The sequence below is a fragment of the Orbicella faveolata genome, unplaced genomic scaffold, assembly GCF_042242905.1.
Source record: "Orbicella faveolata isolate gen_17 unplaced genomic scaffold, um_ofav_v1 contig_15, whole genome shotgun sequence".
Classification (NCBI taxonomy): Eukaryota; Metazoa; Cnidaria; class Anthozoa; order Scleractinia; family Merulinidae; genus Orbicella; species Orbicella faveolata.
This window is the reverse complement of record NW_028301542.1, coordinates 2,135,602-2,240,903: the sequence shown is the minus strand read 5'-3', so window position 1 is coordinate 2,240,903 and position 105,302 is coordinate 2,135,602. Positions and strand designations below refer to the sequence as shown.

At 37.8% G+C, this 105,302-nt stretch overlaps 8 protein-coding genes and 1 long non-coding RNA gene across 23 annotated transcripts in view; 5 read left to right on the top strand and 4 right to left on the bottom strand.

Annotated features, from left to right (window-relative positions):
* The first annotated feature begins 1,922 nt into the window (after window positions 1–1,922).
* LOC149113096 (E3 ubiquitin-protein ligase TRIM45-like) lies at window positions 1,923–5,563 on the top strand. Its single transcript, XM_089287882.1, has one exon. It carries the CDS (start codon window positions 2,226–2,228, stop codon window positions 4,470–4,472), a length of 2,247 nt encoding a protein of 748 aa, XP_089144008.1. The 5' UTR covers window positions 1,923–2,225; the 3' UTR covers window positions 4,473–5,563.
* A 2,497-nt stretch (window positions 5,564–8,060) lies between these two features.
* LOC149113095 (uncharacterized) lies at window positions 8,061–8,480 on the top strand. The gene has a single exon (XM_089288487.1). The coding sequence runs from the start codon at window positions 8,061–8,063 to the stop codon at window positions 8,478–8,480; it is 420 nt and encodes a 139-aa protein (XP_089144613.1).
* Window positions 8,481–9,463: 983 nt separating this feature from the next.
* On the top strand, window positions 9,464–13,595 carry LOC149113094 (E3 ubiquitin-protein ligase TRIM45-like). 2 transcript variants are annotated; one of them, XM_089287879.1, is made up of 2 exons: window positions 9,464–9,780; window positions 10,050–13,595. In XM_089287879.1, the coding sequence occupies exon 2, from the start codon at window positions 10,135–10,137 to the stop codon at window positions 12,517–12,519; it is 2,385 nt and encodes a 794-aa protein (XP_089144005.1). In that variant the 5' UTR covers window positions 9,464–9,780; window positions 10,050–10,134; the 3' UTR covers window positions 12,520–13,595. The 2 variants fall into 2 exon arrangements, with proteins under 2 accessions (XP_089144005.1, XP_089144004.1); XM_089287878.1 differs by having other exon boundaries at window positions 9,464–9,784.
* A 2,303-nt stretch (window positions 13,596–15,898) lies between these two features.
* LOC110069079 (C-1-tetrahydrofolate synthase, cytoplasmic-like) lies at window positions 15,899–49,897 on the top strand. The gene is made up of 36 exons (XM_089287880.1): window positions 15,899–16,003; window positions 18,874–18,958; window positions 19,382–19,441; window positions 20,065–20,118; window positions 21,420–21,556; window positions 21,964–22,064; window positions 23,358–23,410; window positions 24,261–24,344; window positions 25,511–25,564; window positions 25,918–25,975; window positions 26,287–26,379; window positions 26,949–27,025; window positions 31,340–31,395; window positions 32,300–32,378; window positions 32,857–32,951; window positions 33,335–33,471; window positions 33,930–33,976; window positions 34,212–34,269; window positions 35,300–35,349; window positions 35,867–35,941; window positions 36,617–36,719; window positions 37,280–37,356; window positions 38,314–38,393; window positions 38,974–39,034; window positions 39,445–39,513; window positions 40,176–40,287; window positions 41,255–41,323; window positions 41,788–41,858; window positions 42,614–42,655; window positions 42,791–42,891; window positions 43,627–43,721; window positions 45,269–45,351; window positions 46,172–46,279; window positions 46,791–46,872; window positions 47,457–47,527; window positions 48,274–49,897. The coding sequence occupies exons 1-36, from the start codon at window positions 15,963–15,965 to the stop codon at window positions 48,361–48,363; spliced, it is 2,808 nt and encodes a 935-aa protein (XP_089144006.1). The 5' UTR covers window positions 15,899–15,962; the 3' UTR covers window positions 48,364–49,897.
* A 122-nt stretch (window positions 49,898–50,019) lies between these two features.
* On the bottom strand, window positions 50,020–57,627 carry LOC110069170 (uncharacterized). Its single transcript, XM_020776644.2, has 6 exons — window positions 57,155–57,627; window positions 54,548–54,925; window positions 53,309–53,629; window positions 52,263–52,481; window positions 51,612–51,878; window positions 50,020–50,747 (listed from the first exon to the last, which is right to left on the bottom strand). The coding sequence occupies exons 1-6, from the start codon at window positions 57,387–57,389 to the stop codon at window positions 50,332–50,334; spliced, it is 1,836 nt and encodes a 611-aa protein (XP_020632303.2). The 5' UTR covers window positions 57,390–57,627; the 3' UTR covers window positions 50,020–50,331.
* A 6,950-nt stretch (window positions 57,628–64,577) lies between these two features.
* LOC149113093 (uncharacterized) lies at window positions 64,578–68,999 on the bottom strand. 2 transcript variants are annotated; one of them, XR_016206670.1, is made up of 4 exons: window positions 68,819–68,999; window positions 68,371–68,453; window positions 67,178–67,252; window positions 64,578–65,388 (listed from the first exon to the last, which is right to left on the bottom strand). It is a non-coding gene; the product is annotated as an uncharacterized LOC149113093 (long non-coding RNA). The 2 variants fall into 2 exon arrangements; XR_016206669.1 differs by having other exon boundaries at window positions 68,375–68,453.
* A 2,806-nt stretch (window positions 69,000–71,805) lies between these two features.
* On the bottom strand, window positions 71,806–78,656 carry LOC110069127 (synaptosomal-associated protein 25-like). Its single transcript, XM_020776594.2, has 9 exons — window positions 78,501–78,656; window positions 76,403–76,485; window positions 76,059–76,100; window positions 75,565–75,731; window positions 74,486–74,565; window positions 74,062–74,122; window positions 73,031–73,075; window positions 72,796–72,895; window positions 71,806–72,570 (listed from the first exon to the last, which is right to left on the bottom strand). Exons 2-9 carry the CDS (start codon window positions 76,472–76,474, stop codon window positions 72,502–72,504), a joined length of 636 nt encoding a protein of 211 aa, XP_020632253.1. The 5' UTR covers window positions 76,475–76,485; window positions 78,501–78,656; the 3' UTR covers window positions 71,806–72,501.
* A 5,552-nt stretch (window positions 78,657–84,208) lies between these two features.
* LOC110069013 (octopamine receptor beta-2R-like) lies at window positions 84,209–92,626 on the top strand. 2 transcript variants are annotated; one of them, XM_020776433.2, is made up of 2 exons: window positions 84,209–84,357; window positions 90,262–92,626. In XM_020776433.2, the coding sequence occupies exon 2, from the start codon at window positions 90,295–90,297 to the stop codon at window positions 91,465–91,467; it is 1,173 nt and encodes a 390-aa protein (XP_020632092.1). In that variant the 5' UTR covers window positions 84,209–84,357; window positions 90,262–90,294; the 3' UTR covers window positions 91,468–92,626. The 2 variants fall into 2 exon arrangements, with proteins under 2 accessions (XP_020632092.1, XP_020632093.1); XM_020776434.2 differs by lacking the exon at window positions 84,209–84,357 and adding an exon at window positions 87,937–88,208.
* Window positions 92,627–94,023: 1,397 nt separating this feature from the next.
* LOC110069014 (5-hydroxytryptamine receptor 4-like) overlaps window positions 94,024–105,302 on the bottom strand; it is a 31,154-nt gene continuing 19,875 nt past the window's right edge. For 10 of the 12 annotated variants that reach the window (XM_089287875.1, XM_089287871.1, XM_089287872.1 and 7 more), the window contains exon 2: window positions 94,024–98,012. In XM_089287875.1, the coding sequence (XP_089144001.1) occupies window positions 96,850–97,983 (1,134 nt within the window). In that variant the 5' untranslated portion in view covers window positions 97,984–98,012 and the 3' untranslated portion in view covers window positions 94,024–96,849. Of the gene's footprint in view, window positions 98,013–99,630; window positions 100,403–100,586; window positions 101,436–105,302 lie in introns of those variants that run through there. The other 2 variants (XM_020776439.2, XM_020776440.2) reach the window with 2 other exon arrangements.

Below are 105,302 nucleotides of genomic sequence, written 5' to 3'. Positions count from 1 at the left end.
GGTGCTTACTTCATTATATTCGGTGCTTACTTCATTATATTCGGTGCTTATTTCATTATATTCGGTGCTTTCTTCGATATGATCGTCACCAGTCTTCGCAAGGGGTCGTACAATTTGGAGGTAGTCTAGGGAAAGCCGGGAAAAACGGGTGTCACGAAAACTCAGACCCCGAAACAGACCCCGAAAACTCAGACCCCTCGAAATTAAAAACTCAATTGTTATCACCCGAATTGCTCTATGGCCACAATGGGGCGAGATGTTTATCTTCTCCGGTTTATGTTGTGTAGCCGATATTTACGTAATACCGGACTACGCAAAAGTAATTGATCGTGTAAATTGAAGATAAGCATACGGTAAAATAAAATAACATGATAAAAGAACATAATAAAAGAAAACAAATGGAAACAATTAATATGTTTCTTCGCGGATGTTCAGACCATTAGGATCAATTGTTCTGCCTTTTTGAATTAAAAAAGCTTCCCTGGCCGTACGGATAGAGTCTCGGTTAGAAACGATTTTTTCGATGGGGATTAATTGCATGTCGTTAGCAGTGTGGTTAGGAGAGGACAGGAAATGTTCGGCGGCTGTAGTAGGTTTAGATTTGTTGTTAGGGTTATCTATGGTACGGCGGTGTTCATTAACTCGGTCTTTTAATTGTCGTTTCGTCTCTCCTATGTATTGTAAATTACGGCGGTTACATTGAATCATGTAGATGAGGTTTTTAGTGTCACAGGTCAGGTTGGATTTTATGGCGCGCGTTTCCCCGGTAGAAGTATGTAGTAAGTCCGTGAGAAATGTAGGGACAAGTAGCACAGTTTTTGCCACAACGGAAAGAACCAGAAGTTGTGTCGGTTTTTGCTTTTGTATTCTTCATTTCAATTTTCGTTCACTCACATTTCGAGACCAGACATGGCGGTTCAATCGGTTCGACCTTCACGTGCTTTTTACGTGTTGACTTTTTACGTGCCGACAGTCACGCAACGCACATAAAGTCAAAAAGCAGATTGCGATCAAACGAGTATGTTTCAGAGAACAACACATTTTTTTGCTGCATACGATTGCATAAAAAAGGTCTGTTTTGAAAAGCAGTGTCGGCTGCTGTTCTAAACCTTGTTAGTTCTTCACTGTTTGACCGACGCGACAGCGATAAACGTGAGAAGTTAAATATTTGTGTTTCACGTTCGATCGACGCGACAACATAAACCGGAGAAGATAAACATCTCGCCCCATTGTGGCCATAGAGCAATTCGGGTGATAACAATTGAGTTTTTAATTTCGAGGGGTCTGAGTTTTCGGGGTCTGTTTCGGGGTCTGAGTTTTCGTGACACCCGTTTTTCCCGGCTTTCCCTAGACTACCTCCAAATTGTACGACCCCTTGCGAAGACTGGTGACGATCATATCGAAGAAAGCACCGAATATAATGAAATAAGCACCGAATATAATGAAGTAAGCACCGAATATAATGAAGTAAGCACCGAATATAATGAAGTAAGCACCGAATATAATGAAGTAAGCACCGAATATAATGAAGTAAGCACCGAATATAATGAAGTAAGCACCGAATATAATGAAGTAAGCACCGAATATAATGAAGTAGGCACCGAATATAATGAAGTAAGCACCGAATATAATGGAATAAGCACCGAATATAATAAAGACAGCACCGAATATAAGGAAAAAAGCACCGAATATAACGAAGAAAGCACCGAATATAACGAGGGAAGCACCGAATATAATGGAATAAGCACCGAATATAATGAAGACAGCACCGCATATAAAGACATAAGCACCGAGTATAATGGAATAAGCACCGAGTATAATGAGTTAATCACCGAATATAATAACATAACTACTCAATATAATGACATAACCACCCAATGTAATAAAAAAAAGTATCATAAGACAGTTCTGGCGTTCCATAGAAAGGAATTGAAATACAGACTCCAAAGAATTTCTCTTTTGTTCTGATCAATGTTTTAGTGACATCTGATCAACGAGCTTAAACGATGTACCTCGGGGTCACATTCTTAGGAATCAGTATCCAAGACAAAATGACAAAGGCTCTTTAAAGCAACGTTCCATGATTGGCTTGAACAAGCGAAAAGATTAGCATAATAAACAGCCACGATTCCAAGAAGAGCTAAAAAAAGAAAGTCACAAGACTTCATTGTTTCGGGTTGAGTTCCGCGAAAACCTTGCTTTACTCGCTTGTTGCTGAACACGACATGGATATCAAAACGTTGCTCCATAATCTCCGTGAAGAAGTGTCTTGCTCGGTGTGTTCCGACATATTTACCGATCCAAAACATCTGCCATGTTTACACAGTTTCTGTCTGCACTGCTTGAAACAATGGCATAGGACGAGTCATGGCCGCGACACCATCAGATGCCCGAATTGTCAAGCCGTTAGCAGAGTACCTGAAAGTGGCGATCTGAAAGATCTTCCAACCAGTTTTTATCTGAATGGCTTGATTGATGTGCTGGCAATCAAAGAGTGTAGAAGTACTCAAGTAAGATGTGGGAACTGCGAGAAGAAAAGCTCTGCCACTTCTTATTGTTTCCAGTGTTGCATATTTCACTGTCAAGAGTGCGTCACTGCACACAACATCATGCGAAGCAATAAAGATCATCGTGTTCTGGCGCTGAAAGACTTTGAAGACAAGGACTATGAGGATGTGCTAAAGCGACCTGTGTTCTGTACAAAGCAACGGCACGAGAAAGAAGAGCTAAAGTACTTTTGTAAGAACTGTGAAATGGCCGTTTGCCAATCTTGTGTTTTGATGGATCATCCTGGTCATTCTTTGGAGCACATAGAAGACGAAGCTGAAAGACAAAAGATTGAAATGAAATCAATGATTGAAACACAGAAGCGTAATTTGCAAGCAAAGCTGACTGCTGTTAGTAAACTTGATGAAGACTACGCGAAGATCATACAACGAGGCGAAGAGGTAAAGAGGGACGTTCAGAGGACTGTTGACGATTTAATTGCCAATATTGAAGCGAAGAAACAGACTATTTTTGCAGCGGTGGAAGACCAAACAAAGAAATCACTCGAAAGTCTAACAACCCAGAAGACCGAGATCGAGAATCAAATAGAGGTGATCAAATCAACGTTGGATAAAGCTGATAAAGTTTTGACACGAAGTGCAAACGCTGAAGTCGTTCAAGTAAAAAAGTCATTACAAACAATCTTGGAGGGAGTTGATCAAACTACTAAGCCAACTGAGCGTGACCTGAAAGATCTTCCGATTTTAGTTTTCGTGCCAAATCTAAAGATGTTGAAGACTGTCAACACCGAAGAAATTGGAACACTGAAAATACTGCAGCAAACTGAGGCTAGTCAATCTGTCGCTGAGGGCAAAGGACTCGAAGAAGGAACTGTTGAAGTTGAAGCACAGTTTGTTCTGACCACTAGAAACGCAGAGGGAGAGCAGTGTTACAATAAACATGATCGTGTAACGGTAGAGATCAGCGACGAAGAAGGACGAGAATGTGCGACGGAAGTGCGAATAAATGACAATAAGGATGGAAGCTACAAAATCAGCTATTCACCCAAAGATCAAGGCAAATACAAAGTGACAGTAAAGGTAAACGGAGGACATGTTCTTGATAGTCCTTTTTCCATTGATGTGAAATTATTTCAGTTAAAACCTGCTTTTTCTTTTGGAAAAGAAGGTTCGTCTGTCGGAATGTTTAAGTATCCCTTTGGGGTGGCAGTGAATGCCAGGGACGAGATAGCTGTAACTGATTTTGGGAACCACAGAGTTCAAATCTTCAAGAGTGATGGAAAATACTTAAGATCGTTTGGTCGGGAAGGTAACAAAGCGGGCGAATTTAAGTATCCTGTGGGAATAACGTTTCATACAAATGGAAATATTTTCGTAGCAGACCAGCATAACCATAGGATCCAGATTTTCAGTGGGGAGGGTGAGTACGTGGGTATGTTTGGTGGGCAAGGAAGCCTTGATAGTCAGCTCTCTAATCCTTGTGGTTTATCTGTAGACAGTAATGGAAACATCATTGTTGCTGATGCAGGTAACAACATGATTAAGATCTTTTCTCCTGATGGCAAGTTTCTAATGAAGATAGGTGGACGGGGCTCTTTTTTTTATCCTATCCACTGTGTTCAGTGTGATAGATATCTCATAGTGTCAGACTGGAATGAGCACTGTATAAAGGTTTTTAATTGTAATGGAGACTTTCAGTACAAGTTTGGAAAGGAGGGTGGAGGGGACGGCGAGTTTAATTTTCCCCATTGTTTGTCAGTGAACAAGTCAGGACACCTGATGGTCTGTGATTCAGGTAATCATAGAATACAAGTATTTGAACTCAGTGGAAAGTTTGTTGGCAAGTTTGGAACAAAGGGCAGTAATTTAGGAGAATTCAATGGCCCACGGTCTGTAGCAGTTCTCAGTAATGGCCGAATTGTTGTGAGCGACTCGGGTAACTATCGCATCCAGATACTGGAGTGAGCACTGTACTTTATGAAAAAGAGAAACTCTAGGACATTAATTCAAAATTCAAAATTCAAAATTTATTTTAGTTTTCAGTTTGTTTAATATGTGGAATTATTTTCTGTGATAAAACGTTAGAAATGCAGTGTCCACCCAATTGCTTGTGGTGTGGCTCTGTATCGGTTGAACTGTTCTATAATTGTTTTGGGGTTAGGTGGGACGGGTGGGTGGGTGACAAAAACAAATTTGTGTGGCTTGCAGTTGGATGGGAATAATACGTACATCTCTTAAGTTGTATTGTATGAATTATTTTGAAGGACAAGAAAAAACGTTTTTTTTTTTTGTTTACTTTACCAGTGGTTATATTATATAATAGAGTGACTAGCAAAATAAGAAAGTTATAAAACCACTTTATGGATTAATTGTTGTAATAAGAACCTCCACTATAGGAGAAAAGGCTGTTTAGGGGATTTGCCTTTTCTTAATTTAAAGAAGAAACATTTTGTTTCTCAAATTATTACTATACTCTTTGACATTTAATTGTCGTTATGATGTTTTTATAGCAAGTTTGTTTTAGGGATTAGCAGGTTATTGACAGTCAGGTATGTACTGGAAAATATGTAGTACAAAGAACATTGCTTCAATGAACTTACCGAGTTACTAATTGCCTTGACGTTTGTATTTTCCTTATACTCAATAGCAGTATTTGTTAGCTGCAGTGCTACAGTTAAACCCCACTTTACGAATGACCGCTTTATACGGACACCTTGAGCCTTATGGAAATTGATTTTAGTTCCCAGCTCCAAGATTTTCTGTTAGCTTGACCAGCTTAAGACAGACACCTGGATTATAGCAACACTTAGTGTGCTTCTGACGGTGTTTGAGAAAACGGGGTTCGACTGTATCTGTAGGTTAAAATATATGTTTTTAAAGTTTGTATTTTTAGCTTTAGTTTATTGGAACTTTAAAGTTAACTGCTTTAATGATGAAAGGTTTTGTAGAAAGAGCTGTTTGCAGTGATTAACAGCAGTAAATAGCTTGATATGAAATAATTGTAAAATCATCTTTTTCTTTGAAAATGTAAATAAACAAAGTGTGAGTTCAAGAAAGTTGCTCTTTGCTTTGAGTTTACTTTTTAGTTTCTTATGTGAAAAAAGAAATTGCTAGAGATCGTAAAGAGAGGTTCATAAATTCTCCAGTACAATGGGCCGAATAAGCTTGTTTAATAAGGTTTTATCGTATTTAACTCTGTTCTTTTGTGACTACGTTATAAATTGAAAAAACTTGAGTTTGCTTTGGAGCTATGAAAACGAAATATATGATAAGTTACGTGGTCATTTGATACATCACTACGTTTCCGCTACCTGTTAACACGAACCGTGGTCGAACAATAACTTTACCTCTTTGACTGTGTTGAGATACAGAAGAAACACTTCAAAGCAGTTACGTTAACCTTCCCCTCCCTACAAATCTCTTGCACGCTACTCTTGGCGGGTCGGCAAGGCGAGCGAGCACCAGTTTCATATTCTGCAGGGTTTCTTTTTTTCTGGTAGCGCTAAATTCATTGCGTGGAGAACTGGACTCGCGAAAGGAAATCAATGGCAATAGGTTAGATAAACTGGCGCCGTTCTTAAAGCGTTTTATGTTTCTTTCTCTGTACCTCGGTATTGTGCCTCGCCAAGGTTTGTTTTTGGAAGCAATGCTACAATGCTTTTCGTTGTCACGATACTGTCCCACAGGAAGTTAACGCCGAAGAGCCATTTAGGGAAAGGCTAGATACAACAAGCAAGCACCGAGGAAGCGTATGATACTTGTCCAAACGAAAGAGCAATCTGACGGATTTTTCAGTAGAAGCCAACTTAAAACCAAGAAATGAAAGAAGAACCCCTGGGAGTCACGCTTCAGTTTAAGTTTGTAGTTTCTAGAGCAAAGAAAGATATTTTTAAGTTTTCTTTCTTGCCACGAACAATCAATGAATAGAACTTTCTTCCTGAGGATATTTTCCCGGAATGCATTGTCCGTAGATAGTTTTAAATCAAAGTGAGTTTTTAATATTCGATTGTATTAGTTTTATTTGGATTTTTTTAATATTTTGGATATTTTATTATATTATTTTTATTTAGATTTTTTTATTTTTATTTTTTTTATTTTTTTAATATCCCAGTGTATTATTTTTATTTAGATTTTTAAAGCTGGTGTGATATCTCAAGCATTTTACCAAATTAACTAAGTAGAGATGTAGATGTAAAGTGCGTTCCTCAGCTTTCGGCTTCTCTGTCTTCTCTTCAGTGTTTCAATCAGAATGCATACAAGTAAACATTTCCCTTGTTTTCCCGCCAAAGAATAGAATCGCTTCAACAGTGACGTATGACGGCGCTAGTGTCCCTGCTCTAGTATGGTATTGTTGGGACGCCCCTAAGTTGTGTGTATGATATACAGCGCGCTCGTTTGTAAAGCCTTGGAATGAAGGATTATTAAAGCTGACCGGATCGTTTGACTGCTTGGGAGTTTTTCGCGAAATAAGTTTACTTTCTCGCTAAATATCCTGGGAAAGTATTTGTCTTCTCCTCATAGCCACAAGACTGAAAAAAAAAAGGTTGAACGTATCTAGATAATTGCTAGAAGGAGGAAATGAGAAACATTCCATTGAAAACATTTAATTTGTTTCTTTCTCAATCTTTAACTGAAAAGTTCTTTACTGTTGATTAGTTGACCGATACACAAGATCCTTGTCAGACCAAAAAACACCTTTCATTCCACCAATAGAATAACTACACGCCACATGTATATAACCATGAGGCACTGATGGTTACCGAGCCCCGAGTTACGGGGGAGGGGTAGAGGGGAGGCCCATACGAAAAGGTCGGGGATGCTCGTCGGAAAATTTAAATTAAAGTCCAAGAGGAGATCAATCTGGGTTAAACTCTAACTTTATTGTCAGTACACTTAAAACGAAAATGACAGCGTTGACGTCTGAGGGTCTTCAAGTGCACACTTAGAAAGCTAAAAATAGCTCACTATTTCAGTGAGGTCAGCTGTTACAAACCACAACAGCTCTTAATTCAAACTTGCCACTGATTTTCACCGTCCAAAGAAAACGATTGATATCAAATTTCTCCTGACTGAGCCGCAGTATTTCTTTAAATAATTTTGAGAGAATTTGGGTTTTGGTCAAACCTTTTGAACTGTGATGATTGGGTCTAGTATTTCCATAACGTGTCTTCTTACATTTACCATAAAATGGTAAGGAGAAATTAGGCTTTTATCACAGGCGCAGATGAAACGGAAAGATTTTAGAAGATGGATAAGATGCCTTTGCCATATAAAAATTACAGTCCATAGTGACATAAGTACTTTTGATCATAACAGACTGCCAAGAAGCATTTTTCCTGTCGTGAAACATCGACACCCCATGCCCAACCCTCCTCTTTTACCCGGGCTTGGGATCGGCTGGATGTACCCAGATTAGACTGGATATACCCAGGCAAAGTCAAAAAACAAAAATTTACCAAACTAGACAAGAGAAAACTTGTAGAGAGACTCGCGGTTGAGGCAGAAGAGGCTGCTGGTAGGCAAGATCTAAAGACCCTATATAGAATTAACAAAATGTTAAATAATGGTTTTAAAAACAACGATGTCCCTGTAAAAGACACAGATGGTAATGTTCTTTCGAAAGAAGCAGAAAAGCTGGCATGCTGGAGGGAACATTTTGAAAGCATTCTAAATAGGCCAGAACCTGAACAGGTAGCTGAGATTCCACCGGCAGTAGAGGACTTGGATATCTGCATAGATCCACCTACCATGGAAGAGGTGAAAGCTGTCATCAAAGTGATGAAGAGCGGGAAGGCAGGTGGAGCAGATGGAGTGACTGCAGAAATGCTCAAGGTTGAAGAAACTGAAACACCACGCCTTTTGACGTGCATATTCAGAGAGATATGGGAGAGCGAGACGATTCCTGAAGCGTGGAAGACCGGACTCTTTGTCAAATTACCCAAAAAGGGTGATTTGGGTGACTGCAACAACTGAAGAGGCATCACTCTGCTCCCCATTACCAGCAAGGTCTTCAGCAAGATCATCCATACAAGACTGGCTGAAACACTGGATGAGTACATCAGGCAGGAACAGGCAGGTTTCCGCCCTGGACGCTCGTGCTCTGACCACATTTTCACCCTAAGGCAAATTCTAGAGCAGAGGAAAGAATGGAATGCTCCCCTGTATGCCAACTTTATTTACTTTGAAGAGGCGTTTGACGGCATTTACCGAGATTCCCTATGGAAGATATTAAGGCACTACGGGATTCTATCAAAGCTGGTAAATGTCATCAAGATGCTTTGCAGTGACTTCAAGTCCCAGGTTATTTGCAACGCAGCGCTTACAGACGCCTTCAGCGTGACCACGGGTGTGAAACAAGGGTGTATTTTCTCCCCCTTTCTATTATTCTTGGGGATCGACTGGGTTTTGAAACAAGTGACTAGTGGTCGAAGGAGAAGGATTAGATGGACATTGACCTTGATTATGCAGAAAAACCTTAAAAGACCTTGATTATGCAGATGATATTGCGTTGCTCGCCCATCGACACCAGGACATGGAGGCAAAGACCAATGCCTCGGCAACTAAAGCAGGGAAATTAGGCCTGAAGATCAACATTAAGAAGACAAGGCATTTGAGGATGAGTGGCAGGACCAATGAATCCATCATGGTGAATGGGGAAGTGGTAGAAGAGGTTGATCACTTTACCTACCTGGGATCTAAGGTGTCCACCAGCGGAGATGGAGAAGAAGAGATCCTAGTCCGGATTTCAAAGGCAAGCCAGGCCTTTGCCTCGCTTCGAGGCACTTGGAGATCCAAGAACATCAGCCAGAACACAAAGATCCGATTTTTCAAAAGCAATGTCTTAAGCATTCTACTGCATGGCGCAGAATCCTGGAAGATGACCAAAACCATCAGCCACAAGCTAGAAGTCTTCCAGAACAAGAGCCTTCGTACGATTCTCCGTATATACTTGCCCCAGACAATCTCAAACTATGAGTTGCGCAGAAGAACAGGAACAGAACCAATCAAACAACAAGTCCGGCGAAAGAGATTGAAATGGATTGGTCATGTGCTGCGCATGCCACCAGCAGCATTACCACGAGTTGCCCTTAGGTGGACTCCTGATGGCCGTAGAAAGAGAGACAGACCGAAAGAAACATGGGGGAGGACAGTGGAGAAAGAGATGAAGGAGAACAGCTGGACATGGGGTCACCTGGAACGACGAGCACCCGACAGAAGACAATGGCGTACTTTGGCCGAGGCCTTATGTGTTTCAAAACACGAAGAGGATTAAGTAAGTAAGTAAGTAAGTAAGTAAGTAAGTAAGAAAGATCGACGCGTGGCGCGCGAACTAGCTCACGAGGGACGCGCGACTCGCAGATAATCGTGAGTCTTCGCGAGTCCGTAGAGATTGTAAGTTCAGTTCCTCCTGACCAACGCACCCCAACAAAATGAGCTGTCCATCTTTTGCGCGTGAGAAAAACAAAGGACATCTATTCAGACAGGAAGGAATTGAAATACAAACTCCAAAGCACTAATGTTTCGTTCTGATCAATGTTTTAGTGACATCTGATCAACCAGCCACATGTGTCACATTCTTAGGAATCAGTATCAGGCAAAATGACAAAGGCTCTTAAAACAACGTTCCATGATTGGTTTGAACAAGGGAAAAGATTGTCATAATAAACAGCCACGATTCCAAGAAGACCTAAAAAAGAAAGTCACAAGAAGTCATTGTTTCGAGTTGAGTTCCGCGAAAACCTTGCTTTACCCGCTTGTTTCTGGACACGACATGGATATCAAAACGTTGCTCCATAATCTCCGTGAAGAAGTGTCTTGCTCGGTGTGTTCCGACATATTTACCGATCCAAAACATCTGCCATGCTTACACAGTTTCTGTCTGCACTGCTTGAAACAATGGCATAGGACGAGTCATTGCTGCGACACCATTAGATGCCCAAATTGTCGAGCCGTTAGCAGAGTACCTGAAAGTGGGGATCTGAAAGATCTTCCAACCAGTTTTTATCTGAATGGCTTGATTGATGTGCTGGTAATCAAAGAGTACAGGAGTAGCCAAGTAAGATGTGGGAACTGCAAGAAGAAAAGCTTCGAGACTTCATACTGTTTCCAGTGTTGCATATTTCACTGTCAAGAGTGCGTCACTGCACACAACATCATGCGAAGCAATAAAGATCACCGTGTTCTGGCGCTGAAAGACTTTCAAGACAAGGACTATGAGGATGTGCTCAAGCGACCTGTGTTCTGTGCAAAGCAACGGCACGAGAAAGAAGAGCTAAAGTACTTTTGTAAGAACTGTGGAACGGCGGTTTGCCAATCTTGTGTTTTGATGGATCATCCTGGTCATGCTTTGGAGCACATAGAAGACGAAGCTGAAAGACGCAAGATTGAAATGAAATCAATGATTGAAACACAGAAGCGTAATTTACAAGCAAAGATAGACGCTGTTAGTAAACTTGACGAAGACTGCGTGAAGATCATACAACGAGGCGAAGAGGTGAAGAGGGACGTTCAGAGGACTGTTGACAATTTAATTGCCAATATTGAAGCGAAGAAGCAAACTATTTTTGCAGCGGTGGAAGACCAAACAAAGAAATCGCTTGAAAGTCTAACAACCCAAAAGATCGAGAACCAAATAGAGGTGATCAAATCATCGTTGGATAAAGCTGATAAAGTTTTGACACGAAGTACAAACGCTGAAGTCGTTCAAGTGAAAAAATCATTAGAAACAATCTTGGAGGGAGTTGATCAAACTACTAAGCCAAATGCGCGTGACCCAAAAGGTCTTCCGATATTGGTTTTCGTGAAAAATCAAAGGATGTTGAAGATTGTCAACACCGAAGAAATTGGAACACTGGGAATACTGAACGAAACTAACGCAAGTCAGTCTGTAGCTGAGGGCAAGGGCATTCAAGAAGGAACTGTTGGAGTTGAAGCACAGTTTGTTCTTACCACAAAAAACGCAGAGGAAGGACAGTGTTACAGTAAACATGATCGTGTAACGGTAGAGATCAGGGACGAAGAAGGACGAGAATGTGCGATGGAAGTGCGAATAAATGACAATAAGGATGGAAACTACAAAATCAGCTATTCACCCAAAGATCAAGGCAAATACAAAGTGACAGTAAAGGTAAACGGCGAACACATTCTTGATAGTCCTTTTTCTATTGAGATGAAATTATTTCAGTTAAGAGCTGCTTTTTCTTTTGGGAAACAAGGTTCGTCTGTTGGAATGTTTAACAATCCCTGGGGGGTGGCAGTGAATGCCAGGGACGAGATAGCTGTAACTGATTGTGAGAACCACAGAGTTCAAGTCTTTAATAGCGAAGGAAAATGTTTAAGATCTTTTGGTCGGGAAGGTAAGAATCTGGGCGAATTTAAGTTTCCTAGGGGAATAACTTTTCATAAAAATGGAAATATTTTCGTAGCAGACAACGGTAACCATAGGATCCAGATTTTCAGTGGCGAGGGTGAGTACGTGGATATGTTTGGTGGGAAGGGAATCCTTGATAGTCAGCTTTCTAATCCTTGGGGTTTATCTGTAGACAGTGATGGAAATATCATTGTTGCTGATACAGGTAACAAACTGATTAAGATCTTTTCTCCTAATGGTAAGTTTTCAATGAAAATTGGTGGGCAGGGTTCTTTTTCTGATCCTATCCACTGTGTTCAGTGTGATAGATATCTCATTGTGTCAGACAACGGAGCAAATTGCGTAAAGGTTTTCAACTGTAATGGCAACTTTCAGTACAAGTTTGGAAAGCAGGGTGGAGGGGATGGGAAGTTTAAGTATCCCCGTTGTTTGTCAGTAAACAAGTCAGGACACCTGTTGGTCTGTGATTCAGATAATAATAGAATACAAGTATTTCAACTAAATGGAAAGTTTGTTGGCAAGTTTGGAACAAAGGGCAGTAATTTAGGAGAATTAAATTTCCCATCGTCTGTAGCAGTTCTAAGTAATGGCCGGATTGCTGTGTCTGAATGGCATAACAATCGCATTCAGATACTTGAGTGAACACTGTCCTTTACAAACAAAAAGAAAACCGGTAATTATTGGATTATTTTATTTGAAATTCATTTTAGTTTTCAGTTTGTTTAATTTGTGGAATTCTTTTGTGTGACAAAACGTTAGAGATGCAGTATTCACGTAATTGCTTGTGGTTTGGTCCTGTATCGGTTGAACTGTTAAATAATTGTTTTGGGGGGTAGGGGGACGGGTGGGTGAGTGACAAAAACAAATTTGTGTCTCTTGGAGACGGATGGGATGAATAACTACTACATCTCTTGAGTTGTATTGTATGAATTATTTTGGAGGAAAAGAAACCGTTTGTTTGTTTGCTTTACCAGTGGTTATATTATATAATAGAGTGACTAACAAAATAAGAAAGTTATAAAACCACTTTATGGATTAATTGTTGTAATAAGAACCTCCACTATAGGAGAGAAGGCTCTTTAGAGGATTCGCGTTTTTTGTGATTTAAAGAAGAAAATGCTATACTCTTTGACATCTAATTATCTTGATGATGTTTTTATAGCAAGTCTGTTTTAGGGATTAGCAGGTTATTAACCTGCAGATACTGACAGTCGAACCCCGTTTTCTCAGACACCATCAGGATCACATTAAGTGTTGATATAATCCAGGTGTCTGTCTTAACCTGGTCAAGCTAAGAGAAAATGTTGGAGCTAGGAAGTAAAATCACTTTCCGTAACCTCAAGGTGTCCGTATAAAGCAGTCATCCGTAAAGCGGGGTTTAACTGTAGCACTGTAGCTAACAAATACTGTTATTGAGTATAAGGAAAATACAAACTTCAAGGCAAATAGTAACTCAGTAAGTTAATTGAAGCGATGTTCATTGTACTACATATTTTTCAGTACATAGCTGACTGTCAATATATATGTTTTTAAAATTTGTATTTATAGCTTTAGTTTATTGGAACTGTAAAGTTAGCTGCTTTAACCATGAAACGTTTTGTAGAAAGAGCCGTTAGCAATGAAGAACGGTAATCAATAACTTTTGATATGAAATAATCGTAAAATATTCATTTACTGTCACGATGGGAGAAACTGAAATAAAGTGTAAGTTAAATGAAGCTGTAATATTCCTCCACTTATTAGTGTTTCTTAGAAAGCGAATTGTTTTGTTTACCTGTAAGAGCAGAACGAGAGCAATGTTTCCTCTTTACTTGTTTAAGATATTTTTTCTTTTACAACTTCGCTGATAAATCTTTCAAACATTGATTTCACTTTCGGCCCATGGACTCGAGTAAATAACCGGAAGCGACGCCCAAAATCGAGAACGCGCGCGCGGGTTACAACACGCGAGGAAAAGGAAAGAACACCTGCGTTAGGAGGGTTGAGGAACTTCATTTCTTCCTCTGAACACCGCTCAATCCCGTGCCATATTATTCTTCAAGCGCGTGCTATGCAGATAATGAAAACGGAGAAACTAACAAACAGTATGTTTATTAATGCATGGATACCTTATAAATGAGCATAACATGAGCCTTGGTTTAATTTCTCCCTTTGTTCTGTTTAGTGGCTTTCTGAAGACCTATCAGTTTCAATACAACTAAGGCACGTTCCCCCTAGAGGACGGTACAAAAGCTTTGAACCGTCATGAGTTAGCGCTGAGTCTGGCAGACTTTACACTCTACTTTTAGACCCCTCCTTGTGTTATTAAAAAAGCCTGGAAATAACAACAAAGATCGGACTATAGTACAGTACAGTGATACAAAGATCAACCAGCACTACAGTTTACAGAACTACATCAAGGGTTTGACTCAAAAAAGTCGCGCCATTTTCTCATCCAATCAGAAATAAAATCAAAACCAATCGTGTCTCGCTGGCGCTCGTTTCCCCGCGCTTTGCCTCAGCTAAATGTATTTTCTTTGAAATTTGATTGGCCCGTTGGATGAAGTTCGTCCTTTGTGACTGGCTAAGGTGATAACTTTGGTTTTGGTTTTACGAAACTCAATTGAAAACCGCCCTGACATATAGTCTGGCACAATTAATGTCTTCCCTAGCGTATTCGTGTAAGTGAGATTTGACTTTGATTGCAGGTTAATGTATTTTCAGTTTTTAAGTATTTTCGTTTGTAGCTAGCTAGATTTAGTTTACTGGAACAATAAGTTAGTTTACATTGCAATGAAAAATTTTTAGAGCTGAACTGTAAGCGATATTTAACAATTAGATTATGAGCTCGAGGTTTCTATTGAGCGAGTTCCCGTGGTTTTCTGCTTTTCACGTGAGCCACAAGCTAAGGTAAACAAGAACTAACAAAACCACAAAAACCAGAGAAGACAGAAAGTCACGGGAAAACTGGGAACGACAAGAGAACAGCGTCACAGGAACCATGACAGCCACGCGAATCTGACGAGAACAACAAGAAAGTTTTATGTGAAATCAAATGAGTGACATGTGACGTCAATGGCTGTTGTATCGTTGACCAGTCCTGAGCGCTGACTTGCGATTGATTAATTAGTTAACATTTATTCACTGAAGTGGAGGTGAATAGTACTTTGCTAGTCACCTCCGAGTTAACCAATAACAACGCGTAAAAAGTACTATTTACTTACGTGGTATATTCAGTGAATTCTTCGCTTTACGGACACTCTCGTAAGCGGACAGCCATACTTACAGACACTTTTTCAATTCCCTTTTTTACCTCCCGGTCAGGCTCTATATTTACACCTTCCCGTAAGAGGACGCCCTTACGTAAGAGTACGCGGACATCCCAGGTATAATAATTGACTCCTGGCATGGAAAATTGTCTTTAATTTGCAATAAAAAGCTTCAGTTGTTATTTTTGGCGACGCAATTAAACATGTGATTAAAACCCGCTAATCTGAATCCTGCCTGTCCGCTTATGAGAATAATTCCCGTAAGCGGACAGCTCTACTAATGGAGACTTTGTCCAATTCCCGAGGGGTATCCGTTTTAATACGAGAGAGTTGGCTGTACAAGTAAATGATCCATATACCACGTGACTCGAACATTTGACTCGGGGGCCAGCTGATCAACTCACGTTAAGCTTAAAAGGAAAATTATGCGTTGAAAACGAGTAATTCAGACATAATAATTTTTCTCTTTTCTTGGGTCTAGCGATATTGTTTTTATGCTTTTTGACTCTCGGTATTTTTTTACTGAACGCAAACTTAACGGAACGGCGGTCAAAATGTCCAAAGCTCTGAGACAAGCAACTGAATTATTCCTAGCGGTTCAGAATGCTCTGCACAAGCTCGCGCTAATAATATACAATGCAAGAATGCCACGCATTCTGTTTTAACAACACTTATCTCGAGTCTAGCAATATTCCACTTCCTTTTGTGAGCATAGACTAGTTCCTATTAGAGACGAACAAGTAAATCGATCATTGTCCACGGATCCTGATTTTCCAGTTTTTTTCGGGCGCGGGCTTCCCAAGGCATTCTGGGACGTTTGGCGGTACCTGGATCAACATGGCGGAAGCGAAGTTGCTTCTCGGTAAAGAAGTAGCGAGGTAAACTTTATTTTGCTTCGTTTTACCAGTAGATATGGGAGTTATAGTAACACGGGAAAAGCCTATTAACCGTATTCCACCGGAGAGAGATTCTGTTGCCTTTCTGTTTGATTTATAAATTGTGCGCTTGTTTACGAAGGTTTCGTCCGTTCTCACGTGTTTAGCATGGGGAAAGTTCCAAGTACGTGTATTTTTAAGTTTTCTCAAATTTAAACATGGCAGAAAAATAATTTTGTAGAAATAAGGGTTTCAAATTAAACCAAAACAGAAAAATAGCTTTGTAGAAATAAGGGTCTCAAATCAAACCAGGGCAGAAAAATAATTTTGTAGAAATAAGTGAACACTCATGACTTTTGAAAACATTACTCAACTCGTGTGTCAATGAAAGTAATTCGAACCTATATTCGGACACTCTTCTTCCCCATGGGAGGGTACTCCCAGAAAAAAATGGGCCTGGGTGTGTGCGGCCTGCTTCCCACCTTACCCTACATGTACATGCCATCTATTTGGACCTCTATTTGAGACCAAAATCTGTGAATTTCCCTATGACCATGGCCTGACCAAAAATGTGATACCCTATTCAAGACCTGACCCTCAAATAATACCCTGATTTAGACTTGCCGTATAATTAGTTCAGACCAATGTTAAAGACATTGTGAAGGGTTTTTGTTGATGGTCTTATCGATAATGATGAAAAGGTAGCCAGCTTCTTCCAAGAAAAATATACCCAATTCAAGACTAGAGTGCAAAAACCATACCCTATTTGAAACCATATGGCCAAAATCGATACCTTATTTTTGACCAAAATGGCTAAAAGTCCCTATCCTTTGGGGTCAGACATACCTATATAGCCCATATAAGGAAGTGTGTGAACAGCCTGGGGATGCCCGTCAGAAAACTGAGTTCCATTTTGTCGTGATCATGAGAAGTGGCCCCACAGCAAAGCCTACACTGTTTATGTTTTGTGTTGTTTTTTTCAAGTTTTAATTTTCTTCTGCATAGTTGGATATTTTTTACACGGAAGAGATGTTATTTTCTTTGTAAATTATACAGTTTGCATCCTTTTTTCTCAGAAATCCTTAAACCAGAGAATTCAAAAATTGATTGCTAGACTAAAGACACTAAGCCTTAAATATAATGACTGGCCCCTAAGGAAACAGAGACCCTCAATGTTCCCCAAGGCAAAGCATATAGGGACATTGAGGTTGAGGGGAAACAAAACTCACTGTTCCTGCACAGCCAGTCATTAAGTGTTTGTTATACCTCAGGGGCATAGCCAGGATTTTTCCAGAGGTACACACAATTTTCCAAATCCCCCCTACCCCTGACCTCCAAGTCCCAAATCTTTTTCAGGTGACTTGATTAAAGGCAAGGTTATGTTGTAAGCCCAACATTTTTACTGTATATGAAATGACAACTAAGTCGTAAAATTTTTTGTTGCCTTTTTCGGTTCATTGACTGCAGCACCTCAAAAACAATCGCTGCAAGGTAATAATTTGTGATCGATTTTTGGCCATGGTAAGGCGAGGAAATCGAGTATACTGCGAAGACAGGCTGAGGTGAAAACAACGCATTCAGCCTTACTATCCAGCTTGTTATCTGCTCGCTATTTTCCTACCTTTCCTCTAAATATATCATTCAAAATTTGTTTGACCAATGAATAACACGCTTCTCTGGAAACTGACAGTCGGGTGCGGGAAAAAAACAGTCCCTTATTTAGAAAATATACATTCAAAGGAAACAAGCACAGTTAAATGCATTGAGGCAAACTGTGCTTTGTAAAAACAGCTAGCTTTTACTCTTGTGCTTTTTTGTTATTTTTCACTTTTTTATTTTATTTTTTTACTTTTGACTTTTTGAGGTACGCACGTGCATACCGTGCATACAGGTAGCTATGCCCCTGTACCTCCCAACTCCAAAACTGTGTGCTTGATGGCGGCTGGCACCGTGGTTTTAAGGAGCATGACCTTATCATGTGCGATTTGAAAGTCCAAGTTGTTGTTTCCCTAGGGAGTTAAAGAGTTTTTTTCGTCCCAGGGAATTTGTGAGTTTTGACAGGTTAAACACGTGACAGGTTCTCCAGTCGTTAAGTCATTAAGATTTACATTAACATTTTGAGTTGAGAGGTAAAAAAAGAGCTGTCATCCATAGAACACTTAAGTTGGTGTTTGACGAACAAGTTTTCCTTAAGCGACCATACTTCATACAATAATCTTTTCCCGGCTGTCTGAAATGAGGTTTTCTCTGAGAATAGGCACAAATACTGACAGCTATAAGTAAGGGACACTTGATATTCTTGTCAGCTACTTGTATAATTGGCAATCATATATCACTGTGACAGTTGAATAAATCCCTCCAGATTCTCTTTGAAGTGTTTGTTGGAGGTTTGCCACCTTTCTGTTCTCTAGGCTCTTGTTTTTCTTTAAACTCTTGCCATATTGTTCTGCTATTCAGACCTTCCCTAAATGGCACCTGACTAGATTTCAGATTGAAAAATTAATTTTGAATAAGACCCCTTTCCCCCAAAAATACCTCTGCAAATCTCAGACACAAAATTCTTTCCAGTAAAGACGATCTATACTCCTTATTCCAAAATGGCGACCAATTTATTATTCTTTTGTTTGCATGTTAATTAGCCCTCTTTGCCTCATTTTCACTTCAAAATTCTTTTGTATTCTGTACATGTTGACGAGGCAAAGAGGGCTAATTACCATGTAAACAAAAGAATAATAAACTGGCTCCCATTTTGGAATAAGGTGTATAGAGGGGGTTATGCAGAACCAAAGCAAAGTGAGAAAACCACTCTGTGACCTTTGATGGATCGTATGTAGGGATTATAATACATAGAAAACTTGTCATTTTGTACACAGTGAGATTCGTCAGAAGTTAAAGGAGGATGTTGCAGCAGTGCAAGCAGAAAATGAAGGATTTAAACCAGGACTTGCCATTGTGCAAGTAAGGACAATTTTAAAAAAATAAGCAACACTAATAAAGTATTTGTTTTGCACTTCCCTCGTTTTTCTTATGTAAGGCTGATTCATCAATCAAAACAGAACTAGCTAGGTTTTTTTTTCTGTTACTTTTAGTGGACATTCTAATCGTACATGTACATAACTGTATGTGTGCTAAAAAATCTGTACAATGTAGGAACCCCAGATATAGTGGCCTTGAGGTGAGTGCACTTGACTCTGCTAATAAACATCTGGATGGTTGCTGTGGGATTGCTACTTTTGGAAATTCATGGTACATGTATTAAATGTATGCAGGAATACTTTGTCCAGACTTGTCAGATGCAAGACTAGAGATCTGTGGTAAATTAACATTTTGATTTGCTAACTTCAAATGTTTACATGTACATGTATGTGTTTCTTGTTTTAGATTGGTGACAGAAGTGATTCAACTGTTTACATCAAGTCAAAAGTCAAGGCTGCTGAAGAGGTGGATGCAATTTATATCATTATGTTTCTTTGATTAATTGTTTATTTTGTGCGAAACAACCATTTTATTCCAACCATATTAATATACTGTTGCAATAAATAAATAAGTATACTTGTAAGTGCGAAGTAGTTGTCAACTAGGTACTGGTCAGTGGAATTAATTGAAGATAAACAAATAGCAATTCTGGTTAATTAAACTGAACCACAGAAAATTTAAATCTAGGTGGTTTCTAGGAGAGTTCCAGTTTGCCGAAAAGTACATTGTTTCTCTTGTTAAACCTGGGCAAGAAATGGACCACATTTCACTTTAAGAAGTTGATGAAATTTATAAACATTGAAGAGCATCAAAATCCTCTGTAATCTGATTGTTAACACAGGCTTAAGTACACAGTACTATTCTTAAAGCATTCCTCCAATTCCTGAAGATTTGCATAGAAAAATACTAGAGGTCAGAAGATTAGGTCCACAAAATCTCGATCAGAACCAGTTATGTGCTGCTAGTCACTTACACAGTCATTAGTTTGGTAAATATATGTGCTCAAACAACCCATGCAATTCTGCTAAATTTTGTGTCAACATTGTGAAGATCGAGTAAAGGATTTTATTTGTTTTCTGTACTTGTAGATTGGTATGCTTGCAAGACATGTGAAGTTGTCAAGGACCTCTACTCAAGCAGATGTAGGAACTGATATTCAGAACTTTGCATTTAACTCATTACTATACAGGGGTTTCATTAACGTTTTCACCAGGGAGGGTGGGGGGCAACTGCTTTTCAGAGGTGGGGAAAATGTTTTGAACTGAACTTTTTTGTAAGAAAACTTTTCCTCTAGATAACCAAACCAGGTGGGCAAAATCATCCAGTCACAGCCGTTCAGTTTGTCTGTTGCCCAGCCCTTAATGAAATCCCTTTTTATATGATATTTACTTTTTATCTTTGGATATATCTAGGGAACCCTGTAGAGGTTACAGATTTTTTGTCAGGGTCAAATCGGGTTTAAATATGTCGCGACTAGCCGCATTGAGGCTTGGGGTTGAGTCATCCAACATCAAGATGGCACCTATTCCACTGACGTGACTCTCATGACATTTCCTAATTCGTTGAGGTGTGTGTGAGCTCCAGCAAATTGTCTTGGTCCACCGGACACTGGCCAACAGGGCCCGACAAGATGTTTTGAGATCTAGTACTGTTAGATATAGCCTGACAAGCCCTGATCTTGTTGCAGACTTGTCTGAATTCACCCCATACTAGCTGGTGTGCGCAGCCTTAACTATATGGATTTAAAACAGGTTTAATGCTGAGTAACACTATATATCAAACATATGAGAATGTGTTTTATGAGAAGAGAGTTGAAGACGTGACAAGAAGAGGAGAGTATTTTGGGTACTTCGAGATATTTGGAAAAGTGGTAAAACACAGTCAAATAATAAGGTTGATGTATCTTCTCAATCAAAACTGCAGAGTTCTTAGGAGAAAATGGGGAAGTAAAATCTTAAGCATCCATGCTAATTCAGATCAGATATCCAAACACTGTCACAGTTTAACTTCTTTTGTTTAAACTTGATGAATTATTAATGACTTTGAGGATGACAAGTCTTGGTGACCAATTGTGCTTGTACTTAATTCAAGTTTACATAGCATGAGAAAGTGATTCAGTTTTATAAAACTTTCCTGGATGGGATGATACATAATTACTTTGGAGTAAGTACTTTGGAATGATAATTCTCTCAGTATTTTCAATAGCTTGGTGAAACAATTTGATTTCATCCATTATTCAATACACTTCTGGATGGAAAGAGGCTTCATAAAAGTTCAGTCTCTTGCCCAAGAACACAAGAAAATGACCCTGGTAACACTGATAAGCCCATACTGATCAATTTTAGTCCAACATGATAACTTAAAGAGTTTGTTCAAGGTTAAACCCTTGATGTTTTGAGCAACTTACTTCTGTGCACTCACAGTGTTACACTTCTACCCTAAGGTTCTCAAAGCTGTGGATGAATTGAACAAAGATTCAACAATTCATGGCATCATTGTACAGCTCCCCCCTGATTCTGTGGAGCCAATCGATCCTGCAATTTGCACAAATGCTGTTGCACCAGAGAAGGATGTTGATGGGTAAGGTTTCATCTGCACTGTACATGCTAGTATTGGATTTTGTTAAACAGAATTAGAAGCCATGACAACAACCATTATTGCTCTACTAGAGGCTCAGTAAAAGGTCTGATGGTTCCTGTACTTCCATTACTTCATGGTATCATATTGAGGATCATACACATATGTATTGTGCATGCTGATCAATTAAATGTCCAGCTACATGTATATTGTACTTGCCCTGCCGCCCATCAGCAACTGTTATGTTAGTTTTGGAGTCTCTCTAGTCTTCCACGTATGAATGAGAAATGTTGTGGTGTGTTTTGTTGCTTGTGAAATAGTGTTTTGCTCTCCTGGTTAATTTACGACTTGTTGAATTGTGTATAGCTCTTTGCTTTGAAAATGGTTTTTGCTTTCTTGTTTTTTTTTAGGTTACATGATGTAAATGCAGGGAAGCTATCAAGAGGAGAGTTGGATGACTGCATTGTCCCTTGCACTCCCCGAGGATGCCTGGAGTTGATCAAGAAATCAGGTATTTACCCATATTTAACGGCTGTACAGTTATTTTATTCCCTGTTTCTCCTAATAAAAACTCAAAGAAGAAAGAATTGGGGAGCTGTAATGAAGCTTTTATTAAACATCACAAATTACAAGTAAGCGCCCATAGAAAATAAAGACCAAAGCCCTGTTGAAAATGTCTTTATTATAATATGATATTAGAGAATGTGAATCACATGGAGCTGGTAGGTCCTATTTCCTGTCAAGCCTGTTTGTCTTTTTTCATAACCACATACATGTTTAGTTAACTCTGACGATCTCTTACATCATACCGTAAAATAAGCGGGGTAAAAAAATGTTTTGGAACGATGGCGAGAAAAAACATATCTGAGAAATGAATTAAAAAAGCCTACACATAACATTATTCGTCAGGTCCCCAATACGTTAGCACAAGTTTTTTGTCTGTTCTTAAAAGATGGGATACAGACAAGCATGATGGGTGAAATTACCAGGGAAGCAAGGAAGGCACCAGAGGGCAGTTGGGTTATTGGAGGTGGAATTGAATTACCATGTGTGTATTACATTTATGGGAGCAAGAAACACAAAGCGCAAGTGAGGAAAGGAATACGAAAGCTCAGAATTCATTGTAGGGAGGCCACAAAAAATCTGTGTGCATGGAAAACTGCTGGATTGTAGCAAGCTGTTTGCTCTGTTACCGTACTCCAAAACATTGTTGTTGAACAGTTGTGTTGTTAATAGACAGTGGATTGCATGAAGATTTGTTTCTTTCTTTGGTATCGTAATAATTATTGTTCTTAACTCCACAACCACTGATTTATGCCTACAACTTTCAAATAAAAATTTTGATGTTTTGGAAAGAAATGCAAAAGGAATGCCCTGATACATTAGATGGGCTTATATCCGAGGGAGCTTACATGTATATCCAGAGCAATATCTTTGTTAGCAAATAGCTGAGCTTATATCCATGGGGCTTATAACTGGGGGGCTTTAAAGTGGGTTGTTACAGTATCTCTCTTGTAGTTCAAATATATGATAGTCCCTTGTAAGTGAATATGCATGTACATCTGTTGTCATATCATTGCTGCTTGTTCATGTAGGTTTCATTACATGTAACAGTGCCAAGTAGTGATGCTATTGTCACAGGCACAGAGGTTTGTCCTATGAAACAGTTAACAGCTTTAGAACCATCAGAGGCTCTACAGTTCACATTATTCAGAGTTAGAGTGCATTGGTTATCAAATCTAGTATTTAGCCAGGTCAGGGTGTTTTTAGATGTGTAGTATTCTGATTCAAACTTGTCCAACAGGTATGGAGATTGTTGGAAAAGAAGCCATAGTTCTGGGAAGAAGCAAAATAGTGGTAAGTCAACCCTTGTACATGATCGTTGATACACCTGACAGTGTGTGATAATTATGTCCAGAAACCCAACAAAGTAAATTGAAATTTCAAGATTTCAAAATCCAAGCCTTAGGATTCATGGAAGTCATGGAAAAATTGATCCTTGTCCAAGCACAATTAAGCTAGTCGTGATTTGCAGTAGAAAATGTAAGCTTTCAGCTCTGATGTCTTGACTCGCCTTCATATTAATTTTGTTACTTCATGACTACATGTTCAATGGGACAGAACATGGCATTTCTTGGTTTCCAAGGTCATAGAGTTTGCTACTTTGTTTCAAAGCTATTTGACCAGAGTTTTAGGCTATGTTCACACTAGCAGGGTGCCTGAATATGATTCTGGCAAAGCACTTATGTGAACAGACCATTAATTTTTTCCAAGTACTCACACCAGAATTCAGGCACAGAGCCCTTGTCAGGGCACAAGGCCTCCACCTTGAACTCGGGCGCTAAACAGTATTTGGGTACATAGAGTACCCAGTGTCTGAACATAACATTATTTTTTGTCAGTACCCAGGCACCAGTGCTCAGCCAGCTTTTAGCCAGAATTTGAAAAGTGGCCATCCAAAATGTGTTGTAGGGCCTGTTCAAATAAGCAATTTATAAGGCAACATAAAATATGAAAAATAAAACAATTTTCTTTAGAAAGTGGCTATCTACAGGATGCCTGGATACCCAAAGGCACCCAGTGTGGACACAGCCTTAGTTTAAAAAGACTTATACTTATGGAATAATATTTTAAATTCACCATTCTACAGTGATTTATGACGTTGTATAATATTAACGCCATGTTTGGGAAATGCACAATCTTGCAGGGTTCACCCATGGCAGATCTTCTCAAATGGCACCATGCTACAGTGACCACATGTCACTCAAAGACAAAAGACTTGCCAGATGTGGTATGTTGGTGGAATGGAAAAAAGGCTGTAAAGCCAGAATAAATTTAAATAATATTGATGTAGTGCAAAACTAAACCAACATGGTGTTACACAAGAAAAAAAGTTGAAACATCTGAATTTCTTTAACTTGTGGTTTGAGTGGGCTCCCTTACCTGCTTTACTGAAAACTAGGAAAGAACATTACCTTTAAAATCTATTCAAACTTTACGGATGGTCATAGTATTCCACCACAAGTGCCCTTAGTGGGATGCAATTTTGCCATTCATTTCCCAGAAATTGTGTTTCTTTAACCAAAAGTAATGATATTGAATGATTACTGGATTATAACAATTTCAAAAAACAGAGAGCAGCTAAGTTGAGGGATCAGGAAGTGCAGTCTTGTTTCTTGTATTCTTGTTTCTTGTTTCTTGTTTTATTTTGCCATTTATAAAATAATAACATATCAATGTATATTAAGCAAGGAAGCCCTGGGAAGCCAATAAGGCCTATGTAAAGGACTTCTTAAAATACTTAAGGTGAATTCTGCTCAAAGTTCGAGCAGTAAGTGCAAAAATTATTTACTAAAAATCTACTCACAGCACGGTAACTGTTTAAATACTATTAATTTTAAAACATCTCACTTTAACTAATATCTGTTATTGACCCTGCAATTAAACTCTCAAGCATTCTCATAGAAGCTCATGTCAAACCTTGTACATGTAGGAATGTTTAATGCATGTGTTATCGTGTTTTCAACTAATGCAAAACGTCCGTTTTAACTGAAATATGGATAACTTCAAGTTCAATTTTCTCTCGCAGGGTCAGCTTGAGAGCTTAAGTCTTGATAAGTTCTTCTTAACTTTATTCAAAACATCAGCATGCTATGAGATGTTTTTGGTAACTTTATTTTTGCTATTATTGCTTGAATGTTCTGTGGAAATTGTCTTAAGTCTTAACAAGAACAAAATGATCATAATTTAGGCCTTAAGTAAAACTAAACGTGCGAATGTGCAAAAGCAAAGGAAGGGAAAAAAGGGAAAAAGCACAATAAAATATACGTATACCAAGAAAGATGACTTAAGTTTAGAGGTGAACACAACAATGCTAGAGACATTTTGAATTTCATTGCTGAGAGAATTAAATTGTTTGGGGCTTTGAAAATGGAGATTGTTTTTTCTGGTTTGTAGGTGAGAAGGGGTGATATTGTTGTTGTTGGAATTGGAAGAGCTGATTTTGTAAAGGTATGATAGTGTGCAAACTGTGTTCTTAGCACTTACAACTCTTGCAAATGTTAAGTGTTTTCTAGATACAGTACTGGTCAAATGTTGACAAGCATTCCTTGTTCCTACTTGAATATCCTTAATCCTTGATCCTTCATGCTTTCGGCAGTAGAGGTTTGAGTTTCCAGTTTCAAGAATTTCTCAAGGAAACAATTATTTATTTCTCAAATACATGGACACACTGTAGCAATAACAACAAACAATAGCAACAAATCAAAGTTAAGTAGATTAGTTCCTAGTTTCTTTGACCCAAAACTCGAATGACTGGACTTTAAACCCAAATGGCTAGATTGTGATGATTTTCTAATTTTTAGGGGGACTGGATTAAGGAGGGTGCAGTGGTTGTCGACTGTGGAATTAATGTGATTCCAGGTAAGATTAATAATGATCCAATACAATAGCTGTTTGCTTATTCTGTTTTGTTGCTCTAATTGTGGTCAAAATTGACTGTTCAATCATGCAACAGGATTTGTTCAATGAGTGGTCAACATTTCCTCATGTAGACCACTCACATTTCACCATTTAGAAAACTAATTCCCCTGGCTGGACTTAGTTGCAGACCTGTCAGGAAAAGAGCAAGGGTCAGGCCACCTTTAGTTTTTCAAAATCAATCCTGGTTACTAGGTGAGATGTAAATATTTTTACATGTATAACAAGTCTGTTTCTCTTTTTGCCTTCTTCAGATGAGACTAAAAAGAGTGGGCGTCGTCTCCTTGGTGATGTACATTTTGCGGAAGCAAGGAAAAAAGCAAGCTGGATTACTCCTGTGCCTGGAGGTAGATAATGCCTTTTGCATAGAGCTCACATAATAATGATATTCAGGATTTTTTGCTGAACTTCTGAATGCATAGGGTTCTTTTTCTCCTCCAATGTTTCTTTTGAAGTCAATTGATGGGTAAATTGGAGTATGATTTTGTGACATGTGTAAGGTGTAATCTACATTCAAGTCTTAATTCCTAATTAGGCTGGTGTGCGTTATCGCACACACAAATTCATGAAATTCCCCTTTTCTCACACCTTTTGTCACACCAAATTTATCAAGAAATTTCTTGAACATAGTCGCTGGAAACAAGAATGAAAACAACTTACTGAAACTTGCATGAAAGTACAGGGAAACAATAATGAGAAATAAGCAAAAAAGTGTAATTAATTTACATCCTTAGAAACTGTACAAATTGTCAAACCATCCATACCAAGTCCCCTTAGTCAGATGCCATTTCCAGACCACATAAGGACTGAAGACACTCTTTTACAGTATGTCAAACTGTTTGGGTTCAAACCATATCAGTTTGTGTATTTGGCCATGACCTGTTAGCTGATGGCTGCAACTGTTTTTTGTCTACAGGTGTTGGTCCAATGACTGTGGCAATGTTGATGAACAACACAGTGGACAGTGCTAAGAGGGCTCTTCAAATGCAAAAGGTCTCTCCTACCTTGAGAATGGGATTCTCTTTAGCACCATTGTTTCCATACCTCAGGCGCTTAATAAGAAAATGATATTTTATTGATAACTTAGAATTAATCTGAACAGTAACTATGATATGAATTTGATTTCTTCAGTGTGTTTAGAAGGTACATTAGCCTGCTCACACAGACAGATTTACGGCTTTGTTTCACAGTGTTTTTCGGTGGCATGAAACAAAAGCCAGAAATCTGAGTGTGTGTGCAGGCTAGAGGTACATGTATGTGGGGTGATGTGTATTTTGCATGTAAACATGGTTTACTGTCAGTAATTCTATTTTTGTGTGCAATTAAATGCTTATCAAGACTAGCATACAACAACTTTTGGCTGTTTGACTACTGAGAGCAATTTTATAAATGCCATAAAAATTTATAAAATTATTTTGTTGAAAGTACCCTGTATGAAATATTTTTGAAAGAGACACAAAGTGTATCTCATTTTAGCAATCCAGTTTGTCTGAGTAAATATTAATTTTTAGAATCCAAGAACTAATTCATCACACCACTAGTATGAGTAAATTAAGAAAGTGCCATTAAAAATGTCTACAAATCTTGTACGAAAGATCTACAAAAGTTAGTAAGTACCTACATGTACACGTGTCATCATCATACACTGGAAGATTAATTTTGCCAAAGTGCCTCAGCCAGGCACAACTCTATTGAAGTGTTTGCAAGGAAAATCTCCAGATTAACTGATGACTTAACAAGATGAATATTGGTTGAATGTGTTCTCCATTTATCTCTATGTTGTCATACATGCACATACATGCATGTTAAAAAGTAAATCAAGGAACTTATTTGTCATGTGCAAATAATACCTGAGATTTACTTTGAGCAAAAATTTGAAACAAACATGTATAATTATATTATTTTAGCAAAGCTCACCTAAACATTAAATGTGTCTAAAGGACACTTAAAATAAAATTGTTTGGTTTACACATACATGTAGGTTGACTCTAAATTGTTAAATTGCCCACTGGTGTTTTGATTTTTGATTGTACACAAATAATTATTTATTATACATTACAAAGAGATGAAATCTTGCCAAACTTCAAACTTTCACTTGCATGAAAAGTTATCACAGTTAATGTTTATGGAGTGAGGGAAGGATCTGTGACCAGGTGAGGATACAAGACATACTTCCACAAAACTAATGACTATTGATGATTTTCTGGTGCTCTTGCAAATTAAAACAGTGCTGAAGAGGATAAAATAAATAAATTTATAAATGTTCAATATTTAGAGAGGAAGATATGTTAGCTTCAGCTGGTTTCCTCTATCCCGGTCAAATTGGAATTTGGAGATGTTGGTTTTTGAAGAGGGGGGAAAACCGGAAAACCCACAGAAAACCCTCGGAGCAAGGCAAGAACCAACAACAAACTCAACCCACATATTGCACCAGGCCAGAACTGAATGCAGGCCACATTAGTGGGAGGCGCCATCCCTGTTTCCTGGAGGAGAGAGAGAGATGAGATTGTTATCTGAAAAGGTTGTCTTGAATGATACATGTAACTCTGTCCCTTGAGTAGGCAGATGATAAGACTGTCCAGTCACCTTTTGCTGCTGAAACTTGTAATGGTGCTTGACTGGTTAGCACTTAATGGACCTAATTGATTATTGACACTTCATCATGTCTTTTTGACTCTGTGCCTGACTTCTTGTGTCAAGGTGTAGTGAGAGCCAGTGAGAACGCTTTGTCTGCTTCACTGTATCTGTTAATGAGAGCATTGTGGCCTGGTGATCTGTACCCTTGAACATGACTGGTGTGGGTGCAAGCCTTTACCAGGGCTTTTGCATTGTGTATTTGGGCAAGATTTACTTTGGAAGTACTGCACCTCACTCCACCCAGGATTATAGGGGAATCTGTGCATGTCATTGTTTACACTTTGCATTAAAGAGCTCTCAAATTGCATTAATTACTGACATTTTTAGCTCTTTGGATGTAATATTGGAGGAGATATTCCTTTGGCTTTTTAAAACTGCATAATTTCTGGGTGTTTAGAGCACTAATGAAGCTCAGACAGTTAATCATGGCATAATATAAATTATGCTTGTAATGTTCAGAGTTGATATTTTTATAGCTTGATTAGAAACTGAGTAACACACCATTACTAATATAATGACACAGGTCTGGCTCATTTCGTGCATTGGATTGGAAAAGACTTGAATTGAACTATGTACCTCTTGAGTGGTCCTCAATGCTCTGGTTGCAGACTTTGTTGGTATGTTGTTGTTGGTCTTCAGTCTGTGCTTCTTTTTGGTGGGAAAACAGTGTACAAACAATACAAGTGTTGCTGTGGATACTTTAACTGGTATTGACTATTGCTGTGCTCATTTCATTCACTACTGATGCCTAACAGATATTTTGGAAGAACTCAGTGAGGAACAGCTATTTGAAGCAACCTTGAAGCATTGCTGGTAGTGCAGATGAGCTGAAGCAGAAACACTGGCCATAGCATAGTCTTTGCTAGCTTACACTGTCGTTGTCATTACTTTATTTTTTTCATTGTAAATAGACAGAGCAAGCTGATTTTTTCGTGTATTCTTATAACTGCACCATCTTCCTTTGCCAGACTAGTGTACATTTTAAGGAGCAGATTTAAGTCGTTTCTGCCAGATGTTGTCTTGGTCCAAAATTTTTTTGTGTCAAACTGTTGTTATGGATTTTCTTTCGATTCTTATATGTACAGTAGTTTGTACATGTAGTTTATTTTTTCCATAATGTTGTTGCAAATAAATTAGTACAGCAATGGTAAGACTGCTACAGTAAATCACTTTGTGCAGGTCCTTTCCTTACCCCAAATATTGTAATGAAAATCTCAGCTGTACAACAGTGTCATTGCTAGCAAATGATGTGCAAGTTTGGGTCTCTCTCGTGTATAATTAGTTAAAATGTTACAATAGTAAAGTTACTGATTGTAGGATAATTAGACAGTATGCTTGTGTGATGGTTATTAAGTAAGTGTTCAGTTAGCCGGGTAAATGAATACAATTTTGGAGAGGCAAATATACAGTACATGTCATCATCATTGTGAACAGGGACATGACATTAATATTGTTTTTGGTATATATAGAAGCCACATTGTTTGAGCGTAAAAACAGGCAAGAGATTAAGCCATCTGTGCAGCTGCCGAGCTAGAAATGCACCTGCCATTAACTGTTACATGGCAAGGACTAGTGAAGGGCAGTCATAATTGGTTTCAGCTGGGTTGTGTCCATTATTTTGACATTGGTATCCCAGCTTTATTCAACAGCTCTGGGAAAAAAGTATGACTTTTGTCATTACTACTATGCAAGTGACAATTAGAATAAACTTTAAGAGCTATTCATCTTAGTCAGACTCTCAGCTGCATGTATGGAATACCAATACGAGCTTGCAAAAAAATTAATAAGCTATTTTAACATTATTTTTTGAACTACATGTAACTTCAAGTCGCAAATAGTTCCTTTTATCATATAATATAGTGTTAAAAACATGTGCACTGAACTCAAGTGTTTGAAATAAATTATACTTTGTGTCTCATTCTTGCTTTAGTTTTACCTTGTTGATGCTTTTCTATAAAGACACTGCTCCCTTAATGACTGTGGTGTATTTTGTTGAAGTGGAGTTTGTGTACATGTGGATTTCATATCAAATCTGAAGGGTACATGGATTTTGTGCAGTTTTGTGGATGACTGTCTTGTATCCTCCTTAACAGGGTCCTTGCTCAACTTTCATTGGTGTTGCTTTTCATTTCTTTTAAAACTTGTTCATTGAAGTCTTCTAGAGTTACAGAAACTGGGGTTTTCTTCTATTCTTAATTCGAATTATTATTAAAAGACAGCCAAATTGGGCAGTATTATGTCACAAATTTTGTGACATCTCCAGAATAATCAAGATCATTTTGAAACGTATTGCAAGAAAACAGAGTTCTGATACTGGAGATCTTCCTGAATCCAGGATTTTCCAGTTATTTTGGGGGTCTCTTAGTATGAAGATTGAAGTATTGTTTGGAAGATTTTTTTGTGGTCACTTTGGAACATACGGGTGTATTTCCAAACAAAATCGAACTGTGCTGTACGTCAAATCTTTGGAAGCCTTTTGGAGAGGGTGGTAGAAATTTTTGAGAAAAAATTACCTGGCATTGCTTTAGTTGATGCTGTGGAGTTCATTGTCCAGTTTGTAATTTTGGTGCGAGGGATGACTGCTTCAGAGCAACAGGCCTATGTTGTAGGGTGTTGTCTTTGAATTATGCATTGAAATCCTGTTAGCCTGCTGATAAGTTCATTTTGCAGGGTGGACCTTGGAATATTCGTTACCTTCCTCTCAATCTCCAAAGACCTGTACCAAGGTATGTCTGTTTCCTTTGGTTCTAGAATTGTTTTCACTCTTTCACTTTAGTGTCAAAAAGTTATTGGTTTTGCACTATTATGCTACACGATTGGCTAGAACACTTGTGCCACTTATTGATCTCCAATCAGAAGTAAAACCAATACCAATTACAACGATCTTGCACTCAATTTCCCATGATTAATATCTACTACATGTATTTTCTTTGAGTTTTGATTGGTTCATTGGATTGTCTGGGGCCTTTGTGATTGGCCAGAGTGATTACTCTGTATTGGCTTAACGACACGTAATTGAAAATCACTCTGACTAGTTACATGTAATAGAGGGAAATGGTTATGAAGTCCAGTAGATCTGAAAGGAGGAAACATGCCGAGACTTAAATTGGAAGGTGTATGTCTGTGCACAACCTTTTGTTTTACATTTATTCACTATTTATGGATTACATAATCAACACATTTCTATGGTTAATAGTACAAATATTTTAACAAGGAGCCCATGTCATATATGTGGTTTTCAGTGGGGTCTGCATGCCAAAAATTAGTTCCTCTGACAGGGGTAATCCCTCAGTGTGCATGACAAAGAACTTTAATTTAAGCCTTCATATCCATTCCCCTGTATTACCTAATAAGTCCTTGTTAAGGTGGTTCACAAAGAGTTATTTATTTTAAAATATAGCCTTGTTGTGAAGCCAAAAATTATAATAAGTAGTAATAATTATCAGTGGCTATGTTCTTGTCCATGATGTCAATTAGGAATAACTTACTAATTAAATCAGTCAGAACATGATTTAGCAAAACTTGGAATCCCCCCAGCTCTTAAATTTGTTTTGCATAATGTTTATTTGTATGGCAGACTGTCTTTCTCCACTACCATTTTGATTGTACAATATGTTGCTCCTTTTGTAGCGATATTGACATATCAAAGCAGCAGATGCCAAAGAAAATTGCAGAAGTAGCAAAGGAAGCTACAATTCTTGACTATGAGGTAAATTCTGTTTATGAATTATGATTGATAAATGTAGAATTGAACATGACATTAAACCTCTTGACAAATAGCCCGCCAAATACTGTCTTTTTTCAAGCAAACAAACTTATGACTTTTAAACAGGCAATCTGTACTTTTTATGGAAATGCAACCATAATAATTGGTCAACATTTTTCTGTGATCCTCTTTACTGAAATCCATGATACTGGTGAAAAGAAGACATGTCATTTTTGTGTTGATTACAGTAAGTTAGACAGGTGAAGGAGCAGTTAAAGGCTGAGAACTACCTAGCGCATCTTATTGATTAGGAATATCTAGTCCAGAATGCAAAAACACCCAGCCTCAACCAATGTACTGTAAATTAAGGACCTTGATGTACAAGACCATTTTGGGACCAAAATTTTCCACATTCCCACTTATCAGACTGTGTGAATATCACACTTCTCTGATGTATTGTATTGTTTTTGTTTTCCTGTAGATTGACCTTTATGGAAACAAAAAGGCAAAGGTATCCCTTAGTGTTTTGGAAAGACTGAAGGACCATCCTAATGGAAAATATGTTGTTGTTGCTGGGTAAGTGGAGTTGTTTTTAACGTAGCAGAACTCATCAAATGACTGTCCAGCTGAACTCTGTTTTCTGCATGATGTAACTCCTTGAGGCTCTTAATTAAATGTTTGTTGATTTCTCTAGCTGTGTTCGGCTTTATCCTTCAATGCAAACCCTATTTGCAAAGGAAATGAGTTAATTTGACAAATTGATTGAATTATGGACTAAATTGAAATTACTGAACAGACACCTGGCAATATGGAATCTATATGTTTTATATAATAAAGAAATGAAAAGCATGTTAATGATGTTATCTGTGCACCTGTCGTCCAATTGATCATAAGTAAGAACCAGTTAATGTGAGAATAATTTGATATATTAATATTTACAAATATATAACCTTTTCCAGTATGACCCCCACTCCATTTGGAGAAGGAAAGAGTACAACAACTATAGGCGTGGCACAGGCAATGGGAGCCCATCTGAAAAAGAACTGTTTTGCTTGTATTCGACAGCCTTCCCAGGGCCCAACATTTGGCATCAAAGGTATTTTAAGTGATCCACATTATGAACACTTTCAGTGTAGGTTGGATTTTGGTTAGAATTCTAAAGTTAATTAAAAAAACCATTAATCTGGACCATTCAACTGGGATACATGTAGATATAACCCCTTTGATAGTACACATTATGTAATCTCAGTACATTTTCTTCCACACTGATTTGCTTAACCCTGTTTTATTATGGGAATGGTGCTATGCTTTCTCTCTCAATATAAAAAAGTGCAGATGTCAAGAAGACTGTTTATCAGTTGAAAGCTTTTTACCAAACGGCCCCTTTAGAAGCCACAAATTCTATAAAAGTTCACTAGCCAACAAATTCAGCTTATACTTATTGTGATTTAGTAATTCTGACTTAAATTGGCTACAAGCTGATCACATCATTTGTAAGATGTGTCCTTTGTCTCATAGGTAAATAATAATTAATATAGTACTACGTCATTTTAGGTGGTGCAGCAGGTGGAGGATATTCACAGGTTATACCCATGGAGGAGGTCAGTATCAATCTGCGAAGAATTATTACATATGGTCAGAATGGTTTATCAAGTGTTCTGGTTAAAAGTTTTCTTCAGTACAAATTTTGAAAGTTATTTAACCAAATTTAGCCAATCAGCTATTTGTCTGATATATAAATTACATTGTCAAGTTTCAAACAGTTCAGTTTGTATTTTAATAAACCTCTACAAATTAATGTTCTTTATTAAACTTGCTCTGCTGTGGTTTATTTAGTTTAACCTCCATTTGACCGGTGATATTCATGCCATAACAGCATCAAACAATCTTTTGGGTAAGTGGTAAATATAAAATAAAACATAATTCACAGTTTGCTTATATATATGTATATACCAGAAAAGGATATAAAAGCACCATGTACAAGAATGGCTCTCTTTCTCAGATTGAATTCTAACTTAAGGATGTTTGCACCCATTGTTTCTGCAAACCCTTACTGCACACTTTATTCATGTTGCAATGTCACGCCATATCACAAATGAAGTTTACATGCTAAGGAAGAAATACAAGCAAGTATAGGACTTGGTATAGATGATCCATTTTCCAAAGTTGAGTGGCTCTTAGGCACTTTGATTAGGCCTTTTTTGGCAAAAGGTGATGTTTACTTTGCTGCATGGCAAAAAAAATCTGTATATGAAAACATTTTGGGCATGAGTGGCTTTAAAAGTTTGTTTCATTTGCAGGAAAGCTAACAATAGAATCAGTAAACGTGAGAACCAATATTTCATTGTTCCCAAAAATATTGATTCCTTTCCTCATCCGTACAAAATTTCTAGACAGTTTAGCTTCACTAAACAGCTTGGCTTTAGAAATTCCCCACTCCTGTGGAATTTCCAACAACCTTCCATGGGGTGGGTATGGACAGTTTTTTAACTGTTTGAACAATCAAACGTGACACCAAATAGTGATGGAAATCCGGATATTCTGACTAGTCTTTGGAGAAATCTTTTTCGTTGTTGTTGCACCAGGATTGTTGAATATTTTATAGGGTTGAGAGTAATAAAATTGTAATTGTTTTAGTAAATTAAATGTTAATCTCAGTGGATCCTTTATATAAATATGCACTAAAAACTGGTAACTTTTTGCAAATTTTCCTGAGAAGTATGCCATCAGCTGCCCTTCTCCCCAAAGAGGTTGGAGCCTTAATCTGAAGTCCCCACATTGAAGTTTAGATGATCACTTTCCAAATCCTGTTTGACAGCCTGCTGGCAAGCACTGTTCCCAGTCGGAGACTGTAATATACTAGTTTTCATCTGGGCCCAGAATTATAATGAAAAATCATTGTGAGTTGGCTGTTTCCATTTCAGCTGCCGCTATTGATACAAGGATGTTCCATGAATCTACTCAAACAGACGAGGTATGTTAAGATGAGGTTTTCTCTGCACCCTGAGTAGTCTGAGTAACTGTCAATATTGACACAACAGGGAATGACTAAAAAGACGACATAATTTTCTTTCACATTCCACTACTTTTAAGTTATAATGTCTGCAAACATGTTTCTTATATATGTGTGCCTGCAACAATAAAAATTGGCTGAATGTAACTGATCTGTATTTGGAGCATGATGCTAAGTATCAAAGGTTACCTGCCAGTATGTAATTGGGCTTCAGTTGCCGTGGTAAAATATTCACTGGTACCCATTTATACATAGTTGGAGTGAGACAATTTGTAAATAATGTATCATGGACAAGACTTCCTTGTAAGGAACCTAGCTAGGGCTTGACATTGACCTGTTTGGATCCAGAGGGAGATACACTAACAGCAATATCAACACAAAACCTGATTCTGATTGTAATTGATTGTTTCTTAAGAATTGATGTCTTACAATATAATATGGCACTTTTAGTTTATGAATGGTCTGTTTTCTTTTCAAGGCTCTCTTCAGCAGGCTTGTACCAGAGAAAAATGGGAAAAGGAAATTTTCAAACATTATGCTTGGTAGACTAAAGGTAAAACATTGTATGTATTATGTATTCTATATCTCTGTTGCCCCACTGGTATGTTCATATCATCGTTTCACTGAACATTATCATAGCCAACCTGTCAAGAATTGATTGTTATTTGATGGAACTGGTTCACTTGACCATGTTAGCTAGTAGTGCGAACACAGAGCTGTATAACAACATGCTTTTTTCCCCAAAAATTCCAAAAGCTTAATTAATTCAAGTCTTGTAAGTCCATCACTTTTAAATCAGAAGTAGTGTTAGGTTGACAGTGGTAATGTTACTTCTGTCAACTTAGTGCAACAAAGAGCTAGTAAGTCAATCATGGCAGAACAAAAGTTAACATAATAATTATGTTAATAATAATATTTTATTCCTTTTGTCAATCTTTTCAAATAGAGCTTAATTAAGTGATAAGCATTAATTTTGACAACAATATCAATACAAAATGTCATGAAGGCAGCTGGGGACAATAGAGAAGACATCAATAAGGGAAAACATTGTGACGTGTCACCAAATTCTCAAAACTGACATGAAAAGAAAAGTCTGCATGGAATCCACCAGCAAGGGAGAATCAATAATTATTATTAGGGTGGCTATGAAAGGAGTACTGCAAGATAAGTGAGATGCGGGTGTTTCTGACCTTTGTTACTTTGCTTTGGTTTTGTTATTTGTCATCAGAAACTTGGCATTGATAAAACAGACCCTAACGAGTTGACTCCTGAGGAGATCTCTAAGTTTGCAAGGCTAGACATTGACCCAGACACCATAACTTTCCAGCGAGGTACTGTATGATATTCTGCAACCTTAGACAGGAGTTACATTAATAAATAATTTATCAAAGTTTTCACCAGGAGGGCAACTGGTTCTTACAGGCGGGTAAAACTTTTGAACTGAACTTCTTAATAAGAAAAACTTTCCCTGGGTTGTCAAACCAGGCAGTTAAAATCATCCTCACAGCTGGTCAATTTGCCCAGTGACCGGCCGTTAATGAAACCTCTGTGTAAGCCAATGTCAGTATCATAGAAGATTTATTGCTCAACTTTATGATTGAAACTGAAGAGCTGTTAATGTATACTTGACCAAGCCCAGTACTTAGAGAATAATTTGCCTAGCAATAAGGTACTCTGATTCACTGATTTTACTTATTGGCCCTCTCGACCGTCTCTTACATGGAATAAACATAGTTTTGGTTAAAGAAATGCCAGTGCCTTAAAATGAGGCCAACTTGGATTTGTCTTGAGTAAGCACGCGTGTAAACATTTGGGCAGCATGGAAAGCTGATTGTTTCTGTATCTTTGCAAATTGCTTGTAACTTACAATAGGTGATTTTCCCCATTTCAGTGATTGACACCAATGACAGATTTCTACGAAAGATCACTATTGGTCAGTCGCCAACAGAGAAGAACAGCACCCGACAAGTAATAATTTGAAAATTTTCTTACATTTTAAAGGGATTACAAAACTGGTGGCTGAGTTTATTTTATGTCAAATAAGTTTTGTCAAATACTTGCTTTGAAATGTAATGCTAGTGAAGAAATAACTTATTGCATGGATCTAAATTACAAAATCACACCTCATTACAAACAAATATGTCTCCTGGGGTTTAAATTTATTTTATAAGGTGTACGAAAAAAACAAGATGTAAGCTTTGTTAACTGTTCAGCCTAACAGTTTTTCAGAAACCCATATTGCAATCTGCTGCAATCTCCTTCAATTTTTTAATTTGTTCGTTTGCTCAATCTTTAATCTGTATTTCTATACGAAGCAAGTTCAAGGTCTACTGTAAGTTACAGACCAAGTGTTTTCTCTTCAATTTATGGCCGAAGCACAAAGTGAGCAGGCCATAACTCAAAGGGGAAAAAATGAGGATCAGTAACTTACAGTACCATGGGAGAAGACCAAGTTAGTAAGATATTTATTGTATCTCTACTGTGTGTCTGACGGGTTGGGGAACGATTTCTATTCATGTGGAATGGCTTCAAATTTTGGATGCATGTTGAAAGCAAAACTAGTGAAATTGTTGTTACATGTAATTGTTTGGACATTTTAATACACAATTTAAAGTAAAAGAAAGTTTTAAACTTTTGCCCATTGTAAAAGTTTTGAACACTTGGCGATAAATCACGAAACATTTTGGCAACAAAAACAGCTTTAAAGTTTAGCGGGCAGTATAGTAAAATACAGCCCACTAAATTGGCCAATCATGTAAGTACAGTAGGTTTATATTTCACTCAATTTGGCGGCTAAAAGTTTTGACAAAGTTCCTTTAAGTACATTGTAGGTCGTCCAGCAGGGATAGGGAATATCAGTGTAAACACAATTTTTTCACTGGCATATTTCGTTTTCCTCACAATGTTTTCGTCTAAATGTTGCAGACCCAGTTTGACATCACTGTTGCAAGTGAGATCATGGCTATATTGGCTCTTACTACTGACCTTCAGGACATGAGGACAAGGTTTGCCTCTGCAAATTCATGTTTTCTTGCCCTGTTCCATTCTCACAAACCACTGGGTGCCATGTCAAGCCGACAGCAGCATGCCTGACCTTTGTTCACAAAACAACTCCATAAATCAAAAACAGTCTTGAGTGAGAAAGACTAAACTATTGCACAATAATACAGTTACAATCTCAAAAGAAGTGCTGAAAAATGCTTAAAATCCTAAGGGTGGGTGGATGGGGAGGTCAGACTATGGCAGACAACAACAAGAACAACTGCCTGCTTTACTCATCATATGACCTTTATTAGCTTGCAGGCCCCACTGGCATATGAGAAAAACATTAATTTCCACTTATTTTGTTTTACTCAGCCACTAGAAAATAACACTTTAAGCAATTGAACATGTGTAAACCTTGCTGCATTTTGAGTTATTCTCTCCCTTTTCAAGCTTGCTCAGTGCACTTTGAATTCATTCCATCACAATTTCCATGCAACATTTCTGAAGTGGCCTAAAAACAGTTTTAATTGGTACAGATCAGAAGAGTATACACTTAGCAATTGGTTTTGAAAATGTAATGCTTCCATTTTCAATTTGTAGGCTTGGTAACATTGTCGTAGCCAGTAACAAGGAGGGGGAACCTGTCACAGCAGATGATCTGGTTAGTCTGAAAGCTCAATTTCTGCCATCACTCGAGTCCAGTCTGCCTTCCTCTCTGAGAAGAGAGTGAGTTCGGGGGAGGAGTGCAGGCTCCTTTCTCGAACAGCAGCTGATAGTTACGCCTAGTTAGTCTACAACTAAGAAATGATAAGTCAATCAAAGTACTACCGGTAATAAAAGAAAACATTGCTGCTGGTAAGTCTCTTAAGTAACAGTGTTGTCTACTTGTTATTTCCTTGTCTTTTGATTTCTAAGCAGAATTCTTCCTTTTGCTAACTTTCAGAGGGTCAAGTTACCTTCAAGCAAAATATTAACCGTACATGTGTAAGACTCGTAAAATAAAAAAGTAATGTTTTAAATGTAGCTTTACATGTACATGCCTGCACTGAGTTATTTCTTTTGCCCTTTTAGGGAGTTGGTGGTGCACTGACAGTTCTGATGAAGGACACAATAAAACCCAATTTGATGCAGACTCTGGAGGTAAGAAAGCAATGAAAAGTAAGCAGAAGTTGCCTAATGACTACATTAGTGAAATGGAGGAGAAACTGAGTGAGTTTCAGAAGGAAAGGAACAAATGACAATTTTGAGTTCTGATAGGTCAGCGTCCAAAGCTCACTGCAAACACTAGAAGACCTTTAAATGATGAGATGATTTCCAGCGGTATTCCAAGAACAGCAAAATATCAAATTTGCCTTGAGATGATGAGCTGCGTAAATTTATAAAATTGTACAGGAATTGTAGTACACACATGTTTTAAGGTCAGTTAAGTTAAACAGGGTGTAAATGTTTGGGGTGCTTTAAATGTTCAGAATGGTTTCACTCACTCTGAGGCCAAAACTGAAGTGCAAAACATTTACCAAGCTGAAAATTTCCATTGTTTCATTATTTTTCACACTCTTGACCTTTTTAAGATTGCTGATCCCTGGTAGTATGCAGGATAAATAATTTCAGATACATGTATGAACCTAGGGGTTAGATCTGGGAGGTAATGGATCCAAATTTCTTTTGGGACTCAGATTACTTCCATGTTCAACGCTTATAACATAATGAAGCTTTACCTTACAGATTTCAGTAATGTTGATATAGATGGTGTAAATATGTACTAAACATAATCTATAATAATGTTATTTTGTTACTGCTAGGGCACCCCAGTTTTTGTGCACGCAGGGCCCTTTGCTAACATCGCCCATGGAAACTCTTCCATTCTGGCAGATAGGATAGCTTTGAAATTGGTTGGACCAAATGGATTTGTTTGTAAGTATATCAAAGGCCAGGTATAAGTACTGTTAATATATGTGCACATGGTGAATTTTTGTAAGGTTAGGAAAACTAGCTTAAGGTTCATATGTTCACAGAGGACAACTGTTTGAAACTAGCTGTGGTTTTGTTTGCACCCTTAGCTAGATCTTTTAGTATAGCAGTGCCTACTCCTGACCGGCTGTATAAACGGCAGGGTTCATACAGACTCTGGAATTCTTGAAAAAGTATGGCATGAATTACTGTGATTCACTGTCATCTCACACTAAGGGAAGGGTTACGGATTGCCACTAAATCATTAAACTTTAACATGTAACAGCATTAGATTAGCGCTAAAATTTCAAAGAATATAAGGCAAAATGGATATGCAAGCGTATGCATCACATTTTCATGTTTATCCATCATCCTTGTTAGTCATTCTCAATTCCTAATGCCTCCTTCCTGTCCAGGGGTTTCATTAAGGGCCAGGCAGTGTGGCAAATTGACCAGCTGTGAGGATGATTTTACCAGGCTGGTTTGACCATCTAGTGGATGGTTTTCGTTATAAAGAAGTTCACTTCAAGAAGTTTGCCCTCTAGTGAAAAGCAGTTGCCATACTGCTGAAATTGTTAATGAAACCCCTGCTTGTCACTCATAGATTACGATTCTACAAAATCAATCCTGAATTCTTAGCTTTCCTATTTGACCTTGGTCTGTTTTTTTTTAGCTTCTTGAAATTGTGCTGATGGTACGACTACTCAAATCAAGGCTGTGCAACAAAATTTTCCACAAATTTAATGAAAAAAATCTGAAAGTTAACAATAGTTTTCCAACAAATTAACCTTGTGATCAAACTGTACATTACAAAGGCAAGAGATTTGTGGTTATTTTGATTATTTTTATGCTCAAACACCAGTGGTCAATTTGTAAAGAATTTGCTTAAGTGGCCTTAAAGCGACAACAAGGTGCTATTTTCATTCAACAGTCACTGAAAGTGGTTTTGGAGCTGACATTGGAATGGAGAAGTTCTTTAACATCAAGTGTAGATACAGTGGTATGTGCAGCTACTTTCATGGAGCAAACAAATCTTGCACTTTGTGTCATCAATATTCTAAATCTAAAACCATTGATCCTGCAAAGGCTGCCCTCTTGATGTCAGTGCTATTAGTTGCTGGGAAGATGTTTGTTTCATTGGCCAGGGGTCCTTCATTTTGAAAATCAAGGGTTTTGTGGTTTGGGACATAATTCAATGCAATCTAGGTTGCTACAGAAACCATTATTAATATTTGCCCAGTTTAATACTTTCACTTGCTTCTTTCTGTGTACTACAAAATTTTTGCATAATTTACTGATTAGAAGTTTTCACTCAAAGTCGTGCCCATGTGAATCTTTATTTCCAGTGATATAGAGAAGAAATTTCTAACAGCTATTAATATCTGATTTAACTTAATCAGTTTGGTACTTTTGCTGCCTTTCCAACAGTCCTTGATAGCTTTTTTTGTTTTCAATAACATGCAGGTTTAACGCCGCATTGTGCTATCATAGTAGGAACTGTCAGAGCATTGAAAATGCATGGCGGAGGACCAAAGGTATGGGTACAACATTGTTAAATCACTGACTACCTACATGTATAAACCAAGAGTGAGGTTGTCATGGGAAAATGTCAAACTGAGATCTTGCCCTATTGATGGAGCGATTGCCGGTCTATGTGGGAAGCCTGAGGTTTGAGATTTCCCTAGGAGACCAAACGTTGGAGGTTAATAAGTTGTTTATTATATGGCTTTTTGTTTTGTTTATTTTTTTGCAATACCATAATTGGTCCATGGGCATTACAGGAGAATAAATGTCCTAAGATTTAGCCAATCAGAGCATGCGTTATATCAGCCACAAACACAAGCCATGTAAAAAATATTTTAACAATCTTAACTGTTATAGTGTTGTCATACATAGCTACATTGTTATCAGGGGTGTCATTGACATTTTCAGCAGGAAGGTTACTCGGTTTTACATGCAGGCAAAACTAAGTTTTTGAACTGAACTTCTATACAAGAGAATCTTTCCTCTAGATGGTCAAACCAGGTGGGTAAAATCATCCTCGCAGGCGGTTAATTGGCCCAGTGCCTGACCCTCAATGAAATGTTCAAATCCCTGTGATACACATACAATGTATGTTACAGTAAGTGTTGCGGCTTGTTATAAACTTAGTTAAGCTTTAATTAACGTAGGTGTCTAATCCTATGTACTGACTGATCAAGAACAGTTGAATTTTCAGCTTGGAATGTTCCTTTCCGTCATTTTGAGTACTGTACTGTTATCATCACTTTTTATTTTATTTCTTTTACAGGTTGTTGCAGGAAAACCACTCCCACCTGAATATACTTCTGAGGTTTGTTTGATTTTATGTCTCTGCAGCTGTTGCTTTTTTTTTTCCAGTTTTTTACTGATGCTCTCTCAGGAGTAATCATCTTTTATCATACGTAGTGCTGTTTTTAAATATTGATTTTTGCACAATATTTTTCAGAACCTGGACCTTGTTGGAAATGGGATGGTGAATCTCGCCAAACAGATTGAGAATGCCCGATTCTTTGGAGTTCACGCAGTTGTTGCTGTCAACAGATTTCCGTATGTCACAATATCAGTCTACCTGTTTTAAGAATGGAACAAATGCCAATCTGGCAAACTGTGGTTTCATTTAAGGGAAAAAGTCTTTAGCAACATTCAACCTTTCAGTGTACTCTAAAAATAATTATCAAGCCTTTGTTTAGCAATGAGGATACCTCTTCATTGTGTACCTCAGGCTCATTCGGGGTTGGGTGGGGGGGGGGGGGGGAATACTCCCAAAGTTTTTGGTGGGGTGTGTGACCCACACCTTGAAACCTGTTCCCTATTAATTTCGGATCAAAATCTGTGATCTTCCACACCCTTTTTCAGACCTAAGCCAAACATCAATAGTTCTCAGAGATGAGAGCTCACTCAAGTGATACTTGCTTTCAGACTGGTTATGAGGAGTAAGGTTATGTACAGGTGTACTGCAGACAATTCATTTCAGCTGTCAGTGGACTTAGTCCATTGTACAGGCTACCTCATGCCCAGGGATCCATATTCACAGTTGTCCAGTTGTCCGTGACGACTAAAAAATCTTGAGGAAAACCAACGACAAGCTTTTCTGTTATCATTCTTCCCTATTGAATGGGCAAGTAAAAGTTTGCCAGGGCAAGTATGTCATCTCCCAACTTGCCTGGCTGACGACTTGGACAAAAAACTTATATGGATCCCTGGTTTTCCTGTTTTTATTTACCCGTTGATTTTCTGACCCTGATATATGCCCAGAGTCACTTGCTATATATTGTTCCTTAGGACTGACACAGATGCAGAAATAGCTCTGGTTATTGAGCTCGCCAAGGAGGCTGGGGCATATGATGCTGTACAGTGCACCCACTGGGCAAACGGAGGTATTGACAAAGAAATTCTCCCAACTGGTTTGACAGAGACACTCAGACAATTTTTTAACAATTCTTTTTTAACAATTTGGAAAAAAAGGGGGGAGGCCTGGGCCTATGGACCTATTGGCTGGTACACTGCTGATATCAATTTATACTAACTTCCCATGAAGTTGGTATAAATAATAAAAGATCAAGAAAATTTCTCTTTTCTCAAGACTAGCAAGTTTGACTTTGTTGGGATATTTTAAGAAAAAGTGTCTTGTTGGCCACTGTTGGTTCAATGTGTGTTAAATTATAATTATTGAACCTAAATTTCTTACTGGTTCTATGTTTGAGCTAAATCTTGGTTATTTGGTTGTTTTAGTCATGTACACATGTACAAGGTAGAACGGCCTTCTCCCCAGCCAGATGATTGTACCTTCCTGCTGTGAATGAACCCTAGTCACCTGACTATTCAGATGAAAGCTGTTGGAAAGCCAGCTTCTAATTAAGTAGCGCTGTTACATGCAGGCTTTCAGCAAACAAAATATACCCAGTTTTTATTCTCAAGTTCGAAATTTCACATATCTTGTATAATTTTGAATTTTAAAGTGGTACTATGATCAAATTTTTACCCCTTGAGTTTTTAGGTGTATCACATAGAATTCCATGAAAGAATAAAAACTCCATTTACCGTTTACAAATATCTGCATTAGTTCCAGAGATATTTAAGTTGGAAAAATCTGTAAAATATGCAAATGAGATGACTGATGACGTCATACACTCAACCCAATGTTATATCAAGTATATAAATAAAGCTAACTCGGTCAATTTACAGCACAGACCATTGGAACTTGGTAGGCTGATAGTTCTACATGAAACACACCTAAGACTATAAAAAATTCTGTTCCCATGGCAACTTACTCTTCTCCAGTCCCCACCCACTTGATTTCAATATGTTAGTGATTTGCAGCTCGGAAAACATTAAATGAGGCCACAAACTCTAGCTAACATATTTACATCCTTGCTGGATCATGCATATGAGGTACCATTAGCAAATATCAAAAAGGAATGCCAAAGGTGGCCAGAAAAGCCTTTAATTTTGGAGAGGTTTAGAACTCAGTATGTTGCCATGGTAACAAAACTGTTAGGCTTGTATTGTGGAGCACATTTAGTAGAATCCTTCTGCAAAGAATCAAACATTTCTGATACAAATTGGCTGAGATATCTTTCTTCATCATATTTGATCAAAGTTTGGTTGAGTAGATGACATCATCACTTGGCTAATTTGCATATTTTAAAAACTTGAATATCTCTGGAACGAAAAGAGATATTTGAAAATAGTAAACAACATTTTCCTTCTCATACAGACTACTTGCTTATGGTTTAAAATGGCTTAGATAGGAAAGATGCGATTTTCGTCATAGTACCACTTTAAAGACAAAGTTTGTGAGTAAAATGGCACCTTATTCGACATGATATAAAATTACAGCTTGTGTTACAGTACATCAATAGTTTCTCCCCGTTAACCATATTTGACCTATGATGTCTTACTGATGTCAGTTGTGGATCTTCAGGTAAAGGTGCTGTGAATTTGGCTGATGCAGTGCTAAAGGCAGTAGAAGAACCTGTTGACTTCAAGTTCCTGTATGATGTAAAGGTCAGTGCTGGGTACCGGTAAAACACACAAACACATACACAAACAAAGAAAAGCACCTGGTAAAAACTGCACACAGGTCAAAGTGGCCACATTGCCAGACCTCACTGCATTTTCCATAGCATGAGGCAACTGAGATTAATGCCACTACCCCTGATGCTAGTTCATCATGGGTTACCCCCCCTCCTCCCAAGCATATGAGTTACCCTTCCCCTTCCAGGTATATGGGATTGATCATATTATGATGCTAGTCCAGTGTATGTTTGTCAGCAGGGTGCTCTTTAACTAAGCATTTGTCAGTATCTAGTAAATTTTTATACTCCTGAGTCAAGGGAGGGGTTGTGAGGGTAAAGTGCCTTGTCCAAGAACATAATCGTGCCCCTGACAGGCGCTTCAACCCGGACTGTTATACATGTATCTGAAGAAGTCAGATGCACCATTGAGCCACTGCACCCAAGGGTCATCCTCATTGTCACTGTGCTAGAACAGTTTCTAATGAATCAAACATTGTTGAAGTAAAACATCAAGACGGCAACAAAAAATGTGAGAAATGTCCCTGAATCTAAATTGTTTGAGCCTGATTGGCTGCAAACACAACTCTATTTTCCTTTCTGTTTTGATTGGTGTGCATAATGAATTTATTGGACTAGTTAGAAATCTATTGAAAGGCAAACTAAACTTCACATGACAACTAGTGACAGAATATTGGAAGTTATTTTTAATTCATTTGTTGCAATAAACTTTGCAATTGATGAAGTGTCTAGATAGTAAACATGGCAAAAGTCTAATATATAGTTGGTTTTATTCCCCCATTTCCTTTTAGTTACCAATTGAAGATAAGATGAGAATTATTGCCCAGAAGATTTATGGTGCAGATGACATCGAACTGTTACCCGAAGCTGAGAAGAAAGTTGAACGCTATAAAAAGCAGGTTAGTCTAGATGTGTTTGAGTGCAATCATGTAACTTCACTTCAAAGTATTTTCAGGAAAGTTGTATTGCAGGCACGAGAACAGCTGTCAAAACAACCTGTTGGCCATCTGTCAGCTGACTGTGGGCCAACTGTTGGCCGTTTGTTGATCAACATGATCATGATCAATATTTTCTATGTCAACCATCAATCAGTAAATTAGCGTCTATTCTACAGCAAACTTTTTGTTTTAGAAAACTGTTGGTAGCCTGTCGGGAACCTGTCAGCCAACAGCTTACCGACGGTCAGTTTCGGGACCTTTTTTTCACAATTACCAATTTTTTTTTTAACAGTAGCAGGTAATGTACATTGTAACCTGGATGGTTCACTTGGTACAGTGCCAGGGTACAAATCTTGGTTGTAAAGGGTCTTAAGCAATCCCAGGAATTATTTTGCTACCTTTTTCTTCATGACATGTGCAAGTTGCAGTCAAGAGCTTGAGCTAACTTCATTTTGTTACTTGCTCTTTGCAGGGTTTTAACGATTTGCCAATCTGCATGGCCAAGACTCATTTGTCGCTCTCTCACAACCCCGAACTGAAGGGATGCCCTAAAGGTAGATTCCATTGCCACGACTGATAACTATTTCATCATCAAGTCAAAGATAGGCTGCTTCATGACCTGCACTGTCATACCTCTTCATAACAGCCCCCTTGGGGCAGAGGAAAAAGACTGTTCTAGGGGGTGGCTGTTATGGGATGGGAGGGGTGTTATATGACACCTTTTTTTTTCAGGGTGCAATATTTGTTTGTTTTTTTTAATTTTTTTTTTTCCAAAAATGCATATTTTAGCATATACATGTATAAATGAAAATGTATCATTAAAACAGAAACTAACAGAAACGAAGACCTATGACAAGCAGGTTTGGATCAAGTTTGGTGACCTTAAACAATGCAAAAGTGGGGTTTTGCATACACTGCTCATCAGTCATTGATTAACTGGCTGTTGTCGAGTGATTTTTTAGGCAGCTGGTACGAGTTTTAGAGGCTGTTGCCATTGTAGTGTGGTTAAAATAAGAGTGAATGTATAGACTGTCCACCAGGACCAAAAAAGTGGCCGTTAGTGGAGGTTTGATTGTATATTTATGGTAGTCTTTATCTTAGGTTTATAATCATTTTGATTTTTTTTTACTTTTTCTAGGTTTTACTCTTCCTATCCGTGATGTACGAGCTAGTGTTGGTGCTGGATTCCTCTATCCACTGGTTGGCACTGTATGTATTCACTAACTTAGCTGACGTTGCATGTTGTTACTTTGAGAGTTGACTTTGTGGGTGTTCCTTGGCATCAGGAACATCACTAGAAATGAGATGAGATGTGTGGCTAATGTTGTAATTTTCATGAAGTTGAGGAAGTATAAGGGTACAAACTGGAGTCCCCCCAGCAGCCCCCCCAGCCACAGAAATTATGTAATTTTTTGGGCAAAACGCTCATGATTTGGACAACAAAACTTGGGAGAAAACATTACAAAATAATGCAAATAAAATATCTAGTTTGTTACTTTTTATGAATCTCTGTGCAGTTAGACACCTGCCCAAGTCTGTAGGCTGTCAAGTGGTTTCTTCATAAAGTTGGTACTTACCCTGACTTCTTTCTTGACTACTAGTAGTCCCTCTTTCGCTTAGTCCATTGTGCACGATGTGAAAGAAATTTAACTGCAAATAAAAAATCTTGGGCGTGAGAAGCACATAAAAGAATGGACTACCAACTAAGCCAGGGAGTTTGACCTTTCATGGCTGAGTAATTCTTCAGTGTCAATTTCCAATCTAATTAACCATTATATCCTTTTGCATGCTTCTCGACCCCAGAATTCCATGCAGCCTTTTGTCTCATGGTTTTCTTTCGCGTCATGCACAACGGACTAAGCAATAGAGAGACTACTCATAGTCTAGCTTCTCTCAGAAAGTCTAGATTTCCAGTTTCTTTTGTTATAACTGTTTATCTTGGTGTTCTGTTTCAGATGAGCACCATGCCAGGACTTCCCACAAGACCTTGCTTCTATGACATTGACTTGGACCCAGTTACAGAAGATGTATTTGGGTTGTTTTAGCCCTCTTAACTCAACTTGTTTTAAGGCTTACAAGAACTCATAGGCAAGAAAACAAGTGTGATTTTTGGTATGTACCCTTACTAGCATGCAGAATTTCCAAGTGATTACACACCATGAATATTACAGAATTGTCCCATAATGTATTAACATCACTGAACAAGGAATGGAAACTGAAGGCTTGATCAACCAGAAATGGTGCTTGTTAACTTGGCTTGTGTGGGACACTGTTAAGTTCTGAAAGTAGCGAACGCCATTTCTTTCAGGATTAGCAGTCTTTTCCTATTGTTACTTTTGGTGTTGCAAATTTCAGGGGCTTTGCAAATTTTGTGCTGCTTAATCATCTAATGTATGGGAACCCATTTTGCGGTATTGTAGGTGTAATCAGTGATGAAATTATGACTTTAAGTATTTCCACTCATACGTCAAAATGAAATGCTCACTGAACACCAAGTTTAAGTTTATACTGAGTGAAGTTTGAAGGGAGATCAAATTGTGATAAGGTTTTACTGATTTTTCCAAGGTCTCTGCAGACTTTGAAAATCACTAGTCCACTATCCAGGAAGATGTTAATTTTTTTGTTTGGTGGGGAAGGAGGAGTGGGTGTGGTTACTCTTGGAATTTTCAGGACTTGTATAACAAGGTGTGTTTTTTGCTGCTGTAAGTGTACTATTTTTGTCATTTATCTATGAGGAAACATTTTAAGAGAAATTAATAATATATCAACTGTAAGAACTGCTTAATGAAGACAGTCGAATGTGCTAAGTACAACTGACATACTTCAAGTTAAAACTGTAGATCATTATTTTAGAAAAATGAACTTGGCATTGATTATTCTTTTGTAGGGCTGCAAGTTAATAAGTTATCAAATAATGATAGCAAGGTAAACTTGTCATTATAAAACTGGTTTTGGAACAAAATGGATGCCAGAAATGGAAAGAGTGCAATGAAATTGCCAGGGTGCTGATGTCTAAGTGAGATTTAATTGTAGTTTGAAAGTTTCAAACATTGTCAGTGACATGAACTGTGCCACTTGGAAGAAAACTGTAATTGAGCACAATGAAGAGCGATCTTTTTTGTTAACAGACCTGAGTGCAGCACAGCACAGCACAATGCAACACCAGCGTTAATTTTTTCCAGACCGGTCTAGTGCAGCCCAGCACAGCACAAAAGCATACGAAAGCATTCCTTTCAATGCCAAAGCAATCTTTCGAGGCACTTTTTTGCATGGAAGTTTCTCAAATGGCAATAAAAAATAGATAGATGGCAACAGTTTCATATTGGCAGTCTTACTGTTTTTGCATCTCATTTTAGGCACTGATTTTGTTCTGCAACCATTGTTTATGATTGACAAAGTCAGATACTGGAGATTGGCAGAAGGCCAAATTTTGTATAACAGCCTTAGTGTTTGTGCTAACAGTTAGATTGTAAGGAAATAGGTTTAAGGATGAACAGTTGATGGTCAGCATAAGCCTTATTATCAGGGGCTTAATTGTCATATTTTTCTAGGCTCAATAAATATTTTGTTTGTAATGTCTTTCTTGTCCTTTTGTTGCTTGGTTTGTCATTTTAGCTTTGTAAAATAAATAATGAGCACCTGCAATTTTTAAGCTTAAGTCAGTCTTTGTGCCCTAATCTTCTTTATTTTTAACAATCCTCGTTCTGTTTTGGTTCACATAACCTCTGTTTTTCTCAACCCCGGTAAACTATAGTTTCAGGGTTTCCTTTCAACTGGAGGTAACTTTGTGCATAACTAAAAAGAATTAGCCCCCTAGCACTCATTGCACAACAAAATTCTCGTGAAAAGCACAGAAGTTCTTTAACATGTCAAATCACTCCATCATTTGGATGTCACAAGGCTTTCTCAAGCTGATCCCAAAAGTAAGATTCCATGTAGCAATTTTCCCAGCAAAGCACTCATTGCACAACAAAATTTGCATGGAAAGTGCAGATTGGAAGTTCTATAACATGTCAGATCACTCCATCATTTGGTTGTCTCAAGGCTCTTTCAAGCTGATCCCAAAAGTAAGGTTTCACATGGCAATTTTCCCAGTCAAGGTATGTCCTGTCTTGAAGAATCAGCGGTATTTCGCAGCTCTTGTATACAATGGGCACAACCTGATGAAATCGTATCCTTGTGAGCGCCTTCTGCAGCTCATGGCTCCACCAGTTACTTTGCACAGAATCTGGTGTAAGCACAGCAATTGTTTTTCTGCTGTAGCAGATTGCTTGAGAAATGTTTTCCACGATTGGTACTCCTGGGATAAAGTCTTTGAAGTCAATACAGCAGATGAAGCCTCGCTTTTCAAGCTCGGCAAAGAGTTCCTTCACCCAGACAACATCTTTATAGCTGTAGCAGATGAATACGTCCCATTTGGGTTCGTAATCTGAAGTGAAAACAAATCTGTGGGTAACAATGTCATGGTAACACGTAAACCTGTATATATTAACCAGTATTTATTTTATGGCTTGTGTTTGAAGCCGATATAGAGTGCACTCTGATTGGCTAATTCTAGGGCATTATTCTCCCGTATTGCACACAGGCCAATTATGGGCCTACAAAAACAAAGCAATAAGCCAGATAATAAACAACTTGTTAACCTCAAACATTTGGTCTTAACAGGAAAATCTCAAACTGAGACCTTGGTGTATTGACCGAGTAAAGCAAGGTCAATATGGCAAGGCCGAGGTTTGAGATTTTCCTGTAGAGACCTCACTCTCAGTTAATAAGTTGTCAAATATATTATCTGGGCATTTAGCCCCCAAGTCAATCAACCCCCAACTGTTTAGCCTTCCACCGGAAGTAAAAAACATTGCTATTTCATGTTCTTTAAGAGTGAATGAGGGCTTATCGACTTTAGCTGGGGGCAAACTGGCCAGAGGCTAATCAACTTAGGGTCTAAACAACTTGCAGGAAGGACATGCATGCCAAATTGCTTGCATGTGAAAAGACGCATAAACAAATGAGAGATGAAAGTCATGACTGACTAGAACATGGAGGTCCGTTAATGTGTTACACAAATTCTAAAATGGTCATGTCTCAATTCAAATCATAAAAAAGAAATGAGAATTATGACAAGATGCTCTTAGTAGTTACTTCCACAGTCCTGGCCATGCATCACTAGATTTAATCTGTCCATCTCGATCCATCCACTGACACTGCACCTCAACTCTACCTTCACAGGATCCTGTTATCAACAGGTCCGGTTAGTTATTTCTAGTTATTGTGTGATACAAGGTTGTTGCCTTACCTATTTCTGGAGCCTTTTTCACAACCTGATCAAACTCGGCATCTTGCATATTCTCACACAAGCCTTGCAGTTGACAATCACCTGGTTCACATGACGACGACTCTGGATTGCGTTGGTTTGTAGTTGTGCCACTGCTGCGGTATGAGGAGAGCCAGCCCTTCTTCTTCGCAAAGCAGTAAAACAGTAGAACTATGATGGTGGTAACAACACCAGTAACAATGCCTATAGCCACCACAAGTGTGATGCGATTTGATGGCAAGGGTTCATCTAGTTGAAAAAAAAATTAGAACTTAAAAGAGAGTTTAATTTTACTTCAACCCTTATATTGTGGAAAATCAGGCGAATCTTGATTTCAATATCTTGCATGTATTTTATTATTTGGCGGAACTGGTCTACAATGAACGTAACTATATGTTTAACTTTTGCATTTGCGTTTACCAAAAATGGATAAAAAAGATAATAATGTACATCACTTTATCAGCAGATTTCAAAGAGTCATAACATATATAACAATGAAATGAATTTGAATATTTCAAACAAGACAGTTGAGTTATAAAGATGATTATTTTCAAATTAATCTGACTATTAATATGATAAATTTACCATTGATAGATGGCACCTCTACTTTATTAGAAGATAGATTTTTCATACCTTCGAAGTTTTCCTTAACGCAGTCTGTGATATTTTCTGCTGGTTTATTTGGAGAAGGATCTGGTTTGCTCGAGTTTAACTTGAAGTCAGGACATTGTTTACATGCATGACGTGATGATTGGCCCACTTGTGGCTGATATGTTCCCCAGGGGCATTGAATCCGATGCACACTTCCTAATGGACAGTAATAACCCCGAGGACATGTTGCCGTCAAATTTACTGCAAAATAAACAATATATACCTAATGTCATTCTTGAAAAAGATTTCATGTCAAAAAAGGAAATTGGTGAGTCAAACTCAAGAGGTAAGCGTTGCAGTTGACTTATAGTTGCTTATAATTAACCCAACATTGACTTATGGGAATTTCTCCCAAAATGTTTTTTTAAAATTTCCTTTTATCACCCTGCAAATCCCTATTTAAGGCTCTTTTCTTGAAGGATTGCAGCAGAACGGCCCAAAACTTCATTTGAAGGTGGAAACCAACATTACCTGACACTTTTAGGCAAATAGCTTGTCGGAATGAATTTTTGTTTTAATGTGTGAAAGGAGAAACATGGGGCTACAAAATGCAAATAATTTATACACAGATTCAGTTTATGTGTTAACATCCTTTTTACTACCCAAATCAGATCATGCAATGATTCATTGAGGGAGGTTACAAATTATTGTTCTGTTTGTACATTCTCCCATACAATCAGTTACATGTACATGTGACAAATTGCACAGATGTAACCTCTCAGATGAATCATGACGTGGTCTGAATCCGGTGACAACAAGGTGTAAACTCCGTCTACTGTATTACACTGTAAATACCACTTTATGTCTTGAAGAAGTGTTGACGGACAAATCAGTTGAAGATGAATTTGCCCACATAATTCATCTGAACACTGAATTTAGATGATTTATCTGTCTTGGATGAATAAATAATCTCAGATTGATAAATCATGTCCTGATATAAATTCAGCCTCGGATAATCCAGCTCTACAGTATAAATTCAACCATTGACATTATATGTTAAATGTTAGCCAGTAACAAAATTTCCATACCAACTTTAAGATGAAATGGTGCTAATGATTTAAGTCCATTGTCATGCATAGCATAACAGGTGTAGTTTCCTGCATCTTCCATTGTGACATTTTTTATCTCTAGATTAACAATCTTCACATTTTTATTCTGGTCTGACATATGAAAATATTGGTAGTGTTTTTGATCCCCCTCCTTAATAAGTGACTTGTCCTTGAAAAAGCTATTCTGTACTGTATAATCCTGGGTTTTGCAGGTAAGATTGACAGTTGACCCAGTATATGCTGTATTCCTACTGTCGCCTTCTAGTTTCACATACTCAATATATGGCCCTTGTTGTTTTCCTGAGGACGAAAATCAGAGTTTTTTTTCTGAGTTAGGTTTTAAGCTAGACTTGCCACAAGTTGACTTTTACTTAATGCTATGCTTATTCATCTCCCTTGAGTGAAGCAAGAGAGCAATCTTCGAGTGACGAAGTTGCAAGTGTGAGCAGCTCTAGTCACGAAAGGTCAACATGTTTTACTCGCAGGGATGTGTATCAAAGCTAAAATGTTTGGCATGAAAAACGTGATTGACATTTTCTTAAATTTGGTGTGATGCAAGTACAAATAGACTCTCAGAATACAATACTAACAGGTTCAGGGCTGTCATTAAGGGCCGTAACCCATAACACCTGTTACAGCTGAGTATGCTTGATTTTCTCCTGATGCAACAGGTGAAGTTGCCTGTTGTTGATAGAATTCACCCATAAAGTAACAAGTTTGCTTCAGGTGTGGAGAACAAGGCTACAGGTGACTCAAAACTTAATGACAGCCCTGCAGGTTATTGTAAACAACAATTGTCACATTACATCAGGTGAATTGATTAATCTCGGTGGAATTTACCATGCGATCTAGTCAAGCCAAAATACCCTCAGCTGATGACATACCAAAAAGCTAAGATCTTAAAGGTATTTAGCGTACAGAAATTCTGCCAGAAGTTCGACAACATCAATTTTTTCCAAAACCCAGGAAATAAGGGCACTTTACGGATTATGCCCCTGATTGGCTAATTCTGAATCTGCATATGGTAGTGGCTGTAAATAATGCAAATTCTTTAGGTTGAATGAAATTAAAAAAACCCTCATCAGCAGTTCACCAGAAACTGTTCCAAGAAATTTTCATTCTATTTGCCCGTTTCAAAAGCAAACTTTTTATGGTAAACTTGGTGATATAATTATTAATAAAATTAAATTTGAACACAGTTTGATCTGATTTACTTACTTTCATTTGATAAATAAGATGACGCTGTTACTTGTCCAACCTTATTCTGTACAACACACGTGTAGTTTCCCGCATCCCTTCGTAACACTCCCTTAATGAGTAAACCTGTGTTACAGTCCTGGTATTCATGTCTGTTGTCTGCAACTAAGGCCGAGCCATTTAACAGCCATGACACAGTGGCTGATAATTTTGAAATACTCACTGTGCACTTAAATTTGACATTCTGACCCACAAAAATGTATCTTCTATTGCCATTAATTGTGACCTGGGGAGGACCTGTGAGAGCTGATGATGATTGTGATGGTAAGATTGTTCCATTTAAGCATTTAGGAGTTAGAGAAACAGCATTTCGTCTGTGCCGTTCTGAGGACAAATAAGCTGCAATGGATCAACCAAAAATCAATCAGTCAACCTGGGTCAATCAGTCAATCAGTCAGTCAGCCAGTAGGCTGCTCAGTGGGTTGAACAGTAAGCTGGCAAGCTGGTAAGTCAGTCAGTCGGTCGATAGGCCAGTCGGTTGGTTGGATGGTTAGTTGGTTGGTCTGTCAGTCAGTCAGTCAGTCAGTCAGATCAGTCAGTCAGTCAGTCAGTCAGTGAGTTAATAAAAGACTACTGTCTGTATAATTAAAACCTTTCAAATCTGTAACCTGTGTTTCAGACACCCACTTACATGTAATACAAATGTCTCATTGTTACAGTAGTTTTGATCCCAAGCTAGTAGATTCAACTGTTCCTTTGATGACCATGATCCGAGTGATCTTGGATCATTGATCCTGATAAGGGCATAGCTGGGGGGGGGGGGGGGGGGGTCCTGGGATGCCCATGAGCCCCCCTTTTGTAAGCCTTTTTAAGCAAACAACCTAAGACACAGCGTGGAGGTCGACATGACAATCTGGTGAGTGTCCTCACTTCGACACAGTGTGATTCCCCCTTTGAAAAATCCTGGCTACGCCCCTGATCTGGATAATTCCAAAGGAACACACTACTAGCATAATATGTCCCTTTATTAAAAACTGGATCATCAAGGGGATAAGATAAGATAAGATAACTTTATTTACACACGGTTCTTCCATCAGTCAATTAAAGTACTGGACTATCTACCTACATGTAACTACAGTAAAAATTAATAACAATTCAAATTATTTAAAAAAACTGCTTTTCATGGAGGCCGTGTCTAAAAATTTACTTAAAATTAAGATATTAATTACAATGCAATTCGAGAGTTTTCATTGGCTTAGCCATCATGGGTTATAGGCCATCAAACCATGCTCTACAAATATGGTAATGATTTTTTGGGGCATTTTTACATTTTTATTTACAGTAGTGAAGTTTTCTGTATTTTGGGGGTGTTAGCTGCGCTGCGCACCTCATTGACTGTCTACCATCTCATATTCAACGCACTCTCAAGGAATAATAATGTTAAATAAACCACTGAAATGAATTTACTTTGCAGAACAAATATTTAATTATTTAGTAATTATTAATTAAGTATTCCAATTCTAAGTTGAAAGATTAGGCTTTGAATAGTTCAGAATGAATGTGTAGAAGCTGAAAAGTCTAGTCGATTCTGGTGGTTGCTATAGAAAATTATGAAATAACTGAGCTACTGCGCACGCTCTCATTGGTCGATAGGTGTGTTTAGATGAGAGCATGTGAACACGGTTGTGACATTTTTAATTGGCGTGTATTTTCGAGAATTATTTTATAAAAGCAATATAGAGCATTTTTTCCATGTTTACATAGCCTCATCTAAACACTTGGGAGGTTGGGAGAATTCTAGAAAGTTATGCAAACCCGAGACATAATACACAAACCCTCGACTACGTCTTGGGTTTCCATAACTGTCTCGAATTCTCCCAACCCTCCTAATGTTTAGATGAGGTTATGCAAACACAAAAGGAGTGCTCTATTGCATAAATATGAGAATTTTAAAAGACTTTTTTATTATATATTTTTTTCAATCAGTGAATTGTAGGGAGTTCCTGTTTCTGAGTTCTTCCAACTGCTTTTTATTACACTGCAAATCACTCTTGAAATGCAAATTATACATGTGCTTTTAATTAATCATTGTATAATCAATAGTGTTAGCCTGTTGTAACGAAAAGGACTCTTCGTTTGGGGGAGACTTGACTTTTCTTGAGTTAACTTACAACGTTGGGGTAGTTGACGAAGAGTAAAAATTGTTTTAAATCACAGCAGCTGTAACGCACATGTTTTGACTGAAAGGTCACGGCATTTCATTGTGGGTCGTGCTACATTGTACAAGGTGCGTCAAATTCTCGGAAACTACGAGACTTAAAATTATTAGAAATCAGACAATTCTATACCAAATACTGCGCTATTCATTCTCAGAAAGAAAATGAGGAAAAATTGCGCAATTGTTTCGATTTGTTATAAAATTATTTCCCTTTCTATGAGAAAGTCAATTCACTTCTCCATTTGAACATGTTCAAAGTTTATCGTAAACAAACATTGCTCAATTAGTAAGATTAGGTTGACTTACAAAATGAAGTTACACAATACTTCTCTTCAAATCACCCCATACCAAAATTGATCTTGAATTACTGTAGAACTGTGAGTCAATATAATGAAAATTAACAACCTCACCTCTTTTACATTTTGCTATGACTGCTTCTCCTTTGCAAACAGATTTCTTCCCGGTCAAGTGATCGACCAGGCACGTTTTCACAGTCACGTTTAATCGCACACCATTCTTGTCCATGCAGGGACAAAGAATCGTTTTTGAACGACACTTTGACCGATGTTCCAGCTTTTCCAAGGCAGCGAACGCTAATGCAAGGTATAAACAGGCACTAAAAAAAAGAATCTTCTTGGAAATCATAGATTTGTTTGGCTTTACAATCTTGCCGAGCTGATGGATCGTGGTGTGCCCCGCTTGCGTTCTTGCCGTCAGACGGGAATTATCGTTTAAGAATTCTATCCTGTCGAGAAATTTTAGAAACAGCAATCTCGAAATAGACGTAATCCTTTCAGAACTGTTTCGAGGCGACGACACGAGTTTCGACTTTCGAAAGCAACGCCGTTTATTCCGTCTGATACCAACAGGAAATTGCTCTGATTTTAAGCGCCTGAAAAAGCGGAAGTTATGCAGAAAATAGCTTTCCAAATTTGGAGTTTAACCGGAAAGGGCGCAGTGAACTTCGTAACAAAACAACCTCGTTCCCAGGGTCTTCTCAGAAACATAGTACAGGAAAGTACGTAATTTCTGAATTTTTTTTTCTGTCAGAGCAATTCCACAATTACCAATTTAGCATTAACCATGTTACATGTAATTAAACTGGGCACTAGGAATGGCAATAATAACAATAAGAATACAGTCGGGTTCCGGTTGCGACCACCTATCGTAAACGACCACCTGCACCTTCCCGATCTGCGACCAGTTTTCCAAAATACCAAAAGTTTCCAAGTAAAATCACTGTATTTGGAACCTCTTGTAAGCGACCACCTCTCGTGTAAAGCGACCCCGACTATCTTTAGAGCGTGAAGTTTTGAAATTTTCTATTGCTTTTAACCTCCCGTAAGCGACCACTTGACAGATAATAGAACGGAAGTTGGATAATAAGGCGTTGTCACATCACTTTCCTAGGTAGTACAAGAGACAGAAATTTCTCAATTCTCTATTTTTCAATTGCCCATAATTCACTCCGTTTACCCCCCAAATTTTGCATAAACTATTGTTGTGAAATATTCTTGGAAGGTCTGCATATTCCCAAGAGCATTTCACAACAATAGTTTATGCAAAATTTGGGGGAGGGGGGGGGGGGGGAGCAAACGGAGTGAATTATGGGCAATTGGAAAATAGAGAATGGGAAGTATCGGATTTTTACTCGAAATTGACTTTTAAATACTTTGGAAAGCTTAAATATTTTTCTGGCTACTAAAAATTATTGCATTAGTTAAGATAGGCGGCATTGGCGCATGGGGTGAGTCTCCCCAATTACCATATGCTAATGAGGCAAACTTTGGACCCAACATGGTCTAAGCTCTCTTCAGCGACTACCTGCCGTAAGCGACCACCTAGGATTGACATTTTAGGTGGTCGCTTACGGTAGGATCGACTGTGCAAACTTCATTTAACAATGTTTTTCGTTTTTTCTTAACTTTGTAGGTTCTCAGAGCCATCGTCAATTCCTCGGCAAACTGGGTTAAACTGGACCGTCAACACCTTGTTGATAAATCGACAATGATGTTTAAGATTGTAAATAATATGGTTCTGGACTATCTTAGTTTGCACTTTGTCTTCCGTTTCGATACCTTAACCTATAGCTGGTTTTCACATGACGTCACTAAAATTCGAACCACAAAACTATTGATCTTCCTGAGATTTTACTTAAATGATGTATAAGAGCAGCTGAAAACTAATATTCATACAAATTTTCGCTCCGAATGGGTTTTTGGTTTTGTGATACACTACGCTTGAATTTCTAAGCTTTTGCGTGACGCGGAATTTACATGACGGCCTAGAGAGCTGTCATGACGGTTAAAAACGTGTCTTATTTCGGGGAACTTGGCTATCTGAACAGTTCATGTCTTAGAAAAAGTATTATTTTAATGTTTTAGAGTTTCTCGCGGGATAAATTCACATTTTTGTAGCAAAACTCAGTGACAGATGTTACTGTTGGTTTCCGGCCGCCATGTTGGTGCCCATACGGATGGGCACCAGCATGGCGTCTCCATACAAATCTCTATAAATTTGGGCAAAAAATTTCTCCGCATATCTCGCATAAGAAAAATTGCTGTGACCAGAATTTTGGCGAGAGTCTTTGCATATTTACTTTCTTTCATTTCCCAGATTCTGGACTTTATCTATTGACCGGTTTTAATTTTTATTTTGATCTATTTTGAATTGTGTGACACTGAAAACCAGCAATAACTTGAGAGATAGTGATTGTTCGCTTGCCATTCCACAGCTCCGCACTAATTATTGTAAAAGAAGTCTGTCCTACAGCGGAGCTGTACTGTGGAATAGTTTACCCTTGGATATTCGTCAGTCACCTGGCCTCTCTTGATGAATTTAAATCTAAGTTGAAGAACTATGATTTTGATGGTAATCTTATGTAAGTTTTATTTTGCTTTTGTACACGGCTTCCTTGTAAAGCAGGTTTTTATCATTTTTTTTTTATTGTAGTAGTCATTAGGGATTTGTTAGTTAGGTAATTAGACTAATAGGAAATACGGTGTCTAAATAAAGATTTGACCTTTACCTTAGTTCCCAGGCCTCCCAGTGAGCCTTCAGTTAAAAGGTAGTAGGCCCCATCAGAGGGGGGGGGAAGGAAGGGGGTCTAAGTATCCCATATCGCTTTAATTTTTCACCAAAGTATCCTGTATCCCGGATGCTAGACTTTTTGAGAGCGTAGAGTCAGCAGCCCTTGTTATGGGATGTGTTTTCCATTGAACTCAGGCGGTGTGGAGGAAGGTTCGTTATTATTATCGTAACTTAAATTCCCATCACGATATCTCCGAAAATCAACCAAAACCAAACTATACATTTTTCGTTCATTCCCAAAAGCCTGGACTGTTTGTGGACAAGTCGTCTACACAAACAACGATTTGGAGAGCTGGCATAAAAACCTTAACCTCCGGGGGGGAGAGACTGCTATATAAAAAGGGCGGGTCACTTTTAGAGGTTGAAAAAACGGTTTTGGTGCCTCTTAGGGAGTTCAGCTTCAAAAGGTCCATACGCCACAGCGGGAGCTTTCGCGGTATCTTTTAGGGTATTGAACCGAAAAAAAATACGACAGGAGATAGCGTGATATTTGAAATATGGTACCACGCCCACAAAACAGCATCTTGGTACCTCTTAGGGGTTCTTTTCAAAATTTCCGACGAGCACCCGTGTCCTTTTAAAATGATAGTCCCCCCAGGCCTTAACCGACGCACTGGGAGCAGAGTACACATCTCTTTCTACATCCTCCTGATACGACACCTCCACAGAGAAGCTTAACTGTCGGCAATCCAAGTAATATTCATTTCTGATAGAGAGTTACCGTCACCTTCAAACCGAGGCTCGATTTCCGCCGCTCTCTCGTGTCATAGCGCGGGTTCCCTTCCCGACCAGCGGCAGGCATCGAGCCAACTTCAACCCAAGATTTTCTATCTATGGGATGAATACATATCCAAAGCTAAATCAGTAGAATGAAAAGAAAAGTAGCAAATACCTTCCTCGTTGTATTTTTACAGAAATTTCCCCCTTTTTTCCGATTTGGAGCACGTGGCCAAGTGAACAAGCTTCTGCGTTTGTTTACGGGCGTTACCTCTTTTAACAACTTTTACCAGTCATTTTATATTAATAACTATTATTGCCAATCAACTCTATCCATAGAAACTTCAATTTTCAATCCCTTTTTTACCTTTTATTGAAACAGAAAATTTTAAAAATTTCAGACTTTAAACAGTTATCACAAAAATAAGACCAAAAACCGCACCCATACACTCCATATCAGCACAATGAACTTTTTAAGCTTCTACTTATTTTTATGAGCAAAAATGAGCTTCAAGCATCCGTAATTATAAGCTTTTTATTTTCCTTTGCTTTGTGACCAGAACACGAGCTGCATCAATTTTGCACATGTTCCAAAAAATAAAACTATATACCTCTTATTCCTTCGTATACAAAGGAAATTTAAATATCCGGCACGGACTAAAATGAGATCACGAACCAATCAAATGATTACATTAATTAGCCATGCGGTGCGTGATCGCAAGACGTGTGCAAATTTAAATCGCAAATTATACATCGTTGAAACATTTGCCGCGTGGAGTTCCTCGGTCGTTCATCTGCCTTCATGTTCTAGAATTTAACAAGCGGAAATTTAACTTCTTCTAGGAACAAGTAACAAGCTTTCATTTTGGAACGTCCTTTTGTTTGGAGCCGTTACGAAACACCAACACCTGCAACAAGAATTTACTTCAAGCAAACCTTGCAAGGACTTGCGTCAAATTAGACGGTTATCACGTCTTGCCAAAGTAAGAACTGCAAATAGCAATGTAATTTGTAGAAGTATAAACTTAACCTTTTTCTTCTTCGAGCGTTTTCTAGTGAATAGTCAGTGGCAAACATTTGGGACAATTAGCAGAATTAGCACTCTTCAAATGTTAGTGAAACCTTGTCCAGTCAGTAATGAATGTCGACGCTTAGAACTTTTGACTGACTTCATTCGACCGATACTGAGTTACCTTTTGTGATAGAAAACTTTCAAAGGACTACTTTGTGCGCAACAGTGATGTTTCAACACAACGAAATGAGAAGTTCAAAGTACGTTTTATTATCAGCAAGGCGAACTTTATTAGAGAAGGCCGAATGCTTTGGTATCCTGAAAACAGTCGCAAATATCTCGTGTAACTATTTCAACTAACTTTATCCTTTTTCAGGGCTGAGAAATGACGATCAAACGGACGCAGATCCCAGTGGTGCGATCCATGACACGAATACTTCAGTTAACTTGAACCTTTCGGTCACATCTTTCAGTCACATCTTTCCGTCACGAGCTCAAAACTTGCATTCTCCTTACAGACTGTCAAACATTTCTCTTAGGGTCAGTCCTGAGAATTTGGTAGGACATCACATTATCAAAGTTGAAGATGTTTTCTTTCTCTCTTCACCTATCGGCCTCATGACAATTTGTAGATGTTTTCTTAATATGGCTTCAGTAGTCAGTTGAAATTGTCGGAAACTTCCTCGAATCGCCGTGCACGCACATAGCAGCAAACTTCTTCTGTGCCAACTTACTGAAACAATCTTTAGCAACCAGTTACATCTGAAAACACGTGTGCTTGAAGGAGACAACCAGATATTTGCCAAGACCACGTAAGACCATCCGAGAATCAAAAGCTCTTTTTGCTCTGAAAGGATACATCTTTTAGAGATTGCATTGCGGGATTTTGAAAACCTCTTTTGCTACAAAAACATTACTGAGATTTTCACAGTCAAATTCTAAACAAAGGTTTCTTATGGGAGTACGTTTTTTCTTAAGAAGACTTCGAGGCAACGCATTTCTTAAGGACAGATAATTAACTTATCAAACGGAATTTTATTCTTCGCTGGCCCTCATCACAGTATTAATTAACAACAAATATAAGCAAATGCTTTCGCTGACGGAGAACACAGTCTCCTTATCCTCCCATGTACAGTTGGGTGACCTTGAATGACCTTCAAAAGGTCGCACTAGCTGCAGCCATTAAGTTGATTTGTCATTATAATGCAAATTAATTATTAGCAACGTGATTTCTCCTCCTTTTGGAATTTTAAATAGGCCCGCAGATTTTGAAAGGGCAGCAGAGATATTAAAATTTGCATTTGTAAAAAATACACGTGCATTCAAGCGGATTTTACAATTATAAGACTAAAATTGTAATTTACACTTGTACCCTGACTCGCGATACACGTGTAAATTTCAGTGTTGAAAATACTTTTATTGAATCCTTGTATTTACAAGCCGGACTTTACACGTGTAAATTACACGTGTGAAAACTACAAATGTGATTTGTTTATTGAATTGACCCCTGGCGTTTTAGTCTTGTATGACGGCACGGTGAACATGAAATTCTGATCATAAATACTTTCTACCACAATGCAAACAAAATGCAAATTGCTTTGCCACAACAAAAACACTTGTGATAAATCACCGTGGATTTCTTTCCTTGCCGGAGATTTTGAGTTCAGACGTCGACCTTTATATTTTATATATTTTACAATTTGTTCGGTGGAATATGTATTTAGTTGCAGAAGTGTTGACCTTTCTTTTGCTTGTATTCCCTTAGTAACTCCCTGCTGCGTATTCTGATGGACTCTCATTGGTGGATTTTCATGACCTGCATGTCTTGGACTCTTATGGACGCCTGATGCCTGCTGACATGAAGGAGGTTATATATCATTCTGATCTTGATGTTTCGTTAGGTAAAGGACAATAGTTTAGATACGTCGACAGTCAATTTTCCTCGCAAATATTAGGACACTGTCAAGCAGAAAAGTGTCGAAAGTCTGCTTCTAACTGTAGTCTTGATGTATCGCTAAAATCTCCCAACTTAAGCTAAAGGAACGTATAGGAATTAAGAAAGAGAATTTATACCGTAAACTCCGAAAGGATTGAATAAACGCGGATCCGTGTTTTTGAAACCACAGACTAAACCAAATTTCTTGGAGGAGATTGTCATTTGCTTGTTTACCGCAGTCAGCTGTAATTGCCTCGGATCTCGCCATTTGCAGCCAGGATCTTTCAGCAGATCACTCAAATTCTGAATTGCGTGTTGTTTCGCGCATTCACTGGACTTTGTCTTGAATTTCACCAGATTTTGTTGTTTCATTCTTCGATTACAGTCAAACTCGGACACGCACAATACAGAAAATCTTTTTAACAGGCAAGTTTGAAAACTTAAGCGTATAAATTGTATTTTCTCGATTCATAAAATGGATTTTTTTAAAAAAAACTAAATGGTGACCATGTAATTAGTTGCTTTGGAAGAAATTTTCGCTTGCTTGTTTCCTGCGAAGTCAGTTGGAAGTGTGTTCATGTCGCCAGATTTCGCTGTTTGATTACGGCAAACTCAACATGCACTAAACTTCAATAAAAAGCTTTTCATGAAAATTTTGACAGCTAAAAGCTAGCGTATGAATAGTAATTTTCGTGTGGTTTCAATTTAAAGCATGGATCCGCATTTAATTTGTATCCAAAGCGTTTAGAAGTTTCAGCAAATATTTTTGCAAAGAAGCCATTAAGTAAGTCAACCGGCAAATTTACTTTCAAAACTAGAGCAAAGGTTACTTGTAACTTATGTTAAAACGCAAGGAGCCAGTTTGAATTTATTTCAGTACAAGAATCTTTCGTACCAATTGAATACATTTTTTCACGTCTGTAGTTTTAGTTTCGATTACTGTGTTTCTTAAAATAAGACATTTCGCAGTTAGTCTTAGCCAGAATTATATTTATTTCTGACAATCCTTGTAATAATTTTAGATATTTAAGAGTTGGTGTTTCGTCATCTTATTAGTTTCTACAAATAATTTTCAGACTTTGACGTTTTTCAACTTCTTTAATAACTTGATGTACCAATAAGTGTTGTAAACAAGTTTACCGTAATTAAACTTGTAAATTACATTAAAGAAAACAATAAAATATTTGACAACTATTGTAAAATATTTGACAACTATTGTTTGCTTTATTTCTCTTTTGTCTTTCCTTTTCCAATAGAAATAAAAAATATTGCGCTTTTAAAAGGGGACTGGAAACTAGTCGGAACGTAGGCTATCTCTTTTACTATTTTTTGACTATGTAGGGTTGCCAAAAAGACAAAAAATTCTGCACTTTTGAACAGAGTCTAGCCAGAAATCAAACATATACTTTGACTTTTGATGAGAGAAATCAGTTGCACAGTGCAAGATTTTTCCCACCAAAAGACTTAGTATATTTTTGACTCAAAACCAGACTCCATTCAAAAGCGCAGACTTTTTTTTCTAAGGACAGTTTCCCGCCAAAAGACTTAGTTTTTTTTTTCGATCTTTTTGGTCCCTTTTAAAAGCGCAATATCGTTAACCAAGAAACAATTTTCCCGCCAAAAGACTTAGTGTTCTTTTGACGTTTTTCCCGGTTGCTTTGAAAGATCAAATTTTTGTAATCACAGACAAAATTTCTGTGAAAAGACTTAGTACTTTTTCCGACATTTTTTCTCGTTCGCTTTTAAAGCGCGAATTCTTAATCAACAAAAAAACCCGACATTTATCCTGGATAATTTCCGGCCAAAAGTCACTTTTATTATAACAATCTGCTTTGCCTTGCTTAGCTCTTTGGTGACTTCACTGAGCTTTCTGATGTTTCTCTTTGAATCTAGAAGGAAAAAAACCACAAATAGAGTAAATCAAAGCATTTTCTACAGACAATGTTTTAGGTTACACGGTTAAGGTGTATTATTCCCCTCGTTACAAGAAACATGAAATCAGCTTTAAGTTAGTAAAATTACAACCCATGTGATGGTTAATATTTTTATTGACTAGAATTCATGCTATTTTGGCAATCTTCTCGTGTCCAAAATACTAGTATATAACACAACATCCATTCTTAGCATTTAACTTCAGTTTGTAAAAAAATTAATCATATTTTGAGGTTTTGAGCTAAATTGCATCTTGTTATTATTAACTGAGAAGGAGGTCTGTTTGGCAGAATCTCGACAAAGGTCGTGAGGACAGAGTCACAACCGAGGTCAATATTCTCTCATACAGACTGACTAAGCTCAGTTAATAAGATGATTATTAGACTGTGCATGGCCAAGCAAGAAAACTTCAATAGGCCATTTCTGAGTTACCTTGTGTCTCTTTTTCAAAACGAGTCTTGGTGCAAAACCTTTCAGATGAAAATGAGTTTGATTTACATGAAAATGAACCTGTAGGCTGAATTAACACATTTCCAGGAAGTCTCGTTTTGATACAGAGGCAAAAGGCAAATTGGAAATGGCCTACTCAATCTCCCATTTTGCATGCGACTTGACATGAAAACTTTGGTGAGAAGAAGGTCTAACTCATTGACAGGACACTATGTTATAAATTCTCTAGCTTCTTTTATTGACTAACAAAATTTCTTAGAGGCATTTAAATAGCTCTTAGTCTTATACTGAACAGTTTGTACTTCCGGACTATGTAAAAACTTCTCAATTTTATATTCTTGAAACTGTTGTTTTTATTCCCCAAGTTCAACTACATTTACCAGCCAAAGTTTGCTTGTTTTATTACCTTTTTGCTCTTTGTCTTTTGGGTTCTTCCATTTAGTATTTTTAGCAGAAACAAGCCAAATGACTTTGCACTCTTTTTGTTTGCAACTTTCTCAGGGCAAAAGTAAAGATAGGAAAATACTGATTCAATATTGATTTTAGCCAATCATATTTGTCAATTTTGTAGTGAACTCCCAGTCCTTGCAGAACACAGCCATATAATAAAGCTATACTACAGCCTAACTTAAACCTTGTTTGAGAATTTTGAACCCTCTTGACATGCCAATTTGAAAATCATGGTTTGATCACTAAATTCTCTTTAAACTGACAAAAGAAATCACCAAAAATCACTTAATTGATGTGAAATCTTCAAGAACTTAAGTGTTGCAGTAATCATAGCATAATTCAGTAGCTGATTTTTAACAGTTGGTATGATACTTATAGGAAACTTAATAATCCAAACCAATTCAAATTTATGAAAGCATTCTTCAGTATTTGCCAAGTTGGTATTGAAAATATCAGAAACACAGAAAAAAAAATCAAGGAATCACAAATGTTGGACAAAGATTGGTCCTATGATCACACATTCTGCGCCCTTTGATAAGTTTATAATAAATATCAATTATGTAGTTTGCCAGAACAATTTGGGACTTGGAGTCTCCATAAAAATGTTTAATCACAGGACTTGACAAAAACTTGAATTCAAGCTTGGCCTTCTCTCAAATTTTGCTTGCCATGGGCAAGTCTTAGTTTACCTTTTTTATAAATTTGGCAGATGACTTGCTTGGGCTCTTGCCCCAATGAAAATCAACTTGGTTAGGACAACCAGATGGGATCATACACAAAAACAGGCCCATACTAGGGGATATACAACTTACTAAAAAAAAACTAAAACTTTAATGACACACTCACCATTTGCTATGATACAGTAAGGTCCTTTCCTGTCAAGTTAATCGTTCCATTGTTAATGAAATCAGTCAGCCAGAACTGCTTGAAAAAGAAAAAGAAATCAATCCCTTCTTACTTGGAGATTGCAGTGTTACACTGACTAATAGCAAATGAACAGAATCACGGTCCAAAATTTCTCTCACCTGACTAACTACACACACAAAAAGGTACAGGTAAAACTTTATATATTGTAATTAATGAAAATAACCTTTGCTTTACAAGTGCTGACAAAAGACTGTAGGAGATTGATTTATAAAGTTGTACCGGATGTAAAGGGTGGACTTGTTTTATATGGAGTTACAGGTTTCTCCAGTACCGTGTGTGGAGGCGCAGTGGCCCCATGGTTATAGTGTGCTCGCCTCTGGATCAAACAGACCAAGTTCAAACCATGGCTGGGGACATCTTTCTCTCACAGTGCCTCTCTCCACCCAGTGGTGTAGATGGGTAACAACAAACTTACTGCTGGGGGGCAACCCTGCGATGGACTAGCATCCCATCCAGGGGGGAGTAGAAATACTCCTAGTTGCTTCATACCGCAGAAACCAGAGATAAGAACCAGCCTGATGGGCCACTTGGCTTGTATTGTATGCCTTACTTTATTGGCCATGAAGTGCCTGCTGTAATCTTGCACAGTTTGAATCCAAAATTCAGAGAAATTCAATTCATTTTTACAGTGTCAAGAGTTGTTTTTCTTGATATCGCTTCAAGCGTTGATTTCTTTGTTAGAATTTAGTTAATGTGGATGAAATGCTTGCAGGTGTAATGAACTACTCCCCCTTCTCCCAAAAAACTGCAGGGAATTTGCAAGGAAATAAAGAAGTTTGTTTCTTGCAGTAGATTCCAGGGTATCTACTTTCAATCTGCCAAGTGTCAACTTTTCCCCTGGGGTTAGTAGCAGGCACTTGAGATTGAAACAGGAATCTAAAGCCAAAGTAAATATTATTGTTATCACTTATTTGGAAATGCTATGTAGACTGCATAAAATTAAAATAATATTTCCTTCATGTAAACACACTGGAAATGTTGTTTTTCAAGTGATTAAGTTAAAGCCAATATATCTTCTCCTTTTCAAGTCTTATTTGGGTTGTCACGCCACAATTCTACCTTTTCTCTATGGGCATTCAATTTATGAAATACTAGAGAAGAAACTGACTTACCCACCTGCTGCAATAAAACACAACTTAAGGAGGCTTTTGCCAATCCCTTGCAATTTTTTCCATCATCATGAATAATCCACAAACTGTTGAAAGAAGGATTTTTATAAATTTACTGCAATCAATCATAAAATTGTTGTTTTTATGTTTGTCACACAACGCGTTTAGACCAACCGCACGTGAGCGAAAATACTTGATGGATTACAAGTACGCAAGGCATTGTGGTAAAATGTACAGCCGCCATCTTTCTTTGTACAGTAGTTCTACACCAAAGCAAGTAACCCAGCCTCAAAAGAACTAAACACAAACAACTCAAAGAATATGAGATTACATTTCCGGCCCAGTACTGTATAAGGTGAGAAACCATCCACATGCTACTATATTAAACTTTTCGTTTTACACTGAACTTTGGGTCATAATTTGAGGTCATAATTTCCGTTTGCTACCTTACCTCGAGCTTGCCTCTTTTAAACAGCAATTTCCAGACAAAGCGAAAGGTACTTTTTAATCCGTCGGAGCGTGCGAGTTCCTCAAACATTCTAACTCACGTTTAACTAAAACACTTTCCTAATCATCATGTAAAGCTCTGCGTCCTTATAGCTGCCCTCGCTAGTTGCATCACACTTGCTGAAAATTTTGAATAAATTAGTTTTTCCTGATTGTTTCTAAAAACGTCGACGATTGGCCAAATGCAAATCCAGCGCCAAGCTCGCGCGTTTTTGGTCAGCCCCCACGCGACCCAGAGGCAGGGTCCAGTTTATCCGACGGCTCTCCGGTGTGTTGGGTACAAAAATAATATAATTTTTTGATTGGCATCCTCTTCCAGGGGTTCAGGTAGTTGGGGCGCAGCGCGCACGGAAAAATAGGGGCGAAGCAGGAAGCCTTTCCTTTATTTCGATCCTCCGTTTTCTTCGCCCAAACCACAGGGAACACACAACCTTGTTGAGTAGGAAGAGAGTGAAAAAGGAATGAAAAGAATAAATAGTAAACCTTTGTCTCCTGTTGTCATCTCTTACGCGACCAGGACACAAAGGTTTACTATTCATTCTTTTCATTCCTTTATTTACTCTCTTCCTATTCAACAAGATTGTGTGCTCCCAGTGCCCAAACTAACTGAACGCCTGAAAGAGGCCATTTGATTGGCGCTTGGCGAAACAATGAAAAGACAGAAGATAGTAAAAATGGAAAGCGTTGAAACTCTGTTTTTTGTTTCGCGAAACATGCTAAGGGCTAAGGGACGGACCATTATTTTTTTGACGGGGTTGGGAGGGTTGGGCAATTACCAAAAAAAATTCCTGTAGGGCAAAAACTGCCGAAAAAAAATCGTGCAAAAGGAGCCACGGGGTAAAAAATCGAGCAAGTACTTTCTACTATCATTATTTTGATTTTTGATGTTAAAAAAAAATTCTTGCGCAACCTTAAGACGAGAAAAAGGTTTCAGATCCTAGAAAATTGCCCCAGCCCCCTCCCCCTCCCCCCTCCTCTGAAAATATAATGGTCCGTCCATAAATAGCCAAAATGAACTATTGAAAGACTGGGTATTTGTAGCTATTTGCAAGACCGTGTGTTAACATTGTTTTGCAGGAATAATACTAACCAGAGCTAATATTTTACTGCTGAAATTTTGAGGAAGGACGCTCGTACGTACAGGTTTATTTTGAGAAAAAGTTCAGGAAACTACATAGTCCTTCTTGTGCACTCGGTCACCGATGAGGGTCACCGATTTTGCCTATATATTGACGTCTGTATTTTTCAACTGCGAATGCGAAAAAGATCTTATTTATTTTATTTTTATTTATTTATTTATTCCTCCAATTCCTAGCTAATACATAGATATGTAAATATAACGTAAAGAAAGTAAATAGTAACCGATAGTGCATTGTAAGGAAGAAAAAAAAAACGTATAAAACAGAAATTACATCACTTAAATTGAATTACATTGTATATTGGAAGGAGAGGAGAGGGGCACATCTAGATAAACTAATTTTGTGCCCCTTAAAGTTATGTATAACTTGAGATTATTAATAAAAAGAAAAAGAAAAAAGAAAAAAGAAGAGGAAAAATGACAAAATAGCTCAGAAAGTTATAAAGAGATAATCTTTTCATTAGTATTGAGCAAGGTACCAGCGTAAAAGTGCTTTTCTAAACATTTTTTTAGATGGTCTCTAATGGATTGCGGAATATTATTCCAAAAGAAACTTCCAATAATACTAGGGCAAAATCTCCTAAGATTAGTTCGAAATGAAGGTATTGCAACTTGGTTGGATGATGCACTACGGGTACTGTAATTATGTAGTCCAGATACTAATGAAACAGGTAAATTAGGAAACTTATCATGGTGGAAATAATCATAAAAAAGCATACACGTGTTCAGTTTAACAATATCAGGAAATTTCAGAAAGCGGCTGAGGATGAGTAGTGTGGAGTTATTGATTACATTAAAGGAACATCATTTATAACACGAACCGCTTTGTTTTGTAATTTTACGATTTGAGACAATGGAGCGTTATAATTATTTCCCCAAAGTGTACAAGCATAGGTAAGGTAAGGATAAATAAGAGAATAATACACACCGATAAGTGTTGCTTTTGATACATAATGTTTCAACTTAACCATTATATTTATATTTTTGCTAATTTTGCCACATATGTAGTCAATATGGTCATGCCAAGTAAGGTGACAATCAGTACAGTTTAGAAAGTTGGGCTCTGCTGGTTGTACTGGCTCGAATAGATCTTGAAAAACACAACTCGCGTGACTTCTCTTCCAAAGGTAGCACGAAGCTTTAGGTCCGCGCTTTCTATATATGTGGTTTTTCTTGGCGGTCAAGCTGTCAGTTCCGGTTTTAAGCTTCTTGTTCATTTCATGAGTTAAAATGTTGTTCAACTTTGTGTGTGTGGTTTAAAACTTCATGAGCTACTTGTTTGGGAATATTTCGACCAAATCGCATGGTCTTCACCATCGATCTGGTGGAGCGATGAGATTTCTAGTTACCCTACAACTCCAGTTATAAGTCCTATGCTTAAACAATTTATAGGGGGTTTGAGTGGGCTTATAGACATAGAAACAAAGGTTCGTAATGAGCTATTGAAATCAACGTCGTGGAGAAAAAAAAACGCATGTCACGAGTTAACGCGCGTGTATCCGCGAGTAAACAGGAAAAAAGAATCCATGAGAAAAAAACAGGACGCTTTTAAAAATTAAGGTGTAGTAAGCGGAAAAGACACGTGGGAACGAGAAAACCTAAAAAAGGGGAAAAAATCTTGAAAAGGTGTCAAAGCCTTTGAGGAAAAAAACCGCGTGTGACACACGGGTAAACGCGCGTGACACACGGGTTATCGCGCGTGTATCCGCCTAGAAGAAGAAACGGGGAATCCACAAAAAGTAAGGAGCTAAAAAAAAAAACTGGTCTTATAATTGGTACTTGTGCTTACGAACTTTTTACTGTAGAAATTTTATTTTGACAAAATTAAATCCTCTCATCTCAAATAACAATGCGAACTACAAGACTGTTATCATGACATCATTACATATTTGTATTTACAAGAAAATGTTCTTGCTGCTGTCTAATTAAACGTTATCACCAGTTCTGTCTCCTTGCTCACAGCAAAGAAAAATAGTGTGGCCAGGAAGATATTTGCTGATTTATCATGATAACTAAGAAATTTTGTACATTTTCCTTCAACAATATGTCTTCGATTATAAATTTCCATCGTGTCGGTCTGCACATAAGGCCAGAATAGAAATGTATAGCTGCTCTCGGTTACTATAATCTTTCACTGAGCATTAAAAAGAGATCCAAACACTTTAAACTGCCAACAGTAAAGCAAAAAGAAAGAAGAATTTGTTACAAAGTGTAGGCCTATAGTTCAGTGTACCAGGTAATGATTTAAAAAATAATACGGTTTGCATGAAAGGGTGTCCTTCTTTCCAATTACAATACTGCGTCAATCCTCGAACTATTCAAAGATACAAGATGAACGCTTGCTTTGATTTTAGACAAGACACAACCTACGTAATACTCACAGAGAGAAATTATAACAAAACCAAGCACAGAGGATCTATTAATTGCTAATAATACTCAAGTGCCAATTGCTTGTAAGACTAGTACAATATTGACGAAGTCAATACAATTCAGCAATTTCTTAAGATATCCCGGGCTCGTGTGTTTGCCTGTTGAATGCGGAGATCATTTGCCTCAGCCTGCAATAAAGAAACAAAAGAAACCAGTTGAAGGGTCTTATATAGATTGATGTAAACAGCGAACCCCAGTTTCCTAAAAAAAACAGTGAAATCTAAATTCAAGCCTAGTGGCCCATCAGGCCGGCACTTATTTTTTGGTTTCCATAGCATGAAATAACTAGAAGTATTTCCCTTGGATGGGATGTACTATTTTAGGACTAAAACGTGTCACATGATGGGCGTTACCTTTGCATTGATTCGACCCAGTTGTCTATTCTGTGTTTCAATCTCATTTCCCATGTCCATTGCCATTGATTTCAGATTTCCAACAATGTTAGACACTTGCCTGTAAAAACCACATCAATGACACATCAATCAAGATAAACACCACAATATACATCATAAAATTCTGAAATAAGCATTGCAATAGAAAAACCATTAATGATCACTGGGCTAGTAAAACTTTTGTTGCTACACCCACCCAAGGTTTTCATCCATTTCATCTTCTCTGTCATCTCCTGTTATCCTATAAAACATTTCAAAATGTAATTAGAAGCTATTAACACACTAACATGAATCTGATTTCCTAGTCTAAAAGTTTTCATTGGGTCAGCAAATGACACAGGTTTCTGCACAGTGAACTCTGTTAAGTGACTGTCTCATCTGACTGTGAGGTTTCTTATCAGTCTACATGTATTTGTATTTTTGAAACCTATATCAAACATGGACCATTTACAGTTAGAAGTGAAATGTACATGTAGTTCCTAGCTTCTAAATGAAAGCAAAATGAACAGCATGATCGACGAGTACCAAGGTTTGTATCATAACAATGCCATGTTTATGTTCAAAGGCCTGATCACTGGGCATGGAGCTGTAAAATGACGTAATTTTACATTGTAACTATTCATGAATTTTATTATATGGCTAGCTCTGTGAGCCGGCAAGATGAACTGAATCCAGCAATGTTATTGGCTACCCAAGCAGGCAAGATGGTGTTATCTTGCCCACTCAGGCTTACCCACTGTCTCCTGTACAATAATGATGTTCTTTTTGCAAATCCAAGCTTGTTCGGTCAAAATGGCTGGAATAGGCTTTGTTCTCTTTTAATGTATTTGTGGGCCTTAACTCCGTTTCAGTCCATAAACATACACAAAAAAGAACTTGGCCGATACCAAGCCATCTTGACCTTACGCTTGGTCAATAGTTAACCCATATGTAAAGGGAAAGTACTAAATAAGGTGTAAATAATAATAATAATAATAATAATAATAATAATAATAATAATGAACTTCAAAAACATCGTGTGGTTCATCAAAGCAATGATAATGATAATGATAATGATAATGATAATGATAATGATAATGATAATGATAATAATAATATTAAAATAACTGGTCAGGCAGGTTTGGGAGTGACAGTTTCCCCCACACTGAGTGCAGGTGTAATCTCATGCTGGCCTGTCTCCCTGGTGTAAAGTCACTTTATGTCAATGTAATATAAATGTGAACTTACTTCTGTATGTAACCACTTTTTGGTGCTTCCCCGCGGTTTCCATCTTGCTGGTACCTGACACCTACACAACAAAGGAAAGGCAAATGAAAAAATAGCACATTATCATGTACCTCAACTTGTGAACAGGGCTTTCTAATGTATATGTCAGGATGTGAAGAAAATATATTTTCTCGTGTTTGCTCTGTAAGAAAGTTCAAGCCTGAAGGACTTTCTTAATAATTCTATTGTGGACTAAAACACTACTTGTCCTTCAGGCAAATGATATGTACAGTCATGTAAAATCTTCAAGAAACAATATTCATGAGCCCTCAGTTACTACATGGCCCTACAGTTGCCATCCCCTAAATTTGCAGTTTTCCTTGCAGCTGAGAATTTTTTTTCCCTCATCACAAAAGGCAATTTTTAGCATTTCGTGTCCACTTACCAGGCTGGGTTGCAATAACTCCGTCTTCATTATTCTTGAAAGCTTTTTTGTATTTTTCATTTTTTTCAAAATTTTTCCGTCTGAGAAAAAATGTCAGTAAAACAAACTTTAGTGGATGATCACATTGATAAAACTTGCTGCATGTATTCTTTACTGAGTGTTTATGTCGTGGTTCAATTTTGTCTCGTTTCTAGATTAAGCAGTCCGGGTTCAAGCCCTGGCCTTGTGTTGTGTTGTTGGGGAAGACACTTCGCTCTTGCAGTGCCTCTCTCCACCCAAAAGTATAGATGGATACTGGCAAAGTTAATGCTGGGGGTAACCCTGCAATGGACTGGCATCCCATCCGGGGGGGAGTAGAAATAAATGTAATCCTAGTCACTCCATACTACAGAAACCGGGATAAGCTTCCACCTGATGGGCCACTTGGTTTGTGTGCAGACTTTACCTTTACAATTTGGTATTTTTCTTTGTTCTGTTATGTGGTAATGTAAATGAAACACAGACAAATGCCACATTGTACAAAGGGCTATATATATCAAACTGTGCAACATTTACTTGTAAGCATGTAGGGTGATAGAGAATGTAACATCAGCTTAGCCTAGCTTAGTTAAGCCTCCAAACTCTAACAAAAATGCCTGGTGAAAGAATTTTAGCTTGATACTACATCAAGTAGGCAGAGCTCTGTCCTAAAGGACAATGCTGATGCGCCCTGTAGAAGTCTGTGCCTAGAGCTGCACTGCTTTTTACAACTGACCCAATGTGTGCTTAACACCGATTAATATAAATATGTACTTGTATGCATAAATGTCTATATTTATGAAAACAGTGTTAAAGGAATTGCATCCTACTCAAGCATTTTTTCCAAAGTAGACGAAATAAAAATTAAAAGGAATGGCAGCCTCTTATCTTCCTTTTCTTGCTCTTCTCTTGCTATTTTTCTTTTCATCGCTTGGAGTGATTTTAACCCCTAAGGAGTCGTGAAAGCAAAGTGCATATGGGTGATTTGGTTCAAAGTAATGACACGGTTTTCATACATCCAGTCATATAATTTATATATTTATCATTATGTTCAAACAGACCTTTTCCATGGGCAGACACACAGTCCACAGCACTTTTCAAGTCCCGTCAAATTCCTTTCTGCTTCCTTCATGTCAACATTGATCTGATCCAAGTTTTCTTCCACTCTGTCTAACTGTTCACCTTGTTCATCCAGCGCCACTAATGTTTTAATTCCCACTTCTTGACTCTAGAAATCAAATTGAATTTGATTGAAAAAAAGTTAAATTCATTACTGACAGTAGTCTCTAACTACAGTGTATCATTTCATTAAGTACGTTTTAAAAATTTTCTTTCCTAAGGTTTCCCCAAAAAATTTTTGACAGGTATTCTAGACAATTAAATTTGCAAGTACCCATTTATATTCCTGATGGTAAGAGATTCCCCAGTAGCTACTGGGTAAGCTTAGACAAGGAACACTTTAAGACCCTAAGTCCAATACCCTATTTACAAACACTTCTCCCCATTAATTATTGTGTGACGATGATTTTTTTATTGGCAGACTTTTTGTACTCACCTCCTCGGCCAGCTGTAACATACGACGTGTACTTTCCAGGGACTGATGAAAGAAAAGATGCCTCAGACATTAAGTTTACAATGAAGCAATTTAAGCAAACATTAAAGGACAAACTGGATTACAAAACACCCTGCAACAAGAAAGTGAGCACAATAATTTGCACAGCAGTGCGAAGTGAAGTGAAGTGAAAGACTTTATTTAATGAGGGTGACCCGTGCAAATTAAAAATTAACCAAATGACAAATTGACCTACTCTCTGCCAATCACAATGAAGTAATTTCCTCAGTCACATAATAAATTATGATAGCAAGAAGTCTTGGTATCATAATGTTACATTTATCTACCTGGTCAGTCAGCTCATCTCCTCTCATCTGCATTCTTTGGATCTCTGATCTCATACGATCTTCATCAGACATGGTGAATAGTTCTAAATTGATCCACATGAAAGAGACAAAGAAGATAAGACATACTAAAATTTGACCAACTGCACTTTTTCTGCCGGTGCATATCTCTACTGTTATCAAAAAGTTACACTCCGTTTGAATTACCATTTGACCTCGTTACATCACATACTACAGACAAGTAATTTCACCTATGGATCACTGTGGCTCACAGTGACAGAGCTTATCTCTTAGAATTTCCAAAGCATACAGCAGTAAGCATTATGAGAGTAAAGTGTGGTCTAATGTACTAACCACTGGGCCACAGCAGCTCCCATGGACAACTCCACACTGCACTTCCATGTTTATTTTTGCTGTTTACAGATTTACTCTGCCACCTTTCTAACCCCACCACATAGCTTAGCATTATCCAAAGTCTTATCCCAGTAAGGCCCTGTTTACATGGAGGAAGAGTGTCTCCCATCCAGCTAGGGGGGTTAAAACATAGCCTGCCTTTACAAGCAACTCACCAAAGAGGGATAGTCAGTGGACTGTCCTCTGAGCAGCTGTTAAGCACAATAACCAAGATGCCAGCAGACAAAAAGAAACATTTTGGTGGCACGTTTAAAAATTTTTCATTCCGCTAGTGGCCGCTTCTCAGTGTCTAGGGCTATTATTTTGCACTCTACTAATTGAGCGTAGCCACCAGAGGCAGTTAAGGTTAAGGCATTAACATAGCTTTTGCAGTCTTCTCACCTCCGCTAGCTGGGATAACCCAGCACAAAACGTTCATGTGACTAAAATATTGCCAGACTGGAAGGGTGTCCCAAGCAAGTAGACAGGGTGCCCCATGAAGGCAGGTTACCCCATCTAGCATGTAATAGCTTCACTGTGTTTTCTAAAGGCCCTTACTTTCCTTTTTACTACCCTATGCCCTATAGGCAACTGAATATGCCATGATGATTTTGTTACACCATCTTCACAAAATTGTTGAGTTTTCAACGCAGTCATTGCTTTTAAATGACCCACAACTTTTTTGCATCATAATTGACAAACATAATTATTCACTTTTGAAGTGATCTGTGTTTTAAAAAGGTGCAATACTCAAGCTGAAGAAAAAAGCATTTCCACAAAATCTTTCTTTCGATGACTTTTGACTGATATGACTGACAACTTGAATATTCAAATCTTCTGCATCTAACACATTTAATATAGATAGCACTGGGCAATATTTGTCTGAAATTATGTGATATTATTCATAAACCGATCTCTTTAAATAGAGACCAAAGTTTTATGAATAGCAACTGGTATGACATCCACTTTCTTCAACATGCCCATACACAGGCTCAACACGCAAAAAAGTTTGCTTAGAATTTTCCTTGCCTCATCTTGTACCATCATGCCATGATAAACATGATAAAATGCCCTCAACATTTACTATATATATTATAGCAACCAATAACAAAGTTAATTAATTCTTGCTTTCTGTGAGAGAATATTCTTTTAAAATGTTAATCAATTTAGGATAACAGGAAAATACTGATAATTTGTCAAAAGATTATTTTGGAACTCTTAAGTTCAGCGTGTGGCTATATAGCTAAACCATTGCTTAGTTGTGTTTTTGTTTTTTTTGTTTTTTTTTTTTCATTTTATGTAGCCCTTTTTCTGTATCACTGACATAGCAGAGCTGATAGACCTCTCCAACAAATCAGATTTATATGAAATTCATTTATCATTAACGAATTGATACATGAACAATACGTAAAAACAAGTCATCGACAACTTAAGGCATTATAATGAGTATAACGTGAAAAGATTAAACAAAAGTTACACGAACGTTTGATCGAAAACATTTCTACAGACAACTTATGTCCACAGGTTTTTCCGTCAACAGGTGAATTTAAAGAACACAAAGATAAGGGTTTTCGTAACTGACAAGTAGTAAATATAAACTAGCTCACAGATCAGGCAACTCGAGGCCTAGCACTGTTGTCAGAATAACATACCCACTTAAGGTAAGTTCTGCTACAACGGTCTAACGCAATGAAGAAATGAACTTTACCTTTCAAAGCACAGGTCCACAGTTATGAAGTTCAGGAGTATCTTCCTACCAGATAGAAATCGTGGTGATTTTAGTTAGAGTACAAACACGCTAAAAATCACTCGATCTTTCGATTCGATCAAATTTTTACCTTGCGCCCGCGATCTAGCTATGACGTTGTTTATCTCTGACGTCATCCCCGTAATTAACTGAATTAATTTTTTGATGTTGCAATATTTTTCGAGTGCTAGTTCTGCTTCGTCAGTAACTCGTGAATAATCTACTGGCCCTGTATTCATATTATGGTTTGCTATTATTTTAAGCTAATTTATTTATCAACTTTTCTAGCAATCTCGAGTCTAGAGTCTTCCCAGCTCGGTCACTTTAACATACTTTTCAGGGGTGCTTGTTGGGGTTAAACTTACGGTTTCTTCAAAGAAGACGTCGTCTCTCTTCTTCGAGACTCGTATGTATTTACACAGTTCACAAACACGAATGTAAGCGACCGAGCAAGAAGCACAAGCGACTGGTGACGAGTGCGTGGGATGCGGCTGCGAAGCGCAAGGAGCCATGGGAAGTGGATTCGCGTTCCCTGCTTCCTTTTCGCGCTGCGCCAATTTATTTTCCACACAAAAAAAGCGACTTGATGTCTAATCATGATTTTGTAAACGTTTTTAAAATATAAAAAAGATAATCCTGAATAAAACTGACAGAAATCTATGCGCTGGTTGAGGGGAAATCCAAAGTTGAATATTCAGTTATTTAATTCTAGCTACTATCAGCGGCGAAAATACCGACCCGTCGGAAACACTGTTTTACTGCGCTTTGCCGCGCTCCACATGCCGTGTGTTGTGGGTTGACGGGGAAGACAAACTTTGTACCTAAATTAAGGCGAAGACGTATACTCTGTTGCACGCAAGATGACAAACAGTTTCTCTCAACCTCCTGCTGTTTACGGTTATCAGAGGTTTTGCAATTTCTTTGGGAAGAAACTTCCTTGTTTGTTTTTTTTTTTTCGATTTTTCGCTCATTTTCAGGCAGAAGTTCAATTGCATGACGAAGGAAAATCAAAATCTGCCGCATCAGACCGTAATCAAATCACTTGAGAGCAAGATACGAAAGAAATGCTGTCGTGTCGCAAACAATACAGTACAGTCAAAACTGATTGTGGCTAAATTCAGTTTTGTTAGTTTCTTGACACATTGAAACCGACGGAAAGTAATCTGTAAATGCGCTTTTATTTATTGATAGTCAATTTAATATTTTACATCTTTATGATAAACAAAGTGCAAAATAATTCACAATTTCTCTGCAGATCGACACCGGAACATCTAGCCCCCACACTAAAATACGGCGGCATTTGAATCGCTACTATTGTATTAAAATTCGGTCAAAGAATTATCTTGAAATCTCGAGGGTGATATTTTTATTTTTGGTTGTTTCTATATGTCCCTCTCCCAAAAAATTTAAATTCTCTTGCCGCGTAATAGCTAAGTGCCTTTTTTGATTTTTTATTTTGTCTTACGCTAGATGATTAATAGGTCGGCCAGTTTGTAGCTTATAGTCTTTGCATTATTTAAACGATTAGATAAAGACATCTGCTGTAAGCGGTTTTTTATTCATCTCAAATTTATCAACATTATAGCCCTTGTTTTGGTAGCATGCGGTGCAGCGATATAAGTAAAATGTTAAAATCGAAATTTTTATAAACAGACGAAAAACAGCGTTCTTGCACTGTCTTCAACATTGGAATCTGTGAAACGGTCAATTTTTCTGAAAACTCGGTGAGAAATTTACGTGATGTCTGTTACTAAAAAGACTTGTAGGTAGCTCAGCTTCACAGAAAATCCGCCCAAAAAAATCATTCCCATTTCTTAGATGATCGAACACAAATTTAAAAGGGTGGTTTCAAATATAAAAACAAATATATATCTCGACTTTTCAGCATTTTGGACAGTCTCGTTATTAATTAAAAAAAAGGTAATTGTGATAAGCAAAAAGTGGGACGGTACATTTTGAAGTACGCAAATAGATATCCAAGGGTTAAGCGATATCTTTTGATCAATTTGATCACAGCACCCTTGTCAGGAAGTTAATTGGGCGGCGGCTAAATCAGCAGTTAATATATAGGAAAAAAAATTCGCTGCCGTTGACAGTTTTGTCAGTTCCTTCCGTCGATCATTTAAAGCTGATTTTTCAGGAGAAAGAAAGAAATAAGCTAAAGCTTTAAGGTGGGGATACATTCTATTTAATTGTAATTTACTTCGTGAGTAACCTTCCATTGTCATTAAGATTTTTCGAGGCTTCAATTCTTGATCCTTCGCTGCTATTGGCCAGGTATTGGCAGACGATATTACATGTACAACCGGCTAAATTCGCCAGAGCTAAAATCCCGTCACTTTCTGGCAAACTAGTGAAGCGAATTTTTCCTAAACACTACTGGATGAAAAGTCGAAAATGCTCAACACAAATTCGGACTGAAATGATAATTACTGATTTAGAATTGCAAAAGTATCAGACTCAGGTTCGTTTCGTATTAATCTTCTTAGTTTAGTACGTATTAGCAAGCATACCTCGCGCAAAAAGAAACAACAAAAAGCCATATCTAAGCTGTCTGAGAGAATATTTGTTCGGCAGAATAAAAATCCAGAACCTCGCATTTCGGCCGATGATACTCTTATTAACGAACTACTCCCACATTTTTAAAGGTAGGAAGCAAAATTTAAAACAAATTTTGTGCATAATTCCATAAAACGAGTTGAAATTTCTTCAGTCGCCAGCCGCCTGTCCCAGCCGGTAAATTGAGAACTGATTCATGGTGACAAAGGATAAGTTACATTAGGCTAGCAGCTTCCGGGTAGAAGCAAAAGACACTTTCTTCGTTCCGAATTAGTTTTGTCGTAGTTCCAACCACAGAAAACCTTTATGAAGTATCAAGTAGAGATATTCTTCTTTTAATGGAGTAAGGAGAAATCCATGTAGATTGAGATGACAAGATAGTTCTTGGCGGGAGAAGCATTTTTAATATCTTTGATCGCAAACCTGAATGTGGCTCAAGTTTCAGTAGTTGGTTTAAAGTCGCACTGGTCAAATCAATCCAATGTTCTGCAGTGACTCTGCTATAAGATTTCAAAGAATAAGCAGTTGAAAGTCTTTGACCGTGTTTGCGGATTTTTTTTTCTGAACACACATGAGTTTTAAAAGGATCATTTGGAAAATGACAGTGAGTTTCCAACTAAGAGGAAAAGATTTAACTGTTCTCATTGGCTTAGAATAATGTGCAACGTTGTTCCTAACAAGTTAAAGCCCTAATTTACTCGCAAAAATTTGACGTGCCGATTTGGTGCGAATTCGATGTTAAGAAAAATGTAAGCAGGAATAAAAGTCGTCCTATTTTAGAAGGTCTTAAAAATCTGTTGATGAGCGACAGATGTTACAAATCGCCCCCATTTGATTCCACTCGGGTCTAAAAGACCTCGTTCACACTACGCCAAAGAAATTTTAAAAAAGCGTAGCTTTATTTCTGCTGTTTGGCCTACCGTCCACACTAATCCGTCACGAAAACAGAGCTTTTCAAAAACGCTCTTCAAGCCGAGGGAATTTGAAAACGCCGGCATTACGTTTTCGTGTGGTTGGAAAACATGTTGAAAACAGAGCTTTTCGAAAACTGATGGCGGGCGTCACGATAATCACGTGAATTCTCTGACCGAGTTTTTCTCCAACACAAATCCAAAATGGCCGGTGATTGTTGCCGGTTTTTAAATTCCTTCGGAATAGTGTGGACGGAAAACATTTGATGCACTTTCAGAGTGAAACCTCCATATTCAAATTTCTCCGGCGTAATGTCGGTTGACGGGGCCTAATAAAGCAAAAAGAAATTCAGAAATTTTTTTTGTCATGCCTTCTCCAGTCCTCGTTTCCCGGAGGTCATCTTTACTAGTTTTACTGCGGCCGCAAAATTGACGAATACTAGTATCCTAAAAGAGATACTACTGAACTGAACTTTGTTCACCACTATATGAAAGTTAGGAAGGAATAAAAAAGAAAAAAATAATCGTTGGTGCCAAACAGGCCTAGTATTTGCAAATTTACATATCAATCTTTATTTTTTTTTCTCCTTATTTATTTCCAATTCTTTAATCGCTCCGATATCTTTTCCCCGCTTTATATTAAACATGCTAATATTTATCCATCTTATGGCGCCTTCCAGTGTGGTATTGCATAACGCCCTGTGCCATTGATTTATTAACAGACATTAAGCGCCTTTTCTTTTTGAGTTTCTTTGAGCAATATTCAGTGAACCGCTGTATCTTTTCAGGCCCGTCCACACTACGCCGAAAAAATTGGTAAACGGAGAGTTCACTCTGAAAACGCATCAAATGTTTTCCGTCAACACTACGCCGGAGAAATTTAAAAACGCAACAATCACCGGTCATTTTGGATTTGTGTTTGAGGAAAACTCAGTCAGGGAAATCACGTGATTATCGTGACGTCATCGTTTTCGAAAAGCTCCTTTTCAAAATGTTAATCTTCCGTCCACATGAAAACCAAAAGCCGGAGTTTTAAAATTCCTCCGGTTTGAAGAACGCCTTCGCAAATTAAAGCTCCGTTTTCAAGGCAGATTAGTGTGGATGGTAGACCGGCCTAACCTTAGAAATAAAGCTGTGCTTTCAAATTTCTCCGGCGTACTCAGTACTATGGACGGAGCCCCAGATAAAAAGTCGTAAAATACATTATCCGCTGGTGTTTTAGCGTCACATTCCTCACTGGATTTTCTGTGTTAGGTGTCAGAGGACGCTTATTGAGGAGTCGTGATTGGTCGTTTCTTTCTATTTATACTTTAGGGTCCGCATGCGATCCACCCATGCTTCGTTGTACCTTTTTTTGCGGATATTTAAGTGGTAAATAATTTACGTTCGTTTGAACGTAGTGAATTAGAACGTAATAGAAATAACGCAGTGCCAAATTAAAAACGATGTCTATAGCAGAAGTTTCGGGCCTAGCCCTTCCTCAGTGCTAAGTTGAGTTTTTTGGAGCCCCAAATATGCAGCCAGTTACGTAAGAACAGTAGGAATCAAGGAAGCAATAGGCTAATAGCGTGTGCTGTGCTTGAGTCATGTCACCTTTGCCAATGAAAAGGTCAAAAACTCATAAAAAAAAACTCAACAATCGCCAGTTTGTCTATATCATGGCCCGTTTGTTGTGACTAGGACATGATTTTTCTACATGATAAAAAATCTAAGCATTGTACTCTGCACTTTGGAACGGATATTTGCCGCTCGACCTTGACACAAATCTTTTTCAGTGTACATAAAGTATAAAGTTCTCGAGTTATGAACTTGCGCCAGCTATAATTGTGTGGGATTAAGGTTTTGCTCGAGAACTTTAAAAACCTTTATTCAGCGCGCAGCAAGCACCGATCTGTTTTTGATATATTTCGAGGGCCGGGGTACTGTTTATCTGCCTGAAAAACATCACGTTTTATTCCAGATTTTTTGTCGCCTAGACACACGTTTAGTACATTGTTTGAATTTCTACTTTTCTTATGTAAAACATCACATTTACACGATGCAATTATCGGAGTCAATAAAGGGACAAAAACAAACAAAATTTAAACAGACAGACAAGGAGTGAGTAAACCTAGACACATTGTATACAACCAGGTGCAATACCACATTCATTATATGTCAGTCAAATTATATTTACTGCTCCGGATTGGATCAGCCAAGCAAAGGGCTGTTATTTATCCAGCTCGAAGCTCAAAATAAATCACGTTTATACGAATCTCTGAGTTCCATAGATCGACAGGGAAAACTTTGAAGGTTTCGTAGCGGGGACAGTTTAAACTCGAACAGATCATTGACAATTCAACAAAAAGGTGAGGTTTAAAAGATATTGTTTTAAGTTGTTCCGTGTGTCTGAACGAAACATTTGCGTTTGTTTAGTCTTCCTGAAAAAAGTACTAAAACGCCTTATAAATTGATACAGTTTTCTGTCGAACCTAAATGAAGATTGCAGCAAATTTATTTCCTACAGTCACTTATCTTTCACACTCCAGAGACAGGTTATTCAGATTTCCAAATCTGTTCCTAGTCTCTCGAGTTGAAGTATCTAATGAAGAGTGCGCGAATTTTATAGAGCTAAAAACTAGCACCTATTTAACTTTCCTGTCGAAACCTTCTAATAACGGCTACAACTTAACTTTGATCGCTTCGCTTTAAGTTTCTTAGCGTTTTACAAAGATATTCGTTCAACCTTTCATTTCCTGCATTTGTTTACGATGTTGTGGCTTGTTTTTTTTACTTGAAGTAAAATTTACATTTTGCATGCTTATAGCGAGAGCACGCCTGAGGGGCGCCAGGTTGATATAAAGACCAACAAAGTTTTCGTGACCTTTTCCACGAAGCAGGTGCTTATTTACAAGAAACCGTTGAATAATAATACTTATGGTCAGGGCTAAAATAGGTTCTCACGAGTTCGATTCATCATGAAATTTTGGGGCTGCCTCGTCATTTGATGGAGTAAAGCACGCACACATTTCGAAATTAAGATGTTAAATGGAACAAAAATCATCGTGGGCAGATAAGAAAAGGAACATTATTCAACTCGGAAAATTTCGTTGTAAGGTTAACGGTTTTTAAAGAAACTGTAAAAAAGGAGACACTTTGGTTGGAAAGAAATGCTACTAACAAGTTAAAGTTTGGGTTTCATCAGTTGTCGGTTGGAATTCTTGAAATTTTTGCGAGTTAGTTTTAAAGTTTTGTCGTGCGGAGTTAAGTGCTCTTGTATATTTTCTCGCTTGCCGACAGATAGTTCAAGAAAGTGTTTTTGTTCCAAAAGTCCCAATTTGGATTTTTTTTTTCTGCAGTTTTAAATTTCTGAAAGGTTAGAATTAATGGTCGGTTTGCCCGGCGCAGAAAAGATTTCTGTGGGTCGATTGCTGTACTGAATCAACAAAACTTGAGCTCTTGATCACATTACTGAAGGACGACGAAATGTCATCAGGTTTGCCAGAAAAACACATAGTATACTCGAGTAATACAGAGGATATATATTCGTTCGTTATATTAAACATTTAACAACAATCTCTCTGACGAAAACCAAACCCGACTCCAAGTTTCTGTTGACTCACGGCTCAAGGGCGGGTCAAAGGCAAAAAGGGAGGTCATTTTCCTTTATCACTCCGCTTTCTTCCTTGCATCGTTCAACGGACTAAAAAAAAAATTGAGGGCAATATTCTACATTGATTTTTGAAAAGATTGTAGTACTTCACTTGACAAAAACATTGATTGTCTGACAGAATTAGGATATTTTGACCTTGAATAAACAATTAACAGCATAATCACTGCGTTCTCCTCTTCGAGTGAAGAACACGACCGGAAATGATATAACCATACAAGTAAATCAATTCTCGAAAATACAAGTTTGACGAACCAGGGATATTTTACCGTCGGGATTTTACTTTTCTGAGCCAACGTATCGCCGAAGGTAAGCTAGTGATTCTGTTTACCCTTTTTAAATATTTTTTCTTCATTCTTTTTTAGTTTTTATTGATAGGAATTTAAGACGAAATCCGATAGGAAATTGAACAATTTCAGTATTTAGTGGACAAACACCTTGTACCAGAATAATGTTTAGTATATTAAAATCGTTTTTGCATTTTCTAAAAGCTGAAGCTATAAATAATTGCCCGAAATAACACCAAAAACAGTTTCACATAGGGACTCGAGAAAATAAATTTCAAAGTTCAGAGAAATTGTGCAAACACACAGGTTACACAGGTAAAATTTCATCATCAGTGTCATTTCACCAGTATTTTCAAGTGTTTCATATGAACTTTAAAATTTCTTTTCAACATTTGGTGCTGTTAGAAATGATTTTTGTTTTGAGAAGGTATTCAAAACAGTTGCATAGATGTTTGCAAAACGATGCAAATAATCTTGGTGCGCGTCACATGGGATTAGTATGACGTCATACGTACGTGTGACGTGTATAATAGAGACGAAAAAGGGAAAAACCACTTTTATCACAGAATGCCTCAAAATAACGTCGAATTTAGTTTCCAATTATCGATCATTACACGATGGTAATTTTACAATCTCATGAAATCCCACATGTTCACTTTTGGCGATGCTATTCGGAAATTTTGAAAGAAATGTATCAGTTTTTCAGTTGGAGGCTCTGAGTTGTATAAGAGGGAGGGTGTTACACTTTGTTTACTTTACTGGCTCTACTTTCGTGTACAATTCAATCTCTCAGTTCTTGCTAGTTTTCCTAATTTGATCATTGGGAGTGCAAAGAACTATAAGAAGTAATCTGTGGTTGCAAAGAACAAAAAAATATTAATAATTATGAATTTCTTTATCTTTTTCTTTGTTAACGGATCTTGTGAGGCCAGTTGTTCCACGGCATAATTCTTTTAATAATGCAGTTGTTTTGAACACAAGAGAACTAAAAAACATTTACGGCAATCATGCTCAACATAGAAAATGAAAAGCTAGAAGCAAATAAATTTGTGAGCGAACTAGAATTACAGGATTTTTAATCGCGGGTTTCTGCACCACATCAATCTTAGTCTATTTTTTGTACCTCCCTGCTTAGTAAAGGAAGTTAGCACTTAAAACAATCGCATTGTTTATCAGTAACTTTAGTTCATCAAACATCTAAATGAATCTGCTATCAGTAAAAATAATTGTGCGTCAAAAAATTTAGTTTATCGTTTCGGAAACGTCAAAGAAGTAAATTGAGTTTTTGCGGAGGTACATTTCAGAATAATCCATTATTTATAATCTTAGGTCATTACGACCATTTGGTTTCCATTTGCCAAGATTAGAAGATCGAAAAACAATCTCAGGTCGACGTTTTAGCTAATTTGCACAAGAGCAGCCTGACAAAATAATGGATTTCTCTACTCAGAGAGTTACTACTTCACCATAGGAGGCGATGAATGTAAAATTGAACACAGAAAAGGCTCTAGAGATTTTAACTTATCTTATGAAAAGCTGTATCATTGAGGGTTCTAACTATACACGTGTTTGCGCCATTTTGGAATCCACATGGCCCAAAACATACGAGATTGGGGCAAACTATGACATCAGTAAGTTCACTTCAAGACATTGAAGACGTCATGGTGTATAGTTTAAACATGATTGATTCCTACGAAGTTTTGGTACACAATACACATCCCTGACGATTCAAAGAATATTTCAAACGATTTAGAACTGTTATTTTTACTTAAGTATCTTGAGAGAAATTGAATGAAAGATTTTTAACCTTAAAAGCTTGATGAATATTCCCAGTTTTCATTCGCTAAAGCGCCATAAAGTCCTAGGCATTTTGACAAGCGGTTAACTGTCACACTTTGTTTATTAGTGTCTTAACCTATAGTTGCATTCGTTAGATCCTTGTTTCGCTTTTTTAGCCAATCGAAGTGCTGTTATTTTCCTTTCTAATATCTGCCATCTGCTTCTCGCTACTTTTAAAATAGGTTTAACACTCATAAGCTCACTTCATCGATTCGACACCAGTTACCTCAATCAGCAGAACGTTTCAAATTTCGCTTCACGAAGATTGATTCACGAGCTACGACAATTTTTTTTTCCTCCCTATAAAATCATTCGACATATGTTTATGCCAGCTTTGATTTCAGCTGCACATTTACATTTGGTTGGATTTTTTAGTGGAAATCCTTATTGACAATTATCTTCCCTGATTACATCAACAAAAACGGTAAGAAATGATTGAATCAGTTAAATATATTGAAATTATATGAGTTTCCAATGTAATGATCCAGAAAAAAAATTCCCACTTTTGACAAGAACGGTATGAACACATCTGAATTCAAGTGCAAACGTTTTAAGACACACACTTGCACAAATCGAGCAGTTGACACGACCTCATCGTTACTGCGGGAAGATATTACACACACGCCTCTCTTTTGTGTCTTTTCGAGATCGTTAAAACTATTTTTATCTATTATTTTCTTCCTTTATGCGTCGTTAACAGAAAGAGAACGGCAAAGCTATAAGTTTTTTAGGAAGGAAGACTTTTCACAGTTGATAGCCACTCGAACTACTTTGTAAAGTATTCTTGAAATGTAGGGCACGTTAATTTTTTATTTCAATATAAACATATCATTTCCAGTTGAATTTACAACGAGTATAATACAGCACTTAAGGAAATATCACTACAAAAAAATGCTTCTTATCGGAGTGGTAAATGTTCACTGTAACGTAAAAAGCCCTTGAAGTTGAAAATATCGCTATTTCTTATTCCGAGATGCGGAAAACGAGAGACTTTCAGTTGGAATGGAAGTTAATTGCCACTTCTTTTCTCCACATTATATTGCCAACCGATGTTAAATTAATTTTGGTGAAAACTTTATCATGCCAAATTCGATCTAGCATGGCTGTTTTTATTTAAGGGGAACCATGCTTATACCGGAGCGATTAATATTGTTTTCGCCGAAGTTATGGCAGTTGACTTCCGAGTAAATAGTAAAACTATGGCAGCGGATCAGGCAGAGTATTCAGTGCATTAACTAGAAACATTCAAGTGTTATAAGTAACCTTCATTTATGCGTGGTGTTATATTTTTAGAAATAGTGACCACAGTTGACCAATAAAACTCTATGTGCTCGTTATTTTTGATTAAATGGTTTAATCAACATAATATGTTCAGATTTCAATTGATCAGGCGTGTTACTCTGCCAGAAAAACGCTAAAACTCGATAACTTCTTTCATTAATTTTTGGAGACATTTTGTCAGCTAGTATATTGGCTTTCCCTTTGCTTGGCCAATGAAAAAACACGTTAAGTCTTCTTGAAGACGTTGAAATAATGCAAATTTGGAACAGCAGTGCACTTAATAAATTGCTATTGCGTTTGTTTGCTTTTTATTTGCCACGAGGTCGGGAAATCAATAGAAAATGCCAAGAATTTTTTTGAGCAATCAAAAACTTCAGCACGTACGCTTGCTCTAGTCAAATGGAACCGAACAATGTAAAATGAAATGAAATGAAATCAGCCGGAAAATTGTCAACATACCACATAATCATCTGCAATGTAGTCACGTCCAAGGGTTCTAAGTGGATTGAAAAGTTTCGATCAATGTTTAAACGAGAAAATCTCTTTAACAAAACTATTTCACACCCTGCAAAAAATTGATCGGAAACGGGAAATTTGATAGAGGATTCTATCTACATTTCCTTTTTTATTCTAATTGTCTTTTGGTAAAAAATCGTGGAACGTGCCATATTCCTAAAAAAAATTGAAAACCAACCAATAAATGAGTGGTTAAGTATTTTTTTTTATTATTGGTTTGTTTTTGTCTTGGCGGGGTGAAATCCGACTGAACCAGCTAAAAAGGTACTTTTATCTGATTACCTTCCGAAAATCATTGAGTGGAACTAAAACGTTTCGAAATAGTCTTTAAAAACCGTCATTTAGTTTCGATGAATGTTCGTGAGAAAGGTCACGGCTTTTTAAGAATGTGTTCCGCCAGAAATAATTGTTGAACAAAATGACACTCCACTTGACTCCGTGTCTAATTTGTCTGCATGCATAATACATTCGTGTTAAAAGTTAGCACACGAGTATCTATAAAGTAAAAATGTGTTGTTATCTTTCTTTGAAGAGAAACTTGTGAAAACTGAGATAGTACATAGCCAAACATTTCTGGTATTCATTCAGTTGGATGACCTTAACTTCGAAGAAAAACTGCCTTACTTTTGGGTAGCTTAACCAACACATTAACATTGCGGCTTTTCATTTTAAACTTTTAGTCTGCGAAAAGAACCATCAGCTTCTCCTAAGAAATGATGAACAACTCGAATACATCTTACAGAATCAACGACACAACTGTAACTCCAGCAATTTTCCAAGCAGCTCCGCAAAAGGAACGCTGGATAGAAGCTCTATATTTCTTCCTTGCTATCGCGGAGGTTGTCATAGTGATAACAGCACTGGTTGGTAACTTGATTGTGGTGTACGCTTTCATCGCATACAAAAAACTTCGAGCCAGTGTCACAAACTACTTTGTGATTTCACTAGCTGTTTCTGACATACTCACATCGGGTGTCGTAACTTCATTCAAGGCTGATTCCACCCTTAAATATCAAAGGTGGACGCACGGCGAGTTCATGTGCAGTCTTTATACCACCATGTATTTACTTGCCGTACCGAGCTCGGTTATAAACCTGTGTGCTGTCACTGTGGACAGGTTTTTGGTGTTGAGGATGCCTCTGCGATACAACTCTCTTATGCCGCCAAACAGAGCTGTCTTCATAATCTGCTGTCTCTGGATCTACGCACTCGTTTGGGCGTGTCTGCCAGCCATGGGGTGGAAGGTTAATCTACCAGTCTTACAACACGGCTATTGCTACTTTATGACTACACGAGGCTACAACGTGACGGTAAATATCGTCAATTTTCTGTTACCAATGATATTCATGGCCATATTCTGGTTCTTCATCTACGCAATCGTCATTCGGCACCGCGAGAGGGTTTTTGAAATGGAACGAAACCTTTCTTTTAACACCAACGAGACAAACGAGTCGTCACACAACTCTTGTAACACACTCAGCAGTCACGCCGCCTCGTCGAGTCAGCTCGCACCAAAAGAGAAAACAGAAAGAAAGAAAATGCGGCGAAACGTCCGAAGATCACGCTACATTGGTTTCATTGTGGTGCTGTTTTATTTCTGCTGGCTACCATACGTAACACTAAGCATGATTGGTAACTTATGCGGATGGTGTAACGCGCAAGGACTTATACCATATGTATTGTACGACTCACTTCTAGCGCTGGGTTTTATGAATTCTGCGCTCAACCCATTCCTGTATCCATTTCACGACAAACATTTCAAAGAGGCGTTCAGGGACATGTGGAAGAAAATGGCAAGCAAGACTTTTGTCAAACTGTTATCGCGAAGAGAGAAGGTCTTAGAGATGGCGAGGGTAGAGGTTGCTGTGGCTAGCAGGAGAGGTTGACTGAGGACAATAACAAATAACAGTAACAATAACAATAACAGAAAAAATAACAATAACAATAACATTAACAATAACGATAATGGTAACGATAACAATAACAATAACAATAACCGAAGGAAAGATCAGCAAAAGGAATAAATAGTCTAAAGAATTAGTTAATCGTAGCTAATAGTGAACCGTCGCAATTCAAAGTACTCATTGAAATCATACTGAATATTATTAATCGAAATCACATTAAAACTCACTAGAAAATTGTCCAAAACCGAATTGAATTAGATCTTGAATTAAGAGTTTTCAAATAGCACAGGAATGTAAATATCAAGAAGAAAATCCAAGCCAAACCTTTCAGAAGTTTTGGTGCGACCTTAAGTAGTCATTAACCCCCGGGGGGTACTCCAGAAAAATCGGGTAGGGGTGTGTGGCCTGCTTTCCAAACCCCTTACCCTATTTAAGACCATAATCTGTGATTTTCCCTACCCTATTTATGACCAGACCAAATATTTGATAACCTATTTAAGACCTAACCCTAAAATCAATACCCTGTTTCAGACCTGTCTAATAATTGGTGACCTAGTTCAGACCGATGTTGAAGGCATTGTGAAGGGCTTTGTTGATGGTCTTAACGATACTGATGAAAAGTGGCTTCCTCTAACAAAGAACCGAATTCAAGGCAAGAGTGCAAAAATCATACCCTATTTGAGATCAAAATGACCAAAATCGATACCCTATTTCTGACCAAAACGGTTAAAAAACCATACCGTCTGGGGTCGCACATACCTATACAGCCCATATAAGGAAGTGCCTCCCCAACCCCCGCCATGGGGCACCCGGGGCATTAACGAAACGTTCTTATAGCAAGAGCACGCATGTGCATCAGTCGACGCTGTTGCCGTTTTGTATATAACGACAAGACATTGTGCAGTCTCTTGGGAGATCTTGGAAGGACAATATTTGCACGTCCCCAATTTCAGCGGATTAATCTTGTGCCAGAGTCATTGCATAGTAGCTTAACTTAAATATCACTGTATATATTCGTTATAATTTATCTGCAAATGGTCATTGGGCGACCATCAGGAAGTCAGAATTGATTGCAGAAATGTGTGATTTGTCTGTGAAAATGAGTTCGGCTTTTGATGCGATTAAAAATTGAAATGAGCAAGTATGGTTCTTTTGCGACACTGTATAAAAATGTCAAATTGCCAGTAATTTAGATCTCAACAAGCAGTAAAAAGTAATTAGATCTTAACAAGCAATTGAGACATTTGTACACTTACCGTTCCCAAATCAGCAATGGCTAAATCCCTGGGACGTCACGTGCTTGCTGGGAATCATGATATTTATATTCATAAAAACAAAGATGATTAATACAACTACCATGATTCCCTGCTGGCACGTCTCATGGAGGAAATTGGCCAATAGGCCATTTCCGAATTCCTTAATCTTCTACCTCTGTTTCACAACGAGACTTCTTGCAAAACCTTTCATATGAAAATCAGTTTGATTTGTACGAAAATGAACCTACACGTAGGCGGAACACGTACATTTTCATATGAATGGTTTCGCACTAAGACTCGTTTGGACAAAGAGGCAAAAGCCAACTCGGAAATAGCCAATTAAAAGCCTTGAGTACTGTCCTTATGTCGTCAGTGACCTGATCTGGTCACGTCATAGCCATATGTAGGCCGCTGGTTCCAAGATTCTTACGCATTGCCGTGTTAAGGTGATTCCGAAGAATCGAACGATTTTTTTGCAACTTTCCCTGAATGTTCCCTGCTGAAAATACAATAAAAACGATGGGTCATCATGCTCGCAAAAGAGATATTTTTCAGCCATTTGTGCCTAATATCACATGCGTTATTTCGCTGGTGCGCGTTACATTTCGCGGTAGCAAGAAAGAGCTGTTACTGATCTAAGATTAACGAGAATATGAAGATGTCTTCACACGATCAAGTTCAGCATCGTTTCAATGGTCTTTGCAAGATGGCGGACACGGCGAAAAAATCCACGAAATCCATCCTCTCCATGTCCGCCATCTTGGAAAGATCTTGGGAACGAGGTTGCTGGGTGAAATCTAACTTGGCTCCCAGGCTTCTTTCACTGCATTGAACTGCACTGCACTGCACTGCACTGCACTGCACTGCACTGCACTGCACTGCACTGCACAGCGCTGCGCTGCAATGCACTACACTTAATTCACTACTCTATTAATCTTTGCATTGCTCCTTCACTACTCGGACACAACGCCTCCCAGAGATCGTCAATGAGTTTACTATTTTCAGTTGAATAGACTCCAATCAGCCGTCAGATCCTGTTGTTCGTAGGCTGGATAACGCTATCCACCGGGTAAATCGTTATTCAGTGGATAAGTGTTACCAAAACATAGCCACGTTATCCGCTGGATAGTGATTTATCCCGTGAATAGCGTTATCCACCATTCAAATAACTCGGGCCAGGCCGGAGATCATGACAAGCAGAGCTTAATATAGACATTACACGTAACAAATTTATAACAACCTTCTTCGACCAATTATGGAAAAATACACGCGGGCTGGTGGATCAAGTTTGACTAAAACATTTATTTACAAGTCATATAATATACATTGCAGGCAATATTTCAGTGGGCTCGGCAGAACAGAGTATTTACACTGAAAGAAATATTTGAGTACCACCGAGACAAACTAAACTTGGTCTCAACTAGTAAGAACGATAAGGAGGAAAGACCTGTTTCAAGGCCTCTCTGCGACACGCGAGCAGGGATCCAAGTTGGATATATCAAAACATCCAAGACTTGGCAGTGTTTAAATCAGGACCTGGGTGGGGTAAAAGTGATAGCTGAAAATTGGTGGAAAGTTAAACTGTCAGCTAAGCAATGAAGCGATTTTTAACCGAAAGCTGAGATCTGAGAGCCGCAAACTTCACTAATAGCTGATAAACGGGATGAAATTTTAAATGATTTTGGAGAAATCTCAGAAAATTTAACTGCTATTTGAAATTTCAGCACCCCCATCCAGACCTGTTAAACAAAACTGCCATAATTCCCTGAAGACGTGTCTCTTAAAAGATCAGAGCTAGACATGCTGAAGAAAATAATAAATTGCTTCTGGATAATATTATAAGCACAGTGCTATATATCAGTAGAGGATTGATTTTCTTTTTCTCTTTACATGTAAGCTTGAAATATATTGAGATTGCAAGGAGAAATACAATTTTCATCAGACATCTCCTAATGTATCAAAGGGTGAAGCAAAGCTTAGAAATCAAAATGTGTTTCGAAAGTTTGGAACTTACTACAACTTACTACTATACTAAGAAATATTTACTAATGGGAGATATTTTTTTTCACATGTCGTCGCTATTTAACAATTAGATTATCACCTTGTAGAATTTGAGAGCAAATAATCTAATTGTTCTAGTAGAATTCTATCTTAATTTCCTTCAAATAAGACTTTTAATCATTTTTTAACATCGCGCTCATCGGTTCATTGGAAAATTATGAGGTTTTAAAGTCGAATAACGGTCTGTTCTTGAGAATTCAATTATCTAGAAAAATAAGAGAAACTAGAAAAAATTGCCATAACGTGGACGACCTCTAGCAATTGCACTCTAATGGCTGATAGTATACGAGTAGCTCAGCCAATCAGATTGCAGCATTTGCATTAATATACTTCAGCCAATCTGACTGCAGCATTTACGTTAGTATACTAGTAGAATTCTACTAAGGCCAAATAGAGTAGTAAAACTCACAACGATTGTTCATAACGTGATGACTTATACTCTTATTCATTTAGGATTACTGATGTGGTCTATGTGCTACATAAGCTTCCTCAAAGCGCCATAACTTTTAAAAAGCAAAAACGATTTCCACACTGTACTATCGGATCTTTACATTACAGTTTTTCATCTAAATTTGTACAATTATTACTCGTGAAATTAGACCGGGTTTGCTCGTTACATTAAAACGTTTCGCGTTATTTTGAGCTACTTTAGATGATTTTAGTTCAACAATAAGCTCATACAAGAAGGGATGAGAGATAAGAGGGTTAAAATTAAAAAAATTGAAACATTTAGAGAGGAAGCCACATCAGCTTAGCTGGTTTTCACACGGGTCCTCTATCCTGGTCGAATTGGAATTTGAAAATATTGGTTTTTGTGGAGGGAGGAAAACCGGAGAACCCGGAGAAAAACTCTCCGAGAAAGCCGAGAACCAACGACAAACTCAGCCCACATATGACACCGGACTGGAAGCGAACCCGGGCCACTTGGGTGGGAGGCGAGCGCTCTCATCACTGCGCCATCTCTACGAGTCGCTCAAATAGATCTTATTCCTAAAAGTGATCCCTCTTTCTAGAAATAAGCAATCATGTGAAGCGAATTTTGTTCACGTGGACAGCCCAAGCTGGATTACACGCACTTTCATCCTCCCACGAAAACATCCACGCAACACGCGTGGTGACATTTTCCGCTCGAGAACTGGGCACCATAACTAAAAATAACTTGAGACGGATTGACTCTCTTACTCTTCATCCTCTCATGTTTTGACACGCGAGATGGCGCGCGAGATTCTACCACTCTGGTACGTGCGCGCAATGAGCAGCTGTTATATATTTAATGGATACTGCTGGATTTACATTATACCCTGATGAGCTTGGTAGTGAAGAATTTTATAATAAGTACTAATCCATTGATTAGTAGAAATAATCGCCGGAATGCAAGGGCAACAGGTTCTTTCAGAGTTACCTTGTGCCTCCGTTTCAAAACTAGTCCTCGTGCAAAACATTTCATATGAAAATGAGTTCCATTTGACACAAAGCTAAAAACAACTCGGAGATAGCCCATTAAGGATCCCATTTGCGCTACGAGTAACAATTGAAAATTCTCAACATTTAGTCCAGCGAAATGTGCAACAATTGTCAAATATTACAAGTAGAGGAATTTTAAATCGCCCGAGCTTGCATATGACTTCTCTTTTACTATATGACTGAGAAAATTAAGAACACGCCTACATTAAAATATACTTGATTAACGATAAATTTACCTGTTCTCAGCGAAACCACGGTCAAGTAATTTTCTCAGTCATATAATAAAAACCAAACCGCCGACATTAGCCAACCAACTTTACATTACTAGATAAATTGCATATTTTGCTCGTTGACTACTAGGTTTGAATTGCATATATGGATACAGAACAAGTGACCAAAGATACCGATAGTTCCCCAGTTAATCATAGCCGTAAAGACAGCAAAGTGAACAATAATCTATATCTAACCGTGTTGAGGCATTCTCTAGGATATTCGCCTTCCAAAGTCTTCCTTCCTTATTTCATGACAGCTCCACAAAGAACTGAAGACAGAGTTGGTAGAAGTCGTCCGTATTAAAATTTCCTTAAATTCTTGAAATTTCATCTTTGGGCGACAACAGCTTAACGAAAATCTTGCTTCTAATTTTCTTCCACATGTCCCTGAACGCTTCTTTGAAATGTTTGTCGTGGAATGGATACAGGAATGGGTTGAGCGCAGAATTCATAAAACCCAGCGCTAGAAGTGCATCGTACAATACATATGGTATAAGTCCTTGCGCGTTGCACCATGTGCACAAGTTCCCAATCATACTAGCTGTTACGTAAGGTAACCAGCAGAAATAAAACAGCACCACAATGAAACCGAGGTACCGGCATCCGCGGACGTTGCGCCGTATTCGTTTTCTTTCCCTCTTCTCATTTTTTGGCGCCAGGTGTGTCATTGGATGGCCTTCTCCGTTGGCGTTTATGTTGTTGCTGGAATTGGATGAGTCATTGGTATTAAGAGACAGGCTTCTCTCTATCTTCAGAACCCTTTTGCGGTGTTGGTGAACGATGGAGTAGATGAATGACCAGAAAATCGCCATAAAGATCATCGGCAACAAGAAATTCACAATGTTCACCGTAATATTGTACGCTCGGTCAGTCCCGAAGTAACAAAAGCCGTTTTGAACAACAGGATTGTCAGGATGCGCCGTCCACCCCATGACGGGAAGGCAAGCCCAGGTAAGAGCATATATCCACAGGCAACTAATTATGAACGCAGCCCTTTTTGGTGGCATGAAAGAGTTGTATCGCAGAGGCATCCTCAACACCAAAAATCGATCTACAGTGAACGCGCACAGATTAATAACAGTGCTCGGCACGGCCAGTAAATACATTGTGGTATAAACATTGCACATGAATTCGCCGTGCGTCCACTTTTGATTTTTCAGGGCGGCATCCGCCTTCAATGTTGTTACTAGACCTGACGTTAACAGGTCTGATATCGCCAGTGATATCACGAAGTAGTTTGTCGCGCTTGTACGTAGTTTCTTGTACGCTATGAAAGCGTACACCACAATACTGTTGAATACAAGTGCTAGAATTACAATAATGATCTCTGTCACAGCGAGAAAAATGTAGAATTTATCCACCCATGTTTCCCCTTCTAGAAACGGCTGAGATGGCTGAATCGTTGACGACCCATTGAAATAAGACGCGTTTGAGTTGTTGGCCATTTTTACACCTGTTCACTGGCTCCCTTCACCTGAAAGAACGAAGCATGTTTCAACCAACATCAGCGAATTAGTTTAAATCCAAATCAGTGAATCGTAATTCATTCCTTATCACAATTTTCTTTAGCTGCGGCAAATTCCCTTTGAAAGATATAGTCTGTAGACACCATTGTTGATGTTTTTCTCTGTACATTTGCCGACCCTAAGCACATATTATACATTCAAATGAGCTTCAGTTGTCAAGTGGTATTGCCATTTCAGTCCAAGATTACGTTTGCTGTTTTTCCTGCTGACAATTCGGACGTAAAGCACACGAAAACGAGTTTTTGAAAACTGACAGATAATTTACTGCGTTTCTCGACGCAATATCATCAAGTTAGAGTTTTTTTAGATAAAACCCTGTGTACAGAGACTAAAAGAGCATTAAAACTCTTGAAAACATCAATTATAGGAATAATAGTTTTCACTCACTTAGGATGTTATTAATCTTTCCACGAAAATCCGATTTTTGGCATAAATAATTTACGATTATTAATATATCACAGACGTAACAATATAAATGTTCCAGTTTAATTTGCTTTCATGCAAGGAAAAACCTATTTCTAACAGACTAGAGGTTTCACTCAAAAACCCCTTTCGCAGCTTTTAGCGGTTATGTTTTCCATCAGCACATTCAGTTAATGGAACTAACTGACTTTATAAAATCACAGAAAAGTAATGGATCATTGATCATTGTTTCGAAAAACATTCTAGAAAATTCCATACAGATATTGACTGTAAACTCTAAATTGGTTTGAAGTAAATCGACTAAAACGACCAAGAATACGTTTGTGACGGTAAAAATTTACAAACTACAACCTAACACTAACCATGAAGAATTTCCCGCGGAAATAAAACATGACTGACGCATGCAAATACAGGAGACCAGAGAGAAACATAAAAAGCTAAATTAACACTAAATCAGTGACTTACGTTCAAGTTTCTGTGATCTAAAAGATTTCTAAAAACATTTTAATTCGCAGTATAATAGGCAACAGAGGGTAATTTCGGAGGTGGTTAGCAAAACTGGCGGATGCACGTAGTCCTATTAAATTTTGCATTGTAATTACAAAATTCTCTGCGTCGTGACATTTAATATGGTTAATAGAAACATGAAGTACCCTCTCAGGTTAAATTTTTCTAAGTTTTCAAAGCGCGAATCCTTAGTACGCAGTACAACTCCAGTCTTCGCCAGTGATCACGTGACAACCGGAATAAGACTTCTCGCGCAAGGCGGTATGGTAAGACCGGAACAGAAATATTTCTAAGCCCGCATCGGTCCACACTCGTGCTTAATACGACCCTTGCGCTGGCAAATGCACAAACATGTATCACTCAAAAAAGCATACATCTCTCTATCAGGCTTGATATCAATAGCTAAAGCAGCGGAAAAGTTCCTTTATGTAAACTACGTTTGTCGAGCTCAGAGCTACAATATCCTAACTGCCTCCTGTGCCAGTTTTAGTCTAGTTTTGAACAGAGAACGTTCGATTTTAGACTTTAAAAAGCAAAGCAACAATGGCTTACAGTCGCATCGAGCGAGCGTAAATTCAGTTGAAGTGCTTTGTAAAGTGGGTAAAAGAATTCAACTGAACTGAATGATCTGTTTACCTGTATAGTAAGACGTGTGCGGCATTTTAAAGTCCTCATTCACCGAGTAATCTGCCGTCAGGTACTTGATCAGTCATTCATGCAAGATGTATAACTAAGCACCATTTGCACGTCGCCCTTCACCGATATAAGTAAACATAGGAGCCTGAGATGGAATATATCACTCTAAAATGGAAGGTAGTTTCGCTGGATTTGAAAGACTGTTCTCGAGGACATACCTAAACATCTTTGTGGAACAGAACGACGCCATATCAACATATCAATGTACGCTTTTGACCTTGCCTCGAAAAAGTGCCAAGGTGAAAATGTGACAAATATTGTAAAATTTCCGCTTGAGAGAAATTACAAGTGCATAGGAACAGCTGAGAACATGAACTGAACTAACATAATGGCATACTCGCGCGGATGGAAAGTACTTTAAAAAGGCCTGTGAATGTACGGCTCAAGAGCTCTATTTTAATTGTCCAAAGGGCACATATTTAAAAACAGTATAATAAACCGGCTATCACATGAAAGTACTCCTCAATAGTTTTCGCTTGAATGGTCACACACTAGGGTTTCATCCACAGACTTAAAAAGTTAGAACCACCTTGTACAGCATAATAAACAGTACCACATGAAAGTACTGATCAATAGCTTTCATTTGAATGGTCACACACTAGGGTTTCATCCACAGACTTAAAAAGTTAGAACCACCTTGTACAGCATAATAAACAGTACCACATGAAAGTACTGCTCAATGACTTTCATTTGAATGGTCACACACTAGGGTTTCATCTTCAGATTTAAAAGTTAGAACAACCTTGTTCAGTGCAGAAAGAGCTGTCTAACAAATATCATTTGAATGGCCATACTTCGGAATGTTTCCAAATAGACCATGATGATTTAGGAATCTGAGATAGATCATAGCTGTAACTAAAGCAACCGCTCATATTCACACGATTTAACAGTCTTACCCGACTTCTGGCGATGATAGCTTTCACGGATGGTTTTGAAAGTCTCCTTCAGCAAAATCTTCCACGTTAAATTTTTAAAGCAAGCATGAAAGGCAAGTAGTAGCACTAGATGCAAATGATTGCGTGAACACTAACATTTTCATAAATGTGATGTATGTTCCGTCTTGGAACACCTTCTGTTTTAAAATCCGCCCTACCGGAACACCAGCTGGCCGTAATTACGAAAGGAAATAACATCTCCCATTGGCCACAAAAAGCACCCAGGAATCTAACAAGGACAACTATAGGCTAATGGCAATGAAAGGAACGAGCCAGTTTGACAGATAACCACGCGAACCTAAAATTCGTCAGCGGCGCCTTTTAATCTGAAACAAAAAATCTCCACATATTACGCTGGGATCTGCCGAGAGCCTTTTATTAAAAAGAAAAAGAATGTTAGTTTTGAATTAAAGTGAGCTTTGAAGACCGCCTGTTGATACGATACTAGACGTGATAAATATCCATCAGTCTGTGAAAATTTCGTATCTACCCCGTGGGCATAAAATACAAACACATGGACGATTAGAGCGCGCTAATAACTAAATTATTTCACGGGCGGATAACTTATTTTTCAGTTATAGAATCGACAATGGCAAATTACGGGGCCGACAAAAATAAATCTCAGGCTAAAAAGTCATCGAATTGTCACGCGATGTGAAAAGTCAGTTTTCTCGCATTGTCAGTTCATAGAATTTGCTAAACTAGTGAAATTAAATTTGTGAAATGTTTGTTTTTTAGTCATGGCTAGACAGAAAGTTGAATGACTTGCTAAAAGCTAAAGACAAAAAAATAATTGATTGCAAATGACAGGTAATACTCAACGACAGACAATCTCAAAATAATAAATTTTACAGGTAACCAGAATATTTAAAATATACACAAGTGCACGATTTTTTTTTTCGACGTTTGCCGTATTTTAATAAACTGCGTTTTGGCGAATGTTGCGTAGTAGATCGTCTTGCGATTATATCATGTAACGAAGGACATAAAAAAATAAAAATCTTTTGAGACCACACAGATAAGAAACAGTAAAAACGTGATGAAAACTGTGTCGTTGAGGGCAAGCTTGTTAATTTGCGGTCTTCATCTTGTGAAAATCTGCAATGGCCGCTAGTTGTACTATTACCTTTGGAATAAAATTAGCGGTTTTGCAGGCAATTTGCATTTTTATACCACAAATAATTTTAGTTAGATTTTATCATTGATGTCAATCCTGTAAGCATGTTAGCAATAATTAATTTTATTTTTAGACAGTATATTGCAATTTCTGTGTGCTTAATTCTGCATAAAATCCCGGAGACTTTGGAATCTTCCAGAACGGATTCGAACCAATGTATGATTTGAGACCAATAGTATGTTGTGGGGATTTGTAGTTTGGCCGGAGAAAACCTGCCGTTCACTTTCAAAATTGTACGGTCTTGTGCTGATTTGTTTTTCCATAAACTCGGCAGTTTTCAGATCTTTTTAAAAATAGAATGGTTTTATTGTTGTTACTAGAGAATAACTGCCCATTGCAGATCTCCGGTGGCACTGTTCCTCATAATTAACCATGTTACTTTCCACTCCCAAACACTGCCAAAAAAACGCTCATGACACATTAGGATAGCACCCAGTAACTATCATTTGAATCACAATTTACTCAGTAGGGCTCCAACGGCAAATTTAAAAGTAACATCTACTTTTATGGATGCGAGTTTTATCTGTGGGTGTTCCGTGCTAATGTTGACATATTTTCCTTGCAGGAAGTCCAAGCTTTAATATCTTCCTGCTAAAAAAAAAAGTGTCACGGTATTGTTTCAAAGACCCAAACTTTCAACATTGTAATGATTGATGGGAAATGATATTAAGAAAATTTCTCGTTTTTGCAATAAAACCCGAATAAAATTCTCAGACCACAAGGGAGATAGAAATCTTAAAGTTACTTCTCCACACAGGGAAATATTTTGAAACCAACACGCTTTTAATAGTACACATCTTAAATTTGTCGCCCTTTTTAGAAAAAAACATTCTGCGAAGTAAAGTTCTGTCGCTTTCACGCTATAAGATTGACACGAAATTATCTGCTAAATCAAATTAACCTGAGTGTGGAACCCACAACTGTGAATTCATTAAATTAACAAGGCAAATCTGCTATCTGGTGTTAAGAATCCAATGAATACGATTGGACAAAGTCGGAGTGTATAGGAGTGCTATTTGAAAGACACATTTTCAAAAATGTATATGGAAATATAAGGTATCTTAAAGGTTTGGTTTTGGAAAGGAAAAAAGAACTATTTTACTTTTCTAGCTCGTTTTGGTTTTCTAGTAAAGCTTGTAAAATTTTGGTTAAACTTGAAACAGAACAGAATTTCCCGTTCTGTTTTATTTTTGCCGGTTCGCGCTTGAGGCGTTGTTAGAGTAGGGAGGGTGGAAATTCAATTTACGTAAACGCAAAAATACTGTTTCATCGACAAGTGATAGTTGTCAAATTTTGTTACATTTAATTTCCTTTCATTGATCGAAGTTTATTTGTGAATGATAAGTTTTCCTTGTTGTTTCCCATCTGTATCTGCACTTTTCAAGGCTTTCGGCTATTTTTAGAAACGTTCCCATCCTTTCATTTCCAAAATTTCTACGTTGAATTCTTTTTAATTCTTGCAATTTTATGGTCACTGTGCGCCTTACGATTGGCCCAATTTTTGCGAATCACTTGAAAATTAAGAGCGTAGATGAAAATAGAACCGCCTTAAAAAGTTGGGCTGAGTTTTCTTAGACGGACAGTTTCTGATCGAATCTCGACCAAATCGGCGAAATTTCTCGATGAAACGATTAACTATAATTACCCATGATACCTTGCGGTATTATCGCAGGCGCCATTGTTCGCTTTGCTTTTGACTGAACCGGCAATCGGCAACTTCAACAATCGGTATGTGAAAAATATCGGTTAAAGGAGCAACTAATGGGAACTGGAGTCGCTTGCCACACCTTGTTATACAGACAAATTCTTAATTCCTAAGAAATATATAACATAAAAAAGCATTTCGAAAAAGACCAAAAAATTTGCTGTTTCGACCAGGAAAACAAGTTTATTCAGGGCTGGAATAGCCCAATTTATCCGTCAATTGATTAGGAATTTATCTATTACGGATAATTAATAAATACATTGATTGATCAATCATTAGATATATCATTTAGCGGCGAACGAAAATTTCTCAAAAGAAAAAAAAACCATCAGATTTCATTTTAAAATAGCATCGAGGGCAAATAGCGCCACTTAACTAAGACATTACTAGCGCTGTTTTTTTCTTCTTCTTCTTTAGCTTAGTTGCTTTAACCCGTGCCTTCTTGGTAGCGTTTATTCAATTTTCCATCGAAAAAACTGGACAGGAAACATCTTTCAGCCATATTAAGGGGAAAATATGCGGGGTCGTGAACCAGTTCGACAGCATATGCATTAAATACGTCAAGACTGACATTGAAGTTATTGTCTTCCCAAGCTCTTTATCGATATTTTCTTTTTGGCATTGTCCATGTACGTAAACCATACGAAAAAGAACACAGTTTGTTTCGATATGAAAAACATGCTTTGGGAAGACACATAAACATACAAAAATCCGAACCAAATCTGAAAAAATAACGCAGATATCTCTTATCACAACCCGCCGAAACCAAATTCCAGTTGCAATGTACGTAAATTGAAAATATCAAAAAATCGAGTTGTCACGTGAATGTCAACATTATCAGCTGCACAACGATAAGAAGAGTATGTCAACTGTATAATTTACACAGAACTCATTTTTGAAAGTAAGCGAAACAACGGGCATCTTGTTTTGCAGCACCGATCGTGCGAGACATCACGTTTTGCCTCTGGCGGGCCTTTCCCGCCACATTTTTTGCGCCGAAACTCCGATTAAAAACCTTATATGATGCTGGTTTTTATGTTTTGTTGTTATTGTGAGGGAATGGAAAAGATTCCTATCGACCGCAATCCATCGGTTTTCTGTCACGTGCCGCATGGCCTCAATTACGCATTAACTTGTAACAAATCAATGGGTTCCATCGATCAATTTGTAGGAAATTGTCACCGCAGGCTTTGCAGTCAAATTTATTCAAAGCATAACAAATTTCGTATCGATTAAGGAACACAGAAACAAACATAAAACACCTTAGTTCATTCTACTTTCGAATTATCCCCTGCTATGGGGCGAATTTTTGGACACCGCTAACTTTTCGGCGAGTTTTCCAATCCGCTAAAACGTTTTGCAACTACCACAACATAATCCTTTAAATGCTCCTGCTTTTAAAAACGTTTGGCAGGAATGCAGTTTTTTGTCGGTCGAAACGAATTTTAGTCATAACAAAATTCTATCTCAAGAAACGCTTGTCCCCTTCCTCGTGTCGCAAAATCCACAAAAACCTAAAAAGGAAAAGAGTCACATCCTCCAAATTGTTGATTTAATGTATGCTTCCGTCTGTTTTGGAGGCCAAGATAATTTGTCATTCCATCCTGCGTGTGTCATCGATATCTCTGGGCGTGTGCTTAGCTCTCAGCAAGCATTTCAGCTATGTTCGTTTTATCTCGCGCTGTAGCTTGAAACACGCTAAAAATAGCTCGACATTCGCTGCACAAGGCCTCCTTGTATGTCTTCCCACATCACAATCACTTTCAACCATTACAACTGAGGTCTTAACGCGAAT

Bases quoted from the DNA above. Each gene is read 5' to 3' on its own strand.
- LOC149113096 (XM_089287882.1), top strand. From the start codon at position 2,226: ATGGATATCAAAACGTTGCTCCATAATCTCCGTGAAGAAGTGTCTTGC.
- LOC149113095 (XM_089288487.1), top strand. From the start codon at position 8,061: ATGTTAAATAATGGTTTTAAAAACAACGATGTCCCTGTAAAAGACACA.
- LOC149113094 (XM_089287879.1), top strand. From the start codon at position 10,135: ATGATTGGTTTGAACAAGGGAAAAGATTGTCATAATAAACAGCCACGA.
- LOC110069079 (XM_089287880.1), top strand. From the start codon at position 15,963: ATGGCGGAAGCGAAGTTGCTTCTCGGTAAAGAAGTAGCGAG. The intron at 26,380-26,948 runs GTAGATAATGCC...TTTTGTCTACAG, and splicing joins GATTACTCCTGTGCCTGGAG to GTGTTGGTCCAATGACTGTG. The intron at 40,288-41,254 runs GTAAGTATATCA...TTCATTCAACAG, and splicing joins TGGACCAAATGGATTTGTTT to TCACTGAAAGTGGTTTTGGA.
- LOC110069170 (XM_020776644.2), bottom strand. From the start codon at position 57,389: ATGATTTCCAAGAAGATTCTTTTTTTTAGTGCCTGTTTATACCTTGCA. The intron at 53,630-54,547 runs GTAAGTAAATCA...TTTCGTCCTCAG, and splicing joins ATCTTATTTATCAAATGAAA to GAAAACAACAAGGGCCATAT. The intron at 52,482-53,308 runs GTATGGAAATTT...TTTATTTTGCAG, and splicing joins ACCATTTCATCTTAAAGTTG to TAAATTTGACGGCAACATGT.
- LOC110069127 (XM_020776594.2), bottom strand. From the start codon at position 76,474: ATGTCTGATGAAGATCGTATGAGATCAGAGATCCAAAGAATGCAGATG. The intron at 74,566-75,564 runs GTCTGTTTGAAC...ATTTTTTCTCAG, and splicing joins TGTGTCTGCCCATGGAAAAG to ACGGAAAAATTTTGAAAAAA. The intron at 73,076-74,061 runs GTAAGTTCACAT...AATGTTTTATAG, and splicing joins AAAAGTGGTTACATACAGAA to GATAACAGGAGATGACAGAG.
- LOC110069013 (XM_020776433.2), top strand. From the start codon at position 90,295: ATGATGAACAACTCGAATACATCTTACAGAATCAACGACACAACTGTA.